A 144,179-nucleotide genomic window follows, 5' to 3' on the forward strand; every position below is an offset into this window, starting at 1 on the left:
ACCTTTTCAGTAGCATGGCAAATCTGTCCTTAAATTCTAGGTAGATGCAGGATCCTTTAAAACTAGTATCAAAGGACTTTTTTAGGGGCGCCTGGGTGGCTCAGTCAGTTAAGCAAGTTGTCTGCCTTTGGCTCAGGTCATGATCCCAGGGTCCTGGGATCCACCCGCATCAGGCTCCCTGCTCAGTGGCGAGTCTGCTTCTCCCTCTCCCTCTGCCCATTCCAACCCCACTTGTGCACGCAATTTCTCTCTCTCAGATACAATCTTGGAAAAAACAAAAAAGGACTTTGAGGGGATGCTTTCTGAGGCTCTTGTGACAAGGGTCAGGAGACCCAGAGAAGGCAAAAGGACATTGCCTTTACTATGTTAGAAAACATAGTGTTTCAAATAACAAATTTACAGACAGAATTTTGGAACACAAGACTTATGTGTGTACTCCCCGACAACTTTCATTGGTTCCCTATTGCCACGGAATGTTTGATCTTCAATCTGATATTCAAAGCCTACTTATCTCTCCAGACTTACGTCTTACCATTCCTCCTCATGACCCTGCATTCCAGCTAACTGAGCCATATGCACTTACGAACCCTCCATTGCTTTCCAACAGTTACACCTTTGCTCATGTTGCTTCCCCACTTCTGTTTGTTAAAATCCTATCCTACCTTTGAGAATCAACTGTAACCTTTCTTGTGTCCCCTCAATTAAATATGGCCACTTACTCCTGTAAATATCAAAGGTACTTTATTCCGGATTTTAAAAATGATGACATTTATCAAACAACTCCTAAATAGTGACCTTTACACGAAGCATTTTGCAAACACTATGTAATGTAATCCTTATGACAGTTCTGTGGGGATAGACATTAATTTTATATGTGCCTCTTTCCTGGAGTTTTCTCTTTCCCTGTTCACTGTCTGAATGCAGAGTGAGACAGGGACAAAGTCCTAGAGTGACACCAGCAAACGACAGCCCGTTGCCTGCTTTGTACATGGAGGTCTACAGCAACATGGCTCGGCCCGTTCATTGACGTATTGCCCACCGAGGATCTGGGCTTTACCATAGAGTTGAATAGTTGAGACAGAGGCCATATGGCCAACCAAGCCTAAAATATTTGCTCTCTGACCCTTTGCAGAAAAGCATTGCCATCCCGTGGGCTAAGAGGATGGTGGGACCACATCACGGAAGGACCTGAGACCCCGATTGACTACGTGGAGTGGAACTGTTCAGCCCTGCATCCCGCCAACCTGAACTGACCTGTCAAGGAAGTCAGAAACAAATTTTCATTCTGTTAATGCATTAAAACTTCGGGTTATTTGTCCCAGTAGTTGGCCTATCCTCATTACTGCAAGAGAGATCTAAACACGCAGACTATCCTGGGCAGCAATGAAGTGGTTCTTCTTCCCCTGACCCGGCAGTGTGGGAAGGTTGTTGCAGAGCTCTCTTACTGGCTTCTGATGCCTTTTAAAAATTACTGGTGAGTGTGAGAGACACTCTAGGATCTCAAGTCAGCAACATGCTCCAGAAAATAACGTTCGTGAAGGTGGCTGAGTTGCTAGTGATTTAACTGAGTAAATAAACAGCATAGGAAAAAAAGATCCCAGTGATTGCTGGGGTGTGTACTCAGTTAGGGGTCAGGTGTGGGAGGTCAAACTGGAGCAATCTGGAAAGCTTTTCTATGTGTCCTGCCCCTCCAAAGCTAGAAGAACGGAAGCTAAAGCAGATACTGATTTGATGGCACCTTCTTTCTTCTAGCAGCAGTGTGTGACGTCCTTCTGTTTCTTCAGTGAAAAACTCTAGGGGAAAGGGAACTCAGAATGAGATCAAGAGAAACTTTCCCAGGATCTCTGGGATGCTGAAAGTGACTGCGGTGTCTCCGTGGGAATCTGAATGAAACCGAGGGTCATCCACAGTGTATCTGTATCTTTGGACTGTATTTTGTTTAGACAGGGAACAATCTAGTCAGGGATCTATACATTCACCCCCAGTGGCCATTTGGGTTCCTTGCCCCGCTGCCTTCCTGGGGGAGAAGGAAGATATTTATCCTCCCACAGGGTTTGTTTCTTTGCTTTAACAGAACACACTGATCTCGAAACAATAAAGCCAGTTACAGATTAACTGATCCCTGCGTCTCAGTTTCATGGAACCATCAAAGTCCAAGTTGGATAGCTCTGGCTAAGATTATTTACGAGGTCCTACCCAAATGTATTCCGTGCAAGTTGCAAGCTAAGTCAGCTGACAACACTGCGTCTTTCTTCCTGCTCCCCCATCCAGCTAGACTGAGGACTGCAAACTGGCATCAGCAGCCCACGCTCCTCCTACAGCCATGGTCTGTCTGAAAATCAGAGTGATTTCATACAAACGTCCAGGCTTAAATTTCTCTTAAAAATTAGGGCAGCCTAAAAATACTGGACCCTCATTCCCATCCACCAACAACAGCCAGAGCTGGAGTGAAATGGGCGTGCACTTTCCAGCGGGATGCAGTTCCTAACACTCTCTCAGCTCTGGGGGACGTCTGTCTTGACCTGCCTGACTCCTGTAGGCGTTAGAGTTCCGGGCTCTCAGTCCAGTGCTCCTTGCTGTCTTCTCTGCTTAGCTCATTTTTTTTTTTTTTTAATAAAAAAGAAGACTGGATGGGGATAACCTAGATAGGCATCTTAGATCTACTATAATGTGACCTGGGGAAAGTCATTTATTATCTCTATGTTCCTTGTTTATAAAATGCCTAAAGCAAAAGATGGACTGTTCTGGAGACTAGCCAAAGTAAGGCATGAAGAATAGGCCTCCATATTAGGTCTTCCCTTTCTCCTGAAGGATACTTACATCTGTTTCCACCTTGGTCACCTTGTCTCTAGTCTTTTCACTCCTCCATTCCATAGTTTTAAAATGTTTTATTTACCCACCCTCGCAGCTCTGATGGCCGAAGCAGATCTATGTCAGATAGTCACACAGATAAATATAGAGCTGTCGCTAGGAGAAGTGCTATGAAGGAGATGACCTTCGCATCAAGATACCTTGTTCTGGGGCCTTCCATAAAGGCAGAAAAGTCCCTTGTTCTGGGGCCTTCCATAAAGGCAGAAAGGTCAGATAAGGCTCTCAAGACCTGAAGGATAAGGAGTTGTATGATTGAAGAGGGGTTTGAAGAATATTCTAGGTTGTGAAAACAGCATGTGTGAAAGTTCTGTGGGGACAGGAAACATGGAGAAGATGGTGAGCTAGAAGAAATCCAGTGGGTCAGGTCAGAGGGAATAAGGAAGAGTGGGGTTATGCGGCTGGAGAGGAAGATAAGATTAAACAGCACCATAGTCCATGCTTAAGAGCTTTATCTTTATCTTAAAAGCAGTAGTAAAGCCATAGAAGGTTTCCACAGGGGGCTTTACAGAAAGGTAACTCATTCTGTAGTGTGGAAAGAAATATCAGATTGAATCCTATGAAAGTGTCAGATCCAGATTCTTTTTGTCCTAGAAGATGACCATTTCCTATGGTTCCACCCAATAGATGGATGCAGGGTAGACCAGTTCGGCGACTGGGGAGAGATGGCGATGGACTGGACTAGGATGGGGTATTGGAAATGGAGAGAAGGGCACAGGTCTGATGGATATTTACAAGCTAAAATCGACGAGCCTTAGTGATGGATTGGTGTAGGGTATCAAGGACGATGCCCGGACTTGTGTGCCTTCTTGAGAAGTGGTGTCATGCTTGAGTAGGGTCGACTGGCACCTGGCCAGGTTTGGTGAGCCGGGATGATTCCACATGGGGTTCAAAGTGCCTTTGCAAGAACCAAGAGGAGATCGCCTTCGAAAGTATCTCTACAGATATATCTTGCCTTGGCTTTAGCTGAATTTCAGGGGGCATCGAGTGACCCTAGATTATGTTAAAGTACCAGCTGAAGGCTCCACATCATGGAAATTTTATAAGCTAAAGCCCTAAACCTATGTGTGGTGTAGACTTAGAGTTTTAATTTTCATAATGGCTTTTCATACTCCTTTCAGAACCCCAGGCAAACAGTATGTTTGTGAAGGGCATTCAGTTTCTTTTTCTCCTTTAGGCCTAAACCTAAAGGAGAGGTTTTTTTTTTTTTTTTAATATTTCCCTTGCTTCTGTGGCCTCCTCCTGGTATCAGCTCATATTTATTCTTTTGACTTAATTTCATAACATTCTTGGCTCCAGAGGATTCATATTTTTCTTATGAAACTTGGCTGTATGGAAAATAAATTTGTTACATTGTGTCTGCTATTTCTACATAGCAAGGGGCCTATTTGGGTCAGCTCAGTGGGCAGGGTGGTTGGAAGTGATGTAGTAAATTTTCTATACATATTATTAGAATAGTTTTTAAGGATGTATGAAGTGCTGTTCTGTCATTTGACAGAAGAACACACCTCCTGTCACAAGACAGCTAAATCTTGCAGGCCACTTGCCATCTGACCTTGCTATTAGGCTGTGAGCTCGCGGAATATGAAAATGTGTATGTGACGTGGGTCCTGGGCTAGAGTTCCTGCGCTGGAGCAGCTGGTTCTCAGGAACCCAAGAAGGACAGCTTTGATCTCCAGCCCACATGCCAGGGCACCTAATAGTTGCCAAATAAATATCTGTATAATTAAGCAGGAGTTGGAAAAAAGTCATACCTGGAGAAGATGAGAACTGTTGGTATATCCTTCATGATGGAATAAAAATTCTGGGGTTAGGACCGAGAGTTGCAGTCAGGATGTTTTTTCAAGACCCAGAATGATGTCTCGTCTCGAATTAGCGTCCATCTTGCCACGCCCACCTCTCATCTACTCATGAAATAGAGATGACAACAATGCTGTTTGAAGTCCTTAGATAACATCTTTATGGCTGATTCATTTTCATTCAAATATCATCGATCGACTATTTACTATGTTCAAAGATTTTCTTGCTAGGGTTCTCTGAGGTATAAAGTGATGACTAAAATCCAGGCTCTCCCTTCAACTACTTAACAGTTTAATGATAAGGGATGGGGACCAAAGTATACAATCAACTAAAATAAAAATACTCCTTATCAAACGCTTTCAATGCACCAGGCACTGCCCTAAGAATTTTGCTTGGGTTTGTTCATTTAAACCTGTGAAGAGGGAACCACTATGTTGTCCCATTTTGTTAATGAGGGAATAGAAAGGTTGAGAAATGTATCAGGTCACACAGGAAGAAAGAGCCAGAGCCAGAATTGAAACCCAGTTGTTCTGATTCCAGACCTCAAGAATTCAAATATTCTGCTATACAGAGGCCCAGATAATCCACTGTGGAAACTGATAGGTTCCGTAAGAGATATTCAAGCCCAGGCTGATGGCCCAATGGAAGGGTTCTAGAAAAGCTTTACGGAGAAGTCATGGCGTTCTGACAGATGGTGATGGACAGAGAGGTATCTAGGGGTAGGAAATAGAGAAAAGGCAGAGTTTGGAAGAAGACTCCTCAACACGTTTGGGAAACTACACATAGTCCAATGTGCCTCGGTGTTGGTTATTTGTATAAGTCAGAAGAGGAGAGTTGGTTAGAACTTAAATTTCGGATAAAGGACCTTGGAGCAGGAAGTGGGGAGGGAGTGTGCTGCATTTTTCTCACTGTTGGTCATAAGTAACAGCAAAGCCTTAAGCAAGTAAAGCCTCTAGAATCAATTTAGACGACTCTGATTTGGAGCCGTAGTGAGGACTCTCCCTCAAAAAGGAAACTAGATGACTTCAGAGATTTCTAAATCTGCCCTGGAGTTTGAAGGTAAGACTTTGAGTCAGGGATCCTAGAACCTTAGGGGATTATGGGCAAAGTTGTATTTGCGTGAATATGTGAGCTCCTCCTCTGGGAGGAGGTGGTTCACAGGATTCATCTCTTGCTCTCAGCATTCACGGTCAAAGAAATATTGCAAACCACAGCTCCACGGAGGAAAGGCCAGCAACAGTCTCAACGGGACCTTCCTTGGAGCCAGGGACTGGAAGCAGTGCTCCACTGTGCACCCTGAAGCTTTGGGATTCACAACTGAGAGTCTGAGTTCCACGCTGAGAAGCAGAGCGTTGCACAGAAATACCCCCTCCGGGTGTCGGCAGAGGCCTGCCTCAGTCAGCCTCTGGCCCAGCACGGCAGGCGACCCCGGTTAGCACGCCCAACCAGGGAGGGGTCAGGGAACACACATCTCACTCTAAACCTGTCAGGAGGAAGTGGATCACTTTTGAGCTCCTGTCCTTAAAGGCTTTCAAGGGGAACAGGAAGCTACAATTTCCAGGAAGATGACAGCTGTTTGGAAGGATTTCTATGACTGCACTTTTAACCCAACCCACCCGAGTCACTCAGCATAAAACAGGCCTGACAGCAAGGCAACCTGCGGGCAAGGCCTGTGAGGAAACCCTTCATTTCCTCCTGTTTTGTCGAGTCTCGCCCAGCAGGCCCCGCCTTCACGGACACCGGGTGAGGCGACTAGAGCGGGAAGGCAGAAGTGCCGGTGACGAAAGCGTGGTTTCCAGGCAGATCCTTTGATCCACAGAAATAGCTGTGTTGGAGGCTGGTGTGGTCATTAGTGGTGTGTTTTGCATCATGATGCTCTTCGATAGAGACGGACGGAGTCCTGGGTGTGTTAGTCAGGATTGGGACTGTCTGCACGTGACAGAAAATTGAAGACAACCGCGGCTTCCAGATGATAGAAAATTCTCTCTTCACGCAGAGCCAATCTGGAGGCGACAATTCAGGACCGGTTGGGCAACTCCGTGCTCAGCCGGGACCCAGGCTCGCCTCGCTTGTTCCTCCACCAAACCCGGCCCAGGGGGCTGCTTCGTGATCTAGGATGGCTCCCCAGCCTCCAGCCTGGGGGAAGAGGAGAGAGGACCAAAGGAACCTGCTTCTTTGAAGGACACTTAAAGGTCACAGTTCTGTTTGCTGGCCATTGTCCCGAGCACACTGATCGCGACTAGCATTGACATGGTTGCAATCTGGTCTTCCACTTGGGCCTCGAAGTGTCCAGGGAAACACGTCACATCTACATGTGGACGGCTAGATGTTTCTCTACACGGTGTCCTCAGAGAAGATGGAATGTTGGGGTGTCGTTTTACTAACTCCAGAGACCTTAGCAAACCTGGATCCGGCTTTATTCATTTAAGTGATTTGGTCATTCCTCCCCTGTCCTGGAGGGCACTTGTATAGAGCTTCCTTAGTCTTGTTAGTGGGAGCGTGAGAAGCCGGCCGTCCTCATGTACTCATACCTGCGTTCGTGCGTCCTCACTCATTCAGGTGTCCGCACTGTCCCGTCGGAGACAGTCAGCTGTGCACTGCTTTTACGCTTCCTATTCAAAGTGCAGAGATATTTCTGGAAAGTGGTTGTCCGGCCAGAGGTGAGGTGTCTCAGCCTCCATCCTCGAGGTGGGCCCGTCTGACTGGCTTCTCCCAATGGGACGGGAAGAGAGGAGACGTGTCCCTTCTGGGAGGAGGTGCTTGAAAAATAGACATGCTGTCCCCAACCCCTATTTTCCTGTCTGCCTCTGGAGTCCAGAGACCCCGAGGCCTAGTAGACAGCAGAGACTGGCTCTAGAATCACCCCAGGGAAAGCTGCCCCCCAAACACCCACACTGCCCTGTGACATTAACAAGGAACCACTAGCAGCTTAAGCTTGGTATGGGGTGTGCCGCAGGATGGTTAGCTCAGCTCCCACGTGAGACAGAACTAGATTCAAATGCCACGTGAGATTTCAGGTAATTTCACTTGATCTCTGAATAATAACCTCCCTTTCCTCATTTATAAAATGTGGCTTAATTTATATACTACATATGGGGTATGTGTGTGTGTGTGTGTGTGTGTGTGTGTGATTATGGTACCTAGTAAATGCTTCAAACACGTTAACTCCTATTCTTTTTAAAAGAATTCTTATCTTTTTAAAAAGATTTTATTTATTTATTTGACAGAGAGAGACACAGCAAGAGGGGGAACACAAGCAGAGTGAGTGGGAGAGGGAGAAGCAGGCTTCACACTGAGTGGGGAGCCCAAAGCAGGGCTTGATCCCAGAACCCTGGGATCATGACCTGAGCCGAAGGCAGACGCTTAATGACTGAGCCACCCACGTGACCTTTAAATTCTTATTCTTATCATCACATACTGTTGGGCTCTTCTTTTTCTGTTTAATAAGGTAGTTCTGCTCATTTAGGGAGCAGTTGTCAAGTTTCAGCTTGTTTACTTAGTTCTTCTCTTGTGCCCATCGGGTTGTGGGGTTCTCTGCTGATGGTTATTGGTGATTCTGTACAGCAGATGTCTCCTTCCCCACCTCTCTCTTTTTTTTTTTTTAATAAAGATTTTATGTATTTATTTGTCAGAGAGAAAGAGAGAGAGTGTGCACAAGTAGGGGGAGCAGCAGGCAGAGGGAAAGGGAGAAGCAGGCTTCCCACTGAGCAGGGAGCCTAATGCGGGGCTTAATTCCAGGACGCTGGGATCGTGATGTGAGCTGAAGGCAGGCGTTTGACGGACTGAGCCACGCAGGGGTCCCTCCTTGCCAACCAGTTGGTGGTAGGTAGAAAAATGGCCCCTGCAAATGTCCCTGTCCTGGTTCCCAGAAACTGGCAAAATGCTATGTTACATGGCAGAAGGAATTTTGCAGGTGTGATTCAGTTAAGGACCTAGATGGGGAGATTACCATGGATTCCCCAAGTGGGCCCAATGGAATCATGAGGGTCTTTCAAGATGGGAGAGGGAGACAGGGAATCAGAGAAGGAGATAGGATGACAGACAGGTGCTGGAGTGGTGTGATTGCTGGCTTGGAAGACAAAGAAGACCATAAACTGAAGGGTGCAAGCCACCTCTAGAGCTGAAGAGGCCAGGAATGGACCCTCCCCTAGAGCCTTCAGGGTGAGCACGGCCCTGCCAAAGCCTTGGTTGCAGCCCAGTGAGACCCACATTAGACTTCTCTCCTACAGAACTGTAAGTAATAAATTTACATTGTTTGTCATTAAGTCTGTGGTAATTTGAAGCCAAATCCCACCCTATCCCCGCCATGCTGTGTTGCAATGGGCATGCGAAGCTCTTCACGGACACGGGAGGGAAGATCTCAGAAAGGAGCCGTGGTGCCAGGACACGAAAGGCGGAGTCACCGTCTCGGGAGCTCTCCCTGCTCCATACAAGGGAAGCTACTTCGAGACCTGGGGCTTCACCGGTGGGTGTGTGTGTGTGTGTGTGACCCCACCCCTTCCATGATGCACCTCAACTCCTGGCCAGACTTTGCATCTTTGTTTTGTGTCTGGACGACTTCATGGTCCACCCCTGCCCCGGCCCCAGCACTGCCGGCTATGAGCCTCCCCAGCCTACAGTAAGTAACCTTTACGGAAGGGCACATCTCCTATGTCCCTGTTGGTAGGACTCCAGCTTTGAACTTGAGCAACACTGGATTCTACACTTGTGACGTGAGCCCTGGGATATTCTGGCCCCTTCTGCCCCCTGCAGATAGCAACCTAAAAGGGCCACAATGGTTTGTTTGGTTTTTGGTTGAAATTCACATGACATAAAATGAACCATTTTAATGTATATCATTTAATGGGATTTAGTATATTTGTAATGCTGTGCAACCATCACCCTGGACATTTCATATAAATTAATATAATACATGGCCTTTTGTGTTTGGCTTTTTTGATTTAATGTAGTGTTTTCAAAGTTCATCCAAATCATAGCATGTATTAATACTTCCATTCTTTTTTATGGCTGAATAATATTTCACCACATGGCTAGCTACGTTTTTTTATCAGTTCATCTGTCAATGGATGCTTGGCTCTCTTTCCCCTTTTAGCTATCATGAGTAATACTTCTATGAGCATTTGTGTGTGAGATTTTTTTAAAGATTTTATTTTTTTCATTTGACAGAGAGAGAGAGAACACCAGCAAGGGGAAGGCAGGCAGAGGCAGAGGGAGAAGCAGACTTCCCGCTGAGCAAAGAGCCCAATCCAGGATCACGACCTGAGCTGAAGGTAGCCACTCAATCGACTGAGCCCACCCAGGTGCCCTGTGTGTGAATTTTGTTTGAAGACCTGTTTTCAGTTCTGCACAAACCCATGTTTTCATATCAATTGGTATATTCCTAGCAGTAGAGTTACTGGGTCACCCTGTCTTCTGATATCTGATTATTTTGTTATCAAAGACAAATGCCTCCAATGCCATTAACTTATTCATTTTTCGACTGTTCTCCAGGTGGAAAGTGAGTGTAGGAGATGCTAATTCCACCATCACACTGCTACCACCAAGCACATTATCACTTGCTGTCTTTGTGGTAGGAACTCTGAGGTGCATGAAATCAGTGGTGGCCTGGAATTAAGGGCTATATATAGGCTGTATCCGAACCCAAGACACCTCCCATCCCCCTCCGATATAGTAACTGTGGTTAACCTATGCGTTCATTGTCTAACTTCCTCAATGACTATGTGAGTTCTACAAGGGAAGAGATTTGCTAAATTTTGTTCCACTTCTGCATCCCTAGTGCCTACAGTAGGGCTGGATCCATATCTAATGAATGAACATTAGAAGGAGCGACCATCAGTGTTCTCTGGTTTCACGTCCTATCTCTCCTTGAGGTCCTAACCCTAGCAGCTGGGTTCGCATCCCTGAACTATTTTGTTAAATGACATCGTTATGTCCATTTCTTCTTCAAGACTCAAGCAGACCCGAGAGTACAGAGTGGGTATTTTTTCCTTACTTAGATAAAGAAAATGAAGATCAGGGACATCAGTTAGGAAGTTGTGACAAAGGAAGGTACGGGCGATATATTATGTTCCTAAGACTGTAACAAATCACCCCAAACCAGGTGGGTTAAAACAACAGAAACTTACACTCTTTTTTTTTTTTTTAAGATTTTATTTATTTATTTATTTATTTGAGAAAAAGAGAGAGAGCATGAATGGGGGGAGGAGCAGAGGGAGAGGGAGAAGAGGGAGAAGCAGACTTCCCACTGAGCAGGGAGCCCAGCGCAGGACTCGATCCCAGGACCCTGAGATCATGACCTGAGCCAAAGGAGGACGCCAAACCGATTGAACCACCCAGGTGTCCCAGAAACTTTTATGCATATCATCGCGGAGGCCAGAGGTCTGACTTGATGTGACAACAGAGCCAAGGCTCTAGGGAGCATTCCTGCCTGCCTCTTCCAGCTCCCGGAGGCTCCAGGCTTCCTTGGCTATTACGGCATGGCTTTGCGCTGCCTGTTTTCATATGGCCGTCTCCCCTGTGTCGCTGCATGTCCTTTTCTGTCTCTTATAAGGAATCTTCAGTGGATTTAGAACCCCCATTAATCCAGGATGATTTGATCGCAAGATCCTAAACTTAATTCATCTTCAAAGACCCTTTTTCCAAATAAGGTCACAGTCTGGGGTTTGGGGGGGACACATCCTTTGGAAGCCATCACTCGGCCCACTACACATGGACATCCCGGTGAGAATGCCTCCTGACTGAGCTCTTTCTCCCTGGGTTCCTGATCTGTACTCCAGCCTTTCCGGTGTGCTCACATAACACTGTGAGGTGTTACGGAAAAGAGGGCTGCAGGTAAATGAGTTTGGGAAACTCTGAATCGAACAAAGCTCTACAGGAATTTTCTCCTGCAGGACTTCTCAGACTCTTTAATAGGCTAGTATACATTGTAAATGTTCACAAGAGGAAAAAATCTGGCGCACGGCCCCAATTCCTCTGACCTGGAAATCCTTTACAAAAGGATTAGTGAAGAACAGTGGAGCTCTCATAGGATGAGGCTGCCTAGAATATAGGCGGGAAGGGTTGCTCCTCTCTTCTTGTTCTCAGGGTCCGAGGGACTCCATTCTTCAGAGGTGTTCCATCAGAAACAGTACAAATCACCCCAAAGAGGCTAAAGGCAAGTGGCATGGAGAAGATACAAAAATACAATGCCTGACACATTCTTTTCATCCGTAAATCTCTAATTAAAAAAATAAAAATCCGGGCGCCTGGGTGGCTCAGTGGGTTAAGCCGCTGCCTTCAGCTCAGGTCATGATCTCAGGGTGCTGGGATCGAGCCCCGCATCGGGCTCTCTGCTCAGCGGGGAGCCTGCTTCCCCTTCTCTCTCTGCCTGCCTCTCTGCCTATTTGTGATCTCTCTCTCTGTGTCAAATAAATAAATTTTTAAAAAAAGAAAGAAAAATCCACCAACTGCCTACAGATCCTATATGGTTGCCGCCATGATGGTGCCTCCCTTTGTAGACCCTGTTGGACCTTTGCAGACATTTGCTAGGATCACGTGCTTCTTAGGAATCGACTGCCAAGTGCATGCAGACCTATTCTAGTTAGAGAGGTAGAGATTCATAGAGTTTTAGAGCTGCAAGAGGTCTTAGAAATATCTTTTCTAACCCAGGAATTTTATAGATAAGGAAACAGAGGCCCAGAGAGATTAAAATGGCACATGATATCACCTGTTCAAGATCACATGGTAAAGTTAGTTCTGGAGCCTTTGTCAATGGATTTCAAATTCAAGGGCTTTGCTACCCCAGGCTTTGTTTTAAATATCACTTTAGAAGGATAAATTTTTCTGTGGATGATTTATGAGAAATCTAAAGATATTGAGGATTTTCTTATTAATGAACATTCTGCCAAAAGCCTTTTCACCTCATCTATTGATTTTGGAAATTATTTCCAACATTTGGTAATCCACTCACCTGTCTTTGCAATAGACAGAATTTCATTTTTCTTTAATTATGCACCATTTTTCAGTGGGTGAGGTCTGCTGCTGACCATTAGCCCCTGTCCCACATCTGACCATGGACTAACTGTAGATAGACACAGACTGAGCAGGAAAGAGATTAGTAATATTTTTTTTAATTTTTTATTTTTTATAAACATATATTTTTATCCCCAGGGGGAGATTAGTAATATTTTATAAGAGATGTTAAACCTTCACTGATTTCCTTCTGACATTTTTAGTAGATGTGGTAGGATGCAATGAGCAAGAACGAGGCAACTGAACATTTAGAAGCATCAGCGAAGATAGCATGATGGAAGCAATTGGTCCACTTTTCCATAAAAATGGTTCCATGTGCCCTTTATGGGATTAATGCAATAATTCAGCCAACGTACATTATAGGGTGTGGTGTGAATGTTCAGTGATTTGTGATAGAAATCACAAATTGCTGTAGAAATGATTGTGTGTGTGTGTGTGTGTGTGTATGTGTTTTTAAGATTTTATTTATTTATTTGTCAGAGAGAGAGCGAGCGAGAGCGAGCACAGGCAGACAGAGTGGAAGGCAGAGGCAGAGGGAGAAGCAGGCTCCCTGCGGAGCAAGGAGCCCGATGTGGGACTTGATCCCAGGACGCTGGGATCATGACCTGAGCCGAAGGCAACTGCTTAACCAACTGAGCCACCCAGGCGTCCCGTGTGTGTGTGTTTTTTAAGTAAATCCTTCATATAAGCTTGTTTAACAGCCACTGGGTAGGATTTTTGTAGATTTTTAAGAATCTATTAAGTGATGTCTTAGAGGCTGCTGTCAGATCAGAGCTTTATGTGATTTAAAAAAAAAAAAAAGATTTTATTTATTTATTTGACAGACAGAGATCACAAGTAAACAGAGAGGCAGGCAGAGAGAGAGAGGAAGGAAAGCAGGCTCCCCGCTGAGCAGAGAGCCTGATGCGGGGCTTGATTCTAGGACCCTGGGATCATGACCCGAGCTGAAGGCAGAGGCTTTAACCCACTGAGCCACCCAGGTGCCCCTAAGTGATTTATTCTTAAGAAAGACTGATTCTCCTGAAGGTCAAAGGCATGGGGGCAGATGAGTAGCTTTCTCTGGGTCCAGCTGGGAAAAGGAGGGACGACTAGGACTTGTATGCTCGTGACCGGGCCTTGGAAGGTAAGCATGAGACGCAGCTGCAGGGCCGGTAGCCCCCATTCCGTCATCCCTCTGGCCGAGAGGTCATTTCACTGCTGTCGGCCTCCACAATCAGAGGTCTTTGGTCCGTGTTGGATATTTATGGATCCTCTCCAGGAATGAGGAGGGACCTCTGATAAGAGCAGCTTATTGTCTGAAAGGCAGGTAGGGTTGAGCTGGTATAGCAAAGGCTCAGGGCTGCCTAGAGGTATTGCCTATTTCAGGAAACAGCCCACATGGAGGGTCTGGCACATACGAGGGTCCCACATCCCCACAGCTACCTCTGGTCACATGTGACCATCTGACCCTTAGATGACCTCCAGTTTCCTCTCCTGACTGCTGTGATTTGTTTTACAAAGTCTCAAAAGTAGGGCATGGTGGGGAAAAAATTCTCCTAATTAAGAGGACTGGGTGGGTCTTTGGACTCAAGGGCACTGAGGTTTTTCCTGGCTCTCAGGACCTTTGTCCCATCTGTCTGTCAGACGCTTCCTCCAGGTCTCACCATGAATGTCCACTCCTTAGGGAGAGCCTCCCTGTCCCCCTAGATGTCCCACAGCACCTCCTGGTATTCATCCTTTAGCTCCTTACCCTGGGTTATTTTCCTCAGGCTCCGATCTCTCACTGAAGTCATTTTGGTTTTGTATTTCCTTGTGGATGGTTGGCCCTGAGTTCTCCCACTGGACTGGCAGGCGTAGCCACTGTGTTCCTCAACGTCCGCGGAGGCCTGGCACAAGAGAGATGGGAGCAGAGGCTCAGAAGACCTCATTAGACTAGATACAGGGGGATCATGTCTTCTTTTGGAATCTCACACATCTGGACTTTTTCTTTAGAGCTCTTAAACCTTTGTGATGACTTATGGGTGGGATTCTTTCCTTCAGGCCTATCTGTCTTGGTAGGTCAAAGATTCGTGACTGTTTCGTTCCTTTGCGCCTAGGTCGGCTTGGGTGTCTGGTGAAGCCTTTGGACCCCTTCTCAGAATAAAGTGTTTGAACGCACAAAGGAAACCACATCGGATTACAGAGGAAATCAACTATATTGAAGTAGAATCATCAAAGTGTTAAAATGTAAATCTGTGATAGTTACACGCACTTCTTCATTAACACATTTAATAACAAAATCTACCATAATTTTCTACGTAGTAACGAGCATAACTGGCTTTTTGAGATGTCTGCAAAAAGTGTAATGTGAGATAACAATGTCTGTCATTCGTGTGGAGGACAGTGGCACGGATGCTCTTAATACTGCTGTGGTTTGTTGCCTACCTTCGTGATGGCATCAAACACAAATTTCAGTTAGAGATTAAGGAATATCAAGATTTTTTTTTCCCCATGCCAGTTCCCTGACTCCCTAAAATCTATCTACAGATTCTAGGGCAGTCCACGGACTGCAGGTTAAGAATTCCTGAATTAGAATGAATCACTTAAGTTTCGTTCGCCATTTTTAATCTAGCACCTAAGACTTAGTCAGTGCTCCTTACTTGTTTATGGAAGGAGGGAAGGAAGGAAGAGAGGGAGGAAAGAAGGAAAGAAAACATTCCGCTTTGGGTCTAACACTGTTCTTAGAACAGGACTGCTGGATGGTGGAATTAATGAATCCTACAGGCAAGGCAGGAAGCGAGTCACTAATAACTGAGAGTGCCCTCTTTCTCAACCGGTTCCAGTAATGACTGAATCTTAGGTGAGGGGCTCTGTATACTCTTGAAATCCACGGGGTGCTTCACCCATAACTGACAGAAAACATGAACTTGGATGATGAGATGCCTCTTTGGCTGAAAGGGGCAACCCCCACACTGCAATTTGTTGAGTATAATATCGAGACTTCTCTCAGACCAACCAGTTGACTCCTTGAGCTGTCCTGGACTCTCAAGAACACAGTTTCGGTGAGGCCCTGCCTTACACCATGACGGTGCCTCTCAGTTCCCACCAGCCCCATTGTCACACCTATCCTTGGCGAGTTGTTTTAGACGGACCCCATTTCTTGCTCAGAGGGAAGAGAAGGCCCGTGGGACAGCAGGCTCACTAGGAATTTGGCTCCATCATCTCACAGATTATTTCAGTCTCTCATGAATATCAACCAGAAGGATCAGCGCTATGTGAATTTTTTTGCTGTCGTGGTGCCTTACAAGTCAGCAGTTACTGACAGGACTTAACATGAAAACTCAGGGCTTGCAGAGGCAAAATTGAATTCATTATTCAGTGCTTTAGAAAAATTCCTAATATATCAGCAGTACAGATGCCAACATGCATCTCTTGGTAGCAGACACTTCTTAAGGATGTTGGAATGCTTTCTAAGACAGTTAAGGATAAATGAATATTCATGAAAGTGCTGTAAAAATGAAAGATCTATTTCTTAGTAGGCCAAAGACAAATAGCTTGGGGATATAAACAGCAATTTTGTGGCCATAAAAACTAGATATTCGTCATGGACCTGCATTATTGTAATTGCACGGTGGATGCCATCTTTCTGTGTTATCATTGCAGATCACATAGTAAACACGCTCCACTGGTCCCCACCCACATTACCACCCCAAGTTGATTGACTTGTTTCACATGATACTAAGTGGTGACTAATTACACCTTTCGGATCACAATGCCTCGTAAGCAATAGTCTGGGGCTACAGCTGCTTGTCCAACTATATCACCATCTAATAATCTTTCCTCTCTTGAGGTTTGTGGGGTTTGGGCTTTGTCAGATAAGGTAGTCACGATAATGGAATGCAGATCAATCAGTGGAAGAAAATGATATCCTTTCTCTTGTTGAACTCTGTAACATTCCTGGCCTCTTCTACAGTGGACGTGTGGATGCGGGATTCTCACATTGCCTCCTCCCTTCAATGTGGGTTGAGTGGCCTCCTGTTCAATGATTTCCCTAAATCCGTGGTTTTCTATCTTGGTTGCCCAATAGCATCCTTGGAGTGATTTTTATTTATTTTTTGTTAACAACACATGCCTTGGCCTCACTCCAGGAATTTATAAAAAGCTCCCCAGGTGATTAAACTGAGCATCCAGGGTTCAGGACCACTGCTGTAAATTCCCACCAACTACCCTGGATGACCTCTGTTCAGATCCCAGTAGATGGTTCTCAGCCCACTCTCGTTGTTCAAAAGAGATTAGCAGCTGATCAAACCAGATGAGCACCAGAGTCTTCCTGATGTAATCAGAAAGATGAAACTTTGGGGGGAGAGAGTGAGCATAAGTCTCCCATATTTGAGGCCAGAAAGCAATACTCATAAAATAATTCTTTCTAAGAAATTTTAAAATCTTACCCTTCAGCAATGGTGAGGATATTTTGCAATTTACTAGATTATAGTTGAATTGCTTAATTACACATTGTAAGACCTATGTGGTATTCCCCCCAAATTTCAGTTATTTGTTCTCCACCTCCCTCCCTAGCTTTGTCTTTAGTTGACTGTACGCCACACCCTGACTTCCACCACACAGGGCAGCAACCTGTTCCCTGAAGAAGTCCTGAATGTTTCCACTCTTTGTCATGGCTCACATTTCTCCTCCTACATGTAGAGTCTTTCTCCTCTCTACCATTTGAAATCCTACTCATCCTTAAGGATCCAGCTCAAGTAAATCCTGCTCATCCTTCAAGGACCAACTCAAGTATTACCCATGAAGTCCTTTCTCCCTCTAATGCCTGAGTCAAGACCTTCTGCCATTTTGTTTTTATTTTGTATTTCCATTTTAGTTTTTTTCTTATACAGTCTTTTCCAACAATTAGTTAAGGAGATTTTGCAGACAGAGCAAACCCTGTAGCATTCTCATTTGAACCCTCTCCTTTGGACAGTGTTGTGACTTTCAAAGGTTACAGTCTACATGTCTGTTTCTCCCACCTGAGTAGGATGAACTCAACAGTTAAGGTCCAGTTCCTTTCTTTTAATAACAACTGTGGAATAAAAAAATTGCCCTGGTGTACTCTAACACAGTCTAAGATTCAGGGTGGCTTAGTCAAAGGATGACTGGCTGTATCTACTCCATTTGTTTGAGATGGCTCATGAGTGACCGTTAAGTCTTGGTGAGAGGTTTGAGATACATAAGCCAGTGGTTTTCAGCTAGGCAGCCCACTCATAAGAGGCCTTTAAAGATATGGGTTATCACAAAGACTAGAGGTGTTACTGACATTTAGTGGACATGGGTTGGGAATGCCAGATGCTTTGCAGTGTGTAGGAACGCCCCTACACAAAGAGTTGTGTCTTTCAAAATACCAGTTGTTCCCCACTCCCCCCCATACCCATCCTAGCAAATTCTAACAAATCTACATCATAGAATACTTAAACTGAAAACCAAAAAACAACTTGGTTTGGAGAAAAGAGAGAAGTTCCTAAAACTCACTGTGAGATTGTGGGCAAAATGTCCTGGGTGTGCCAGCAGATAGGCAGAGATGACAAAATTAGATAATTCCTGGCTGGTGAAACCAGAATTCTCACATGATGTAGGTGATAATGTTATATGATGCAACCTTTTTTTTTTTTTTTTTTAAATACTGTGTCCATTTATTTGAGAGAGAGAGTGCATGAGCAGAGGGAGGCACAGAGGGAGAGGGACAATCAGAGTCCATGCTGAGCAAGGAGTCCTATGTCATGACCCTGATATCATGACCTGAACCAAAATCAAGAGTCAGACCCTTAGCTGGCTGAGTCACCCAGCTGCCCCAGACACAACCTTTCTGAGGAGGACAGTGCTTATCCATATTTAAAATGCATATTCCTTTTGACCTAGCAATGTCACTGCCAGAAACTTACCCCGTGATGCAATTACACAAAGACTCAAAGTCGCATGACCAGGAATGTTTATAACGAGGTTGATTGCCATCACAAAAATAGTGAGAACAATTTATATGGCCATCAGTTGGAGAATGGTTAGATAAACACTGGTATAGCCATATGATGGTATGTAACCAAGGGGATGTGTACCATGATACCTTAAATAGGAAAAAGTGAAGCATGGTATGCATGAAGAGATCTATTTTTCTTTAGAGTGTATAAATGTACATTTATACGCACATACATACAGCAGCCCTCGTTTTGCATGGTTCAGTTGCCATGGGTTGGTTAAATAACATCAGTCACACAACAACTTGGTTCCAATTTCAGTTACCAGGTATATCACCTGTGAGTCATTGGATGAAGTACAAACTTTGCTGCAACCTCTTCAGCCTACAAATCACTATGTAAATAATAGATGCACACCACATGCAGTGAATATTCATTAAGACTTCCTTCCATGTCTGTGAATAGGCACTGCATGTGTGTTATTCAAGTACAAACCCACGGCAAAGCAACTTGTAGACCCATGTGACATTTTACAAAAGTGAATGATCAAAAGAGGGAATTGGGTGCACAAGGACTAATGATAACATTGGAAGATAAATTCAGATCTCATGAAATGGAAGTGGAGGAGAAGGAGCTGACCATGGGAATGTTGACGCTGCCGCCAATTGAGAGACTTGGGGATTAGCAGCAGGGAAGCTTCCGGAAGGTGGCCCATACTCACCAGCGTAAACAACAGAAGACACTGTGGGAAGAAACATGAAGGTGCCTCAGGGGTGGTGATACCAGGGAAACAGTTCACATTAAAGAAGTTGTCAGAATTACTTCATGACGTTGAAATTGCAAAGCATAAATGTTGGAAACTGACCCAGATTTGGAAAGGAGTATGGCAGTTTGACAAGAGAAGACACTCTCTATGCCATCAGGTTATATAACAAAAAGAAGGCAAACCTTCTTGCCGAATATTTTGTAAAGAAGTACAGTACTTTAATTCTCAGTGCTTCCGATATCTCTAAATAAAGAGTAGTTTTTACTACTTTTTGCTTTTCTTCTACGTTTATAATCAACAGAAGATTTTTAAGGTTTTGACAAAAAGCTTCAAGGATAATGAAACAGTTGGAATTTTCCTCATTATTACTAAGATCACTTTTCATGGTTTCAGTTTGCACAGTTATTATTATGGTCCAAGACTACTGTGCAAAGCAAAGACCACTGTGTGTATGTATTTTTAAATGGAAATATATACACAAAGAATCATTAATGGTTGTTACTTCTGAGGAGTGGAGCTGAGGGAAATTTTATTTTCATTTTCTGCCCTTCTGAACTCTTGGGCTGTATTTCCTTTACATGTCTTGCTTTTTGATATAAAACCTAATGAATAAAAATCAATATAAAGACAAAGATAATTTGATAAGACATTAAAATGTTTTATGTATATGATTTGTGCTTTGGTTTTTTTCCCCCTTGCTGGGGAAATAATCTAGAGCTTTCATGTGGAATTTCAAAAGAATTCATGACACCAAAAAGGTTTGAATCCATGGCTATACGTACCCTGGTCCCAAGGAGAAATAATTGCAAAATATGCAGTTTCTTCAAACTTGAATATGATGTGAGTTATTGATTTCATTTGTCTGTGGGGAGAATTGGCCTGGAAACAAGTCCAGCTGATGGTGATGTTCAAGTGCAATTTGCAGACAGATGCCCTGAACAAAATGCTTCTGCTGTGTCTGGTGACTGAACATGCATCTGTTTAGAACGCAGCAAAGTGTGACCTTGTGTGCAACTTTGAAAATTTACTGGCTTGCAAACAAAATGCCAAATACATGGCAAGGAGCTCTTGGAGAGATAATGTCGAGGTGATTCAGCCTGCCAGGATGTAGGTACTCAGAGAAGGAAGAGTCTCACCATGACTGGGCTGAGGACTTGACCCCTGATGAAGGATGGGCACCCAGGATTTGGTTTGAGGGAGTCCTTGGGGTGGAAGGATTCTCACAGATCCCCTAAATCCACCTAAACAATAGATTTCCATCTTCTGTTGCATTCTCTGAGGCCTCCTGGATAGATGGGAAAGTCCATTAGAAGACGTAAACTTATGCTCATCAGAAAAGGCTCTTGGATGAAATCTTGCCATTTGCATCAACATGGATGGAACTAGACAGTATTATGCTAAGCGTAATAAGTCAGAAAAAGACAGATACCATATGATTTCATTCATATGTGGAATTTAAGAAACAAAAGAGATGAACATAGGGGAAAGGAAGGAAAAATAAAACAAGAGGAAAACAGAGAGGGAAGGAAAGCGTAATAGACTCTGAACTCTAGGAAACAAACAGGCTTTGGAGGGGAGGTGGCAGGAGGGATGGGGGAGCTGGGATGGGCATTGAGGAGGGCACTGACGTAGTGAGCACCAGGTGTTACATGCAGGGATGAATCACTGAATTCTTTCTCTGAAACTAATAGTACAGTATGTATTAATTAAATTGAATTTAAATTTAAAAATTTTGGAAAAAGAAGAAAGAAAAGGCTCTTGGAGGTCTAGGGAGTGGGCAAGACTGACCAGACAATCCAGCAGTACACAGGATATAAGCCATCAATTAGCATTTCATATGCTTTATTTCATTTAACCATTAAAACCATCTTATAATTGCTTTTACTGCCCCAGTATCTCTCATGAGAACACTGAGGTTCAACTGGGTTTGAGGGGATTAAACCACTTGCCCTTTACCATGTAGGGTTCTGTGATAGGGAATAGAAGTCTAATTCCTGAAGCTGTGTATATACCCACTGAGCTATGAATTTTGTAGAAACACCCTTGGGTTGTACCTATTTTGTTGTATCTTCCTTTTACCAGAAATCTTGCTAACCCCAGATTATCTAATCTAAAATCTGCCCAACCCTGTTCTACTCCTTGAATCCTACTTACCTGTTGGCTTGGTACTGTGGGCATCCAAGCCTGTGACCCTGCTTTTTTACCCTGTTGTATTTCTCCCATATGGCCTTGTTGACTGGGGACCATCTTGCTTTTGCCAACTCCGTGTTCCAACCAGCTCAGAGAAAACTACATGAGCATTAGTGTTTCCCCTTAAAGGATGGTATGGTTCTGGCTTTTACTGACTTGGCAAAGGCTTCTGTGTCTATAAATAAGGCGCGACTGACCACAGGTATATAAACTAAAGTGATGGCAAGTCGGGCAGAGTGCAGTTCTATAACCTGGCAACATGGAACCCTGTTTGGAAAGCCCGAACTTCATTTAGCAAAATCCAAGGTTTGAGTTTAAGGTTTAACCCTTCAAGGGTCTCCATTGATCATTGGAAGAGGGAGATTTTATTCTTTTGGGGTATTGAAGTAGTGACTGCAGTGGGCAGTGGAAAGCATTCCCTACCTGTTAGAAGACTCGGGGAACACAGAACCTCCTCCTTCACTTGAGGTCGTGCTAGGTCTGGAGGCAATGCCCAGGAGCTATCGATGTTTCTTCCTAAATGAGAGCATCATTATCTGGCCCCTTTACAGAACTTTGCTTGTCAGGGCATTGAAGAGTCTGACAATCTATCAAGTATTCACAAACAGAACATGTCAAAAGGGTGATTCTTCAGAACATAAAATGGGCAGGCTTAAAAGGCAAGTCCAAAACTTATGGAAATTCTTTTGAATTTCCTGATTAGAAAAGGGATTAAGAATGAGACCATGATATTGGAAGAAATCAAGAAGGGGTCCAACAGATAGGATTGCATTTCCCAGAGCTTGGAAGTCACACCAATGGTGTGGTCCAAAGAGCCAGGAGCTATACTTAGGTATAGCCTTGCTAGATCTCATTCAGGCCTCGCAGCAACCCTGATTCAGGATTGGGGTGTTAAATGTGTTCCCAAGGCCTGAGAGTGAGTGGGTATCAAATCTAGAATTTAAGCCCAGATCTGACTCTACATAGCACACTTAACATCATGATACCTTGCCCTTAAAAATGCCAATAAAGTGTGTTCTATACGTGTTCCGTCAGTTAGGATGATGCTAGCTGCTGAAACAGAGAAGCCCTACATCTCAGTGGCTTGCCAAAACAAAATTTTATTTCTTACTCATGTTAAGTTTGTTTGGCAGCAAGGGACGGCTAAGGAGGCTGCATTCAGAGATCCAAGCTGACATGGGCTCTGTCATCTCTGACCCTGGCTTCCAAGATCACTCTGGCCAACATTCAGAGGCAAATGAAGAGAGAGAGGTAGTGGGAGATCAGATGATGTTTTCAGGGGCCAGGCCTGGAAACGGCAAATCCATTTTTGTTCATAATTGACTGGTTGAGTTCAGTCGTGTAGCTACCTTTACCTCTGGGGAATCTGCTGGAAATATAGACCAATAGTAGGCATTGGAGGAAAGAAAGAAAGATTTGGCAAGTAGCCAGCCTGGATCTGTTACACTTGTGTTTTTCTGTAGTTACCAGAATTTAAATACAATAAAGAAAGGTTGTCACTTTCTAAGTGCCAAATACTGTGCCAGATTCTGAGGATTTAAAAATGAGTAAGACTGAATCCACATTCCCAAATGCACACCCAGGGGGATATGGACGGTTCGCTTACGTGGATAACTGTTCTAGACCATTTGGCTCAGGTTGCATTTGTGAATGTGGGAAACACTCAAGTTCAGAATGACTGATTTAGCTCCTTTTGAGTTCCTAACAGTGTCTGCTGCAGGATCTGAATTGAGGTGCCTCTGTAGGGCAGGTTTTCCCCCTCTTAAAAGCCTTCAATTAAAGGAACCCATCTGTAGGCACTCCCAACACAAAAGCCACATTGTTCACGGCCCACAATCCCCACTCACATTATCAAGCTGTCTGCAGGATAGACATTCTACCTCTGCAGGCCTGAAGGTGTATTCTTGGAAGAGAGCACCTAACCCTTAGGCCAGCTACCAGCTGTGGTAGGATGAGCAAGGTCTTCTCCAGAAGGTCACTGAGGACAGGGGTGCTGTTTAGGAGACTGAGGCAAATTTGTTAGAGGATTTGACACCTTCTTTCTTGCTACCCATGTTTAAGATTTTGGGCCACCTCTTAAAATAATTATTTTTTGTGTGTAAAGTTCCTTTCATATTAGGCCCACTTATTTCATCCACACTAGTTAGGACTACAATGAGCCACAATATTAAGTGGCATTTTTTATTAAACAGATAACAATTCTAGAAATTATTTCATTAGCTTTCTATGGTTTTGAAAATACACATCAAAGGCTGGTGGGAGAGAAGGATTGCAGATAAAAAAGCAAAAGTTTCAGCTTGAAACTGTGGCTGATGGTGATTTAAACCAATTGGTTACCAATGATTTCTTTGGCAGCATGAGCTGTGGGTTTTTTAATTTTGTTCTGCTTCAGAAAAGTTGAGACAGTTTACAAAAGAGCATACAGCACCATATATCAAAAACATGGATTTTCTAAAAATGAGGCCAAGCAGAAAATAAAAGCAGAACAGAAAGGTGGTACCGGGGGTTGGGGGGCAAACTGATAGGCCACTAACCCCTAAATCTGGGGTTCTCAGCAGGAATATACCAGATATATTCTCAAGGACTATTAGTTTTCTGGGAGTACTTGATACTTTCACTTTTGGGTTTTTATGGTAGAAAGCAATATAAGAACACTCTAGGACCTCTGTATGATCACTCAGTACCTCGTCTTTGGGACTGAGTTTATGTCTGTTGTTGGATGGTCATGTGGACTGAAGAGAGAAGCACAAAGACAGACCTAACATGGAAATGATCTGTTTGCACCAAAGCCTGAATGTCACAACCACACATCACACAATTGACAGTTTCACAATAATTTCAACAGAGAAATGGAGTGAGAGCATTGGGTCAGCACGCCACACATGGCACTGACAGAGACGGGGTGCTGGAGAACTCGGAGCAGTGATCGGTTTTGACAACATAGCTTCACCTGCCGTGTTTACTAATGCCAGTGAAATTACGGTTTTGTTTGCATTAAATTTTGTATATTTGTTTTGGTTCTTACAAGTGTAGCAGGGCTATAAATATAAGGAATTTAGAACTCTTTTTAGGCTCGTATACCATTTAAGGAAAAAGTCATTGGTTTATGGGGATTATGTCCCCTATGAAGACTAAAGCTGAGCTCCAGATTCTGCATTCTGATCTTCTTCTTTTTTTTTTTCTTTTTTAAGATTTTATTTATTTATTTGACAGACACAGATCACAAGCAGGCAGAGAGGCAGGCAGAGAGAGAGGAGGAAGCAGGCTCCCCGCTGAGCAGAGAGCCCGATGTGGGGCTCGATCCCAGAACCCTGGGATCATGACCTGAGCCCAAAGCAGAGGCTTTAACCCACTGAGCCCTTCCCAGGCACCCCTGAATTCTGATCTTCTTGGTGGCTAAAATGAAAAGAAAGAGAAACTTGATCAGCCAAAGATTCATCTTACGATAAGAAATGAATGCATTTGCTCAAGGGACAGAGAAGTTTTGCTGGCAGTTGAACGTGAGTAGAATTTCACCGGGGGTACCTATAAAAGTGATAGTTAGCAGTGGAAGGTCAGTATCCTGGACCCCTTTCTTAATCAGTGAAACAGTGTGTTTACAGTGGTAATCACTAGATGCTTCCATAGCATCCTTTGATGTGAGACAAGGGAGGACACATACTGATGAAAATGAATCCATAATGGACCAAAACAAGTATACAAATATTATATGTGATTTATGTGCAATCCTTATGAGTGTTTTTCTTTCTTTTTTTTTTTTTTGTGAAGGTTTTATTTATTTATTTATTTATTTTTAAAGATTTTATTTATTTATTTGACAGAGAGAAATCACAAGTAGTCGGAGAGGCAGGCAGAGAGAGAGAGAGGGAAGCAGGATCCCTGCTGAGCAGAGAGCCCGATGCGGGACTTGATCCCAGGACCCTGAGATCATGACCTGAGCCGAAGGCAGCGGCTTAACCCACTGAGCCACCTAGGCGCCCCTTATTTATTTATTTGATAGAGATCACAAGTAGGCAGAGAGACAGGCAAAGAAAGGAGGAAGTAGGCTCCCTGCTGAGCAGAGAGCCGGATGCGGCGCTTGATCCCAGGACCCTGAGATCATGACCTGAGCTGAAGGCAGAGGCTTTAACCCACTGAGCCATCCAGGCACCTCTTATGAGTGTTTTTCAATCCTAGTTTCAATATATGCATAAATTCCTTATACAAATAAGAAATCCTAATATTATCTTCATCATCCATTTTACCTTTTGGCCTACAAGTATAACTAAAAAATAAGGTTGCCTTTTCTACCTGTCTCTATGCTAAAGAGAAAAAAAAAAGCACTTGCTTCTCTGGCATTCTACTTTCCTCTTAATATCTGGAAAAAAACCCAACTTACACAGAATCTAGTCCTCAGATTTAATATACATAGGGTTTTCAAGAAATTATTCCTATTTTTAATATGTGTGCTGTCAAAAAATATACTAAAAATCATTTATAGCCATTTGGGGGTGGAGAAAGTTTTAGTAGTCATGTCTGAAATTAGAACTAGTCAGTAATATTTTTCCAAAGAAGACAGCCAGCTGGCTAAAAGACACATGAAAAGATGCTCAATATCACTCATCATCTAAAAGTACTATTCAAAACCAAGATGAGATCCCACCTCATACCCGTCAGAATGGCTCAAAGTAACAACATCGGAAGCAACAGGTGTTGGCGAGGATGAGGAAAAAGAGGAACCCTCTTGCGTGGTTGGTGAGAATGCAAACTGGTGCAGCCACTCTGGGAAGTACTATGGTGGGGGGGTCCTCAAAAAGTTAAAAATAAAGCTATCCTATGACCCAACAGTGACACTGCTGAGTATTTACCCAAAGGATACAAAAATACTGGCTTGAAGGGGCACACGCACCCCGATGTTTATAGTAGCATTATCCACAATAGCCAAATCATGGAGTCAGCCCAAATGTCCATTGACAGGGGAATGGATATAGAAGATGTGGTATCTCTTTCTCTCTCTCTCAAAGACACACACTCTCAAAGACATACTCTCTCAAAGACAGAAAGACACACACACCCACACACACATGCACACACACACACACACACACACACACATACTATGGAATACTACTCAGTCACAAAAAGAATGGAATCTTGCCATTTGCGGTGACATGAATGGAGCTAGAGTGTATTATGTTAAGTGAAATAAGTCAGTTAGAGAAAGATACCTATCATATGATTTCAATCATATGTGGGATTTGAGAGACCCAGAGGAACATAGGGGAAGGAAAGGAAAAAAGGAAAGAAAAGGAAGGAAGGAAAAAGAGGGAGGTGAACCATAAGAGACTCTTAAGTATGGAAAACAAAAGGAGGGTGGGTGGGGGAGGGGCTAGGTGGGTGATGGGCATTGCAGAGGGCACTTGTGCGGAGTGCTGGGTATTGTATGGAAATGATGAATCTCTAAATTCCCCTCTAGTGACCAATATTACATTGTTTATTAACTAACTAGAATTTAAATAAAACTGAAACAAACAAAAAAACAGAACTAGTCAGTAGTAAGCATGTTTCTTATGGAGGCTTCTAGGTTTGTGTTATCTATGGCCAGTATTTTTTTCCTTGAGAATCTTTATGTTTTATGATAAAGATCCCCTTTTTCCTATAGTGTGTGGCTTACTATTTCTTCCTCTTTTGTTTTAACCTATGTTTGATAATCCTCCAACCACATCACTGTTCACGTTGATAGGTATAACTTAGTGGAGGTGAGTAGGATCATCAAATGTTTCCCCTGTCTAATGATCTTTGTTTAGAAAATCATGCTGTGGGGCACCTGGGTGGCTCAGTGGGTTAGGCCTCTGCCTTTGGCTCAGGTCATGATCCCAGGGTTCTGGGATTGAGCCCCGTATCGGGCGCTCTGCTCAGCGGGGAGCCTGCTTCCTCTTCTCTCTGCCTGCCTCTCTGCCTACTTGTGATCTCTGTCTGACAAATAAATAAATACAATCTTTAAAAAAAAAAAAAAAAGAAAATCATGCTGTGACAATGATCTTCACTGTGTATGTGCCATAATGACCCAGTTATACCAATAAGTGTGTCCATCTGATAATAAAGTATTTAGGGGGTTTCTTGGAACCACAAGGGGATATAGCTTAGGTATATTAATATTAATAAAGTGGTATTCATATCTTAATTTAGAGATGATTTGTAGGGATTTGGTTTTTTTAAGTAGGCTCCACGCTGAGTATGGAGTTCAATGCAGGGCCTGAACCCACAACTCTGAGACCAAGACCTGGGCCTAGATCAAGAGCCAGACTCCCACCCGACTGAGCCACTGAGATGTAGGGGTATTTAAAAATTTTTTTTAATTTTTTTTATAAACATATAATGTATTTTTATCCCCAGGGGTACAGGTCTGTGAATCGCCAGGTTTACACACTTCACAGCACTCATCATAGCACATACCCTCCCCCATGTCCATAACCCCACCCCCCTCTCCCAAACCCCTTCCCCCCAGCAACCCTCAGTTTGTTTTGTGAGATTGAGAGTCACTTATGGTTTGTCTCCCTCCTGATTGTAGGGGTATTTTTGACAACATGTCTAAGTACATGCTGGTATCCTGCCTAAGCAAAACATGGAGGACATCCTCCCGTCATCCCTACCCCGTCACATTCATGTTAGATCCATCAGGCCCTACTGGGGTCCAAAGTAGCTCGACCCTTTGCTTCTCTGGCTCTTCCTTCTTTTACGTGAGTTCAGGCCACCATCCTCTGTCATCCGTGTCATTTCAGCTACCTTCTCATCTCTTTCTTCATCCTCGTTCTCAGGCTCTGCCTTCCGTCCGTCCTCGCCCGGAGGAACAGTCTTCCTAAAACAAATGTGGTCACATCCCTCCCTCTGCTTAAAAACGTCAGCAACACTTCTTGTCCTTTGGATTTGGAGCAAACTTCCTACGTGGCTCCTGAGCGGGTCCGTGTTAGGATTGCCGCTGGCCTCTGCACCGTTTCTCAGCCCATGACCTGTGCCCGCTCCTCCCTACCCGACTCCAGCCTCCCCAACCCTGCTGGAGCCGTACCGTGTTTCTTTCCGTTCATTTGTTGCACTGGCCACACTGTCTCTTGCTTCTGACCTTGTCTGTTTCCTCTGCCCAAATATCCTTCTTCCCATCTTGTCCTTTAGGTTTTGGCTTGCGTGTCCTGCCTCACAGTAACCTGAACATCATACCCAGGGCTGAGTTAGGCTCCTTTCCTGTGGGGGCTGCAAATACCCTACACTTATCACCACGACAGCGCATATCACACCCTATTGCCAATTCACTCTTCAATTTGCTCTTTATACTTCCAAATATGGGCTGTTTGATGAAAGGGAAGGGGGGGGGGCGGGCGGAAATCACTTTGAATTATATGTGTATATATTTATATATTAGACATCTGTATAGATCCTGAGTACCAGGTAACTACACCTAACGTCATGGTACTGGAGAAAGGACAGACCCCACCTCTGCCTCCTGACCAGCTGTGACAACTTGGATAAGTAATTTGGTCTTCCTGAGCCTTAGTTTCTGTATTTGTAAATGGGGATAAGGTTATGCATTTTCAGGGTGGTTTTAGACGTTCAGTGAAATGATGCATACAAAAGAGCTTAGCACAATGCCTGGTACATGTGAGACTACTTAGAATAAGGGGTTGCTATTGTCAAATGTCCTGATCGTTCCTTTCCTACAAAGCATGTGATACATGGATGAGGGGATTGAAGACAATCAAAGGAAGCTGAGATCTTGAACAAACATTTCGAAGTCTGTAGGATTGGCGGGGGGAGGGGGTGGGGCAAAGGTGTGAGTGAGAAGCCACTTTAGCTTGAGGGAAATCTACAGACAGGCCCCTTAGTTGGAGTCACTCTGCAGTCCGGGCTCAGGGTGGAGGAGGAAGGAGCCAGCATGCTCCCCCGTGCAATGCCTGGGACCCCAAAGCAATTCCAGCACAGGCGTGTCAAACTGGTGATGAAGGGCACTTAGGTGTGCACACAGATCACCTGCAGATGTTGTTAAAATGCAGTTTCAGATTCAGGAATTATGGGGAGGAGACTGAGAGCCTTCATTTCTAAAACTTGCAGGTAATATTAATGGGACTCTTCCAGGAAGCACACTTAGGGTACCAAGGATGTAGGAGATAATCACTGTGCTGGCTCGTTCTGGTGTAAAGGCACGGAGAAGCTATTAGCTTCTTAGCAGGTGCCACGAGAATTCCTCTAAGGAAGAATACTCTGTGTGTCTGGAGGAAATACTCTGAAAAATCCCTGGGGTTTGGGGTTGTGGGTGGTGGTGGTGGTGACTCACCAAAGTTGAAGTAATCATTGATGATCTTAAACTATCTTCTCTGGAGGGGGGGATCTCATTAACCTTAAGGCCTTTTTGTCTCAGCCAGGATGGAGTGGTATGTGGGTTTGAGGGCAGGGTGTAATTGCTCTGCATAGGATGAGACGGACAGAATCTGAATGGGAGAATCGGAGGAATGGGGAGGCCACACTGGAGAAGTGTCGATAAAGGTATTGAGGAGTTTGCTTGACAGTATACTCCTCTTCTTCATCCCTTGCAAGGGATCGCTTGCATTGCTTGCCCAAGATTTTGTGCATGTGATTTCTTTCTTTCTTTGCAGGGGGTTGGGTTTGAAGAAGTGGATGAGGGGACCAGTCATAGCAGGGTCCCACTAGCCTCCGCGGCCCCGCTAGGTTCTCTTCAGCAGCTGCTGGGTGGCGGGTAGGCAGGAGCGAGGGTGGGACTCATCCTGCCTTCTATTGTAGGGTGACACGTCTCTACTGGTATCAAAATCAGTAATTAAAGCAAAGAGCAATAATGGGTTGGCAAACACAGAAGGAACAATAACAGGGCTGATAAGAAGTAGGATGCTTGGGTGCTTTAGAAAAGACTAACAGGGCTTAGGAGTTTTACTTAGAAAATAGCAAAGCCGTCATGATGATCAAACTTTATCAGCCGCTTTCTGATTTGCTTTATTTTATAACCTTAAAACATTGTAATTCAAAGAACTGGCACTCGTTTTAAAAGAGAATTTTAACCTAGGGTCTAGGTAAGGGCTTGGAGAGGTGGTAGTCTTGAATCTACTAAAATTATGTGCAAAAATTAAATGTGTGTGCATACGCCCATCTTTCTAAGGAGTGGCCACCTAGCTTTCATGGAATTGAATATCGAAGGGTCACATAAAGATGGTTAAGAATCACTGACTTTATATGAAAGCCAGCTAGAAATCTGTCTTTGATATGTTTGCCTATGAAAATAATTAAAAAATGAGGAAAGAAAGAAAACTAGAAATGTTGTCAATAAGAAATCCAAACAGTTCGTTCAATGTTATGCTGTCATTCACTTAAAAATAGTGAAATCCAGCCTGGGGATGATGAAACTTAAATTTGTTTAGAAAAGTAAAAATGGCTTCCCTTGATCTTACTCCACAGGGAATGGTAGCCCATTACCGTGTCTCCATAATAAACAAAAACAACAGCAAAAATGTGACATTGAATTCTAGAAGAACAAACTCAAGTTAGATCTGAAGGTTTGTCCCCCCTGAGAATATTTGGCAATACGTGGAGATACTTTTGGTTGTCTCCACTAGTGGGAGTGAGGTGCTGCTGGAGGCTCGTGGGTAGAGGCCCAAGAAATGGGTACATATCCTGCAATGCCCAGAACAGCCCCTCACCATAAAGAATTGTATCCAGTCCCAAATATTAAAAGGGCTGAGATTGAGAAACCAGGAGTTGGAATAAATGAAAACATTCTGGCTCTGAAAAGTACAAATAATTGAAACAGGTAACTTAGGGATTGTAAAATGTCTTTCTGTGAGGTTTCCAATGATTAAGAACTTCATCTCTACCTGGCAAAGCACCATGGTTTCCAGCAGAGGGGATGGGCAGTCTGTGGAGATGAAGCTAGGTCTTTTTCAGTTTCAGGCCCTCACATCTCTTGGGGTCCAGTAGGTACTTAGGAAGTGTTTGCCGAATGAATAAAAATCTCTATGGATTTTCCTATTACAAATGACCTGCCGTGAATTCAACCACCTCTAGGGTCAAATGCCTTTCTCCGTAGGAAGGATAGTTGTATTTTATGAAATGGAAACGGAAGGGAAATTTAGATCGGAAGGCAATCGCTTGGTGTGGGTTTTAACCTGATGGAAACTCACAGCAACTTCTATGAAGGTATCCTCCATAGAAGCCTGTCCAAAAACCAGTTTGTAGTGGGCTTAAGCCCCTTTTGAAAAGGAAAGTATCACCTTCCAGGCACAGGTCCCAAAGTGACGCAAGGGTGGTGTAGGGATTCGTTCCTTTTGGCTAGAACCTCTGAGGTAGGCTTGGGTAGCAGACACCATGACAACATATCTTGGGCTGCCTTTTCAGGTGCATAAGAAAGAACGTGGATTAGAATCTTTCCAACAGTCACATGTGCACATTGAAATATTGTAGTGCGTGAGAAAGGGGAAATGGGAAATCATGTCAGAATCTAACAAAATAATCAGACTACACGTGCAACTTGCCTTGTTTTGGAAGCCATATAAGTGATCACAAGTCAATGAATACATTTATATTCTACTTGTAAAATTCTGCCTTTTATGGAAGAAGATGTGACTGGAGTTTAATAAGCAGAATTATTGGGATTTAAATTCGTGGGCACAATTTGTAAATTTATGAACATGGCCTGCATAAAATCCTCAACATTAACCTTTAATAGGTTGGAGACATGCAAGAGATAAGAGATGCCCATTTTATTCTTAATGAATAATTAGAAAGCGTTTTATACTGTTACAGACATTCTCCAGAGTCGTGGGTCTGAATTTCTAAATCAGCAATTAGTCATCTACTGGATAGGCAGTGCAAGAATAGGACTCTCAGTGTGTTTTCCCAAGCCAGGCTGATGAAACAGCTAATTATAGTGCTAGCTATTACCGCTATGGTCCCCAAGCTTAAAGATATTCATAATAGTTAGACATGGCTATATTTGGTAGTGTTTTGCTATTGCTGTAAGATAGGAAGAGTTATTCGAGTTATAATCTTTTCTCATTAGTAGTGAATGGAATGAAAAGGGTGCTTGCATTAGTCTGTCCTCTCTAAAAACAAATGTAGAATCGGATGTGCAAAACCAGGTTCTCTTCGGGAAAATCAGATGAATGCAGTGGGCCCTCTTGTCCGAAAACCTTTGGTATGAGATACAAAGCTGACCTTTTGAATGGATACGAATTATTTCTCAGATGTATTTCATCTGAATTAAAGGTAAGTCTTCTTCTACCCACTCAATGATACACACGGTGTGGTCAACTTAAAGCTTGAAGGAAGCTTTATGGTTTTCCTTTGCTTATTGTTCAAGCACTGTAACCATAAAAACTTCGTCTGTATTTGAAGATACTGAAGCCCAACTCTGTGTTTTCTGAGCCGAAGGCTCAGAACTGCCCTAGATTGCTCATTTAGTCTGAGTTAGGGGCTCTGAAATAATGATAAAAAAATGTAATTGAATTGAGCTCTCTCCAAAGATAGGAAAGCTGCAAACCTCATGTTTTATGCATTCCCTGAGAAGAATCCTGAATCTTCAGGGTCAGTAGCCAAGGACAGTCACAATAAATTCACAAGTAAGTACAGATAAAAAAATAAATGCAGGGTATGGAAGAGATTTTTTTTTAAAATAGGGAAAAATTTTTCCTTGTTCTTCCTCCCTGTAATTTCCACCTGCTGTTAAGTTTCTCTGATCCTAAAATCAATTCCTCTTTTGCTTCAAAGCCCCTCTAACACCGTGTTAGGTCTTTCTTCCCTTCGATAGTTGCTTCCTCTCGTTCCCTCTCGGACTCACAAAGATCTGGCTTCTGATTCTAAGTGAGCTGCTTGTCAACATTACCAGCCACCTCACACTTAAAACCAATGGGTCTTTTTTAGCCCTTACATTGCTTACAGGTGCTTCTCTTATTCTGTCTTGTAATGGCTTCACTTTTCCATTATAGTCCCTGGCACAAGCACAATTTGCAATAACATTTTTTATGTGGCATTTTTTTGGTTAATGTCTGCCCCCTTCTCTAGATGGTTAACTCTATGAGGACAGGACTCATGCATATCTCGTGCACCACTATATATCCAGAGTCAAGTGCAGAGCCTGGCCCTTAATAAATGCACATGTCTTGCTCTATTACTTACCTATATCCACCCAGACAACCAACCCAAAAACCCAGGAGTCATCTGAGGAACCCTTTCATCTCCATAGCCAATCAATCACATCATCCTGTCTATTTAAGTCTAAATCTCTCTGGCAGCCATCCCTCTTCTCCATCAGTTTCCGCTGCCCACAGGCAGGCCTTTGTCACCTACCTGGATCTGCCTTTGGGCTTGTGCCTATCTGAGTCTCGAGTGATCTATTTGAAATGCGAATCTGACTATATGTTCTCTCCTTTGGAAAATCTTTTGGGTTCCTCATTGCGGAGAAGAAAAAAAATCCCAAACCCCATAGAATACCATACACAATCTTCTATGGTCTGGTAAAGACTAGTCTTCCCAGGGGCACATGGGTGGCTCAGTGGGTTACACCTCTGCCTTCGGCTCAGGTCATGATTCCGGGGTCCTGGGATTGAGCCCCGTATCAGGCTCTCTGCTGGGTGGGGAGCCTGCTTCCCCCCTCTCTCTCTGCCTGCCTCTCTGCCTACTTGTGATCTCTGTCAAGTAAATAAATAAAACCTTAAAAAAAAAAAAGACTAGTCTTCCCAGTTGCGTGTACTACCCTTCCTTATTTTGCACTTCATACCCTAATAATACCATAAGTCCATAGGTTCACTCAGACACCCCCCACCCCCGCCTTTCTCCCTGCAAGTCCAGTAACCAGTGTTGCTCTTTTCTCCATGAAAGTACATTCGCACTGTTGTCATCATCACCGACATCCTCCTTTTCATGTACATCTGCCACCAACCCCACTGCCCCCCAGCTAGGCTGAGTCTATTGAGAGCTGAGCCGTCTCTTTTTCATCTCACCTAGCACCCTCCTGACACGTAATAGTCGCTTAACAAATCTCCACCACCTGAGCCGAATCTGCTTGGAGCATAAACACGCTGGGAGCTGGCAGCGTGATAGTTTGAGGGGTTTCACTGAGGTTTTGAATTATTGACCAAAGACTTCTTCCTTGTCCAAAGGAAAACAAACACTTGCATCACATCAGATATTTCCTGATACCAGGTCTGGTATATATTAGCCTCTTGTGAACGGCCAAGTTAGACAATAAATGATAACTGGTCCACTGAATCATCATGTCATCTCGAAGGTTTTTTCCCCGCCCTGGTCACTCTGCTATTCTTGTTATTAAAACAAATCATGTTCTCTATTAAGTTTCCCTTTGAAATCTAGCAAGCCGCAAACTAATGTAAAAGAAAGAAAAGTTCACTTTTGAGCCTATAAATAATGTTGTATTAAACAATTTTAAGAAAAATTCACCTTTGGGACGTCTGGGTGGCTCAGTCATTAAGCGGCTGCCTTTAGCTTGGGTCATGATCCCAGGGTCCTAGGATCCAGCCCCGCATCAGGCTCCTTGCTCGGTGGGAAGCCTGTTTCTCCCTCTCCCACTCCCTCTGCTTGTGTTCCCTCTCCTGCTGTGTCTCTCTCTGTCAAGTAAATAAATAAAATCTTAAAAAAAAAAAAAAAAACCTCACCTTAAATTGTTTTTTAACAAATTAAGCTCCAATATGTAGGGAATAAAACAGAAGCAGTAATTCAAGAGGAAGAGTGACCTAAGATAGTTCTGTTTTGTCCCTCCCCCCCCAATTATCTCATTCTGGCAAATGACATCTCTGTGTATTCTGGTGCATTTCCATGTATCGCTTGAAGCACCAGTAGTACTGACTCAGAGAATGGGGCTGCTTTGAGGTCCTCCCGCCAATGACAGCAGAAATAAATGATTAATTCAGCCAGAAACAAAAGGAAATCGTAAACAGCGTGTCCTTCCTGCCTCAGCTTCAGTATTCCCAAAGGATGTTGAATTTGCATGGTGATCTGTGTGGGATTAGAAAACATATTTAAGTCCTGAAGCAGATAGGGAAAAAAAAGCAGCAACCATGTTTTCTATTAGAATCAGCTGGAGGTGTACTTCGAGGTAACTGACTTAACCCCCTTCCCCAAGAGGGGCCACAAAACCCCAGTAAAGCCAGGGAGGAAGGTAGGTTCCATCTAGACCAGCCCACCCTAAGGCCCCCTGGGGATGCACCTTTTGTAAAATGATAATAGTCTCTAGGTATTAGATGGGTCTTTTCTTGTGCTACATGGTTTACTGAAATCCCTTTTGACAATGCAAGCCTCTCTCTGGTTTTCCTGATTTTAATGGGGATGGAGAAATGGGATTATATTTCAAATTTCCAAAAAAATATTTACATATCTGGTGCAGCAAACTGAATGTCATACCTTACCTATTCCAACACACACACACACATTCTTACACTTTGATCAGGAAGAAACCTGGCAATGAGGAAGAAACTACGGGAGCATGGTCCCTCTGTCTCTGGTGGTCCAGGCAAAGTGATTTTTCAGTTCATCTGGAAAGCCTTAATGAAAATAAAGCCAGGAAAGAGATCTAGTATCAACTCGTAAGGAGCAAGGTTAAAGCTGTGCTACTAAGAAAACACACTCCTTGTATAGATTAGATCGGGTAACTTTGGAAGAAACTACTTATCTCACCAAGTTTGTTTTTAAGGAACATCAGAGGACAAACATCAGAGGCAGGCCCACTGGAGCTGAAACACCCTCATGGTATGTCTCTTCCAGAAGAGAATGTACCCTACAGAAGAGGGTTTATTGAAAGGGGGGTGGTCGGAGAAAGCTTCCACTGGCATCCAGCTGAAACCTAAGGTTGCAGAATATTCCAGACTTAAGAGATAGATGGCTGGAACCAGGGCTTTATCTACACCCTGGCAGGAATTGTAGGGAGTGATAGAAAGGGGGAGGGAAGGTAGGGAGGAGTGGGGCCTAAATAGAGGGGAAGACAGGAAGATAAGGAGACAGAGGAAGAGTTAGGAAGGGAATGAGCCTTCACGGAGATACTTTCTAAAAGCCCCAAACATTGATTTGTTCTCCTTCTGAAATATACAAATGTTAACTATTTTTTTTAAGGTATAATTTGTTTCTGTCCCCAACTCCCTACTGCTTTGGGTCACAAATGTATCTTTCAGAAAAAGAATAATATTAAGTTTCCCAGTGGAGTTCAGAGGTGGGAAAGTTAGTATAAGGAGAAGTAGCCATGCTTTATTTTCTGATGGCCCTGATCCTGGTGCTTGGTGGGCTTCTGGGTGGGGAAGAGCCACCACCGGCTGAGGGTCTTCCCACCCAACTCCCCCACGCCCCTTAACACCCTCCCCCAAACCCTGTCCCACAAGAAGGTTGTAGGCTAAGGCCAGAAAGGTTGAGTATTCCCATGGTATAAGCTCATAACCCTACTAGAAGTTCAAGACTAATGTAATCTGTAATCCTATCCATGCCCTACTACTTCTACTATACTATAACATATACGAACACTGTCTGGGGTTTGAGCCTCCACAAAGCTTATTCATGTTGTTTCCTGCACATAGTATGAATAGCAAACCCTATACATATTGTGAATTATTGGATTCCATACATAGTATGAGTTATTGCATACTTGAGCCACATTTGCTGCTCTTGTCCTTCAAATTTTATTCTCCACGATCTGGAATGTCTTACTGTTCTTCAGACACACCATAATCTTTCAGACATCTGTATATGTATGTGGTCTCCTCTGCTTGAAATGTCTCTTTTCCTCTCTGTTGGAAAATGTATTTGTCCAGGTTTTGGTCCATTGCAGCACTGTTACGTGTCCAGGAAACGCTCACAGAACGAGGCCCAACACTGAGTTAATCACTCCTTTCTCTGTGCCTTCTTAGAACATTCTGCGTCATTTGTTTCACTCACACTCTGTGTTGCCTGTTTACCTGTCTCACTCCCCTAGACAGATTGTTTTGTCACCACATATCAAATTGATTATTCCAGCGGCACCAACACAGCTGGATGTGCTGGTGGTGACACATGACACAAGATCTCCTGTCTTCTAGTTTCTTCTCAATGAGAAATACCTACCTGCTTGTTCCTTCTCTCTTACTGGGGGGAAAAACCCACTAGGTGCCCTATACCCTAATAAACCTGTCAATGTATGTATGTATTTGACAGTGAAGTTTCCCTCTGAAAAAATGAAAGAAAAAAAAAATCTTTGGTGTCGCATCCCTTCCCCGACCCACACTGGTGAGGGCATTTCTGCTGCCTTGGAAATCTTGAAGGAAGGGGCATCAAGCGTTCATGTTGAGCGATGGCACGAGTGCGCCCCAGAAAACTGTCAGGGGCGCGTCCCTGTGACTGGTCAGTCTCAGCTGGCGCGGTGGGTTTGCTGCTGTGCGGTCAGGCTGCAGGTGCAGCGCTGTGTCCCGCCCAGGGCTCCGGCCGTGGGAGGCCTTCTGGGAGGCCTGTGCACCTGCACGTCCCTGCCATCATGCGCTCGGGCTGCTGGGTCTGGCAGGGGTCTCCGGTGTCCACGAGCGAATTCGCAGTGGGGGAAGGCCTGGCCGCCCTCTGGGACCTCAGGCTGGCGGTGAGGCCGAAAGGGCTCGCGGGCGGGCAGGCGGGCGTCCATCACCCACGAGGAGGGGCCGGCCTCCTGGCCCTGCCCTCCCCGTCCGGTGTGCCGTAGAGCACAGGCCGCCCAGCCCCGGCCGAGCCTCGGGGCCTCCACGAGGCAGACGGGCGGCACCTGCGGGGGCGGCACCTGCGGGGGCGGCACCTGCGGGGGCGGCACCTGCGGGGGCGGCACCTGCGGGGGCGGCGCCAGCGGCGCGCGGCCGTCGAGCAGCCCCGCGTGCTGGGCCGGAGGACGCCGTCTGCGTGCAGCGTCCGTCGCCCGCGCCCAAGCGCTCGGCCCTGTGCGTGCGCGCAGCGGGCAGCCCTCGGGGGCTGGGGGCGCCCGCTGAGGCCGGGGAGACTGTTGCGGCGCAGCGGCAGGTCTTGCAGGCCTCGGCCAACGCCGGCTCCCGCTCTCAGCGGCTGGGGCTCCCGGAGCGCGGACGCCTCCGGCCTGATGTCCTCGACCCCCAGAGGGGGATGGTCCGCGCCTTCCGGGCAGCTGCTTGTTTGTTGTGCGACTGGGACAGGAGCTGCACCTTCGACGCCTTGTTGACCCTCTGGACGCACGACACGACCCGGTCGGCTTTCTTGGTGGCGATGCAGAGGGGGGGCTTCCTCCGGGTCGTTCGGGCGTCCCCGGCCGCGACTCCTCCGTGACGCGCCGCCTGAGCTGCGGGGCTGGGGCAGCTGCTTCGGCCCCGCCGCCAGCTTCGCCAGAGCGGCCTGTCCTTGGCCTCTGAACTTCATCACCGGCATGTTTGAAGGCGCTTGAAGGAGGAGATCATAAAAACGTACCTTTTTTTTTTTTTTTTTTTTTTTTTTACCAAGGACTGGTCCATGCCCACCAGGCCACGAAGTTCCCGGAAAAGGCACGTTCTAGGTGGGCTCTTTGTAAGCCCTGACAGATTGTTGATGGCTGGCGCTGTGGACGTCTATCCTCGCAGGATCCTAGAGCAGTGCCTGACGTGTATATGCTCAACAAATTTCAATCGTTCTGAACTTATTTATTTGACAGAGAGAGAGAGAGATGGAGAGATCACAAGTAGGCAGAAAGAGAGGAGGAAGCAGGCTCTCCGCTGAGCGGCGATCCCAGGACCCTGAGATCATGACCTGAGCGGAAGGCAGAGGCTTATTAACCCACTGAGCCACCCAGGCATCCGGATTCACTCTTGGACATCTGCGTATCCGTTGCACTTGGGCGTCAGTGCAAGTCTGTAGACGGTTCTCAAGTGCAGGCTTTTTTGTGGTGTGGTTTTGTGGCTTCCCATGATGTGATTGTCCTGCGTGGAAATCAGCATACTGTCAGTGTCCAGGACCAAGGAACATACTCAGCTGGTTATTTCTCATTCAGATCCTTGTCTTGAACTGTAAATTATTATTTTTTTTTCATTAGTTCAAGATCCAGAGAGCCTTTGGGAATACAGACTCTAAAGGCTCACCTTTCATATGACGTTCAGCAGCCTTTGGAAAGCCCTCAGCTGGCTCTGTGCGCTGTGGGATCTCCAGACAGGGTAAGTCCTCTTTCCCCACAGCCTGTGGATTCTGGAATAGGGGCCATGCCACCCACTGCCTTTGTATTTGACAGTGAATTCACGGCTTCCTTGAAAGGGAAGAGAGAGCACCACGGAGCAACCCAAAGAGAGGCAGGATAGCGCAGTTATTAGCAGAATAGATTTTGCAGTCATTGGCTCATCTTTTTTCCCCCCTCTCTGATCCTAAGATAAGTTTTATTGATTTTTATCTCCAGCTGATTCTTTTGCCATCTTCAATCTGCCGCTAAGTCCTTCCAGTGAGTTTTTCATCTGTTGTCCTTATGCCTTGTCGTCCATAAGCCTTAAGTTTGCTGGAAGGCTGGGATGTTTCCCAGGTGCCTTTACCTGGGCAAGGCTCAATTTCTTTTTTTAAATTTCTTTTTTCACTAAGAGGTAATTGACACATAACATTACATGAGTTTCAGGTGTACAGCATTACAAAATGATTACAATAGGTCTGATGATTATCAGTCACCATTCATACATCAGAAGTTTTTTGTCTTGCGATGAGTGCCTTTAAGATATACTTTCTTAACAACTTTCAAGTATAGAATACGTGATTACTATTATTTATAATACAGTCTTATTAACTGTAGTCACCATGCTGTACATTACATGCCCATGACTTATTTATTTCATAACTGGAAAATTTGATAACAGGACCTTCTGACCCCACATCACCCATTTCACCTACCCCTTACCGCACCCCTCTGATAATCACCATTCTGTCCTCTGTATCTATGAGCTTGGTTTTTTTTTTTTTTCTTAATTCCATATATAAGTGAGATCATATAGTATTTGTCTTTTTCTGACTTATTTCACTTAGCATAAAGCCCTTAAGATCCATCCATGTTGTGTAAGTAGCAAGAGTCCATTCTTTTTCATGGCTGAACAATAGTCCATTGTGTATATGTGTCTATACAACAGTTTCTTGATTTGTTCCTTCATCAGTAGACACGTAGGTTGCTTCTGCACCTCGGCTATAGTCAGTAATGCTGCAGTGAACGTGGGGTGCAGATAGATCTTTTGTAATTTGTTTTTTTTGTTTTCTTGGGATAAGTGCCCAGAAGTAGAATTGCTGGGTCACATGGTAGTTCTATTTTTAATTTTTTGAGGAGCCTGCATACTGTTTTCTGTGCTGGTTGTACCAACTTACACTCCACCAGCAGTGCACGGGGCTCCCTTTTATCCACATCCTCTCCAGTACTTGTTATTTCTTGTCTTTGATACTAGCTGTTCTGACACGTGTAAGGCGATACCTCATGATAGTCTTGATTTGCATTTTTCTGACGATTAGGGATACTGAGCATCTTTTCATGTGTCTGTTTGCCATTTGTATGTCTTCTTTGGAAAAATGTCTGTTTCGATACTTTGCCCATTTTTAATTGGTTTTTGTTTTGTTTTGTTTTGTTTTTGCTATAAAGTTGTATGTTTTTTTGGTGTAGTTTGGATATTAGCTGCTTATCAGATGTATGATTTGTGAATGTTTTCTCCCATTCAGCAGGTTGCCTTTTCATTTTGTTGATGGTTTTCTTTACTATGTGGAAGGTTTTTAGCTTGATCTTGTCTCACTTGTTTATTTTTGCTTTTATTGTCTTTGCTTTTGGAGTAAGATTTAAAAAAAATGTTGCCAAGACCTATGTCTTCTAGTAGTTTCCTGGCTTCAGGGGCAGGACTCAACTTAAAAAAAATTTTTTTTAGTATAGTTGACACATAGTGTCATATTAGTTTCAGGTGTACCACTCAGTGAATTGACAAGTTTATGTTATGCTATGTTCACCAAAGGTGTAGCTACAATCTGTCTCATTACACAGCTATTTCACTGGCTCTGTTCTTTATGTTCTGCTTTTTCATCTCATAGGACTCAATTTCTAAACTCTGTATCCTTTCAGGATCTTGCCAGAACTTGATTTGGGCACTGTTAGGGTAGGTCTGGACTAAGCCTTGCTCTGGATTATGTTCTTTAGTCTCTAGGCATGGCCTGTCTGGTGTCACAGCTGGTGCCCAGCTTTGTTGAAAGATACACAGCTTGGAGTCTGGCCAGCAGAAGTCTCCCCAGTGGTGAGGACATTCAGTGGAAGAATAGTTAAAGGAACTCTGGGCTTGAAAAAGACCTCAGTAGGTCCTGAGGAGTAGATGACACACAGCAGGGGCTATCAAATGATAAGGAGGAGAGATAATGACTTTGTGGCCTTGGTGTTTAATTGTAGCATCTAATTAATGGGTGGTGGGTGTCTTAAAGGATACAATTCTCAGTTCAGAATAAAAAATTATTATTTTTTAATTGTTAGAGTAGTCAAAAGGTAAAAATGTCTAGGAAGAGAGGGAGTTTATTCAATGATCCTTCTAGGAAATGTTGAAGGGATGATGCCAGTATCAGATGAGGATTGAGTTTAAGAACTTTTGTGGCTCCTCTCAATATGGTATTCTTTGATTCACTGAGCTTTCATTGTTTTAGTGAAAACCCTAGTTGTTTTTTCACGGTGGTACAGTGAGGGAGCCCCCCTTTCGGTGTGTAATGGAAAGAGCATTGCTTATGGAAGTTTGAATCCCCAATCTGTTATTTTCTGGCACACTCTCAGAGAGAACCAAGGTAAGTCCCAAGCCCCCGTTTCTTAATTTTTGCATTAAGGGTGCTACCGTATTTACCTCCTAAGATCGCTGTGACTATAAAGTACTAGATAGTACCTGGCATGCATTCTACTGCAGGGGCACTTGTCAGTAACATTAATGGTATTGTGATTACTATTGTTAGCTTAAAAGTTTGATCAGTTAATTCTATTTCTAAGAATTTCTTTAAAATATATTCATGGCTGCACATAAATTGTTCATTATGATATATATATTTATATATGTAATTTTTGTTATTTAATGGGATGATAAACACTGCTAATCAAATTATCAAATATATATGTATATATAATGGATAATACAATTTAGGTTTTATTTTTATTCTCTCTTTTTTCTTCTCTAAACTTTCCTCTGTGGATATGTATTATTATAATAATCATAATCAATCATAATAAAACATGTAAGGAAAGAGTCAATTCCTCACGTGTTTCCTAAAAGGCTGAGGTATCTCCCCTTGGTTTCTGACTCTCTGCAGAGTGATATCATGAAATTCGAGTCGCTGAATGTTGACAGTTGACTTGAAATTGTGATGATGACAGTTATAACCCAGTGTCGTGCAACAGCATTTCCACCGAGGCTCAGTTTCCCAGTCTGGATGTGAAGGAATGGAAAGTATTATATGATATGTTTTGGACACCAGGGTTGTGCTGGTGGGTAGAGGTTGAGTGGGTGTGAGTGAGGGGGGATGGTCGTAGGAGGAGGACACACAAGGTTGTAGATATTAGCCAGCTGGTGGTGTAAACTTCTCCAAGGGAAGTTTATAAAGACTAGGAAAGAAGTTTGTAAGATCCGGAAAACAAGGGAGGAGGAAGGAAGGAGTAGGGAAAGAAGGAAGAAGAAAAGCAGGAAACAAAGAGGTTGGTGGGGAAGAGGAATGCAGTACAATGCTTTTGGCAAACACTTGACCTTGGGCAATAGTCCTTGTTAAAGAACACAGCACGGATAATGACAATTTAGAAAATGAACTTTTATCATCATATGGAGTCTCTAGAAAGTTCTTCTCCAGTGATTCTGAGTCCCGGCTAAATGAAGAGTATTATCTCAAAAGCTCCTTCATTTTTGTTTACTGGCAGTATTGCTATTGCTTCTCAGTTACTGAAACCCAAGTCATCGAGGTCCAGCAACCTGGGTTCACCACATGTATGGGGTCCACAAAGTGGGAGGAAAACTTTTAAACGTCACTGACACAGTTTCTGAACAGAGTGCTAGGCAAAAGCTGGTTACCCCAAAGGGGTGCAGTTTTTCACCCTGAGGTGAAATGATTGATTGGCAACCAAGGACAGGAACACTCCTCCAGTAGATTATTGTAAATTGTTAATAGAAGCTTCTTGTTCACTGGGAAAGTGGGGGCAGTTTATAAGATATTTTTTCTTGAAGGAGGGGGAATCTAGCGGTGATTAGCGATCTAGGTAATTAGGGATTCAAGGACCACCCAGCTAATGAAGAGTAAGTGTTACAGAATTGCAGGGTTCTTGTCTCATGGAGTCGAAGATGAATCTCATGGACTAAAAAGGGTGAAGTGAAGTGAACGTTTATTAAGTGAAGGGGAGAACAGAAAGAAAAGAGGAAGCTCTCTAGAGTGAGGGGGTCCGGAATGGGTTGCCATTGTGGACTTTTACTGGCGGTCTTTCATTGAGAACTGACCAGGAAACTTGTGGCCTTGAGATTCCGATGTCATCTTGGTTTGACCAAGGACTATTGATAACATCCCTAATGGCTTACTTCTTTGAGGTCTGTTCATCCTCTGTGATTACAGCATAGCTGCCAAAAAAATATACTCCCTAACATCCAGGGATAGGTGGTCTGGTGTGTTCCCTTGTCTGGTTTTGTACACCTCAGCATTTCTACACACTTGGGATTTCTGTGAGCCTGGTCGGGCAGCCCCCTGCATGGGCCTCGTCAGGGGAGCTGGCGGCCTCCTGTCTTTCCCTGCTATACTTAACCCTTTCCTGACACATAAAGGGGGGGCATTTCTACTACTGGAGATCTGTCTACCGTTCAGTACCTCCCTTTTTATTGAAATTTAAGCCTATGAAGAAAGGGCTGATTATCCAGGAAATTTGTTTTTCTGGAGGTAGATTTTCAAATGAGGAGGATCAGGGTGTAACCTAAGAAGGGTTCTAGGGGACGCTTCAGAGCCCCTTTTGGATCCATAAATCTAAGAGTTCGTTTCCTTTCAACCATCTTAATGGATTTCTAATACAACCAGAGTATTAGAATTCAGAAATGTTAAAATATAGTCAGGTCTGAGCTTTATGGAAACTGCTTTTGGAAAACATGCTATTCTAAGCCCGTTAGTAATTAGAAGTAATTACTAAACAGCTTCTGTCATAGGTGAGGGTTCTGTATTGCCTTAGAAGTCACATAATAAATGGCTCATGGTAAACCTAGGTTGGTTTGCACACCTAGGAATGAGGGGTAATATAAGTCAATAACGTGAAAATAGAAGACATAAAAGGAAAATTAAATTTTCAAATAATATCTCCAAATGTCATTGAAACTAATGGAGTTGCAAGAGGTGAATAAAAATGCAGTCTATTTGGTGTTGAGTGTTTCTTGCATGCTTATTAAGCATTTTTTTCATTTTTCTCTCTCTCTTTTTTTAAGATTTTATTTATTTATTTGACAGAGAGAGATCACAAGTAGGCAGAGAGGCAGGCAGAGAGGGCAGGGGAAGCAGGCTCCCTGCTGAGCAGAGATCCTGATGATGATGCGATGATGTGGGGCTCCATCCCAGGACCCTGAGATCATGACCTGAGCCCAAAGTAAAGGCTTAACCCACTGAGCCACCCAGGCGCCCCTAAGCATTTTTTTCTTAAGCTTGCTCTTCAGAATGCTAATGCCAGGAATTTAATGCAATGAGATCTGAGGGCAAGGAGAGGCTTTCTCAGAACTCAGCCGCCACTTCTTTTCAGAGGACCCAAGTTGTCTGTATCTAAGTTTCGCTGTTTATTTTCTTGGTGAGGTTTATTCAGTTTCCTCTTAAGAAAGAAAACATGGAAAGTACAGAATCCGTGAGTCCAGGGAAGGTCAGGTTTTCCTACGTGTGGTGCTTTTCACTGGGCAGAAATATTAATTAGGCGGTAGTGACACCACCTGGTCTTCCTGGGAATCTTCACTCAATCTACTCATTAGAAAAACGGACACACTTTTATTACACGTGCTTAACCTGCGTCAGGCACAGTAAACACAGCATAAGAAATGGAAGGGCCCTGATTTCGCGGGGTGTATTATCTGAGGAATAGAAAAAACTATCTATCTATCTATCTGATGAAGTCCCAGAACCTTAAGTCAGGTTCGGTGGGGTGAGGAGGTTCGGAGCCGACGACTAAAGAAAGAATTCTTAAGACGTCATTGGTGCAAAATGGTGGTTTATTAAAGCACGGGGACAGAACCCGTGGGCAGGAAGAGCTGCTGCCCCGGGTTGTGAAGGTGGGCATGTTATATACCCCACGGTTGGGGGGAGGTGGTGAAGGAATGGGGGATTTCGACAGAGTTCTCACATGCTAGGGAGGGTCTACAAGGTGCCGGAGGGGAGTCTTTGCCATTATGGCTTGATTAATGTCGTCTTTAGGTCAAGCACTAACATCAAGATAATGGGGATTCTTGGTGGGGCATTATGATCTGGCTATCATTTACATTCCCTTCTACCCCAGTCTCCTCCAGTTTATGGTGGGAGGGGGACATTAGGGCTTCAGGAACCAAGAGTTATTCGCCTCTGGAAATTTGTGCTATTGATAAGGTAACCTCCCTGTTCAGGTCTCTAGGACATCTTGTAGGGCAAGGGAGATTCCTGTTCTGCAGGATTGTGATCCTTGCAAGTTAACTATTTATCGTTTTATGGCAGTCATGGGTGCCTGAGGAATGCCACACATATGGAGGGGAGCGGGTGAAGAGGGGGTGCAAGGCACCAGCTTTTGCTTTGTCCTCAGCCAGCCTCCTGCTCCCTCATCATTCCCCCCTGAACAATTTTGACCCTTAAATCTTTAAGGTGGTTGAAGGTGGAAGGTCTCATCTTCTGTAACTTCTTCGTGCTGAATAGGGGCGTAGAGCTGTCCCTACCTGCTCGGGTCAATATTGGTCAGGGTAGGAACGTATAAGGGAGTTACGAAAGGTGGAGGCAGCTGAATCCAGCGCTGACAGTGAAGAGGCGTCTTCGCGCGCGACAAGGATCGTCTGTCGTGGTGTAGTCATTGTAGCAATGGAGTCTCGGCACCAAGTGGAAAAACATGGAACAAAGCAACATATTAGGATTAATAAGGCGATAAGAATAAGAAGCCCGAAAAGGAGATTCAGCCATAGTCCTCCTTCAAATTAGGAGAGAGAGAGAGAGATCTTGTAGGGCCTTAATCTGGGTGTTTATATCCTTTATTATTCCTGTGACATTTTTGCGATAGTCTGGGATGTACACACAACATTCTGTCTTGATAATTGCACATGTGCCACCCTGTGCTGCCGTCAGGACATCTAAGGCCATCCTATTCTGTAGGACTGCCTGGCGCATTTGTGACACTTCAGTATTAAGTAGGGAGATGCTGTTCAGTGAATCATTGAGTGCCTTTGTAGTATATTTATTAAGGGCTTCTACATGCCACATGACATCCTCTAGTCCCGCAGATGGAACAAAGATGGATGCTAAGTGATCATACCATTTAAAAACAGATCGTGTCCATCTTTGTTTTAAGTTGGGGAGATTAGCTGGAGTTGTAATGGTTTTAGTAATGCGCCCATGAACCCAGGCAAATCCTAAAGTACAGCGACCTATCCATCCTGGAGGAAGCCAGGGCCACAGGTTGGTTCCACATATCCAGTGGGTTCCATTTGGAGCTGGCCATCTAATGCCAGGTCGCCTTACCCAGTCAGTAGCAAACCAGTCAGTAGCCTGGAGTACTATTACTTGGGAACACATTTCTAGTGGTAGCCACCCCAGATATCGTGCGTTCTTTGCCCAAGTGTCACTCGTATGATTTCTTTGTTCCCAGCATAAAACTGCCTTTTAACTGAGCTGTCCAATCGTGGGTGTGAATCACAAATATGTATCCCGGATCTGATATATGCCATCTTTAGTATAGCGATAAGGAGGGTTTTATAACTTAGGCTCATATTTGATTGGGAAGTTATGGCTTGATAGCAATCCCCTTTCCTTCCAAATAGCTCCATGGGCATGTAGTACCAGGAAAGCATATTTGGAGTCAGTATAAATGTTAATTCTTAGACTTTGGCAATTGCAAAGTGCTAGTGAGCACTATGGCACACCTAGCTTTTCTTATTTTTTCTATGAAAACTACTGTCATCAGAAAACCAACTGTCATTCATATTTTTAACAGGGGCATCTTAAATCTGGCCAGATAGAGTAAGCAAGATAAGTAACCTTTTTTGCTCTATAGAGAAAGAAGTACAGTGTTCAGGTTCAGGCATACAGGTAACTAGGTTTAAAGTTTGACAAGTTTTATTTCTGGCATATCTGTTAATGTAGCCCAGTATTTAATAAGTTGGCCTCCATCATCCATTGGTGGCCTTTGGCTTCTAAGACAAATCTGGACCTCATGTGACATCATTATAGTCAAGGACTGTCCCATAGTGAGCTTTGAGGCTCTTTTATAGGAGGGCTGTTCCATGCTTAGCTAAAGCATCTATTTGCAATTGCACCTCAACAGAGGTGGCCTCTAGGATAAATATGACAAAGGGGTGAAACCAATAAGAAGACCTTTGAGTGGTCCAGCCTTAATAATATCCTGATTACAGAGGATCACTGGCAAGTGAGAAAACTTGTCAAGAGGTAAGGGGAGTTCCCCATGCATCATTCAATCCACTCATAAAGAAAGTGGGGTTATCCATTATCTCCACAAGTCCATAGTTAATCCTATGGAGTGTGATAGGTTGGCTTTTAGGCAATTTCATTATCCCAGCCACACATAAGGTGTTAGTTAAGTTATACAATTGCAGGGAATCAATCCCATTTTCCAGTTGTTTAATCATGTGCAGTGGGGTCTGCTAATATCCCCACAAAATAATAAGATCGACTAAAGAAGCTATTGTACAACTTCTCTGAAGTTTACCTCAAATTGTTTAGCTTAGGTAAACATTTAAAGACAATCAAATCTAGAATTTAACATCCATAAAGGTGTGTTATTAAAACATAATTTTTCTCTCTAAAATAACCCTCATTTCCAGAGATAGCCAAATCAGGACTAATTCACTTGGGGAAACAAGTCCAGTTTTAACAAACTTGGCCTAATTATTTACATAAGCTCAGTAAGAACAGTGACTGTGATCAATAGATCTCTTAGAATCTGCTTTGCTGGAACTTTGTATAAGGAATCTCTAGGTTGAACTTTTAGTAGCCTCTCCGGGCCAGAAGCCAAGCCCTGTACTTGCCATGAGGCATGCCTGCAATGCCTTTGGGCGAATTCCTCTTCCCGAGACTGCACCTACCAAGGAGTGACATTCTTTACTCACCTGGTGGGGCTGCTGGGAACTCTGTAAGCAAGGTATCAGGCCAACAGTCCCAAGGGGCTTTATGGCTCCAGGTTTCATAAAGTCAACCTTAGTTCCTTAAAGCTGTCTGGTCATATCTGAGTCTTTTCAAATATGACATCCCAGTCAAAGCCTTGGTAAAATAACCAGTTTCCAATTCCTTCCTGTTACAAGGAGAACAGATTCTTATTGAACTTATGCAAATGACTGATTGCCGTGGAAGAAAGAATACTTACTAAGACCTTTTGGTTTCAGAGGGTTCAGATAGAGAGAAAATTTGAATGCTTTGAGCACTTTTACAAATGAGCACTTTTACATCTCTATAATTTACAGATAACTTAAGAAAAAGTATCCCTAGTCTGGAAGAGCAAACATTAGAGAGAACGAGCAATGTTTAAAGTAAGACAAAACATTAAGAGACACAACACTATAATCTTTTAGTTCATTTAGTCCCATGTTACTAATTCTGGTGAATGCACCTTTAGTCAGTTTTGGAAATTCTTATCCATTTCAGTTTTAGGATTTTCAAGCATATCAAATATCTGTATTTGTCCTGAAAGTCCTTTATAGGAATCTCCTTGAAGATAAAACTCATTTTACCAGAGAATCAAAACAATTATAAATGACAAAAACTCAGAATGGATATGGTTAGAGCTAAAGAGACACGGGAGTTTACAATTTAGCTGCAAGGAAATCAGATTATTTCTGTGATACATAACATTTCCATAATTACAGTATCAAGCGGTGATCTCTCAAAACGTTAAAACTTTAGGAAGTGCGTAGAATCTCTAGAATAGTTATAGCATTTTCCCAAATGTAACCCAAGGTTTATCACTGGTTCAGTAGTACTTCATGAGCAACTTCACATACCAAGGAAAAGCCTGAGTTAAAGAGATTTACGATTTAAATCTTGTCAACATTTGCTAAAATCTTAGAAAGTTTTAAAGCACATGCCTAAATATAATTAGGGATGTTAAACACCTGATAAAACTGAACATAGAAACTCGTTTTTCTGGGCAGGCAAAGAGAAAACCATTTACATTTTCTTAACAGCAGATCAATTGATCTAAGAAAACATTGTCCTTTTGAACAGAGACAATTTCAGTCTTGTACCAATGTATCCTTAAAACCCATTCATTTCAATCTTAATCCATTCTTGACCATAGCTAAAATTCCTTTTCTGAAGATTTCCCTTCACAAACCTTCTACAACTTTCCTTTGCATTCAGGTTTTGTCCCAAGCCATTTCCTTCCAAACAACCATCTCATTTAGGACAAAATTACCTTCCTTTACCTTCAACAAAATGTATTCCCATTCCTTAAATCTTTCTTACATATCTCCTACTTTCCTACATACAGAGTTTCCCTTTATTTCCATCAGTCTTAGTTACACTAAGCAGAACTTCGTATTCTTAGAAACACCTTTAGTTATTAACCAATTGTGAACTGCTACAACAGAATTCTTCAGGTGGCAATTTATGAATCAGTTAAGTGGCAAACAAGTTTACCAACAGATTTAAATACTCTTAGTTTCTTTGCAGTAAGAAGTCAAAAGCACAAACCTACATCCAGAAATTAACGACTTAGCATTTTATCCTGTTTGGTTAAGACCTAGATGTCCACAATTTAATTCCATTTGTCATTCAAGCAAAACTTTAAAACTTTCAGGTTACCAAAGACTTTGAAAGCTACTTCAGCAATTACCCATTAGAAATTTGAGACAGACAATTAACCATCAGTTTAGTCATTTCTTTGCTAACAAATTTTAATAAATAACATGAGCTTATTTGACCTTCAGTAAACTTTGATAGAATAAAAGCTTCACATTTACTGCTGTAAACTTAAAAGACAGGTCTTAATTAAACCAACAAACTTAACTTAGTTTCAATAGCGATTTACGTTCCACCTGGGCCCACTCCGCTTTGAATGTTTACCTGAGACACAAGTGGGAAGATCTGGAGTGGGGGTGTTCTTCTTGCTCCTTGACAGTGAAGAGAGAAGGAGCCGTGGTGCATGATCTAGAGGCTAGTTATGCAGGCTGCAAGCACCTTGGTGCAGAAACAGAAGGGGAAAACAGAGGAAACAAAGTGCTGCCACGAGGCAGAGAAGGGATTCCCGGTTTCAGAGCTCATAAGCCCCAACAGAGGAGCAGACGCCATCATGCTTTCCCACCAGCAAGGGGGGGAGGGGTTAGGCAGTCCAAGTCAGGCCAGAGAACACAGGGAAACTTCCCCGAAACAAAGAGAGTTTCGGCAGCTGCTTGGGAATATTCCTTATGGTCTCTGTTTCGAGTTAGACCAACCCCAGTTGGCTCCAGTTATAGCCATTAACACGGGAAGTGAGTGAGGGAGAAGCCCCCACATCTATTAGGAGTAACAGAGAGAAATAAAGCCAGAGTCCCCTTTGCTAGGGATGGCCCAGCAACCTGGGTTTACTAGAAGAAGGCTTATTTATGTAATTACCATCCAATATGTCAGGAGAAAGTTTACTAGCTGACTCATTTGGGCAAACACATTCCGCAAAAGCCCCTTAGTCTGGGGTCCTGGTGCAGAGCAATAAAGGCCTAGGTATGAGCAGTGAAGGTGTCCTAGGTCCATTTGCCCTGTTTCCTGCAGAGATCTAACTGATAGATCCCACTGAGGCCATGCATTGTTACAGGAGCTCCTAAGTTTTGCAATCCAAATTATTTCCAGTGGGTTAAAAGGCACCCCAAGGTAGAGTCCTTGGGAACTGAGGAAGCCTACTGAGGCCATGCTTCCAGAAAAGTAAAGAAGGTCCATTACCATAAATTCCCCCTGATTCCTGGGTAGCGTCCCACGCAGGATATGTCAGAGGTTCCTGTGTGTCAAAAGCGACCAGAGGCATCCCTCAAGATATCGCTATTGATCACCGTCATGCCTTAAAAGGCCCTGGAGGGGTGCCGGCGTCCCTCCACTTCCCCATCGCATCCTAGGCTACAGATGGGTGCCTGGTGAATGGACTAGGAAATTGTGCCATGCCAAGCCATTGTCTATCCTGAAGACTGCATACTGTTTTGCCATATTAACCCGCAAAAACGCTAGAGAAGTTTGGCAAGGGGAAATTACCCAATTTCATAGCTTTAGGCGGTTTGCAGAAGACACTGATGAGAAACAGTAAAGATTGAAATCCATCATGGTCTATGCGACATTCCAACACATGTGGTCCTTACAGCCAACTTCCCTAGGAAACGGTCCCCGGTTGCGTTTTAATTGAATCGGGTACTGGTTTCGGCCGGCTCCCAGTGGAGGTCTCGCGGCCAGAAGTGGCTAGACCGGGCATGTGGAGGGGATCACATTAGATCAATCAGGAGGAAACCTCACACGGGAGTCTTAAGATTGGCAGCCGTCCTGGTGACTTAGGTGGCTGTCCCGTGCCCAAGAGAGACAACTTTCTATAAGAACAGGAATAGAGTGAGGCCATCAAGTTTCTGGGTCTTATTGCCATTCCGGCCAGGGTACTAGCTTACAGCCAAAAGGCAGTCGCTCTCCTCCCCGTGGAGTAGCCACGGGCTAGAGGATTACAGCCTGAGCAATTGACATGCAAGTGTTCCAATAAGACCATACTCCTTGAAAAGGCCCTGGAATGAGAGTACAGGAAAAGGAGAGAAAGTACTCACCAATTTGCACCGAAGCTCAGAGTCCAAATGTAAAGACTCACAAATCTCCTGGCTGGCTCGCCAAAAATGATGAAGTCCCAGAACCTTAAGTCAGGTTCGGTGGGGTGAGGAGGTTCGGAGCCGACGACTAAAGAAAGAATTCTTAAGACGTCATTGGTGCAAAATGGTGGTTTATTAAAGCACGGGGACAGAACCCGTGGGCAGGAAGAGCTGCTGCCCCGGGTTGTGAAGGTGGGCATGTTATATACCCCACGGTTGGGGGGAGGTGGTGAAGGAATGGGGGATTTCGACAGAGTTCTCACATGCTAGGGAGGGTCTACAAGGTGCCGGAGGGGAGTCTTTGCCATTATGGCTTGATTAATGTCGTCTTTAGGTCAAGCACTAACATCAAGATAATGGGGATTCTTGGTGGGGCATTATGATCTGGCTATCATTTACATTCCCTTCTACCCCAGTCTCCTCCAGTTTATGGTGGGAGGGGGACATTAGGGCTTCAGGAACCAAGAGTTATTCGCCTCTGGAAATTTGTGCTATTGATAAGGTAACCTCCCTGTTCAGGTCTCTAGGACATCTTGTAGGGCAAGGGAGATTCCTGTTCTGCAGGATTGTGATCCTTGCAAGTTAACTATTTATCGTTTTATGGCAGTCATGGGTGCCTGAGGAATGCCACACATATGGAGGGGAGCGGGTGAAGAGGGGGTGCAAGGCACCAGCTTTTGCTTTGTCCTCAGCCAGCCTCCTGCTCCCTCATCATATCTATCTATCTATCTTCTTACTTCCACTGCCCCGCTCTCCAGAAATTCTGATTCAGGAGGTTAGGAGTGGGAGTGGTGTCCTGGCATCTGTACATAGTTTTTTTCTGAGAATTCCGATTATTACTTGGGTGTGGGGAGTGAATCAGGGCAGGACTACTGCTAACATACCTAGAGAAATACTTGAGAAATGAGAGAACCAAAGGACCGGAACAATTCAGACCAAGGGAGATTAAGGTTAGGTGAGGGCGTCAGCGAGACCTCCATGAGGAAGGGGTAATTGCAGGGATAATTGAAGGGATAATTCTGCCCATCAGAAAAGGGCAGCTACAGCAGAAGCTTTGATCTCTGGCAGTCTGCTGCTCTTTCCAGAAATGGGAGCAGAAGAAAAAGATTATGAGGAAGAAGAGCAAAGAGGTTAAAAGATAACAACAATAAGGTAATAAAAGCGAGGAGATCTTCCAGGAGAGAGGGAAGGTGTTTTGTCCCCTACATATGCTGCTTAATACTCTAATTCTACAATTGAATTTCAGTGTGCATTCTGGATTCTTAGGGAACAAATGAAATGTTCTCTAACCTGTGCTTTCAATACCTACAGTGATCTTACTTTTTCTGATTTTACCAAGTGTGTCAGAGTATGGTCAGAAAAACAGAAACCAGTTCTGTTTCAAATGAAAGTTTCAAAAAGAGGGGATTTAAAACAAACCTTGGTCTTATGGGTGTTTGAAGGGATGGAAGAGAGCTAAAGAGAAAAAGGAAGGAACTCGAGAAGCAAAAAGGAGAAAGAATAATATCTAGAGAGAAGTGTGTTTCTGTAGGAAGCAGCTATCAATTCTAGGGAAAGGGGGAATAAAAGGAATCAGGGGTTGTTATAAAACCCAAGAGCAGGTTTCTAGGGGTTCCTTCTAACCATTGCTAGGACTGTGGAGAATGGTCTCTGAGCAGTTCAGGGACCATCAGAAAAGGGCAGCTACAGCAGAAGCTTTGATCCCTGACAGTCTGCTGCTCTTTCCAGAAATGGGAGCAGAAGAAAAAGATTATGAGGAAGAAATAGTTTTCTTTCCCTTGCCGGAATTGAACAGAAAACTCACCATCGGGGGAATCTGGGGGATGTAGTTTGTCGGTACCAATCCTGGCGATACAGAATCGACGGAAGAGGGTGGGGGCGAGCTGGGAGGCCACAGTTAGGGAGCGGCCACACCAGGTTAGATGAATCCAGAAGACAGCTAAACTTGCCTTAGTCAGAGGTTCACGCACGACTGCCAGCAGGTACTAGTGCGAGAATATACCCCAGCCTTGTGACAGTCCCACGGCAGCTCAGTCCAAACGGAGAAGGAAGCTCGTGACTTGGGTGAATTCTATATGAACTTGCAACTCTTGCCTTGGCGTTTCTGGTGTTAACCGGATCCGCCCACTCACCCATCCGTCTGTCCGTCTACCCATTCATCCATCTGGTTAGCACCTATTATAGGCTAGACACTGTGGTAGGCACTGGGGGTCCAAAAATAGAGCCATACTGCCCTCCTGAACTAGTTTCCAAGCCTGGCCGGAAGTTAATGAATTTGATAGTCACAAAAATACGGTAGCTAATAATCATATCATTTGTTCTTTATGTTTTCCAAAGTACTTTCTCATCTCCTAAAGTTCTCATAAGATGAAAAAAATTTCATGTTGGACATATTTTTATTTATTTCCTACCTACAAACTTTTTAGGCACATTGTATACCTTTTTATTATAAGGACACTGACCTGTTTACTGTTAAGCTCCTTTGTGATGTTGGTTTTCTTCTCTGACCAGTGACTGTTCTGAATCTCTCCCATATTTTATAGGACACTGCAGTGCTTCCATTCCAAATCCTATGGCAGTTTCTCTCTTTCCTTGTTTTTCTTCCAGGTTGTATGGGCTCTTTCATTCTTGGGTTTGTCTATTTTCTTCCATCATCTTCACCAACTGGCTCTTGTCGATCAAGCTGAGAGATATTTTGAGAGATCAGACATTGCTGTGAGTCCCTTTTGACTGCCCTACTCTTGGGAAGGTCTTACGTTTCCTGACTCAGAACTTTATATTGAATCAAGTCTACTTTATGCTTTCTACTGGTTTCATTTTACTTCATTTCCTTTAAAAAATCTTAACTATATATTTGTATTTGATTGATAATGACAATGTTTCTCACAGTGCTTTAAATAGACCACCTGGTTCTGAATCACCGAGGGATTACTAAATATGCAGACTTTCTGGCCAGCTCCAGAGACTACGGATTTGTAGTCTCTGGTGGGTGGCCCAGAAATCTCAGGTTTAACCAGTTCCCTGGATGATTGTGTCGCATTAAGGAGCGATGCACTGGGAGCACCTGGGTGGCTCAGTGAGTTAAGTGTCTGCCTTCAGCTCAGGTCATGATCGGGGTGCGGGGATGGAGCCCTGCGCTTGGCTCCCTGGTCAGCAGGGATCTGCTTGTCCCCCTCCTCCCTCTGTCGCCCCACCGTCCTCCTCGTGCCCTTGCTCTCTCTCTCTCTGTCAAATAAATAAATAAAATCTTTAAAAAAAAAGATGCACTGATAGAGGCATTTGCCTTCGGCTCGGACATTTTTATTCTCATCTCCTTTGCTGCTTTTGAAAATACTGTTATCTGAATACTGTCTTACCAGACTTCAGAGATGGGCAGTAGTGATTTGAAGTCCTTACTGCTGTAATCATTTTGCTTTGAACTAGTTATACTCTTTTTTCTGTTAGTAGCATACAGCCAGAATGCTTTCTAGATTTGTAACCTTGCCCCCAAATACTCCTGTATTTGCATATATTGACGTCAGGCTATGGATGGTGGGAGTGGGGCTCAGAAAGAGTCAGGGACATGTTCAGGGTCACACAACTAGTTAGTTCTAGGGCTGAGATTGGAACCCAGGCCTCTTGGGATCCTTTTACTGTATAGCCTCTCAAGCCACATCTCTCTCTCTCTTTTTTAAAAAATTGGTATTAGTGATACAAGACATACACACACACACTTGCTTTCACCCTTTGCAATGTACTGTGACACATATTGAATATTGTCCCTTTTTTCATGCCTACCTTCTGCAAAAGTAAGGTGACATCTTTTCTCCAAATGCAAAAAGATCCTTGAAAATGCCTCTCTCATCACCAAGGCCACTGTGAATTAACACAGTTCATTCCCGGAGAGGTGCTGATTGCAAACGGGTAGGGATGGCACACACTGATGTGAATCAGTTATGATAATTTCAAGGTCCACTGAAACAGAAGAAAATAAGTCAGCTGCCACCATCCAGTAGAAATGAAGCAACCCGAGGTTTAGCTCCCAGAACCTGAAATCTCATCAACTCAGAACAGCTTACAAGCATTTACATGTTTATTCTCCCATCTCTAGATAATTTGCACTAAAAGAAGGGACGGATGTTGTCAATCTTCCAAAATGCCTGATAATTCCAAAGTCGTTTAGATTTGGCTTTGCAACGTGTTTTTATGTTTAGTATTTGAATTGGGGCTTAATGTATTCTGAGAAATTACAACATTTTAAATAACGAGAACACAGCAGTGAAAACTAGGAAATAATTTCTGGCTTTCTCATCCTGCCTCTTGATTTAACGCTTCGTCCTCTTTCTGGTCCATGCTAGGCGTGACAGGTGATCTGTCATTGCACCAACTAAAATTGAATCTCTGTTTTTGTTTCCGATTCTCTTTCACATATATAATTATTATATTTATTACATACGATTGATGTGGGGTTGCTAGATAAAATACAAGATGCCCAGGGAAATTTTAATTTCAGGTAGACAACATAAACTTTTAGTATAAGTATGTTTCAAATGTTTCAGATAAATAATGAATAATTTTAGCATAAGTATGTTCCATATAGTTCAGATAAATACTGAATAATTGCATTTCAGACATGTTTATACTAAAAATGATTCAATATTTATCTGAAATTCTAATTTAATTGGCATTGTGTACTTTTATTTTCTAAACTTGGCAGCTATTTGGATTAGGAATTTCATGAGACAATATGTGTACAATATCTGGCACATAGTAAATGTTCAGTAAAGATGCATTAAAATTATTTTCATAATTGACTTTCTGCAGGCCCTAACAAATAGTAATAATTAACATGTGCATTACTTTACTATTTCCAAAGCTGCCTTGTATTCATGACTATTCAGATTCTCTCACTGACTCTGTGGTATGTCCTTCACTAGATGAGGAAATTAAGCGTCATAAAGAGTAGGTCTTACTGACTGTAGAATAATCCACAGTATGCCATTAACTCTTTTGCTTCCTAGACCATGTAGTTTTAAATACTGATGTCATTTCTGGTCGTTGCTGCTATAAATATTATTGAAATGATTATCTGAGAGTGTAACTTCTTTTTGGGGGGGGGCACCTGTGTTATGAACTTTATAGGTCAGAGACCAAAATTGTTGTGTTCTCCATCTCACAATAAAAAATACTGCTCTGCACATATTTCCTCAATGAATGCAACGTCCAGATTATTGCTCGATTCTTCCAATGATGAAAATAGCAATAATATTAATGCCATCTGATGATACACCTGCTGTATTCTAGGTGGCTTAAATTTGCTCAAATTTAAAATTTGCTTTAATCTCCCTACAACTTGGTGAAATAGGTAACAGTATTACCCCACATTATGGGTGAGGCACTGGGACACAAAGAAGTCAGGCGTTTTCTTGCCCACTTGTTTGGCTAGTAAGCAGTGAAGCTGGGAGACAGTGTCATGTGACCTGTCGCAGAGCCTGCTTTCTTGTCCATGGCACTATACAGCCTCCAGCTGTGGAATCAGTGACACCAAGAGCATGCACATGTGCATGTGATGCATGTCGCCAAAGTGCTTTCCAGAAAGATTGCACCAGGAACTCATGAATGTCTCAATCCTGCTTTTTTTTTTAAGATTTTGTTTATTTATTTGACAGACAGAGATCACAGATAGGCAGAGAGAGAGTGGGGGGAAGCAGGCTCCCTGCTGAGCAGAAAGCCCGATGTGGGGCTCGATCCCAGGACCCTGAGATCATGACCCAAGCCGAAAGTAAAGGCTTAACCCACTGAGCCACCCAGGTGCCTCTCAACTCTGCTTTTTCAGGATTGACTCTTCTCATTAAAACTTTTTCTTCATATCTGACAGGCATGAAATAGTATCTAACAGCTTTTAAATTGGATTTATTTGATTAAAAAGGTTGAGCTTTTTAAAAATATGGTTTAAGAAATTCGATTTCTTCTTTTATAAGGTATGCATTTAAATCCACACCCTTTAGCATATTAGTGTTGAACCAGTTGTATGCGTTCTGTTGTCATTTGCTACAAATAACAAATTAAACTGGCTTGTCTTTTAGTTTTGTGTTTGGCTCTTTGGCTTATGAAGTTTAACTGTAGAGAGAGAGGTGTGTCAGTCTTGTTTTTTGTGACTTCTTCTGCCCAGCATTTTTTTTTTTTTTTAGATTTATTTATTTATTTATTTGACAGAGAGAAATCACAAGTAGATGGAGAGGCAGGCAGAGAGAGAGAGGGAAGCAGGCCCCCTGCTGAGCAGAGAGCCCGATGTGGGACTCGATCCCAGGACCCTGAGATCATGACCTGAGCCGAAGGCAGTGGCCTAACCCATTGAGCCACCCAGGCGCCCCCTGCCCAGCATTTTTATGATCTTTTTTTTTTTTTTCTTTTAAGATTTTATTTATTCATTTAACAGAGAGGGAGAGCACAAGCAGGGAGAGCAGCAGGCAGAGTGGAGGAGGGGGAAGCAGGCTCTCTGTTGAGCCAGGAGCCAGCTGCGGGACTCTACCCCAGGGTCCTGGGATCACGATCTGAGCCGAAGGCAGCCGCGTAATAAACTGAGCCACCAGGCATCCCTGTCCAGCATTTTAAACTGGACATTGTAAGCCATTGCTTTTTCAAAGACTTTATTTAGGAAGAACTGTCTTCAGCTTCTGAAAGCTCTCCTCAGATTCTCCTAACAGTCAAGGTGCTTAACCCCTAAAAGATGGTCAGTTTTTCTTTCTGAATCTTTCTCAGCAGACCCCTTTCCCTTCTGACTTCTCCCTAAGAGGACCCTTTGTCCTTTCTTCCAGTAGGGGCTTGCTCTCTTGTAGGATCAGGTCTGAGAATATTTAAGAGACAAGAGTAAATGATTTCTTTGAAAAAAAAAAAAATCTGAATGACAGTAATAAGGCTTTATGTTATGTCTGGTGTTTTAGCAGACTTCAGCGCTTTTCCCATATATGACCTCAGCATCTCTGTGAGTTCCACTGTTCAGGTACTCTCTCCTTTTTCCAGATGAAGGATCAGGGACTAAGGAGTTAAGTGACCCAAGGTGACTTAAGCTACTCATGTAGCTCGGATGGCAACCTGGTTATTATAACACCAGCTCTTGTGATTTTTTCACTACTCCAGAGTTGTTTTGTTTGTTGTTTATAAACAACTTACTGTTGAAACAGGCAAGCTAAATACAGTGTCATTTTCCTTGCAAGTATTGTTTAGAAGTTTCTGAAATGTTCCACTCATATCAGAATGTTATCACTTGGGGACCAGAAGCTCTCTGAGCATTTGTTTTATGTGCACATATTTTTTAAAAAGCTAATAAACAATGATGTTTATTTTCTATTACTGTAGAAGCAAACCTTTTCTTAAAGAGGGGCCTGTGGTTGTGCTTAGTTGGTATTTCTCATACCCTCACATACTAAAAAGCTAAGTGTCTTCTGATTATCTTTTGTATCAGCCACAAGATGGTACCCTTGCACAGCCTAGAGAGAGCATGGGTCAGATATGGGAGAATTCAAAGGATCCAATAGAAAGGAGATTCATTTTAGGTTAAATTGTAGCATGAGCACATAAGTCTTGCTTTTATGTTTGGTGTTCTAAAATAGACCAAAGTTATTTTCCTTCATTAAAGGTGAAAAGGAGATTTGTATATCCTGTAATACCTCTTTTCTTTATACCCATGCTCTTGCCCTTAAAAAAAAAAAAAAAAAAGCCAGGGTTCTTTTTGTCGTACAAAAATATTTGGACCTCCGTCACTTCTACTGAAGGAGAAATGTGGGAATCAAGTAGGCTTGATTGAAACCCCCCTTCCCTTCAAACCTGGGAGCATTCCTTCTTCTTTGGAGAGTGCTGACTAGAGAGGTCAGAAGGGACTTGCAATTCAGTTTTGCAAAAATGGTAAATGACTAAGAATAGTGTTTCATGTCAGGAGAAGATGGGATTTGCCTCGAAGACCAAGCAGAGAGAGCAATCAGAGCACTATTTACAGTAATGAAAAGTTAGAGCAAAGCAGATGTCCAGCCGTGGAGAGAGGGATGGAACCACCATCGGAAGGCATTCAGTTTGCACGTGATAGACAGCAAGTAGCAGAGGAATGTTCCAGCACATGGGAGAATGTTCAAGATGGATTCAGTTAAAAAATGGATCTCAAAAGAGTATATTCAGTTGTGTATGCATGTGTGTGTGTGTTTGTGTGTGTGTGTGTGTGTGAAGAAGGATGCACAATAAGTAACAGGGGCTCCCTCTGAAAAGTGTAGCTAATTTACTTTTTTGACCGTGAGTGTTCTCTGTATTTTCTATAATAATGCTCTGTGTATGTGATCACTCATCTAGGAGATGGGAAAGCTCAGTTGCCAACAGAGGTCTCATTTCTGTCCTCACGTGGGGTAGATGTGATGCCTGGATTGACGGCCTCATCAGAATGAAGGAAGGGGGTCATTCCCCGAGAAAAGAATGCCTGTGTCAGCTTGGCCTGAATAGGCCTAGCTGTCTTGAGGGCCTCAGGCTGGGTTGGTGTGAGGTGTTTATTTAAGGCACTGGTCAGTAATTGGTTGGGAGGCCTGTCTGGGCTAGCCCCAGTATTGTTTCTTTTCAAATATACTCAGATTTAGAAGTTTCAGGATAGCCAGAGTTGACCACCAGTACCTTCCATCTTTCTCCTTGGAAGGGGTGATTGGAGTAAAAAGTGGGCCATGGAGGGTTTTGCCCATAATAGCTGTTGCCTCAAAGGAGGGGAGTTGTTTTCTTTTTGTAACTGCTCTTAGAGCAGAAATATTTGGCAGTTGCAACGTCTAATCAGAAAGCAGCATCACTGAAGCAGTTGCGATGGGCAGGTCCTTCTCTGGACGGGAATAGAAAATTAAGTAACAGAGGTATGTATTTGGGCCGAGATTTCTTACATTACCTGAAAGCATCCCCACCACCTGTTCCTTCATTGCAAGATGTGAAATGTGTCTGACAGAAAGGTGTGCATGTGTGGTGTAAATTATTTATAGTCACAGTTTGGAAACCCATGTTTTGCCCCAGATAAAGAAAAATCGTTAATCTCACAGAGTGTTAGGAGGTGTTTTATAGACTCCAGAAAGAGAATCTGTCCAGGTCTTGTGTGTAACACTTATATGGTTCAAATGGATTCTTCTTCTGAATTGAGATGGGCCTCAGAAACAGCTTCGACAGTTTGTCATCCTAGACTAGTGGTTCCCAAAGGCTGGTTTGCAGATCAGCTCTATCAGAATCACATGGGAGAGCTTTAACTACCCCCTGTCCCTCCAGGCCACTTCCAAATTCTGGTTCAGTAGGTTTTCAGTGGGCCCGCAGAACCCCAGTCTCCCAGGGGACTCTCAAGTTGGGATGACCCAGACCTACAGGGTGAGGGAGCCTCTAACTGCTCCTTTTTCCCGTTTAATGCAGCAGATATTCAGCGACATCTGAGGATGGTGTTCTGCCTTCCCCACATGCCATCATGGTTCCAGCCTAGTCCAGTTTCATGAAACTAAGCAGCTTCTCAAAACTTTTAAGTCACAGGGCTCCCTGTTTTCATACGTTTGGAATTTAGGGGACACAGAAACCACTTTCCTAGGGGTGGTGCCTGGTTCTGTGGCATTTAATAATCCAACTTGTATTTTTCTTGATGGCACTTTTTTTTTTTTTTGCCTTCTGCAAGCATTTATGCAGTGCCCCCAGGATGAGTCTGTGCGGGAGGTACTGAGGTGGATAGAAAGAGCCGCCGCCATCCTGGCCCTGAGAATTCACTGTCCATCAGAGCCTGGGGAAGGGCAGTGACGTCGCCTACTCCACGGAGTGACATCCGCCCTGGTGTCGGGTGAGAAGAGTCTGGGTGGAATGAAAACACAGGACTCCGTCAGGCGGTAGATGAGCTATCGTCGTTTTAGCCCCTTCCCCAATTCCTGACTCCATTTTTAGGGTTCACTAGGAAAATTATTTGTTTTAGCAAGTATAGGCACTGTCAGCAAATACCGCTTGTAAAAAAGATTTTCTCCTTTTAGTTATCAGACAGTCTAATTTAACTAAATTAGTTAAAACTAAGAGGCTTTCTCGAAGGAGCTTCCTGAAGTCTAGTAGTTAGTGCGAATGCGGTGTGATGGTGATGATGATGATGATGAAGGTGATTTCTGGGGGAAGATGACTGTCTGCGTGTGGCCTATTCCATGAACGCCCAGCTGTATTTCATTGAATCCTGACTACAACCTCTGACTCTCTGTCTGAGGCAGCCTACAACGGCAGGGTGTATCCAGTGGCTCTTGCTGTTGGTGATACACCTGCCGGAAGTCACTGGGGGACTTGCTGCCTGTTTCCTAACTGTCGATGGCTGCACCCAACCCCAGGAAGGGGCTTCCCCCACCCCCCGCCAGCATGCACTGCTGGAGTTATGCGGTCTGCAGCCCTTCTTTCTCCTGGGCTGGGGTATGTCCCTCTCTCTGGGTAGTGTTGGTTCCTTTCTGTTAAGACTGTGTTTCTTGTGTGAAAGGCCCTGGATTGGGGAAGAAGGATCTTGTTCTGAATTCCACCACTGGAAATGATAGTCTAGTCTTCAATCCGACCAAAACACAACTCACAGCAGGCATTAGTAAGCCCTCAGTTCTCCGTTGTAGGTGTCATTTGGGGTTTGGTGGTAATCAGGAGAGTAACTGGTTCCGTTTGCCTGCAAAGGGTCAGCTATGTAATTTGCAGGGCTCAGGGCAAAATAAAAGTACAGGGACCCTTGGTTTAAAAAGCAGGAAGAAAGTGCCATGAAAGTTACTAAAACATAACACATCATTCTTTCTTCTGTAGTTTCTCTGGATTTGGTGTTTTAAATTTAACTTTGCTGTTTAATGCCATTCTAAGCAATGAAAATTAAAAGCTTAAATTATTAGCATGAATTTTACCATTTATTATTTCATTGTATAATGCCAGTTTTAAGTGTAAGTATGAGAATGTTTAACTTATATGCAGAATCAGTGTTGTTATAAACATTTTGTGTGTGTTTCATAGCTCATACATCCGTATGTCGTTTGTGCTTACTAGAATAGTGGAATCACCACACAAAGCTACTGCAGCTCTTCAGTTTCTCTTCTTGATATGTGCACATTCTACCAACATCCTCTCCTGATAAGTAAGGAAGAATTTAAAGGAAAAGGACCTAAGAGTTGCCCTACTTTTCCCTTTCCTTCTATGACATCATTTTCAGTATAAGTGGTTGGCTAATCCTGGGAAGTAACATGATTAAGAAAGAATACGAGAGGTCCTTGGTCATTCGTATTTGTCTTCTTTCTATATTCAGAGCAAACTCTGGTTCAAGTGGAAAGAGTGGCCTCTCTAAGGTGTGAGTAGATGCAACATGCTCACTTTGTACTCTTTCGAGGCTCCCTGAACTTCCACGCATGTAGATTCTGTACTCACACGGCGTCGCAAATGCTGTATACAGACACAGCAGCAAGGAACAATGACAGACGTGTATGTCTCCTCCACTCATGCTTATGCTCCATTATTCCATCAGATTTCACTTATGTGACTGAAGTTCAAAGATAAAATTATTATGAATCAAAGAAGTAAATGTGAGATCTAAAGCACAAAACTCCTAGAAGAAAACATAGGCAGAAGTCTCTTTGACATTGGCCTTAGAAGTGTATTTATAGATCTATTTCCTTGGGCAAGGGAAACAAAAACTAAGATAAACTATACTTCACGGGGCACTTGAGTGGCTCAGTTGGTTAAGTTGGTTAAGGTGCTGCCTTTGTCTTGGGTCATGATCCTGGGGTCCTGGGATAGTACCCCACGTCGGGTTCCCTGCTTGTGGGGAGCCTGCTTCTTCCTCTCCCTTTGCCTCTGCCTGCCACTCTGCCTACTTGTGTTTTTTCTCTATCAAACAGATAAATAAAATCTTTAACAACAACAACAATAACAACAACACCTATACTTCACCAAAATAAAAAAGCTTTTGCAGAGTGAAGGAAACTATCAACAAAATGAAGAGACAAACTACTGAATGAGATAAGATATTTGTGAATGACATAGCCAGTAAGGGATTAATATTAATATCTAAAATATATAAAGAAATTCTATAACTCAACACCAAAGAAACAATTAAAAAATGGGCAGAAGAGCTGAATAGACATTTTCCAAAGGAGACATACAGATGGCCAACAAACACCCATGAAAAGATGCTCAAGTTCACTAGTCATTAGGGAAATGGAAATCAAAACCAGTGGAGATACCACCTTATACCTATTAGAATGGCTAGCATCAAAAAGACAAGAAGAAATAAATGTTGACAAGGATTTGGAGAAATCCTTGTGCATTGTTGATGAGAATGTAAATTGGTACAGCTACTGTGGAAAATAGTATGGAGGTTCCTCAAAAAATTAAATATTAAATACTATATAAAAGTTAAATACTATATAATCTAGAAATTCTACTACTGGGTATTTACCCAAAGAAAATGAAAACACTAATTCAGAATACACCCTTATGTTTATTGCCACATTATTTACAATAGCCCAACATGAAAGCAGCTCAAGTATCTATCAACAAATGAATGAATATGTGCACACACACACACACACACACACACTAGAGTATTACTCAAACATAGACAAGAATGACATCCTGCCATTTGCGACAATGTGGATGGACCTAGAGGATATTGTGCTAAGTGAGTAAGAGAAAGACAAATACCATGTGATTTCACTTTATGTGCAATCTAAAGAGCAAAACAAGCAAAAAAAGGCAGAAACAGACCCATAAATACAGAGAATAAACTGGTGTTTGTGTAATGGGAGGAGATGAGGAGATGGGCAAAATGCACGAGGTATGGTGGAAGTCAGGCTTCCAGTTATGGAAGGAATAAATCACAGACATGGAAGGTACAGCACAGGGAATGTAGTCAGTGGTACTGTAATAGTGTCACTTGGTGATGGGTTGTAGCTACACTGCGGTGAGCATAGTTGTCAAAATCACCAAGCTGTACACCTGAAGCTGATGTAATATTGTGTGTCAACTGCACTTCAATAACAAAAAAAGAAACTTAACATGCAAGTTTCAGGATGGCAACAGCAGAACATTAAACCTACAGTGCAGGGCCCCATGGAGCAGAGGCCTTATGCAGCTGCATAGGTGGTATGGCCATGAAGCTTGAGCTTCACAAGTGTCTTCTAGACCAGTTCCTCCTGTCTCAGTGGCTGGCACTCCATCCACCCTTCATAGCATGAGCAGAGTAGGTTGAATTGAAGTTGTGTAGCTTTGTGTTCAAAATAGCAGAGAATCCTACAAGAGGGGGTGCGGGACAGGCCTTCGCACCAGAGCTATCCATGGACGCTGGGGGAAATTGGGCCTGAAACAGACCAGCTGCAGAAAATGGTTTTTAAAAAGGTGCAGATGGACAGAGTTGAGCATCCAAAGAAACACATGTCAGTTCCATCCACATTTATTGTGCAAGATACAGAAGGACTGGAGCGTAGCCTGTCCCTTCAGCAGACGGTCAGGTCTTGAAGGGGACTTGGACCAGGCAACAAATTTGAACTTAGTTTTGGGAATGGGGAACCACTGAAAAGAGTTAAGAGAAGTAGCATGGGGTGCTTTCTATTTCCGTAAAGATGACTTTGGCCATAGGGTATTAGTGGGTGTGGCAGAGACAAGGGCCGGTCCATTTGGCAAGGCTGTTACAACAGTCTAATACCGAGTAGATCCCGATGAGAGGTCAGCAGGTCACCCCCACTGGGGGTGGGGGGCAGGGCGTCCTAACAGCAAGTCTAAGCAGGGGAAAACACCAAAACTGCTTTCACTGCATTGGGATTTTGTGGGCAGGACTCCATCCTTTGGGTCAGAGAGTGTGTGGAGCAACACAGACCCACAAGCATAACCTTGAAGGAAAGAATGAATTGAAGTGGTGTTCAGTAGAAGTGGGGTGCCGCTGGGAGGACAGCCCACGAGAAGGAGTCACTCAGTAGTTCCAGACAATGCGCTGGGGCTGCTTGAATGCCTTCTCTCCCGATCCATCAGGCTTTGTCTTGGGCATTCACTGAGTCAGCAGGTGGAAATACTGTGCTTCTTCTCATGAGGAACAGAGGCAATGCCAAGCCTGGGAAACAGCCCTGACCACAGTTTATATATAAATCTTTCTAAGAACTAAAAAATTATATTTTTTCTTTTCGCAAAAATGAGAATTTTCAACAATACAGTTGAATGAAATGAAAAGTCAATGCAAAGTAGAATTTCACCTGTCCTGGGTCACTGTTAACATTTGGGATATGTCCCTTTGGTAATTCATCTTTGAATTAATTTACAAAGATGCGTGTCTTTTATGCTGCGTCTAGTTTGGAGGAGTTCTACGTTTTATCTGTTGGAGTTTCACTTATTTGTGATTTCTATATATTCATATGTGTTTATTTAAGGTCCCCCTCTCTGGAAGCAGGACCAGGTCTGCTGTTTATTTTTCAATTACTCACAGTATTTTAATTCCTTCTCCAGAGTCTTGGTGAAATAATAAGTCTTGTTGACTTGAGGACTAATTACCTCAGGAAATGTGCATGGAATATGGTTGATCTCTATTCCTTAGCTGAAAAAAAGAATAATTAAATAAGAAATATAAAATATTTCTATTTATATATTTATTTTCTATAAAATAATTCCATATGTTTTTATTACATATAGAATACATGTTAAATGTAGTGTGTTTTATGTCTAGAAAACCTGACATTATGTGACAGAAAAACCTGACATTAGGTAGCCCCCACTCACTCCCTCAGTCCTTCTATATGAGCCACAGTTTGAGAGCCTGTCACATCCACTGTGAAGAGACTATGAGCAATTCAAAATTCCTAAAGATTTTGACGATCTGGGATAATGAACTGCGTGAACCAAATCTAAAGAGAGATTTATCCAAGAGAGATAAAGTCCTGTATAAGCAACCAAAAATCTAACAAGACCCACAGAAGAAGCACCCGACTCTGGGGTGGTGATGAGATGGCAAGCCATCGCTTAAGAGGGAGGGTTGGAAGAACAGGGCGCTCATCATGGAAAAGTCTGAGGAAGTGATGCTGCTTACTTGTTTGAAGACTCGTGGACAACAGGAGGCTTTCCCCTAGTACAGGAGCCCATGAAAATACTAACTTTTGGATAACCACCGTGCGCTGTTGACTTGTGTTTTACTTCCTGTCTCCAATTCTTTTCACTCTCTCTCCCTTCATTCTCTCCTGTAACTATATGCTTCCTTTTTAGTTGTTTTCTTTTTGGCCATGAACATAGGTCGTTATTAGATAAACTCTCTTTAGAGCTGGTTCCTGTTTCCAACTTGCGAATTCCAGTCTTTGGGGATTCTGATTTATTCATTGAGCATCTAAGCCTACTCTTCCAGGTGTATGCACACTTGATCAACATACCATTATATTATAATCCTCTATGTATGGATGAGAGATAAGAGCCTTAAGAGGAATAACTACTTGCCCAAGTCCTTATAGCGAGGGTGTATCAGAGAGCCTGGACTACCTCTAGGTCTTTTGATTCTGAGGCCAGTGTTTATTTTCATGGCACCATACCCTCTCAAGACAATTTTGAATTTATGGTAGAAATTAGAGTGAGAAGCCCTAGACACAATGTGATAGATTTGCCCTTACACAAGGAGATTGCAACCAGTACTTCTAGTAACTCTACAGTTGGTATTGTTGCTCTCATTTCATGGAGGAGAGGCCTAGGAAAGTTATTTTTACTTCAGATCAGAGAGTTAACTGGGCTCTGTGTGTCACTTACTGCAGAGAACTGTTAGGTTTGATATATGTCTTTTCTTCCCGAGATTCTTAAAACATCTCTGGGAATACTTCTTCAGAAGACCTAGAAGGGTAGCTGAACAACCCATCAGGAATTGTTGGAGTGGGAGGACCTCAAGGTCTGCTTCGTGATATTAGAGAAATGTATAAAAATTCAAAGTTGAAACCAATTTCCAAAGAGATGCATAGCAAGGAAAGAGGTAAACACCATTTGGGATCTGGTTAGAATTCCAAGTCTCGTCCTTTACATTTAGAAATAGAGCAGTTGGAGAGAATTTTCAGAAAAAAGGAAGATAATATTCTTTTGGGCATTGTTTGCTCTGTTTAATTAAGACTTTGTTAAACAAGATTCTGATTCTTTTAACTGAAGTATAGAGGGAGGTCTCTTAATACCAAACAAAATAACTGTCTTATGCAAGTATAAATCAGCAAGTTGGTAGAGATCACCTCCACTTTAAATTAGAATAGAATTTGGGAACAAAGGGGTCCCTTTGTTTAGTAGAAATCTATTCTAGTAGTTTCCATCTTCCTTCGAAAGATGAGGAGCCAAGTCTCAGAAACATGAAGTAGCTTAGTCCAGGTCATCCTTCAGGCTTGGACCAGTGCTTGCCTTAGAATTGGGGTCTTGTGGACCCCTAACCCAGTGCTCTTTCTCTTCTCTGCCTCCTGGTTGGGAAAACTGGCTAGTAACGGCTTCTCAGGATGACTTAGATATTTCCTTTGGAGATATTGAGAACATTATAAGAATTCCCTTCTAAAATAGAAGAAAAAAAGCACCATCTAAAAGAAATAGGACCTAAAGCCTGATATAAATGATTTTAGGATTATTCACTATTTGAGAGAAATCATGCCATGTGATGCTTTCATTGACATGAATAAACAAGAATTGACTGGTTGACTTGGGCTCCCTAAGAGGAAGCATCATGTAGTAGAAAGTTCATTGGCTTTGGAGTTACACTTGGGTGTGACTTCTGGGTTTGACACATTCGACCTTATAGCCATGGCCAAGCCGCATGAACCTCTCAGAGTTTCACTTTCCTCACTGTAAATTTAAGATAATAATTCCCTTGCTGTGTTAATATATCACTTCTTTTTTCCATTTTAGAATTTACTGCTTCAAACATATTCTTTCAGTTGACTGTAGTCTGTGTGTTGGTTGTGAACAATAGACACAGTATCTGCCCTCGTAGAGAACATCTTTCAGTGGAGAATAAAAATGTTAAATAAATGATGGAATGTGATGAGTGCTTGGGTAAGAGCATTTGGGGGTGCTCCGTTCAGACTGAACAGAGAGATCTAGTCTAGGGGATAAAGAAAGGCCTGTAGGAGGAGGTGGTCTTTCAGTTAAATCTGAACAGGTGTATTAGATTTAGCCAGACGAGACTGCATGAAGGTGGAGAAGGGAAGTCATAGTTATTCCTAATAGGGGCAGCGATCGAGGGTGAAAACCCTAAAGGGGGAGACTTCAAGAAATGTAAAGTGGGGAGGAGAGTGACAGTTGAGACGTGAGCAGGAGATAGAGCATTAGGGGTTTATGAGCCATGGTCATGATTTTGGAAGTTAATTTGAAGGGCAAAGGAGAATCATTGGAGAGCTTTGAGTTTGGAGCAGTATGATTTTTGTCATCAAAATTAGAAGGGTGTAGGTGTTAGCATTGTGGAAAGGTGTCGATAAAGGTCACTATTCAAATGGGCTGATAAGGGTTCTCCGGAAAGTGCCTTCATCCTTTGTTCACGCGATTCAGGGATGTCCTACTGGAAAAGTGGCAGGACTTGGCCGTTGTGCTCCACCACAAGAGGGAGCCAGTGGTCTTCGATGGCCGTGTCGTTTTCTGTTGGCTCCCTGTCTAATGACAACATGGTAGCCCTGGCAGTTGGTTCAACAGTTGGCCATTTTCCAGACACAGGGCCGTTATGGCAGTTGGTGGTTAGTAAATTCAGTCCCTTCTCTCTGTGCTCAACCATATGTCCAAACCCTACTGGCAGTCCTACTGCTGGAGCCTCCAGCCAGCTCAGAACAAAGACTTAGTCTGAAAAGGCCTCTCCCTGTCACCATCGCAATCACTCGAGCATTTATGCTCCAAACAGCTCTCTGACAGGAAAACGTTTGTGTTCCTCCGGAATGTGAAGGAAGGTTCATGGTTTTTAAAATTCATGAATTGCGTGGAATGGAACGTTCTTTTGCCGAGTACAGGAAAGAAACAGAGAGGCTGTGTCTTCATGACACCCAAACTGTGGGTCATCTCAGGCAGGAAAAATCTAGTCAAACCAATTATTTGGCATGGTATAGACGCCTTTCCTCCCATCCCAAGAAAAGGTTGTAAGTTTTTTTCACTTTTCGACTTGTTGCGCTGGATTCACTGGAGAGTATTCAGGTTTAGGCAACCGGTAGGAAAAAATTCAGTATTTCTTTTTTCTATTTTAAATTACTGGAAGATAATGATTTGGCCTGAGTATACGATCAGAGTAATCCATCTAAAAGAGGCAGGTGGTCTGATTTTCTTTGGTTGGCTAAATACAACTAAGGATAGCATAGAGCTTTGGAAACTGTGAAGTTTATCTTTAACCACACTTATCACCCTTCCTATGTTCTCCGCTGCCCCTTTGTCCTACTTCTTCCTCTCTTCTGGGTGCCCAGGACTCTCAGACCCAAGATCAGACCTCAGTTCCCCACCAGAGCATTTCCTAGACTCTCTCCTGCCTGCCAGTTTTCTCTCCTACACTTTTGAACGAAACCTGAAAGCTTCTGAGTTTGAAACAAATTTGATTAAATTGATTTCTCTGAGATCATAATAGACTCTAATGTGTGACTGTCGAAGCACCCAGAACTTTCTAGCTCCTTGATCCTGGTTGGGCAGCGGGGTGAGGACCGCATACTAGATAAAGATTTGGTTAACTCAAAAGAATACATGGTGGTAGCATATTAGATATTAAAAAAAAAAAAAAAAGAATACGAAGTGATTTTCTCCCCTGTATTCTGGGAAAGAAACACTTCGGCCGTTGGTGGAGTGGGGTGAGCTGGAGCAGGACCTCTCAGCGCTGTGAGTAGAGAGTCGTCTATGTTCGATGCTGTTTCTGGCGTCACAGCTTTTGTCCCTCCACGTGAACAAGTCAGGGTGATGAGAGGCAGCACAGGTTTTCATTATGTGTGATTTGATCTTCTTTATCCACACTTGGGCTTCTATACCTGCTTAAATCATTCCTCTTTTAACTGCCTCCCGGCTCCATACATGGCACTTGGCAACCTGCCTGTGGGAACGAGAACCACTTTTTGGTGGTAGTGACTGGGAAGGGCCCGCGCAGAAACACAGACTTCCAGAATGGGAAATTCCTTGTTTTTGTTTTGTTTTTTAAGATTTTACTTATTTATTTGAGAAAGAATGAGAGATAGAAAGAGCATGAGAGGGTCGAGGGTCAGAGGGAGAAGCAGATTTCCACCAAGCAGGGAGCCTGATGAGGGACTTGATCCCAGGACTCCGGGATCAAGACCTGAGTCAAAGGCAATTGCTTCACCCACTGAGCCACCCAGGTTCCCAGAAATTCCTTTTTTATAAAGAAATCATCTTGTAAGGACGGGGACCTTTTTTGTAAGTTAAGAGCATCTCACTTCTTTTCATTCCAAAACTATAGTTTTTGTATTTTGGAAGCAATACATGATACTGCTTAAAGATATATATATATATATATATATATATATAAAGTATGATAGAAAATGTAAAGAAGAAAATAAAAAAGAAAAGCACGATCCCATTTTTAGAGAATAATCATAATCACTGTTAAACTATTAGCATTTTGGAACATTTGGAACTTTTTAGTTATCTTTCTTTCACACACAGACATTTTTCAAACAGAAATGAGTGATGTTATACTATGGTTATTATTTTGTAACCTGGTTTTATTCACTTAATTATGTATTGTAAGCCCCATTTATACCACCATTTTAGTCAGAAGTGTAGAATTCTTTTGCCTGAAAGAACCATCATTTACTTAAACAAGGTAACCAATCTCCCATTAGTGGACCTTCTCGCTTAAAAATGGCTGAATGTCGCACCTGAAGTTTGCCGTTTTAGAGGAAGAAGTTTGCTAATGTTAACTAAAAATACTGTGGTCCTTGGATTCATCTAAAGTTTCAGAATTCACTTGAGAGAGAGACCAGAGGACTACAGAGGCTTGGAGAGGGATTGACTGTCCTGTTTGGTATGAGTTCTTCAGTAAACCCAAGGATATCCTTTTTTTTTTTTTTTAACTTTTTAAAAAAGATTTTATTTATTTATTTGACAGAGAGAGATCACAAGTAGGCAGAGAGGCAGGCAGAGAGAGGGGGAGGAGGAAGCAGGCTCCCTGCCAAGCAAAGAGCCTGATGCGGGGCTCGATCCCAGAACCCTGAGATCATGACCTGAGCCGAAGGTAGAGCCTTAACCCACTGAGCCACCCAGGCTCCCAAACTCAAGGATATCTTAAGATATCTTAGCATTGTCCACTCTCACAGAGAGAGCCCTGGGAATTCCATTCAGTTTTCAGCCAAGGTTCAACCTCGGAGGGCAGATTTTATAACTTGACCACGTATTCTGTGTCAGCTGTGTAGGTTTACAATATTTAACGTGCAAGTCTCTTTAGGAATTCTGTCTGGACCAGAGTTACTAAAGGGGAATTTAAGCAAAGGTTTGGGGACCACAGAAACCTTTTGTAATATTGGACTGGGAGTCTCGCTGTGCTTCCTTGTACCTGCTAACACCACTGGATCCTCGCATGCAGAATTGCCACAGGCTGTTGTAACCCAATTTATTAACTTCAGCAGCCATCCTGCCCTTGTGGGGTGGTTTTAGCTGGTACAGAGGGTTAATCAATGCTAGGAGCACGTTTGTATGTTTGTATTCTTAGCGCAGAAGGATTGAGTGAACTTCCCATGGGTAGAGCCAAGATACAGATGAAAAACCAGTGCAGTTGGAAGTGTTATTGAGTACCTATTTGCCGAGGAGGTGACAGAGGTGGAAAAAATCTAGTCTGGATTGAACACTGTTGCAGAAGTTGACCACTAAGGAGCCTTCCAGTGCCAACAGCTTAGACACTGAGAAACATCTGTGGGACAAGACCATCGTTACTCCAAAATTTGTGTTTGATTTTTGTGCTCTTTAAATATGCTTGGGGGAGTTTAATCCCTTTATTATTTATTACCACTACTTTTAAAAGTTGTCACTACTTTTCGTTTTCAATCACAGATTTTATCTTGTATCTTTTTCAGTGTGTATGTGTGTGAGGGGCATTTGGTCACAGGTTAGTAACTCGATAAGTCAGTAGATGGATGGAGGCAGGTTAACTTTGATCACTTGTGCCCTGCAGTTCTCTAGTTACTTGGTGCTAAAGCAGTCAAGTTGTTTAAGACTATCTTGGGTGTATGGGTTTATTCGTTTTTCTATTCCTGGTGGTTTTCTGGATCAAGGCTGTCTCTTGGGATTAATGGAACTAATCTCCAAATTACACAGTGAATAAGGGATGAGGTTCCACCTCTTTCCTGTCTTCACTCCTCTACCTTTCCTTTTTCTTTGACCTTCATTTTGTCTTTGAAGTTCAGTATTTCTCCTTCACTATCCTCCTCTCTCCTTTCTTCCTTTAACTCATCAATAGGAGTCTCTGATCCAGTTTCTCAAAAATAGGCATCTTTTAGGTTTTCCTACCATTCTCCAGCATAATAGCTCAGTTTCCTGGCAAGCTCTTTAGGTCCCACAGAGTCTACTCTTTTTGTTTAGGGAAGTGATGTACGAAGAGCTGGGTCCCTAGTTCCTCTGTGCTTTTGTGCCCATCTGCCTCTTTGCTTGAGCGATACCCGAGGGCCCAACAAATGCTTTTCATCAAAGGATCACATTCACACTTTGCCCCTGTGAAGTAAGATCCCTTTCCCATCGGAGTCCTTGAGGGTGCCAAACACATGACCATGAGCAGTTTCAGGGGAAATTCATCATAAAGTGCCTTTTCTGAGTGTTGTTTGAAAAATAAGCTGTTGCTATAGGATTTTAATAAAACTGGCCCCATGCCGAGATGGAAAGCGTGTGGTCATCAACTACAAAGGGAGCTTCAGCTGAGAGGGCTCATTTTGGGATGAAAATTGTCTTCCTGTTTTCTGACTACATCAATGATACAGCAATTTCTTTTATAATTTCCAGTTGTGCCCAAGCCAGTCAGCAGAAAAATGAGAGTTTGCTTTCCTTTCTAGCTGAGAGAATATTCTTTTTAAAAGAATGAAAGAAAGATAAAAAGAAGGAACAAGGAAAGAAACAAGTAAGGAAAAAATCCATGGCAAAAACACATTTAAAGAATCCTTCACAGGTTTCAGAGAAAAGAGGGGAGTTTGATCCACAATGAGTGGTCTTGGATCTTGTCTTGGCAGGTGGCCCTTCAGGCATATTGGGTTATTGGGGGGGTGGGGGGCCGATGAGGGCTTTTTAGTGATTCAGTGTCGTGTAAGTAAATGTATCCTCCTTCACTGGCTGCTCATCTCCTGTTATTTCTGCTTTCCCAGTGAGAGAGTATCGGTGAGTCGTTGGAATTTCACTTAGACTCTTCTGATTAAACTGCTCACACATTTTATTCCTTTTGGATGGAGACAAGAGAGATAACATCCCCAACTGGTAAAAACAAAATAAAAAATTGATAGATTCTATGGTCTCTCCCTTTACATCAGGATAAGGACTTCAAATTAGGCCGTAGATTTACTAGTGATACGTAAATCGAGGGTTTTAAGATGTAATAAAATGATCATGCTACAACAAGGTCAGGAAATGTGGTTAGGAGCCTCCACTGACTTTGATGCCAAGTTTTCCCATTACGTGTTTGCAAGATCAAGTCAGGACTGCTTTCTGAGTGGCCCAGAATGAATGTGGGAATCTGGAAGCTTGAACTTCCACCCAGGATTTATCCCAAGATTGATGTTGACCCCTTATGTGAGTCGTCCAACAAGGAATGGTTCACACACCACAGCACTGTCAGTCTAAATCTTCGTGCGTGCAGAACCTTGCTGCACTCTATACAGAAGAGAAAGAGTCCAAGCATCAAATTGTTTTTTTAAGAGAACTGCTGTCTAAGATTGGGCTCCCTGGGAAAGGGAGCATCAGCTTTAAGAGGTGAGGTAAGCAGGAAGGAGCAGAAGGAGAAGTTGAACTGCCCCGCAATTGCGGGAGAGATTTCAGACAACCCCTGGGATTGTCTTTTCTGGAGACAGGAGGCCGAGGCCTTGGTACTCCCCTCCATCTACTGGTTATTACATAAAGGTTGCCCCCAGGAAGGGAGGGGTGTCACCTTGGGTGAAGTGGCCCCCTTCTTCAGAGGCCAGTTCCTGAAGAGGGGCAGCTGGGAGCTGTCAGCAGCCACCGTGGCCAGCAGCACCGTTCTCAAGAACGAGGTGTTTGTTTGTTTGTTTTTCCCCTCACTTCTAAGGCAGGTCCAGTGATACCGACTTCCTGGGGTGAAGGTAAAGAAGAAATGAGATAATCCTTACGAAAGCCCAAAGTTGACACGGTAAAGGCCAAGAACTTCATGCATGTGATTTAAATGATAGCGATTGAATATTACTAGTAATATTTGCAGTAGCCTTCTTAGCCATCAACCACGTTGGTTTGAGCTACAGAGTGTGTATTTTCTGGGTGCAGATGCACATGGACTTGGGGAGAATGACAGTGTCTCCAAGATGTGTCCTGTTTTCCTTGTAGCAGCCAAACGGACTCAGTTATGTGCTCTTTTGTTGTTGTTCCTCTTCGCTCATGAAGAGACATTGAGACACACAACCCTTTGATGTCAAGCTGTCTAAAACCCAGGATGGGGCCGGGGAGGGGGCAGTCATACTAGGTGACGCCTCTAGTGTTTTAAAGCCTGCCACCTCCTTGGGAGCAAAGAACACCGCCCATATAAGGCAAGTGAGTAAGTATGAGTAAGTTGGTGGAGTGACTTCATTAGGAAATGAAGGAATTTCTTAAGTGGGCTTTCATTTTTGTAATTTAAGTTTTTGCCAGTTGTGGTATTCCTTTAAAATTACATATGTATGCATTTTTTTTCAACGTTTGTCTCATCATGGAACAAGTAATCACACATACATTGGTGCTTGCTTTTATTTAAGATCAAGATTAATTATTTTTCAAGGTAAATATTGACTGAGGTGGAGACCAGGGCAGCCTGCACTTTTCAGCTCAATAATTCTTGATGTTAACTTCAGCAGAAATCAATGTCTGCTTATTGTACTCCCAAGGGCCAAAGCAGGCAACTCTACCTTTTAAAATAAATGTTAGTCCTAAAATTAAATTAAAATCCAGGTCTTGGCATCTTATGGGTACCGCGTACTCCCAAGTTCTTTCTACAAAATGTTAAATAAACCATTGATTGGGTGTGTTGTTCCTGTCACTGGTCAGAAGCTATTATTTCTCTACAGATGGGAGGGAATCATTAAGGTGATAAAAGGTGAGAGCAGCTACTCAAAGAAGTCAGCCAGAAAGATTGTAGGGCTAAGTCTCAGTACAGTAGAAATAACAAGCAGAAATCTGTCCTGCTCTTCGCTCTATAGCAGGTTAAGTAGCTGTTTCTGACTGCCTGGGGCGAGTGGTTCCAGAAGCAGTTCAGGTGAATCTGCAAGGTCAAAGCAGGAAGGAAAATAGAAGGTCTGATGAGTCACACGCCAGTTCTAGCCACTCCAGCATGGATCTAGTGTAAGAGGTTGTGAAGAAGCTGGTGTGCAGGGAGATTCATGTGTGTGCATGGGTGTGCACAGTTGTGAGCATGCGTGGACTTCTGGGGTTTGGTAGATGCTGGAACAACTCTAGCACTTGACTTGGTGGGGACCTTCAGCTCCCAGGGAGTGAAAAGTAGGATGACAATCCAGAATGAGGAGGGACCTGTAACCTCCCTTTGGTGAACTAGGCAAGCCTCCTGTCTCTGTAAGCCACTGTGGTCTTACCAGACGGAAATATCAAGGTTGGGACTAGTGACAAGTTTTAAGGACTTAGGCACCCAGCCATTTTTTAAAATCCAGCCAGCTTGGGGTTGAGGAACCTAGCTGTGTGCTGAGCCACAGCCATCCTGAAGGGGATCTGGAGTGGAGGAGGGCGGGCAGCAGCAAACGTAGCCAACACTGAGCTCTGTACAACGACTTCTGCTTGTTCCAAAGATTACTTTGGATTGTAAAATCCAAAGATTTTACATGTTACAGGCACCTTTTACACACCTATCTCATCTGCTCTGAATAGAGACCTCACTGTGTGGACTTGTTGATGTGAATGCCAGCCAGACAGAACCCAGCCACGTCTGTGTGCATCCACACGTCATGTGTGCACGCGCGCGCGCGCACACACACACACACACACACACACCTGTGGTCTCCTTCTGAGAGCTTTTGTAGGATAACTGCTTGTATGAGGTATGTTGTGGCTATGTGAAGATGGTGCACAGACTGCAAAAATTTGATCTCAGGAAAAACTGTGAAGGCAAAGGTTTTTGTCTTTTTTGGTCACTAATACATCCTTAGCATCTAGAAGAGCGCCAGCACATGATAGGTTCCTCATAAATATTTATTGAATGAAATTCACAACAGTAACAACAGCAACACTACCAAGAACAACCATACTAACAAAGCAGAGAATTTCAGTAGACAGTGAGCACTTCACCTTGGGGAGGTACGTTAGTGAACCACTCGGTACATAACTGAATTATTGAGAGAATGGGTAGACTTTTGTATTAGTCTAGTTTTTTTTTAATTACAAAAGTAATACTTGGCCATAGTAAACACAGGCACACACTAAAAAAGGGTGTGCAACTACAGCAACTAGTATTAACAGTTGATACAGTCTTCTAGAAATTTTCCTTGTGTGTTGTGTGTGAACATATATACACACATGTGGGAACATAGTCTACACTGTTCTGCCCTTGGTTTTCTTGACTTAGACATCTGTCCTTATCAGATCATGTAGATGGGCCTTTTTTCAACGGAGACATAATGTCCATACTATCCTATCATAAATGCAATGTAACTTATTTAATCATCCTTAAGTGGTGGAAATTTTCATTGTTCTGGGTTATTTGTCATTTCAAACAACGTAATAGTGAATGTCTTTGTGATGCTTCAGGGGCACCATTGGCAGAGCCTCAGTGATAATGGTGCTTCTGAACCTGACATTGTACGACACACATTGTCCTCATCTTTATACTTGGCTCTTTGCACTCATGTTCAAGTAGTTCTTTAGTATAAATTCCTAGAAGGAGGAGTCCTGGATCAAAGACTATTCTCAATGTAAATTTTGATATCTAATTCCCTAAATGTTGAATGATGTCAACATGAGTCAATTGATGAAATATTTGAGGTGGTCTGTATTAGAGATCTGTAGAAAAACAGATAGATACATATCCTACTGGTTTGTGTATGTACATGGATACACACACATACATATGTGAATATGTGTGAATGTAATAGAACATATATGTATGAAGAGATTTATTGTAAGGAATTGGCTCACATGACTGTAGATGGTGAAAATTCCTAAGTTTTGTAGGAGGCAAGCTGAAGCCGTAGGAGGGCTGATGCTATAGTTTGAGTTTGAGTCCAAAGGCCTGACATCCAGAGAACCAAAGGCAAAAGTTCCAGTCCAACTTTGAGTCTGAAGGAAGGAGCTGGATGTCCCAGCTTGAAGAAAGTCAGGCTGAGAGAGCAAACTCTCTTACTTCGCTTTCTTGTTTTATTCAGGCCTTCAACAGATTGTATGGTGTCTACCCACATTGGGGAGGGCAATCTGCTTTACTCAGTCTACAAGTTTGAATGTTAACCTCACCCCAGAACATACAAACATACTCCGAATAATGCTTGATCAAACATCTGACCACCATGTGGTCCAATCAAGTTGACACATAAAACTGACCATCCCAGGTGTGTCCTGTAAACATTACAAATGGGAAACAAATACTATTCTCTAAAAAGAGAATTAAAAATAATGCAACTTGAGACTAAAATATGACTTTTATTTCTGTCCTATTTGCATAAGTAAATGCACTAATACCCAATGATTCAGACACATTAAATTTTGTTTAATGCCAGTGAATATATTCCACCTTTTTAAGCACTCATTAATATGTTATAATAATGCCAACTGTTGCTGCTGGTTTAATGCTCTCCCATGAAAGTCCAATTTAACCTTCCTTTTACATATGTAATCTTAAAAACATCAGTGGACATTTTACATCCAAAGGACTTCAGGATCAAACCTTTAGAGATTTTCTTACTGATATTTCTGAGCTTTTAGTTCATCAGCAAATTCCAAATTCATCCTTGATGATTTTTATTGCTGTAATAGTCATTCAATTTCATTTAAAATGAAACAAGTGGCCTTTGATCGCATACTCTTTGCAAAGCCTGATGCATGCTATTGAATCTGCCGTGTTCCCTTTGTGTTATAAAAGCAGTAGCTGCTCTAGAGACAGCTTGACCTTACCGTGAGAAATAGCATTTTATCATGAAACTTGGCAGAGCCTTCAATTTCCTCCCGTTTAATATCTGTCAGTCATCTCCATTGTCCAGGAAACATTCTCTCCACTCTCCATGTGAAAGTTGTTATCTCTGGTGGCAGATACAGCTTGTCTGGGGCCAGATCACCCTCATCCCAAAGCTCAGTCAGGTCGCACTGCTGGATCCCTGTGGAAGACCAGTCGTGTTCTTTAAAGTGCGGCTGGAAAGTTAATGACTTTAGAAAGACACTGTAGAGAGTAGAAAGACACTGGGTTCCCTGCTCCTGTCATTGTCCCTGCCCACTCCTGCCATATTGTATGCCTGTCTCTCTGAACACACTGTTGAGCCCACTGGGCATAAAATGGTCGCTGAAATGAAGGGAAGAGGTCTTGTTTACCCTATGATAGTGTTGATCTGGACGGCTTGTTAGGTTTTGTCTCATTATAACCCTTCATCATAAAGACAAGAAAACTGAGGCCCAGGCTGGGGTGGGTGTGGACTGCCTTGGCCAAGACTACTCAGCTCACTGGTGTCAGAGCTGAGGCTGGGAAATCTATATATGTTTTTAAACTAATTTAACTGAGTTGTATTTGCATGCCATAAAATGCATGGAACTAAAGTATCCTGATGATGCATTTTGACAAATGTATGTATCTATGTAACCACAGCCAACACACCAATCAAATACAGAACATTTCATTACCCTCAGCGATTTTCCAATGCTCCTTTTTAGTTTAAAGGCAAGTTTTTGGTTCCTGATCTAGTATTTTGCTAGTACTGACCCCTTCATACACTCCTCATTTGGGGAAAAGAGCCCAGGGCTAGAAACAGAGTATGGGTTCTAATTCTAGTTCTGCTCATCTAACTGTATGATAGATACTAGGCAAACAGTCTCACTGAGTCAGTGTCTCTGTTGTAGGATGGGGTACACACAGAGGGCCAGATTAGCTCTTTCTTCTTCCTACCCTTCTGTTCTCAGAATCTTTTTATAGCTCCTGGGCTGTAAAGTGTCACTAGTTCTCTCTAGCCCCCACTTGATTTTGTACTTGGTTTTAAGCTAGTCTAGATACCATTACGATGTCAAGGTATTAACAACTTTGCTCCTGGAAGTGCTTGTATTTAATAGTTGTACTGACATCTATAGTTTATTGGGATCTATACTGTATCAGGCACAAGTTTAGCATTCTGGATACATTGCCCAAATAAATGCTGCCTTATGCGAGCCCTATGAAGTTCTTGGGTTTTATATAAGGCCAGTCTAAGGCTCCAGGAGGTTAAGTGTCTGGCCCACCGTCTCACAGTTGGTAAGTGGCAGAGTTTTTATTGGGACTCGGGTCTGCCCAACTCCAAAGTCAGGACACTCTCCACTTTGCTCCTTCACTTCTAGGAACTCCTGGAGATGATAGTGCCTTCACCCAAAGGAATGGCTCTTTGAAGGTAGAATTGTAGCATATCTTCCCGGAGAGAGAATGACATCTGACCGGGGAGATCACGGAGGACTTATCCATCATTCCATGCTTGCCAGTGAAGTTGGTGTCCTGGTCCCATGACTACCAAGAGAGAGGCCTGAGAAAGCCTGTGAATGGTGTACCGCTTCGTATGAGTGCAGCTAGGTTTCACTCTGCGGGGACGGCCCCGTGCATTGCAGTGTGGGCTCAATGAGATGGAGCAGATGGGTTCTCAAAGGCAAAGAGTTATTGTAGGCAATATTGCCTATAAAGAGTGAGATTCCGGGCCAGAGTGTACAACTCTGTGTTAAATACAGTGAAAGGGAAAGGAGTCATCACCTATTCATTCAGGAAAGTGACTCTGGCTCGGGTCCTCCTATCAGCTAGCAGGGTGCTCCGTCACTCTCCCCACGGCATAAAGAGGGGTGCCCTAGTTTTAGGGTATGAACTGGATCTTACAAAGAAAATGTTTCGGAAGTTTGGCATTTCAGTGGAGGCACCTAATTTCATCATATACCTTTGCTTGTCATTGTCTGACTTGTGAGTTTTGCATAGTTCTCTTTTAGAAAGCCTTCTTAGTTATTTGGAGTTTTCCTGAAGTGGTACAGCCGAGACCGTGAGAAATAAAAACAACTCGACAGCTACAGGCTCCAGATTAAGTACAGCACACATAATTCAGAGCATACGTCTCTGTGCAGGGGACCAGCAGGCCCGAGGAGGAACGGCTGAGCACTCTTACAGCAGTTTAGGGGACGGGTCTGGGTCTGCGTCAGGAGCATCCCAGACTCCAGCCTACCCCAAATTTGGATGCATTTTGGTAACTTCTTCTGGTTGGACCTGCTGAGAGACTCTCTTTGGTGAGGGATCAGAGGATAGTTCTTAGTTTTGTCGAGATACAGACACAGATACACATGCTGCCCTTTGGCCAATGCCCAGAGACAGTTCTGGAAATGCCTCTGCTGTTTCTGAGCTGGGCTGAGTCCAGAGACAAACACTGGCCCCTGAATTTGGAATGCTGAGGTTCAGTAGACGCGGTCAGCTTTGGTGCTAGTATATTCCCACACCTCTCTTCCTCATCTTTTAAAGAAAGCTGCCTGAGGTCAGAGGTCCGAGACTTCACAAAAGCGGAGCAGATAGCAAGCAGTTTCACGCGCATCAAGAGAGTGGAGGCTTTGAGGGGTTGCTTGGCTACAGAGGTCTGCACCCAGCCTGTGGTTTTACTTGATTGGTGGGGCACAGAAGTCTGGTCACCTTTGCCTCAACAGTTTTAGCCTTTAATGGCACAGGGATGTCAGGACAGGGAGCTTCTCAGAGTCGGAGAAAACAGAGAGATGGGGGCAGCTGCATCTGTTCATTCAGAGATCAAAGATAAAACCGAGTCTTAGGAGGTGGCCGTCATACCCAGGCTGACACAACTTTTCAAAGAGCTAACTAACCTCCTGACCGAACCCGTGAACCAACAGACCATTAAGGGCTGACACTCTGAAGGACTGCAGGGACCCCCATATTTCAGCCTGAAGGGTTATTACTTACACCAGCTAAATGTGTAGAAAACAGTACTTGTTTTGTGCACCATGGGATATGTTTTTCTTTTAAAGTTCACAAAATCTTTCTGTGGTTCACCAAACAATATTCATTTTTGGCCAATGCCTGAGAACATTCACTTATAGCCAACTGATGGTTTCGACCATTCCATCCGAGTGTTGTTTTCCAGAGTTTCTTGGCACAAAGGCACCAAGGTAAGCTGAATTGCCCAACACCACACCTAACCCTTCAGCCTGCCTTGGTCCTGGTCATGTCCCCTCTGGTTGCCTCCATCCTGCTAATTTCCATGCTCATTAAAGCCCGTGGGGGGCCTCCCTATGCAGAGACAGCCTAACCCAGACAGAATTCACTTTAATGGTCATCTAGAGGAATGGCTCATTGGTTACCGTTCTGTGCTCTTTAATACTGAAGATGAGGAAGGCTTCTTGGTTTTACCCGGAATATGTCCCACCAGGCCTCAGCCATTCATGTTCCCATGCTATCACAGGCCAAAAGGACCCAAGGTGAATTGTGAGCTATTTTTAATTTGGAGATCAGTGACCAAGAGATTTCACACAAAGAGCCCAGTATAAGTTTACTAGTCAGGCAAACCTAAGGTTTTCCCCTTCTTCCTGAGCCATATCCCTACATGACCTTGAGAAAATCAGTTAGCCATCCCAAAGAGGGCACTTCTGGGTGTTGCCCGAGCTTTACTGATGTTAGGAAATCTCAGTACAGTGGCTGCATTTTTTATTTAAAGGAGGAGTAGGGTGAACGGAGACAAGCTTCTTTTCTTATAACTACAAAAATCTCCTGTAGTTGTGAATCTGACTTCATGAACGCGATAGTTGAAACTGCACACTTACTTTGTGAAAAGGAAGGTATTTTACAAAATGGTCTCACTTATTTATTTTTTAACCAAGAACAGCTATTAAGCCCTCTGGGGATTAAATCAAACTTCTTATATCCAAAACACAACTCAAGTAGAAACACTGTAATTTTTTACCCCCCAGATTCAGAATCCTGAAAAAAAAATTTTTTTTTAAAGAAAACTGTGCATTCATTTTCTCTGAAAATGACAACTTTGTGCTCCAGATTTCTAGCTCTAAGATAAAATTGGATTCTTAGAAGAGGGTCAGAAACCAATTTTAAAAACCTAAGGCTCATCAATAAATGACAGAGTCCATTGGGTACGACTTTCTGCTCCCTGGTTCACAGTATTTTGTCCAAAACAAAATCTTTCATTATCCTTTGATGTCCATCATTAGGCAATCCTGATTACATACTTTCTGCTCTTTTTGCATATGAAAACTTCCTAATTCTGACCAATTAGGTGTAAAGTTCATTTTCAATCACTGTGAAATCTAAATAATAAAGAATCCTTAAACAATTATATTCTTGTGTTTTCTAATATATATTCAAATGCTTGTAATAAGCACTAAACAATATTTTCTGAGATATTTAAAAGATTTCTCCTCACTTCCCTTTTTCCATCTTGATTTATAGTTTATTTAATTATTTTTGATTTTTGAAATTTAAAGAGTGCAGACAGTATGAAGAGTAGTAAACAACCTGTATACTGAAAGCCCATTAATATTTTATAATATTTGCTTTTGGTCTTTTTTTTTTAGATGAAAATATAAAAAATGTAAAATATAAAATCTGAAAAATATTTCAGATCAAATTGAAGTTCTTTTTTTCCCTATTCTGTTTTGTCCCATTCCAGAGATGAGTTTAAATTATATATACTTTTTTAAAAATAAGATTTTATTTATTTATTTGAGAGAGAGAGAGAGCATGAGCAGAAGGAGGGGCAGAGGGATAAGCAGGCTTCTCAATGAGCAGGGAGCCCGATGCAGCACCGGATCCCAGGACCCTGGGATCATGACCTGAGCTGAAGGCAGTTGCTCAACCAACTGAGCCACCCAGGCGCCCCTAAGTTGTGTTCATAAAATATTTTTCAATACTTCTGATGTGCATACTTACATGTCAAAGGACAGAATATACTAGCATATGTGTGTGTGATGGAATGTATTATATTCCAGGTTGCTTTTCTCCTTTGATATGACTTGCCCGTAAAGATCTCTGTCAGTGAGTGAGTCTTATTTGTGGGTATCAGTTATGGTATGTGACCTATTTGGAATCACTTATACCATTTTAATTTGTTTCTCTTTGCTCCTGGTTTTTAAATTTTGTTTGCCCCCCCACCCCCACCCTTCTCCTCTTTGATGGCATGATCAAGTTTTCTCTCTTTCCCTTTCTCTCCTACTTCGAAAGTTAACACATTCTAATTCTAGCCCCTTAGCAGGTATCTATAATTTTGTTACACACAACTCACAGTGTTTTATTTTATTTTTTTAAAAAGATTTTATTTATTTGACAGAGAGATCACAAGTAGGCAGAGAGGCAGGCAGAGAGAGAGAGAGAGGAGCAGGCTCCCTGCTGAGCAGAAAGCCCGATTTGGGACTTGATCCCAGGACCCTGAGATCATGACCTGAGCAGAAGGCAGAGGCTTAACCCACTGAGCCACCCAGGCGCCCCAACTCACAGTATTTTAAAATAAATACTAACGTTAATTTATCTTCTCCTCCTTCTAAACAGGTGAGGAATTAAGCCCATTTTTTTCCTACTACACAACGGTCTTCAACCTCCCATGTTACTGCTGTCTGGAGTTTCAGTTCTGCCTTGTTCTTAAATACAAAAGAATGGTTATTATTATTAGTTAGCTTATTCTATACCAGTTTTCTTTCTTCCTTCCTTCCTTCCTTCCTTTCTTTCTTTCTTTCTTTCTTGCTCCTCAATGTCATCTTTCATTCTGGCTTCCTGTTCTTTCTTGCTGGCATTCCTCTTGTGGTAGTGTTTTTGGTGAAGGTCAGTTAGCTGTCTTGGGCTTGGGATGTATAAAAAATGTACTTATATTACTTTCACTCTCGAATGATCATTTCTCTGTGGGTAGAATTCTGTCGTGTCGGTTTTCCCCCTGAACAACTGTGAAGACAGAATTATTCTCTTCTGGCATCTGTTCCTTCTGAGAAGTCTGCTGTCAGTCTGTAGCCAGTATGATCGTGTGGTTCTTCATTATAAGATAATCTGCCCTCTCTGTTTGATTTGCAGATTTTCTCTTTAATATTCTGTAGTTTCACTACAATGTGTTTGAAATTGTTCTTATTTATCCTGCTCATGACTTTTTGCTTATTTAGTCTAATTCTTTTGGTTCTGGCAAATTCTTTTCAGTTGTTTCTTTATTTCCTCTTTCCGAGTTTCTCCCTTCGATTCTTCTGGAATCTTGACCAGGAATTTACTGAATCATCTTCTTTCTTTTCTCCCTGTCTCTCACCATCTTGTTCGTATTCTTTTTATTTTATTTTTTTTAAGAGAATTGCAAGTGGGGTGGGAGTGTCAGAGGGAAAGGGAGAGGGAGACTCTTGAGCAGGCTCCCACTGGGCCTGGAGGTCGACATGGGGCTTGGCCTCGTGGCCCTGAGACCTGAGTCGAAACCAAGAGTCAGATGTTTAACCGACTGAGCCCTAAGGCACCCCAGGCATCTTGTTCATATTCTTAATTTTCTTTATTTCTCTGGACTGTGTGTCCTGTTATTTTTTAAGTTCTCGATTCACTAATCCTCTTTTCAGGTTTTTTTTTTTTTTAAATGAGCAATTTTCATTTTTGGACTTCTACTCAGTTCTTTTTCAAATCCAATTGTTCTTGTTTTCTAAGCTCCTATTCTTAGATAAGGGATTTGTATTTTTTCCCTTTGTGACAAGAATACTAGTTAAAAAATATTTTCAGATGCTCTGTTTTCCCATCCTGAAACTCTTTCCCCCTACACTGCGGTGTGATTGGCAGGGCTTCTAGGACAGGGGATGGGAAACACCCAGTGTCTTCTAAAAAGACATTAATCAGATTTATCATCAAGTTAAATTTTGTTCAGTTCCACAACAAGAAAAGTAACTTGAAGTCCAGGTTCCTTTACATCTAGAGAAGTTATTCTAACCAGCCATAAGTTCTAAATGGTAAGCCAGAATCAGAAAGGAGGAAGATATTATGTAGGGAGAGTGAAAGCCCCAAAGACTTCAGGACTTCAAGACCGTGGGTAGATGTGGGGCCAGCTATGGGAGCAGCTGTGTGGGTACGCAGCCTGTGCAGCCACCTAGGGCCCCATGCTTAGCAGGGCCCTGTACTTGGTTTAATGCTCTGCTGTCACCATCTTAAAGTTCCTGATAATTTTTGAACAAGGACCCCTTATTCATTCTGCACTGGGCTCCAAGAATTAGGTAGCTGGTCCTGGTTCTAAGGGAAGTCCTGAGAGACAGGAGGAGGAAGTAAAAGAAGAGCTGAACTTTATTGACCCTAGGACATTGTGGGTAGAAGAGGCAGGAGAGACAGTGAATGAGACACACAGATTCCACTTCCCCTGTGGCCCAGAAAGGAGGCTATCACTTGACTTAAGGGGAACACCAAGGTGGGATCCTTTGGTCTCACTTAACACTTTCGACTCTAGAAGAAGAATTCAGTCCCCTATCTCTAAAACTGAGATGATAAAGCAATCTGAAGGAGACTTTAAAATAAAATTTTTAAATTTTTCAAAGAGATACAACATAGTGAGTTTGTAAATTTACTCCCACTATTCTCAGGTGAACAGAGAAAATTTAGTTTAAAGAAATTTTTTATTCAAATTTCATGAATAGTTCCCATCCATATAGAAGTAGGAAGAAAAATCTAAATTTTAAGTTGAATCTAGTAAACCTGGTCCAGTGCAATAAGTCCCTTGAAGCTTAATTTTTTAAAAAAGATTTTATTTATTGATTTGACAGACAGAGATCACAAGTAGGTGGAGAGGCAGGCAGAGAGAGAGAGAGGGGGACGCAGGCTCCCCACCGAGCAGGGAGCCCAATGCGGGGCTCGATCCCGGGATGCCGGGATCATGACCTGAGCGGAAGGCAGAGGCTTTAACCCACTGAGCTACACAGCAGCCCCTAAGCTCAATTTTTGTTCTTGATTTAAAGGTTGCTCAGATTTCAACCATTTTCCCTATGCTCTCCCAGGTGGTGAGGGGGAGAAATAGCAAACATGGCTGTGCATTGGGCCTTGAAGGATGGAAACCACTTCCTGAGGATGGTCACCTGGCAAGACAGGAGCCTCGGTCAGTGATGGCACTACCAAGACGCTGTATCAGCCCGGGACGGCCTCCCTCCCCTGATCTTCTTTTAGGTGAGAAAGAAATACTTTTCTGTTTGGTTAAGTGATGATTATTTTAAATGTTCTCATAGGCAGACACACTTAACTCCCAACTGTTACAGATACTTAGGCTGACTCTGATTTTTGCTATCATAAGCTATGCTACAACTAGCACACGGATCTACACGTCTCAGCACATTAGTCTGAGAAACATTAGAACATAGTCCCAGAAGTAGAATTACCAATTAAAAGATTCATGAACATCTTTTATTATTTTGTGAAATGTCTTGCCTAACTTGGGAAGGCATTCTTGTTGAGGATGCTCCTGCGTAATGAACAAATGGGCTGAGAATCCCCATCCTGCATGTGTGGGGCACGGACTAGAGATACGGTGCCGGGAAGTGGTTGACAACATGGGACAAGCAGATGAAAGCCATTGGTGTATGTCAAGCTGAAACTCTATCATTGCCTTTACTGCAGTGGCTATGAGTCAAAATTATGGAAGATAACCCCAAATCATAGTTGTGTGTCAAGCCCGTCAGGCAGTTCTTCTTAAGTCTTCCTCCCTCCCTCCCTCTCTCTTTATTTCTTTCTTTCGAAGATTTTGTGTATTTATTTATTTATTTGGGAGAGAGAGGGCATGCACACAAGCAGGGGGGGGTGGTAGGGGGAGAAGCAAACTCTGCTGAGCATGCCCAATGTGGGGCATGACCCTAGGATCATGACTGAGCCGAAGGCAGACACTTAACCAACTGAGCCACCAAGGTGCCCCAAGTCTTTCATTTTATTTTATTTTGTTTTTTAAAGGTTTTATTTACTTATTTGACAGAAAGATAGAGAGAGAGCACAAGTAGGCAAAGTGGCAGGCAGAGGGAAAGGGAGAAGGGGCTCTGCTAAGCAGCGAGCACGATGTGCGGCTCGAACCCAGGACCCTGGGATCATGACCTGAGCTGAAGGCAGCTGCTTTACGGACTGAGCCATCCAGACACCCTAAGACTTTCATTTTAATTAAACTGTAAAGCAATAGACTCTCTTCACCACTACCACCCACAAAAAAGAGAGTTACTATGCTAAATCCATTTCCTTCTATGACTTTAATTCACTCTGGATTATTGGGAGATTATTGTTAGTAGATTGTGTATATCGGTAGTTTTCAAACTGCAACAAAAAGCCTATCAGGAAAAATGTAGATTTTTAAAATTTTTCCATGTATTCTGATTCGGTTGAGCAGAGGTGGGCCAGGAATATGCATTTTAACTGACACACAACTTTGAGAAGCACTTGTCCAGATACCTTAAAGATTTTTTTTCAGCAATTGACTGAAATCCCAGCCATCACTGACTCTCACTGCCTCACGGCCTATCAGTCCTTTCAGAGATGCTGACCAAAGATGCACAGAGAGGCACAACTGAGATTGGCAATTCGGGTCCTTCCCATCATTTGACTGACATCTTGTGGCTGCGGATTTAAAGTAATGACCACACTAATGAATAATGGAGATGGTATTTTAGGAATTATTTAATGTATTTTTTATTCCCCTTAAATCAAGATGCCATATGGCTCCACATCCTTTTAATCAATGACTCTCAGAGCTTCAGGGGCAGGGTAGTCACTGGCTAGAACACCAAAGTCATCGCTGAGCTTTGACTGTCAAATGAAGCTTTTTATGTTTTGTGTCCCCGGGGAAAATACTGTTGAAAGTTAGGCCCCCGTCAAGAGAGAAAGGGAATTTCTGAATTTCTAAAGCTCCTTTTATATATCATTTATTCCTAATCTTACTGGATTCTTAATAGAGAAAGAGATCTAAAAAATCCCTACTTTCCATATTTTCTTGAGGTTTTCTTTGCAGTCATGTACATGATTGATGTTTATATGTCTTTCATTCAGTGAGTGTCAAGTTCTTTAGCAATTAAAACAAGTGAGTTGATTGTACTATTCAGTCTCTCTGTGTCTGTGTTTACTTCTTATCTCCTGGATCTCACTGGTTTGAAAAAAGTATATTAAAATCTCCTACTATTACTCTATTTTATCTTTTTCTTTTAAAATTTTGCAAAATGTATCCTAAAACTTGAAAGACAAAAACAACAAACCCAACAGCATAATCTCTTACTCCCCTCATCCCCAGATTCTTACTCCCCAGAGGCAAGCACTCAATTCTGCTTTATCTTCTGCCATATTACAGAATTACAGGTAACTTTGAATTTTAAATTTTAAATGTTATCTATCTATTGACTTTTTACTTTGGAAAATGAGTTTGGGGAGAAGTGGAGATAAATGCCTCTATTCAGTCTGCCACGCTTAAAGTCTCTAAGGAAGGGGACAATGGGGGAACAAAGACAAGCGGTACGATGCGTGGACACTGGTTCTTCTTCTTCAGGTCAAAGCCCCAGTTGGTGGGGTGGAGGGTAGTGAATATTAGAATTAATAAGATATACTCAGAAGTATTTGTTGAGCAACTACTGTTTCAGTAAAATGACATCATGAGCTTGCATTATTTTGAGAGAAGAAGACAAATAAATATGTAAAATACATGTCCCTTGGTTAAAAAAAATAATAATATGCTATGAGAAAACAAAGCAAGGAGTTGGACAGCATGAAGAGTGGGGTTGGGGTGGGCTTGTAATTTTTTTGCTGGGGTTGTTATTGAAGACCTGACTGAGAAGGCAGTGTCTGTGTGAGTGCCTGTAGAGAGTGAGGAAACTGGCTCAGGGTGTTCTGAGAAGAGCAGAACGAAGGAAGGGCAGAGGTAGGGAATGAGGTCCAGGAGGTAAGGGTGGGCCCCAGTGGCAGGAAATGCTGAGAGTAGATTGTATAGGACCATGTAAGCACTTTGGCTTTTAGTCTGAGGTGGAATTTTCTGGAGATTTTTGAACAGAGTCGTGGCCTAATTTGACTTTGGTTTAAAGGAATCAATAAGGTTGTTATATAGAGAATAGACTGAAGGGAGGCAAGCGTTGAAGCAGGAGACCAGATGGGTGACCAATGCCATCCACGATCCAAGTACAGATAAGAATGAATTAGCTATCACTTGGCATCAAGTGATACAAACCAAAACTACAGTGAGACACCTCACACCAGTCAGAATGGCTGAAATTAACAAGTCAGGAAACAACAGATGCTGGCGAGGATGTGGAGAAAGGGGAACCCTCTTACACTGTTTGTGGGAATGCAAGCTGGTGCAGCCACTCTGAAAAACAGTATGGAGGTTCTAAAAAGTTAAAAACAGAGAGCCACCCTACAACCCAGCAATTGCACTACTGGGTATTGATCCAAAGTATACAAATGTAATGATCGAAGGGGTAATTGCACCCCAATGTTTATACTAGCAATGTCCACAATAGCCCAAATATGGGAAGACCTCAGATGTCCATCAGCAGATGAATGGATAAAAAGATGTGGTTTATACATACAATGGAATATTACTCAGACATCAAAAAAAAAAAACCCAAATCTTGCCATTTGCAATGACATAGATGGAACTAGAGAGTATTATGCTAAGTGAAATTAGTCAATCAGAGAATATCAATTATCATATGATTTCACTCATATGTGGAATTCAAGAAACAAAACAGAGGAACATAGGGGAAGGGAAGGAAAAATGAAATAAGATGAGATCAGAGAAGGAGAGAAACCATGAGAGACTCTCAGCTCTAGGAAACAAACTGAGGGTTGCTAGAGAGGAGGGGGCGTGGGGGATGGAATTAATTGGGTGATGGGCATTAGGAGGGCATGCGATGTAATGAGCACTGGGTGTTATATGGTAATGATGAATCACTAAACTACCTCTGAAACTAATAATACACTACATGTTAATTGATTTTAAATTAAAAAAAATACTTCACCCTTTGAAGTGAAAAAAAAAGAGACTCGAGTTGTAGTGGTGAAAACAGTGAGAAGTGTGAATTCTGGAAATATTTTGATGGTCGAGCCAACAAGGTTCCTAATGGATGAGTTCTGGTGGCCTGAGAGGAGAAGCGACAAGGAATTGTGGCCTGAGGAGCTGGAAGGTTAGAATTGCCACTTCGTGCATTGAGGAAAGCTGTCGAAGGGGCGGGTTTAAGGTGGAAAAGTCAGAATTTAGTTGTGGACAGGTCAGGTTTGAGATGCCTGTTGGTTATCCAGATGGCACTGTGGACTAGACAGTTGGATCTTGGAATCATCTAGACTATGTGGAGAGGTTGAGACTTGTGGTGAATTTTGGGAGTCGTTAGCAGAGGTGGCATTTAAAGCCAGGAGACTAGATGAGGACACCACAGGGGTGAGTTTACAGGAGAATTGAAGAAGACACCTAAGATCTGAGCCCTGGGTCACTCACAGTTAGAGGTCAGGGGAGGAGTCAGAGAAGAGTTGATAGATCATCAGGTTAGAGGAAGATGAAGATTTTTAGAAAGTCAAGTAAAGAAAGTAATTCAAGGAGGAAACAGTCAACTGTTAATCCTGCTGAGATGGGAAATAGGATGAGAACTGAGAACTGGCCACTAGGTTGGGCAATATGGAGGTCATCAGTGAACCTGAAAAGAGTCGTTTCAGTGGAATGGTAGAGGGGAAGAAGAATGGGAGTCATGGAGGAAGTCAGACTGGTACACAATGGAACACATGCCTGTGGGCTCAGAGAGCCCCGCTGGAAAACTCTCTCCCCCCAAGAGGGAACACAGAAATGTTTAGGGGTCAAATGGAGCAGAAAATATATAAGAGATCATGAAGCGAGACTTGATAGCCAGAGGATGCCTCCAGGACAACAGACTCTAGCTGTGGATGTTACCACAGTTTCCCAAAGAGTCAGGTGGGATCAGGTACCTATAGTGGCACGCAGGTTCAGGGGTCCAGGGAGAAGATCAGTCGTCAGCCCAGTGTCCTCATGGACAGCAGCAGGGATGTGGAGGTGAGTACGGGCGCCATCATTCCATTCCTGCCCTCCTGCCACCACAGTACACAGAAGCTTTCCCCTGGGCTCAGGAGTTATCCTGGGAAGGGAAATGGGAAGGGAAGGTAATTTTGAGAGATGGGACATTTCTTAGACACAGGAGTGAGATGAGACAATAAGAGAATGTTTCATACTAGAATTAACCAAGTTATATTTAATTGACGACTTGAATTCTTCCCCCACCCTTCTAACTTCTACCTCTTGGCAGACTCAAAAGTCAGATAATGTCAGTTGTGGGGAATAAAGAAAAGTGAGATAATTTCTTCTTATTTGATTTGTAGTTAGTAAACTTCCACTTGGATATAGACATTTTGGATTATTGAGGGATTTAAAAAACATGTTATTTCTGTCTTCTGGTGGCAATTAAAAGTTGGCCATGTAAGAAATACGAAAAAGTACGAAGTTTGGAGAAAGAAGGAATAAGTAGATCCAGACATTGTAGGGAAGTAATAACCTCGCACTAGACCAAGCCTTGAAGAAGATCTTGGGAAGTCACCACTGAACGGGGAGCAAAGCCACCTGTGGCCGGCATGTGTCAGATCTGGACGTCTGCCCCATCTTTGTGCCAGTGTCAATCAGTGGGAGACGTCCACTCTACCAGCAGAAACATCCTTCTCTTTTCCTCTCCTCCTCCTCCTCCTCCTCCTCCCTCCCCCTCCTCCTCCTCCTTTTTAAAAACAGAAAAAACTTGTCATGGAGCTTTTAGCATCCCACGTGGGTATACAATGACAATGAGGAAGCTTCCCGGTGGAATTAAAGGCACCAGCACCTGAGGGAGTGGGTCATCCAGAATCCTCTTACCAAGAGCCCAGCATATGAGAATGGCCCACCTTAGAAATGGAGCTGTTTCATGGTAGATGGCATCTGGATTTGGATGAATTTATTTTCCCTGCTTTCCTCCCCAAGTTCAGTCCTTCTGGGTCATTGGAAGAATCAATGATAATGTAATTAGAGTAGCAGGCATATCTAGGTGCTGAAAAATTGCTTGCTGTTATTATCAGAAACAGTGAGAATAGCATTAATCTAAGCCAGTAGTTTTCACAGATTTTTCTCAGAAGTCCATGGTTAAAAAAGGGAAATTTAATTTAGACCAATGGTTTTCAAATCTGGCTCTGCTTAGAATATTCTCTGAGGCTTGTTAAAAACATGTACCCGGTGTCAGTGCTACTTTTTGATTCACTAACTTGGGAGTAGGGAGTGGGCATCTCTGTGGTTTAACAGGTCCCACAGGTGTTGCTTCTGCACAAACCAGTGATTTCAGCCCTGGCTCTCTATGAAAATATTAAAATAACTGGGAGCTATGAACATTTCAGATACAAGGGCCACACTTTGGACCAACTGAATCAGAATCTCTAGGCAGGTGGGCACTAGTGTTTAAAAAACTCTCTATGGGATTTCATGTGCCAGGCACCTGGGTGGCTCGGAAGGTTAAATACCCTACACTTGGTTTTGGCTCTGGTCATGATCTCAGGATTATGGGATCGAGGTCCATGTTGGGTTCTGAGCTCCTTAGGGAATCTGCTTGTGGATTCTCTCTCTCTCTCTCTGCCTCTGCTTCTCCCCCCATGCTTGCTCGCTCTCTCTCTCTCTCTCTCTAAGTAAATAAATCTTAAACAAAAAAGAAGTTCTACACTTCAGTTTGTATCATCAGTGTCTGAGATGCTTGTCTAAAACCCCAGTGCACAGGCTCTCCTGGAGCAATTCTGAGCCAGATTTCTTTGGGCCCCAGGAATCTTCAACCTAGCAAACTCCACAGGCTCTTATGCATAGACCAATAATTCTCAAATTTGGTTGGAAGCACCTGGGGTGATTTAGAAAGGACTGATAGCTTGGTCTCACCCCCACCCCCCATATTCTGATTGAACTGGGATGAGGTGTGAACTATTCATTAAAAATTTTTAAAACTCTCCTGGGTGATTCTAATCACCCAAGAAAACTTGAGAACCAGTGGTCCCTGGATCAGTAATATCAGCATTAATTTCTCGGGACTTGTAAGAAATGCAGATTCTTGGGCCTCCTCCCAAACCAACTGAGTCAGAAACTCCAAGAGTGGAGCTCAGTAATCTGTATTTTAGCAGATGCTCCCAGTGATTCTAATGAACATCAAGTTTGGAGAGCCAGGGGTCTAGACCTTCTAATTAGCACAAATCAATGAGCAAGGACTAATGGATCAGATTAGCTGGTTGACATTTCGATTCAAGAGTCTTGGCCCAGTTATTTTCCATTGAGACAGTGGAAAAGACTGGCAGAGTTCAGGTTGTCTGTACACAGTTGTCCAGAGTGCACATGCGCCTCCAGGTGAGTGTGGGGCATGCAAGAGCTCTGAGGTCAGCCATGCACACACTGGTGCTTCCTCTGTTGAAAAGCCATCCGCTATCAAAAGAGAGGCCGTCCCACCCAAGGCAACCCATGGGCATTCAGCCACCATTCCAAGCTTCCTTGAGAGCTGCACTGAGACACCATTTGCAATGGACTGTTAAAATTTAGCTTCCTGGGCCCTACACCAACAGATGTTGCTTCTGGGATCTGGGATGGGTACCAGGGAATAGCACTTTACACAAGCACCCACAATGATGCTGACATAAGTGGTGTTTAAACCAAACTGAAAAATACTGGCTTAATGGGCTGTTGTCCTGAGGTTTGGTGAGACCAACTTATGAGACCTTCAGATTTTATTTTATTTTAAAAAATATTTTACTTATTTATTTGACAGAGAGAGAGAGAGAGAGAGAGTGTGTGTGTGTGTGTGTGTGTGAGTGAGAGAGAGAGAGAAAGAGAAAGCATGCACAAGTAGGCAGGATGGCAGGCAGGGAGAGAGGGAGAAGCAGGTTCCCTGCTGAGTAGGGACCCCAGTGTAGGGCTTGATCCCAGGACCCTGGGATCATGACCTGAGCCAAAGGCAGATACTTAACTGACTGAGCCACCCAGGTGTCCTGCAACCTTCAGATTTTAGCCCTCGGTTCGAGTCAGAAGGTTTGGGTTCCTCTGTTGATGTATGGACAGCAAATCCAGGTCACTGCGTGTGAGCTTACTGACCAAGCCCAGTGTCTGGTTCCAAAGCTCAGCTTCTGATGTCCGTGAGAAACTTCTTTTGTTCCAGGGCTCCCCAACCCGTCATCCCGTTGCAGTCAGGCTTTCTGGTAGTCCTTCTCCCCACTTCTCTGGGGCTTAGGAAATTCTGCAGTATGAAAAACCCCATCTGCCCCACCTGCCCCTAACGGCTCCTGACGGAGGCACATCACAAGGGGCAGGAGGCAACAGGTTGAAAATTTCCTCCACAGAGAAATCCAGAACGCTGCACATTATTTGGCCTCTAGGCGGTGCCAGCCTTTTGGAAAACAAGGCTGTTTATGTAACAGATTGGCGGTTTGAGCGGCTGTGTAAATGTCATTCTTTAAAAATAAAGATGAAACTCTCAGTTAACTCAAACAGGAGCAAATTAAAAAGTAGAGTGAAATGTCTACTGTGTGAATACAATTCATCCACTGTCTCTGGTACTTCAAAATGATACCTTTTCTCCAAATGATAACTGGCACCCTCCCACTGGCTTTAGCTAGGCAGTGACAAAACAACAGATCAATTCACTCACTTCAGTGAAGAAGAAAAATCCAGTCAGCTAGGCGAGGCTTCACGTGACTCATACACCTGGAGACCGAGTCCTTTCTGTGTGACTGAACATAGAAGCCGAGCCAGCTGCTTCATGACTGAGGTTTGAAGTTTATCCCCCTACATGTACTGAGGAGGTCGTGTATTGAGAGTCTCAGTTGTTTTTAAACCCAAAAGATGATTAGTTTTCCTTGTGAACTCACCAGGAAGGTCCTTGGAATATCAGTTTTCAACCTTTTTAAAGGTATGTCTGTAACACATAAAGCCACCTCATTTTGAGGGTTTTGTGTCTTGTTTGCTAATGCAGAATCTCAACCTTAGCTTCGAAATGGAATCCTTGGGAAGCTTTTAAAAATCCGAAGTTCCGGGGCACCTAGGTGGCTCAGTGGATTAAGCCGCTGCCTTCGGCTCGGGTCATGATCTCAGGGTCCTGGGATCGAGTCCCGCATCGGGCTCTCTGCTCGGCAGGGAGCCTGCTTCCTCCTCTCTCTCTCTCTCTCTCTCTGCCTGCCTCTCTGCCTACTTGTAATCTCTCTCTGTCAAATACATAAATAAATATTTTTTTAAAAAAAATCCGAAGTTCCAGGGCACCTGGGTGGCTCAGTTGGGTAAACGTCTGCCTTCAGCTCAGGTCATAATCCCGGGGTCCTGAGATTGAGCCCCGCATCAGGCTCCCTGCTCAGCAAGGAGTCCCTGCTCACCCTCTGCCCTCTCTCCCCCTGCCCCAGCTTGTGCCTGCTACTTCTCTTTTTCTCTGTCTCTCTTTCACTCTCAAATAAAGAAAATAAAACCTTCAAACCAAACCAAACCAAACCAAACCAAACAAAAAAACACCTCCAAGGCTCAGGCGCATACCCCAGTCCAGTTAAGGAAGGATCTGGAGGTGGGACCAGTCAGCAGTACTTTTTAAAAGCTCCTTAGATGACGATGTGAAGCCACTCCTTTGGTTTCTTCACTCTGTTTGCACCTCTTTCCTAGAGTTCAGGTCCTCGTCCCTCTCACTGCATGCAGGGACGTTGTCCAGCACTCACACTGCTTTCTCCCTCTTGCTGTCTCTGAGTTCTGCTCATGCAGACCATCCCCAGGGGGCCCATCTTTCGTAGCTTACACCCATCATCTCAGATTCACCTGAAATCCAGTGGCGGCGACCTCTTGACTTCAAGCTTGGGTCCCCAACCATGCAGCAATAGACTGGTGGACAGGAAAGCTATCTCTTAGATTGTTTAATATGTTGGTTCCAAAATACCAGCCCAGAGACTGACTCTTCTGAATAAGAATAATATATATACTAGACTCAACCCCGAAAGTCCCATTCAGTAGTTCTGGAGAATGATCTAGAAAGCTGGGTCTTAACAAACCAAACCTCCAGTACATGGAAGTAGCAGAATCTCGGAAGGAGTGTGACTTACTCAGTGTCACTTGATGTGTCAGGAAAAGACACAGGCTTGGAATGAAGTGTCCGGACTTCTATGAAAAGAAGTCATGCTATGGATAAATATAATTTTTGTATTACAAAAATAAAAATCGGATGAATTTTCTTTCCAGCCCTTCCCAGTCAGACATGAGGAAAACAGCAAAGCATTCTAGAAAGTCCTATCTGGTTTCTAGCCCCCGCTGAGCCACACATTAATTGTGAGGTTTGGGGCAAGGATTTTCATCTCCCTGAGCCTGTATCTTCATCTTTCAAATGGGCACTGCCTGTCTGATAGGGTTTTGTGGGAATTGAATGACGCGGTGTGTGTAGAGAGCGGGCTGAAGAGCCTGGCGCGGACTAAAGCCTTGAAACTGGCTGCTACTGTTCCTATTGTTATTGCTGTTTATGTTGTTCAGCACCTGTCTGGCTTTGCGATACGAGAGGAAGAGAGCCAAAATGATTGCCCGGGAGGGAGCCACCGTGTTCTTTCAGTCCGAGGATGTTGGAGACCCTCATCCAACGCAGCATGTTAGGAAAAAAGAGCTGCAGGCACCTGAAATTTCGTTAGCTCTCTTTTCCTGGTTTTAAATGAATACACGTCATTGTAGAAAACACTTGCAGTGTTCAGAATCCTTGGCAAATATTGCCTTCAATCTTTTAAACTCGACAGTATTATTTAAACTACAACAATTTAGTATTATTATTTTCAAATTAACGATAGCTTCAGCAGTTTTCTCTGTCGTTAATCTTTTCGACTGATCTATATCACTTAAATAGCTGCATGGTATCCAGTCATATGGCTGCATTTCATGAACTGTTTTCTGATTTTTAGACATTGATATTGTTTTGATTTTTGCAAAAATTAACCCTTCGATGGATGTCTTTGTAGAGAAGTCTTTTTTAAAGGTTCTGATGATTTTTTCAGCATGAAGTTCTACAATGGGAATTTTTGGATTAAAGGACTTGCACTTTTAAAGACAGAGAACAAACAAGAGGGTAGATGGAGGGAGGTGGACGGGGGATGGGCCAGATGGGGGATGGGCCTTAAGCAGGGCGCGCCTTGTGGTGACCACTGGGTACTGAATGGAAGTGATGAACCACTGAATCCTACTCCTAAAACCAGTAGTGCACTGTGCGTTAACTAACTAGGATTTAAATTAAAAATTTAAAAAAAAAAAAAAAGCCAAACAATAAAGATTCTTGCTAAGTAATTATCAGATCACCTTTTGGCCAATTGTACCAGTGCCCTGGAAGCCAGGGGCACTACCACCTTTGAGGATTTTTCTTTCCAATTTCACAGGTTAAAAAAGAACCCATTTTAGTGTATTTAAAGATATTTACTAGTAATGCTGGAATTTTACATAATTATTAATTATTTGGAGTTTGTCCCCTTGTTCTGTTTTTCTCTTGGAATTTAACATTTTCCTGGTCTGTTTGCTCCAGTATTTCTATATATAGTTGACATGATTTTGTAGACCTCTTTTCACAGATCTTTTAATGAATCTATAGTGTAATGAGTCTAAACATCAATCTACCGTCACAAAGGCTTACCACTAAAGGAAATGATACACATATTATATAGGACTTGGGATATTAACTCCAAGCAGCTAGAGCCTCACCTTTCCCTGAAGTAGTGGTGTGGTGCAACAGCATGTGGACCTGGGTCCAAATCCTGGCTTTGCCACCTGCAGGTTTTGGGGTCTTGGTTTTCCTATTTAATATATCTGAGTCTCATTTTCCTCTTCCATTAAATGGAAGTATTATATCTGGTTTGCAGGGTATGTGTGAGGATTCAGAGGAACGGTGCTTCTACAGACACCCTAATGCACACATCAGGGTCAGGCACCAGTCATGGAAGCATGATACCAAGATATTGGGTGTCCTGACCCAGGACTGTCACCCTGAGTACTGGTGGCCTGGTGTGGCATGGTGACTCTGGCCCTGTGGAGCAATGCTAGTTGCACCAGCAGTAAGGGTTTGGTACATAGCCTTGGACATAGGGATCTCTACAAGGATCCAGAGCCAAAGAGGAGGAAAGTCACGCATGCTACAAGGCCATGGAGAGGACTTATTTTGAACCTACATGAGATACTGTTTGCAGGCTCTGAAGGTTAGAGGATTTTGCAGGGAGAGGATTTTGGAGGGCGCTAGAGCCAAAGAAGTATTGTTTTCTGTTGCTGTTGTGACCCCTCTTTAACGTCAGGCTGTGGTCTGTTGATAACAAACAGATGGTGAAATGGAGCAATGACTTGCTAAAGATCACATGGCCCCTTCCTTTCAGACACAGGTCTCCTGACTCACCAGTTACTGCTCTTCTACATCTTGTCGTACCAAGGAAATGTTTCTGAGTCAGCAGATTTTTACATTAGGCAGTCATAGTACTGTATTAACTACTTGAGTTTCTTGGAACTAGACCCAGACACCAAGGACAGGGTGAGGGGAGGATCACTCAGTCCCATCACCGTGTGCCCTTACATCTGGTCCAGTGGGGAAGGGAACTTAGGGCACTTCAGTAAAGGACAAGAGGTGCAGGGAAGGCTTTCTTGGCTTCCTCGAGGACAGGTCTATAGAGATCTTGATGTTTCTAGGGTCCCTCTGGGTAGATGCCAGACACAGGCTGGTCAACAGCATCCCCTGGCCAGTGGGGTGCCCGTGGGCCCTAGAATCATCATCGCATTCTGCCCCTTTGCTTCTCACACCTGAAGTCTTTGTGTGGATAGGAAGCACATGAAGTTGAGGGCTCTTCAGACAATTTGAGCAAAAACCCTTTGCTGAGTAGCATTGCCGGTTATTTTTCTTTGCTTAATCTGGCAACTCTGTGAGCAATTAAGGAGTTGCTTTCGCTGAATCTTTTTGTTCAGCTGTCTACATTTAATTGATCCCACTCACAGGTTAGGGCTTCATTCCACTTCGTGCTGTAGACTTTAATCATCACAATTCTCATCGAGGCATTTCTTCGGCTTCTGATTTGTTTTGATTATGGCACTGAGATGCTCAGTAAAAATGGGTAGAAAGTGGTTTTTCTTCTGAGAATTGTTCCCATGTTACTTGTGGGTTGAAGGGAGCAACAAGGCCAGGCTCTTGAAGGTCAGAAGTAGGAAAGGCCTGTGGACACCCCTCTCCCTCATCCCGATGGCCTTCTGTTGTGCCATTGTGCGCAGAAATGGACGCCACCTCTTGCCTAGGTGGTGGTATGGGTGAGGGAGTGCGAGAATTTAAAGGAGAGGGTGGGCGAGGCCGTGTGGGGCCGGCATGTGGCGCCAGACCCATCGCTCCCTGGGCCAGGCCGCGCTGTTGGGTGTTCCCCAGGGTAACTTGTTGCTAGGAGGACGACAGTAACTTCCCCATGACAACCCTGGAGCAAGGTCCCTGGCATTGCAAACAGGCCAGAAGAGTCTGGCTCTCCAGTAGGCCTGCTGCTTAATGAGCATGCATTTGCACTGCTTTTGTTTCTGGAAGGGTGGACGGGGCAGAGGACAGTCACAAGCTTCCCAGCCTCTACAGCCATCAGCTCCTTGAAAACCCCACCTTTCCTGTCCATCTGCATACCCCCATGCTGCCTGTTTTCAGACTTGCTTGTTTGAGCTGGTTCTGTGCTTGCTCGCTTGCTTCGTCTCCTTCTTTCTTTTTAAATTTGCAGAAGGTCTGAATATTGTATCCAGAAAGCTCCTTTAGAAAAAGAAGGTTTAGAGCCTGCCTGGGGCTTGCCCTCTGCAGACAGTCTGCAGCTTGCCCCCCAAATGGCCTGTAAAAGAATCAATTCCTTTTCCCAAATGTGACTGAACCTGTGTGAGATCACACTGTCGAGTCACATTTGCTGTAACTGCTTGTTTGAGATGCAGATTCAAACCCCCTGAGTTATGAGACAGCATATTGCCTGCCTCATGAAGAAGTCAGTCTTGTTTCTAAGTGTTTAAGCCTGAGACAGCAAATCTACTCCTTTCCTCCCCCTAATGGGTCAGCACTGCAGACATGGTGACCGCTTTCCAGGTAGGATTTAAGGAATTCAAGGAGTTTCCAAAGCAAAGTGGTTTTCCCTGTTGTTGCCTGAAATTCTGTCTTTTTTGGTAAAACATTATTTTGACCCTTATGTTCACAAATTTCTCTTGGGACGAGATCTCTGATCAGTTGTAACACCTGGAAGTGACGGGGAGACACAGCAGGTGAAGCAGGGAGTGTCATCCCGTCTCCTGGCATCACAGTCGTGTCTCGGGTAGCCCTTCTCAAAGTGCTGGCGGAAGTTCGCGTGGCGTCTCTTGCAAAAAGAGTTTCCTAGCCAAGTTCATTTGGGAAACATTTGTGCTTAAATCAAATTGATCAGGTCTCTTTTCTGCAGGTCTTGTCAGAGACTTCAATATTTAAACGCACAGTATGAATCTTTTTATTATGCAGAATTTCTCAAACTTATTTGACCAATAAACCATCCCCCCCCCCCCCCAGAGCAGAAGGCTTATTGTTCAATGGGTCAAATTTGGGAAATTAATTCGGAGCAGGGTTGAGAGGTCCTTGAACAAGATCTTGTTCTGTCACTCTCGACTTGGAAAATGTTAGAAACTTCTTGCTGTCTCTTTTAGATTATATTATTGGCTGGTTCTTCATGAAATTAAAATCAGTTTTTTAAAAAGGCTTAGTTTTTTAAGTTTGTAAGATGAGAATAACTAACTGTTTCATGAAGTTCTCCTGGGGATTGAAGAGAGCAGGCTGGGGATGAAGCAGCGGCCACAGCGCAGACAGAGCCGAAGAGTCACATGGGACCCAGCTTCCTGCTGTTACAAGAGAGACCATAAACAAAGAATAATGCACGCTCATCTCAGAGATCACGGTGCCACCGTGTGGAAGGTGCCACATCCAGGGTGCGCAGTGCCTAATAGATGCTGGATGTGTCTCCCCAGTGCGTGGCTGGATGAACACCTGGATTTGCATCTGTACCGAGTGCATCTGTGTCAGTAGGGTCCACACGAGGATGACTCCCACAGTCATCACAGTGGCTCAAAGGTCACAGAAATTTCTTTGCATTTCATCGAATAGTCCAGAAGTGGGTGGGCTGTCTAGAGTGAGTAGCTACTCTCTGCCTCAAGAAATTATCCAGAGACCCAGATGGACTGGTCTTTTCTGTCCTCCTCAACCTGGGGCTCCCCGCTTTGAGTGCAAGGCTACTATAGTTGTCTCTGTCCAGCCGGCAGGGCAGGGAGGGAGGAAGACCAGAATAAATGGTTTTGTTAAGAAGATCGTATGGACCAGTACTTAGTCACATAACTAAGCTACAGGGCCACATACTCACATATAAAGAAGACAGTCTCTACTTGGGGACTCTTGTATTTAGTTAAACCTTGGAATGCTTATATCAGTAAAGAGGGAAACAGTAATGGTGGATATTGAGGTCCACTTAGCAGTCTCTGCCACAAAGACCTGCCTCAGTTGTATTCCTAGGTCTAGAAAGGAAAGGTGCCATCAGGAAGCGTGCATCCTATGGTTTTGGGCTGGAGTATTTTCTTCCATTTGGGGATTCTGTCTGGAGAGATTTAGACAAGCTGGAGTGTGTTTGAAGGACTTAAACCAGGATAGTTAGGGTTGAGATGGGACTCTAAAGTATATGAGAAGTCCTTGGAGAAATTAGGTGTATTTAACCTAGAAAAGAGAAAATTTAAGGACAACAAGATACTCGTCTTTAAAGGACTAAAACGACATAAGGAGTCTCGAGTTGAAGAATGACTAGATGACTCCGTGGGGCCTAGAGAGAAAGCAGCCCGGGCCTCACACTTCCGTCCCTCAGGGGCTCCCTTCCACCCATGTACCGCTCGACAGCCCAGCTATTGTAAGTGGTCTCACGCTCCTGCAGTGAACCGTGCTTTTCCTCACTTCTGGGTCTGTGTCCAGGTGCTCCCAAGTCTGGAACACTCTTCCCCAGTGTGTCTCTTTTCCCACCCAGATCTCCATTTGACTATTTCCTGCTCATCCTTCAGATCTCAACTAAGACCTTCTAAACATTGGGAAAACTTGCCTCACGTCTGTGTTCCGTGTCTGCCTCTGCGTGTCCGTGGCATCCCCCCCTTCCTCATCATAACCCCTCACACGTATCATGACCGTGGAACGGGTGGGAGCTATTCCTGACCACTCCCGCCCGCGTGCAGGGGATTTTCCTGACACTGGGTCACTTCTCTGGCTCCTCCCTTCTGTTCCTCAACAATCGCACTTTCTGTTTCGAAGGACCAGTGAATGTTCTGAGCCGTTGAAAAGGGGGGGGGAGGGGGCTGAGGGACGTTCAGAGATTGGATTCAGTTCAGTAGCGGATTGAATAGTGTCCCCCCAAAATGGATGTATATCTGGAGCTTTAGAAGGGGACCCTCTTTGGACATAGTCTTTACAGGTGTAATTTAGTTACATGAAGATGAGGTAGGTCGTATTGGATGAGATAAGTTCCAAATCCAATGACTGGTGTCTTTCCAAGAAGAGGAAAGGACATACGGACACAGAGAATAAGGCCATGAGAAGAGAGAGGAAGAAATTAAGGTTATGCTATCCTAAGCCAAGAAATGTCTGAGGTCTCTGGAGGCTGGAAGAAGTAAGGAAGGATCCTTTCTAAGAATCTTCAGAGGGAGCGTGGCCTACTGACACCTTGACTTTGGACTTCTAGGCTATAGGACAGTAGGAGAATACATTTTAGTTGTTTTAAGCTGCGCTGTGTGTGGCAATGTGTCACAGTAGTCCTGGGAAATGAATACCGACGGTCCAGGCAGGGCAGCTGTCTCAGGGTGTCATGCATGTCACAGACAGTAGAGGGTCCTAACTGGGCAGCCGAGAAAAGGCCCGCTAACAGGATCCTTCCCACAAGTGACAGGGCCGTGCTTGCTCAGAGGGCAGCAGGTGAGCTGCAGACACCGGCTTAGCTCTCTCCTAGCCACCCTAGAGCTTTTGGTGGGTGAAGATGAAAAGTTTCTCAGTGTGGACTCCTCTTTCCCCAGAGTATCGTCCAGGCCCTCTTCTCAGCAGGCTCTGCCCTTTCCCAGGTGTGAGCCTTCCAGTTCCTCCCCACCTTGCTTCCCAGCCCAGGTGGAGGTCATTTAGTTCCTCCTAGACCTGAGCCTGGATCTTTCTCTTCCCAGTCCACTGTCAGGATGGATTTCAAAGTGTGGTTCCTGGAGCAGCAACAACAGTGTCATCTAGGAAGGATTTAATACTCAACCCCGACCTACAGAATCAGAGACTCTGGGTGGTTGCCGGCAACCTGTGTTTTCACAGGCGCTCAACGCGATTCTCATGTGCCCCAGAGTTTTATCATTCTCCGCCTTACTGTCTTGGGGCCCTGATTCAATTCTAAGGGGCTTTTCTCTTGGCACAATCCCGACATTTTAAGTCAAAGTGATTTTTCTTTCAAAACTGCTGTCTCTGCTCTGGCCTTCAGGACCCTACATTGGGCATCGCAAAAGTGAGTTCTATTCATTTCTATTAGCATTTCTACTAGAATAAGCCTCACTTTCATCAAGGATATGTGAAAACCTGTGGTTGATTTGGAGAAGGTTGCTGCTGAAGGAAATGTGGGAAAGAAAACACAAAGATGTGTATTTCAATATCGTTATTTCACTGCGTTCCTTCAGTCATCTGTACCTCTGTCTAAACCATAAGCTCTTTGAGTACAAGGATTGTCTCAATCTTGTTCATTGTTGGATTAGCTAGCTGTGGGCCTGGCCACTTGATGGAAAGCTGAAAAAACTAATACATTCTAGAGATCGTGGGTTCCCCATTCCGAGGGTGTTTGAGGACAGCGTAAATGTGGCTATTATAGAGGATGTTTTTGTATCAGACAGGTGGTCAGAGGAGACACATTGTACAGCTCTCTCCCACCTTGGAAGGCTGTAATTCTTGGGATAGCATGCTGCAGAGAGAGGGTGCGTCTGTGCAGTACGTGGCACAGTGTCTGGTGTGTTCGTATTGATAAATGCTTTAGAGCCTTTTGACTTCTGCAGTGAGGGTGAGGTAGGTGGGGTTCCAGTGACTGTGACAGATTCCGGACACTACCTAGTTCCGGGACAAATTGTGAGGTGTTAGAAATACCCATGGGGAAGCATTTTATCATTCAGAGGTAACTTTCAGCTGTCACATTTGTAAATTTAGAGAATTACTTTGACTTTAACATTGAAATGTTGATTGCCAGAAACAAGATAAAAACTCGAAGACTAAGACCCTCACTGGGAAAAAGGGAACTTCAAACACAAGTGCAGAGGTGCCTGGCTGGTGTTATGTGCGCCTGGGGTCGAGGACGCTTCTTGAAAGGACTTCAGAGAGATTTTGGTTTACATTCAAAGAAACTGAGGCCTGCGGAGATGGAAAACTTCTCAGCGCCACACCGCTGTTCAAGTAGACAATATACTGGGGAAGTGAAAAAGGTTCAGGCCATTTCTTTAAGTGCTAAAACGATAGCTTGGCAATAAGGTAAGATTTGAGACTCTTGTTCATCATCATAAGCCTTTTGTATCCAATGCTGTTGGCGTCTTTCCCGTGTGTCCTCGGCACTCACCTCACAAGCTGGGGCTGCTGGGGCTGCTGAGAAGCAGGCAGGGAACTCACGGGGCCAGTCTGCTGCCTCCAGCCCAGGAGCACGGTGTCAGACTCCTGCCCTACAAGAGTAGTAATGCTTCCCAGATTCCAACTCTGGCAATCTTCTTTACACTTCAAGTAAAATAAAAAGAATGTGGGAGAATAAAGAATGGGAAGTAAGGCCAAAAAGGAGCAACAACAACGACAAGTTGTAATGTTCCGGAGCAGAATGAAGGGCACCAAAAATCTGGACCCGTGAGTCTCCTCACTTCTTTTGTTCCCTGGTATTGTTTATCCCGTTAGCTAAATTATTTAAACTGAAATTAAAAGTAAAAAAAAAAAAAAAAAAAAGAGTAGTAATAGTGGATGCTGTTATTGGATGATGTTGGATGCTTGCCACACACCAGATACTGATCTAAGGGCTGTATGTGTTTCTAACACTTTCCATCCTCACAGTGCCCTGTAGGAGAGAGACAAGCAGCATCACCCTCATTTTACAGATGAGAACACTGGGACACAGGAAGGTTAAGAATCTCATCCAAGGTCACACAGGTAAAGATAGGCAGAGTAGGATTCCAGCCAGACATCACAATGACTCTTCTGTCAATTTCTTCTTAATATACATGAACATGTTTAGTTTTGGAAGTCAGGAGACTTCATCTTTCTGGGACCCAGGACTTGGCTTCTCTACGTTTCCCTGCTTCCCAGAGGCTGATGTGCCAGTGGATCATGGTTTGGGGCAGAGCCATGGTTTACTTGTCCTCAAAAGCGAGCAGCTGGGAGGCAGAATGGCAGGTGAGGATCCCAGATTCCATCCAGGGCTGTCCTGCTGTGAACAGAAGGTGCTGCCAGGTAGTGGGAGGAGGGGGTTCCTGTCTTGATTTTCTCACCTGGAACCCAGGTGGAGCTGTGTCCCAGTCATTCCTCAGGGGCCATGTCATCATCTGGGCTGCCTTGGAGTGGCTGGGGGAGGCTTGCAGAGATCTTTGTTTCCTAGCTTTAGCCTTCTCAAGCTGCAAGGGGTGAGTCAGCCTTGGGCTTCTGGTTCATTCTTTGGAATATGACTTACTGGCACTGAGGCCCTGGAAGGACAGCAGCCATGGCTCTTCCCGGCAACAGGCCACGTGACCAGAAAGCCGTATGTGCGGGGCTCTGTAAACATGTTGCTAACAGTGAGGAGTGGGGAGAGCGCAGACAGCCCTCCCACATGCCTCCAATGTGAGTCATGGGCGCATACAGCCTTTCCTCTTCCTACTTTCCTTTTGCCCAGAATCCTTCTGAAAGCCCAGGCTCATCATGTGATTTCACTGGAATTTAACCTGAACAGCTGAACAGGAAACACTGGAATCCATTGGGCTTTGGACATGTTGGTCATTGATGACAGCCTTCAGGTACACTAGGAGGAAAATGATCACTAGGGGAAATGAGGCCGGGATCAGGGAGGAGCATCTTGTCTGTGGGTCTCAGGTCTCATGGGGTAGCTGCTTGGGCACAAGTCCAGGAAACACCGCTGACACTGACTTCAAAGTAGATGGGCCCCCCTGGAGTTGTGCAGTGTGGTGACACCGATCAGACCTTTAGTTAGTGAGTTTGAAGGCCCCATCCATCCAGCTCCACAAGACACAAAGCTTAGCTGTATTTGTGACCCTTCCTTCTCTTTCATGCCTCATCTCTCCTGATCCAGCATCCAATTCCAGTGTGGGTTTCCCCCCAGTAATTAGCAGTTCTCAGGGACCAGCTGGGTGTCCTTCAATTCAGCTCGATTCTGATACTGTCTACCTGGAGATAGAGTCCGAACACACAGGCTAAGGGCTCAGTCCTGCAACACTGTCCCCTACACACATTTCAGATGCCAAAGTCCAGGTTGTCACATGTGCTCATCAACTGGCTATAGGTCAGAGTTCCAGTGACCTACTTCCTTGGGTTCAATTAGATGGCTGGAGAGGCTCACAGGACTCAGAGAAGCATTTGACTTATTAGATTCTAGGTTTCTTGTTAAAAGATATAACTCAGAAACAGCCAGATGGAGGAGATGAAGAGGGCATGGTGTGGGGAAGCGGAGAGGATCCTCCCTGCTCTCTCTGAGCCGGCTACCCTCCCCAGATCTCCACATATGCATCAACTCAGAAGCTCTCTGATCCCTATCCTTTGGGGTTTTTAGGGGAAAATTCATTACGTAGGCATGAATGATTTAAATCATTGGCATTTGCCAATTGATTCAACCTCCAGCCCCTCTGGACGCAGAGGTCCGGGAGGGGACTGAAAGTTCCAACCCTCTCATCACAAGGTTGAACCAACCCACATCCTTAGGTGTGGTTCTAAAGTCACTTCATTAACACAACAAAAGACACGTTTATCCCTCTCATCACTTAGGAAATTGCAAGGGCTTGAGGGCTCTGTGCCAGGAATGAAGAGCAAATATCTATTTTGTTAAAAGATAAATTGAAGCATATTAAAATTTTTGAGTTTATTTGAGCAAAAATTGATTCGCATTGGGCAGTGCCAAACCAAAAGTGGTTAGTAGGAGTGTTCCACCAGTGGGAACTTGGGGAACATAAGAAAAAAAAAATTAAGAAAAAAGAAAAGTAAGAGACTTATTGACTGGCTATCACTTAAAGTTTAGTTAGCTGTTCATGATTGGTTGTTTTTAAGCGTTGGGATTTGTGATTTTGTAACTTTGAGGCATTTATAGGCTTAGATTTTGGTTTACTTATATAGGTTGCCATGACATTAGAATATTATTGGTCTTATGTCCCTCTGTTTAATTAGTTTAACAATTTGCCCCTTTTAGTCATCCTCTCATGCATGAGAAATTGACCAAAAATTGGTATTCGTGCCACTCTTAGTCACTGTGAGAGTTAAGTCACATTTGTCTCATTGTAAAACTCCTCTAAGTAGTGAGGTCAGAACTGTGGAAGAATTGTTTTTCTGTTCATCTTGTTGCTCATCTTGTTTCTCTTTCTCAAAGCACAGTAAAACCATGTGATGTTCTGCTGACGGCTGTGAACATGACTATAAGATCTTGGAGAGAACCTAGTGCGCCAGGGAGACCACAGTGATGACTCTTAGGTGGATGATACCAAAAGACTGAAGTGTACTCCCTAGCCAGGGCTGCTGTGAACCAGCTGGCTGGTATCAAGTAGATTGAAGAATGTACACGAGGGGCAATGACCAGTTTTAACCCCGTGGCTTGATTGTTAATTTCTTGTATTTGGTACAATACCAGAGGTAATGTCTAGGTATAGCACGTGGTATTTCTGTGGCATAGACTCGTCCTTATTCAGTCATCCTTGTTCAGCCAATAAGTAATAACAGAATTAGATAATTCTGTTATCTAAAACCATCTTAGCAAGAAGGTCTGGGGACTTTCGTTGTGTAGCTGTGGACGTAAGCAGTAGATTCAGTGACAACTGCCACAGTTAAGGATCATTGCTTTCCTGTGCATTAACAGGGGGAGAGAGAGAGATAGAGAGAGAGAGAGAGAGAGGAGAAGGCAAAAGGAATAAAAGTTTCATACTGGAGTTGAAAATCTCTTACTTGTAACCTGGGGAGAGCTGTCTACCTCAAGATGCTGTCGACTTCTGGGGAGGAATGCTCCTAGTCAATTTTCATTTAAGATCTCCAGCTGATACTCAGTTCCAAAGTCTGAAAGAGTCTTTTTCATCTGTGGGATGGAGATCCAAGGTTTAAGTCCCTGAAGTATGGCTGCCCTCTGGGTAGTGGGGAGAGCCTGGTGTAGTTCTCTTGAAGGAGCTTCGAGGGTAGATTCTGTTCTTAGTGATTCCAAATCAGAAGGGTAGGAGCAAATAGGCAATGTTAGTTTGGAGAGTTGTAGCCAGGTATTTGGTGAAGCTAGAAGAATTCGGGATCCAGTATACACACACACACACACACACACACACACACACACATACATACACATAACAAAACCTCAAAAACAATGAATAGGAGTAGAATTTGATCTCTACAGGTTGTGTTATAATTTTCTACTGAAACATTTTTCTTCTATATCACCTTCCTCTCTATTAAATATAATTACAGTAAGATTAATTCATTTATAGAATAAATCTAATCTTATTAAAGTTGGCCTAATTCATTTATAGAATAAATCTAATCTTATTAAAGTTGGCCTGATTATTTATATAAGTGCAGCAAAAATAGTGATTGACCATTTTGGCTTTTTAGAAATCTGCTTTGCTGGAACATTTCACAAGGATTCTTGGATTGGATTTTTATAGCCTCTCCAGGCGAAGAAGCCAAGCCAAGAACTCACCATCAGACTTCAGCTGTGATACCTGTAGAGTTGGGTGAATTCCTCTCTACTTGAGGTCCCCAGGATATCTTGAGGTTCCTGGGCCTGCCAGGAAATGACCTTCCTTATTCAACTGCTAGGCTAACAGGAACCCTGTAGGCACAGTACCAGGCTGATTTTTCCAGGGGACTTTCATTGACTCTATAAGTCAACTTTGGTTCCTTAAAACTATCTGGTCACATCTGATTTTATGCATATTCCCAAATATGACATTTCAGCAAAGTCTTAATATATAACCAATGTTTCCAGTTGTGTCCTGTTGCAAGGAGAATAGATTCTTATTAAACTTATGCAAGTAAATGTATTGTCATAAAAGTAAGAAGAGGGTTTCCAAATTTTGGAGGGGTTAGATAGAAAAGATAAATGTTTCATCTTTGTTTACAAAGTAATATTTTACCAAATTGCTGATAGTTTAAGAGAAAAGAGAAGAAGATTTTCTTGGCTCTAGAAAAACAAAACATTAAGGTACCACCATATTTTAAACAAAAGCCATAAAAATAATAAAACTTTTATCAGTTCATTCAGTCCCATGTAATTAAATCTTAATCATCTTGATCTTTTGTTAGTTTTATGAGGCCAAACCTCTTACCCAGTTCAGGGGTGGGATCTGAAAATTACCAGAAACCTGTACTTGTTAGAGTCTTTACTGTGAGTTGTCTTGAAGATGAAACACCTTTGCAGGAGCACTTGCAAAAGCATCTGAGTAGAACAGTAACTGTCTGGGTGCCTGGGCGGTTCAGTCCTTTAAGCGTCTGCGTTTGGCTCAGGGCATGATCTCAGGGTCCTGGGATCCTGCCCTGAACCAGGCTCCCTGCTTAGTAGGAAGTCTGCTTCTCTCTTTCTGCCCCTCCCCGCTGCTTATGCTCTCTCTCAAATAAATAAAACCTTAAAAAAAACCCACAAAAAAACCCAGTAACTGTCTGTAAGGGACCAAAGATTTAAAAATGGCCATGGTTAAAGAGCAGATGAGAGTTCATTATAATGCTATTGGCAAGAAGATGTGGTTATTACTGTGAATACAGTGTTTCAGGATAATAACTAAAATTATAAGTGATCACATTATGCCAGGACATATATCAGATTTCTAGGACTTTTACACAATTTCTGGAACACTTATATTAATAACATATATCCATATAAATATAATGTAATTATTAGTTCTTCCTTGACGATGCTTCTCATGTAATTTAACATAGCAAATAAGGCTAATTTGTTATCTAATTAATGTTGGTCTTTTTATGAAGAGAGAGAATAAATCTTTTGAAATGTTCCAGGGACCCTCTAGAAAATCCTAAACGTACTTCCAGGTCAAAAAGACTTCATTTAGAATTTGATTTTTGGGAAGTTTGTAAAAAATATCAGAAGGCTTTAGGTGCTTGACTAAGCAGGATCACAGGCCATTATGAGAGAATAAATACACTTATCTGTTTAACCAAAGTGACAGAAGATTTGAAAGGCAAATGCAGAAGGTTACATAGCTGTGAGCAAAGCTTAGCTCTTTTAATATTGAGAAGACTCTATTTTCTTAAGTAATCAAAAATCTGATGAAGATAATTTGGAGTACAGGATGTAATTTTAGGAAAATGGGAAATAGTTGTTTTCTAGGCATATTATTTAGAAGGCAAAGACCTTTCACAGTCTTTCATTGTCAAGAGCAGACCAAGAGTGTAGGAAAACCTTGTCTTTTAAGCAGATGAAAGAAAATGTTTAGTTTTATGCAAGTACGTTATTGGTATCAAAGCTTATTTTTTCAAACCCTTGGAGTAACAGTTCAGTTTTAGCCAGCTTGAGAACGTAAGGTAAAATTTCCTCCGTCTCTGCCTCCCCAGCTTTCTGTAACCGATTTCGTTTGTCCTTTGTTCTCCTCTTTCCTATTCTGAAGGAATCAGCTTTACTTTAGGACAAAATTACTTTCATTTGCCTTAACAAAACTCCATCTCTGTACCTCCTTAGTACTTTCTTACCCCCAAATTCATCTTGCTTTCCTTGCCTAGAAAGTTGTTTCCCTTACTATTTCTGGTAGTTTAAATTACATTTTAATTAGAGTTCTTAACCTTAGACACCTTCACTTCTAGTGAAAAGTTCAAAGTAAGCAATTGTGAACTGTCTGTTACACTGGCATTCTTTAGAATGACAAAGTCATGACTATATTCCATAATTTCTAGAAGCATATGCTTCCTCAGTAGTCCAGTATTTCATTGAGGCACGGGACATGTTTACTAACAGACCTGAATACCTTTAGTTCTTCTGTAATAGAGGCCAAAAGTAGATTAAAACTATGTTCAGTAATTAATGTTTCATTGTTTTATCTTAGTTGGAAGTGATCTAGATACTCAGTGAATATGAATTATATAACTTATGTCAGTATAACTTTTATTTACTGAAGATTGTCCTAGGTCATGTGACCTTGAAAAACATTTAATGTTTGTATTTCTGAGAATATATTAAATTTATGTAGTGCTTTTTTGTCTTTAAGCTTGTTTCTCTTTAAGCCAGTTAAATAAAACTTTAAATAAAGATCAATTCTGGCAATGCCATATGGATGTAAGAAATTATCACACATCTATAACATACACATGTAGATACACGTAAACATATAGATATATACAAATGGAGACCTTATAGCCTTTATTTTAAATTCTAGCCATGAAACAGGTATTATAATGTAAAACTCACTAGTTTATAAAAGAATAATTGGATCTAAAATTGTGTTTCTTGAAGATGGCATTAAGTTTACCTGCTCCGATGGCTTTAACGTTTTTACTAATATGTGTGGAGAAGGTTTTTAAGATTTTTAATTAACCTGTTTTCCAAATAGCATCCTCTCTTTTTTCTTTTTCTTTCTTTTCTGCTAAGAATCACCTTTCTGAAATCTGCATTTGAGATAACCCTCAGTTCCTAGAGAAGGCAGGTAGAACATTTGCTTCTCAAAAGACAGAGGGAAGAATGCAGGTTCCTCTAAGAAGGAAGTGGTGATGCAACATGGGGGCTTAAGTGGGTAGAAGAAGAATCAATGAAACAAGATGGAATTGGGAGGGAGACAAACCATAAGTGACTCTTAATCTCACAAAACAAACTGAGGGTTGCTGGGGGTAGGGGGGTTGGGAGAAGGGGGTGGGATTATGGACATTGGGGAGGGTATGTGCTTTGGTGAGTGCTGTGAAGTGTGTAAACCTGGTGATTCACAGACCTGTACCCCTGGGGATAAAAATATATGTTTATAAAAAATAAAACATTAAAAAAAAAAGAAGGACTTTTGTTCCAAAATCAAGAATCTTACAACACTTGCAAGACTTTGGAAGTGGATAAGGAAGGTTTTAGAATTGGTAAAAATGATAGGAAGGCTTTGAATTTTTTCTAGAGCGGCATTTCTGCTTTTGTAAAGACTTGATTTATAAGACAAGTACAGTTGTTTTTTACTTCCTCAAAGCATTGGGTTGCAACCCAAATGATGTCAAGGCTGACCTACCCATCCAACTACATTATCTTTAATTTGCTTCTTTATATCAGGAAGAAGATCTTCAACCAAGACGGAAATCAAAGGATTCCTGTGTCCTAGATTTGAGCTGTTTATCTTTGGAATATTTTTCTTTCCCTTGGTTACGTAGTTTCATTTAAGTTGGGGGAGAAGGCCTTAAAACCCTTCCTATCAGGCTCTGAATCTCAGATTCCAATTTGGCCACCTTCTGACTGTTGAGTTACTTTAAATTATTTTTAATCTCTTGTCAGGCTTCCTGGCAGTATTGAACAACCCAATGGATGTGAAAGGTATCCCCAAAGAAGGATAGAAGGTACAGTTCTCCTATGTTCCAGAGCCACTTCCAAAGATAGCCAAAGGGTGTGTGTGGGGGGTAGATTTAGACGATTCCCCGGAGAGTTGGCAGCAATGAGTAAGACCCTACCCACAAATGGAGGGCAGCCCACATTTTTGTTCATCCATATTTTTGGGGCTCCCAATTTGACAGTTGCCAAGCCAAGTCCTCAGGACACAAACAGGATGAACAAGAAGGCAATAGCTATCTCTGGGAGAGAAAGGATCTACAACTAATGCACTCCCAAAGGCAAAGTCACGAGTCACAGTTCAACCACCTTATTCTTACAAATTTTTTTTTTGGCCTGCCAATCTGAATTTGGGACGAAAGGGACAATGTGAAATTTTACCTTCCCTTCTCAAGCAGGCACCACAGATAGAGTTCTGGGAGAGCTGACTTTGGTGAGAATTCTCACCCTTTGCTGGTTTTTTACCAGTTTTCCCAGGATCCCATGTGCAAGCTCTGAAGCATGTGGGGTGTCCCAGTGGGTCTCATCCATCCAGGGTCACCAGAAACTCTAAAGAAACAGTAGAGGAGGAGAAATAAATTTTCCTCTACTTTTTGTGAATAGTCCTTGGCTGAGAACCCCCTTTTTTTTGAAGATGCCTCCTAAATGGATAAGCTTATCTAGGTTAACATTTCTCCACTGTGGTCACTATAATTCAAAATTATCTTTGGTTAGGGTAACCTTTTTGTTTAGTCTTAAAACACCCGAGTCTTTATACTGGACCCAGTCTGGTTTCCAGGTTGGACCAGTCTGACCCTGGCTCCAGTCCAGGTTCTAAGTCAGACCTGGTCTGAACTCAGACCCAGTCAATATCCAAGTCAGATCCAGTCTGACCCTGGACCCAGTTTGACTCCAGCTGGTTTCCAGAACTAGTCCAAGAAAGGAAATGCTCAAATAAAGTCTGAAAGCTCATAGTACCAAAACTGTGGAGCTAGGATCTAGGAAGGACTTAGCCATCACCTCCAGCAGTGAGAAAGCCAAGAGCCCCCGGGGCTGCAGGTACCTTCCCTTGGTTGCTTGTTGTTCCTGGAGGCCACGTGAGTTCTCCTTTGGTTTCCTCTTCTGACGTCAGAACCATCAAAAGATAAACTGGGACATATTAACAACACCATGCCCGAAGTGATTGGGAGTGCTCCACCAATAGGAGCTTGGAGATGGGCTTTAATAGAGAAAAGATGGAAGAAAACTAAGGAAATTGTTGATTGGCTATAGCTTAAAGACTAGTTGGCTCTTTGTGGTTGATTGTCTTGAGCAGTTTTAATTTTGTGACCGTAGGCATTTTTTTTTTAAGATTTTATTTATTTATTTGACAGAGAGATCACCAGTAGTCAGAGAGGCAGGCAGAGGGAGAAGGGGAAGCAGGCTCCCTGCTGAGCAAGAGCACCTGATGCGGGGCTCGATCCCAGGACCCTGAGATCATGACCTGAACTGAAGGCAGAGGCCTAACCCACCAAGCTACCCAGGCGCCCCGCAGTATTGTCATCTTAATGTTAATCTTCTAGTCCAAGAACATAAGACATCTTTTCACTTATTTGTGTCTTTAATTTTAATTCAGCAGTGATTTGTAGTTTTCATAATGCAAGTCTTTCAGTCTCTCTCTTTTTTTTAAAGATTTTATTTATTTATTTGACAGACAGAGATTACAAGTAGGCAGAGAGGCAGGCAGAGAGAGGAGGAAACAGGCTCCCTGCTGAGCAGAGAGCCCAATGTGGGGCTCCATCCCAGGACCCTGAGCCAAAGGCAGAGGCTTTAACCCACTGAGCCACCCAGGTGCCCCATCTTTCAGTCTCTTTTGTGAAATTTATTTCTATGTATTTTATTCATTTTGATGTTATTATAAATTTCTTATGCAGGCAGCCATGGCATTAGAGCTATAATAGTCTAATGACCTCTTTGTTTAATTAATGCAACAGTATCTTATTATAAATTACAAAGTCATAATATCTGCTTCATCTCAAATTCTGAGTCTCACTTGGGTCTGCCTGCTGTCTTCCTCTCCTGCAGTACTTCTCTAGGCCCTCCGCTTCTGGGGCCCCTCACTTAGACTACTCAAGTAGCCTCCAACAGGGCCTCCCCACATCTCTCTTGTGCCTTCTTTCCAGAATGCACATCCGATCATGACATCCCAGCCTCCTCCTACCCTCACTTCCACCCTTAGTACTACTCTAATGATTCCTTTTTCTCTGAGGACAGAGACCACAGGTTTGAACATGGCCCCTGGCACTGACCTCTGTCCCTTGCCCACCTTCCCAGAAGCGCCCTGCTTCCTCTGCTCCCTCAGCCTCACTGCTCTGTTCAGGTCCCAGGAACCTGCTGTTCCTGCCTACACTCCCTTCACCGACCCCCTGCCCCCTGTACCCTAAACCTCACTCACTCCTCAGGCTTAGTTCATGCACTGCTTTCTCGCCTGACCTCCTTGACATGAATCACACTGTGACCTCCATTTATAGCAGTGGTTGTGTGTTTTTTGTCTGTCTCCCCTGTGAGACTCTAAGCTATGCATCTTGTTTAGTGCTATGCCCTCAGTGTCAGCACAGAGACCTCATTACATATTTGTTGTCACTTAAGGAATTTCTTTGCCCTCTGGTGGAGAGGAGGGAAAACTTGGTCAGTGTATGAGCACAGGTCAATCCACAGACAGGGATCTCCCATACCCATGCCAGCCCCATGTACCCAGGGCCCACTGTGCAGCTTTCCAGATCGAGTCCACACTCTTTTGCAGGTGCTTCCAGCCTAAGCATATTTCCATATCTCGCTCATTCTTTGTCCCCACTGCAGTTCTAGACTCCATTTTTTCAAAATCATGTTAAGATGTATGTAAATGGATACAAAAATTAACATTTTAACCATTTTTAGGTGTACAGTTAAGTGGCATCAGGTACATTCACACTGCTGTGTAGCCATCACCACCATGTGTCTTTAGAACTTTCTCATCATCCCAAATTGAAACTCTGTACTCATTAAACAAGGACTCCCCACTTCCTGCTCCTGCCTGATAACCACTGCTCTCCCTTCCATCTCTATGAGTTTGACGATTCTGGGGACCTCGTATAAGCGAACTCATACAGTATGTGCCTTTTTGTGACTGGTTTATTTCACTTAGAATCAGGTCTTCAAGATCCATCTCTGTTGTAGCAAGTGTCAGAATTTCCTTCCTTTTCAAGGCTCAATAATATTCCATTTGGGGTGTGCAATGAACAATGGTATACAAAAATCTGTTCAAAGGATAGTCTCTCCTTCATCTTGGTGTAATGGAGTCTTGACCTGCGCGTTTACGTCCTCCAAACAAGTATCTGCTAACTATTTCACAAGCTGGCTCCAAGATCCACATCCATCTTCTGAGAAATTAAACAAGCATAGAGGATATCTATGCCCCAAGTAGCTTCCACTTGGATGGGGAAACAGGTTCTGGGGGTTGTTGGATGCTTTGTAGTGTGTTCAAACTTCATCAGAATTCCGAGAGACGGGGGGCGATCAGTGTGGACCAGAGCGGCACAGAATGTGTATTAGTTTCCTGTTGCTGCTGTAACAAATTACCAAACCCTTACAAATTAAAACAACACAAATTTATTCTCTTATAGTTCTGAAGGCAACAGGTCTAACATGAGTCTTGCAGGGCTAGCGTCTCCATGCAAGCAGAGCTGGTTCCTTCTGGAGGATCTGACGGCAGGATCCTTGCCTTGCCTTTTCAGCTCTGGTGGTTGTCTGTATTCCTTGGCTTCTGGCCCCTTGCTCTGTCTCCAGAGCACATCAGTCTGGTCTCTGCTTCCATCACTGCATTGCCTCCTGCTCTGAATCTAACTCCCCCTGTCCCCCTCTTTTAAGAACTGTTAAGATTACATCGGCCCCACCTGGGTGATCTGAGATCATTTCCCCACCTGAGGACCCCTAACTTCATCACACCTGCAGATGCTCTTGTGTCGTGTGGAGTCACATATTCACAGGTTCCAGGGATGAGGACACAGACATATTTGGGAGGGGGACATTATTCAGCCCACCACAGAAGGCTTTCTATAGGAGCATGGGGGCTGGCCTTACCAATAGGCTTTGCTGAATCTTTCTATATATGACTCAACAAACATGTACCCAGGGCCCACTGTGCAGCTGGACTCTCCTCATTTATCTGTTTCAGTATTGTGTATTCTCTAAGTGCCCACTAAGTGTTTCTGACCAGTGAGCAATGCCCTGATTGCTGTATGCATAACAGCTGTAGAGATCATTGGCAATGAATGTTCATGAGTCTTTAAAAAAATTCACTCATCACCTATATTTATCGAGTACCTCCAGATGCTAGGCACTGTGTCATAAAACTATGTTTTTTTGTGTTATCTGTGGATAATAATTTGTGAACATATAACTGACATAGAGCACTCATACCCAGCACATATTTTTCTTTCTTTATGTCTCAGGCTTCATACCAGGAACAGGATTATTTTTATAGCTGAAAAAAATGAAACTAAAACATGGTACTCATGGCCCTCCCAAAATGCAGGAGTTGTTTCTGGTGCCAGCAGTAGGTGAATGTGAGTCTACACTGGGCTTTGTCTGGTTCCAGCTCAGACAAAGATTAGAAAAGGCAGAAGAGGCATCTTCTTTCTGGAGGTGGTTGCAGAAACGCATGTTTTCCAGGAAAGGGATAGAAATCAGGGAATGGAGAGCAACCAGAAGGCTAAGTGGGGACGACCTTTGAGGGACTTGGGTTTAGTAAAAATTGCTAGTAGGCTCTGAATTGGACACTCATGAATGCTGATTTAAAGATGACCTGTATGTTGTTCCTTAAACCTTTCTTTCTTTCATGTGTGCCCAGATGCTGCACCCTAGCACATTTCTCAGAGTTCAGGTCACCACATTAGGGGGTCCTCTACTCTTTAAAGTGGTTTCAAGGGGAACTTGTCACTCATCAAGAACACACAAACAGCCCTAGAATAGGTCCCATTCTGGCCTCAAAAGTAAAACAGAAAGGAGAAAAAAATATGATTGGGTTTGCAGTTTGGAAGCCCCAGACTTCTGCCTTCAGAAGGGAGAGTGGGCTGAGTAAGACGGGCTTTGCAGTCACAGCAGCCCAGTGGAGGCACCTACCTGCTGGCACACAGTATCTACTTTCTCACTGATGCCACAATCTCATCTATGAAGTGGACACAAAAATGGGACCTATAGCCTCAGGCTGTTTTTAAGGATTAAAGTATTTAACCTGCTACCTGGCACACAACAAGTTCTCAATAAATGTAAAATTGCTGTTCAGTGCAGGAAAGTACTGTTTAAGGTTGTAGGGTATATCTTTTTAGTCTTTAAAGCAAGATAAGAGAAAATGACCAAAGTTAATCCTGTTTTATTTTTTAAAAGAAACTTATAATAAATCACCCAAAGCTAAAACAAACCAAGTGACTTACAGAAAATGGGGCAAAACAAATCAAGTGATTTACAAAAAATGGGGCTTACTGAGTCATTGGCAGCCTTCCTGGTTCCTTGCATTTTCCTTAGCAATTTCTGTGAATCCTGGAATATGTGTTCATATTGACCTCAGTCTCTTTATGAGATGATCTTTCAGAATCCAGATCTGCTGCCAAACTTATGTGGAAGGAGGGGGAAAAAGTCTGAAACTGTCAAGGAAAAATATTAATCATTGTAATAATTACCATTATACAACTACCATTTGTTTTGCTCCTACAGTCAACAAAGAGCTTTGTCACCTGTTCTGGCTCATACAGTTCTCAAAATAATCCTATGAGGTGTCTGTGGTGGGTGTTATTATTAATCCTGTTTTACTAATGAAAATATGAGGTTGAAAGAAGTTAAATAAGTTGTCTCAGACAACAGAAAACGAGGGAGGGTCATGACTCCACATTGTTTAGAAAAAGTCATCATCTGATGCTGTTAACATCATTATGAAGTGATAGAAATACTATAAATACTAAATACTGTAAAAATATGGCCCTTCTGAGGTCGCTGGATGAGTGTTGTTTCTCACAGTGGTCACTTTTGGGTGCTGGGTACTATTTTGGAATTGTGGGCTGGGGCAAAGCATTTTTAGGACACTTCCAATTATGAGACATACTTGCCTCTCATTTTTAAATTCCTTTCCATTGTTGGTCCTGAATGCCCACTTGTTCACTAGTCTTGGTTCCAAATGACTTTTTGCTATTTTCAAAGTTCCAATCTACCCTTTTCAGTTGTGACTTGTGATCAGTGAAGACAGTTATGTAAAATCCACAGGCTCCAATGAGACATTTAAGAGAAGTTAAACTAGAGTGGCCTTATTGGAATATATTGGAATATATGTGTCACTTCCTCTGGGGACTATTTTGAAAGGCATCTCTTATTTGGGTGTGAAAGTTCTGGTGTGTTTGTTTAAACACAAGGGTCATATTACTTCATGGCTGCGGCTGTCAGGAAGTCAATAAATAACTCCTTTTCTTCCCCACCCAAGTTCAGTCCCAGTTGAGAAATGAGGCAGGAAGAGCAGGCAGATGGAGGTGAAAGTATGAGCTTTATCTCTGATAAGCTGATGAAGAGAACTGGCCTGAGAAGTGTGGCCAAAACTGTTGGCAATCATCCAGTTCCAAGTTAGAGCTTTACCCCTGAGCCCCAGCCCCCAGTCCCACCCCTAGGGTGGAGCCTGTCTCTCTAAGGCACCAAGGGACAGAACAGAATGGGAATCCTGCAGACACGCAGGATGAGACCTGGTGAAGGGTGGACAGTCCAGAGGAGGGTGGGGGTGGGGAGATGGAGAGAGAAAGTGCAGGAGGAAGGAGGGTACAGGGAGAGGGAGTTAAGCTAGGGTATGCACTTTTCCCCCCCCCTAAATTCTCTAATCTGTTAACTCATTCTTCCCCTTTCCCAAGGGAGAAGTGAGTAAGAGGTGGGGGCTAAAGCCAAAAGAGTTACACCAGGAGAACACAGGGCAAGGGGGAAGGGGCTTCCTATCTAGCATTTTCCAGGTATTTATCTACTTTAACGCGACCAGCAAATCTAAGAGTTGGATATGATTGCTCATTTACAGACCATTTCGGAAGGTCCTGCAATAGAAAGGATTTGAAATCCGGTTTGAATACAAAGCCCATGTTTGTTCAGTACACCAAGAAGAACTCCCAACTGGGTACAGACAAGCACTGTGTCAGGTAGTGGGTGATAATGGCTAGAGATTGAAGAGATCATTGCATCTGGGAAATCAGAGAAGTATTTTGGGGGGATATAGCATTTGCAGTGGGCATTGGGTAGGAAGGAAATACCCAGACCTGAAGGACTCTCGAGGAGCCGGGAACAGCATAAGCAAAGATAAAGCGATGAGAAATTATCTGGTACAGTTTAGGGAACTGAAAATAAGACATGTGGGAGGCATATCAGGTTGGAATAATATATTGGAATAAGTACCCTTTTCAAAGCAGAAGGAGCCGAAATGAGAAACAATCAAATGTAAGGGATTAGGGAAAGCCCAGAATCAGATCTAATGTCAAGATTTTTCAGCTGGATAAATGGAAGATTGGTAATGGCATTAAGGGGCGCCTGGGTGGCTCAGTGGGTTAAGCCACTGCCTTCGGCTCAGGTCATGGTCTCAGGGTCCTGGGATCGAGTCCCGCATCGGGCTCTCTGCTCAGCAGAGAGCCTGCTTCCCTCTCTCTCTCTCTCTCTGGCTGCCTCTCCGTCTACTTGTGATTTCTCTCTGTCAAATTAATAAATGAAGTCTTTAAAAAAAAAAAAAACATGTGAAAGTTAGGAAGAGAGACTTGTTTTACATTTATTTATCTCTGAACATCTTTAGTTGGGTATACTCTTTAGTAGAGATGAATACCTATGTTCGTGATTCATACATTCATTCGGGCAATAGCTTTTACTGAGTGCTCATCATGTCCCAGGAGCTGGGGATTAGATAGCAGTCCGACGTAGGCCTGGTGCCTGTTCTTGAGGAGCGTACAGCCAAGTGGGCGGAGGACAGGTGAACCCAGACAATCCCAGTGCGGCATCACTGTGCGGTCTTGGCGACAAAGGGGACATACAGGGTGCCTTGAAGGCCTCTAATTAATAAGGGGTCCAGCCTGGTTGTGAAGGTCAGGAAACATTTGACGAAGTGATGCCTGAGCCGAGAGCTGAAGGATAGATAAGACTTAGCGAGTCCAGGAAGACGAAGAACAGTGCAGGCAGGGGACATTCACATAATGAATATTGTCCAGCAGTGCTACCAGCACGTCTCTCTGCTACCCACAGCTACATGGGGGAATATTGGTAATATGATGTTGGGTGAAAACAAGCAGGCTCTAGAGACTGTATTCTGCATGATACCTTTCTATAAAGTTTAAAAGCAAAACCCCTAAACAGTGGATTGCTCACATATACAAGTATATGTGATAAAACCAATGAAAAATAAACCCCAAATTTAGAAAGAGTGAAAATTCCGAGGGGGACTGGCAGTGGGGTATGGAGAGGTTCATAAAGGGACATGCAAGTTATTGGTAATGTTCTAGATACTGAGCTCTGGGGCGCCTGGGGGGCTCAGTGGGTTAAAGCCTCTGGCTTTAGCTCGGGTCATGATCCCAGGGTCCTGGAATTGAGCCCCGCCTGGGCTCTCTGCTCGGCAGGAAGCCTGCTTCCTCCTCTCTCTCTGCCTGCCTCTCCACCTATTTGTGATCTCTGTCTGTCAAACAAATTAAAAAAAAATCTTAAAAAAAAAAAAAAGCTAATTAGATACTGAGCTCTGAAGAGCTCATTACAATATTTTAAATACAGAAATACAGAGGGCTATGCATCAGCCAATTTAAATAGTATGATAAACCAAGAATTAAGATTGATCCAATTTGGGGGTATTCTTTATTTATATTTATATTTAGTTTTAGTTTTTTTAAAAATATTTTCTTTATTTATTTGCCCTGATGTGGGGCTTGATCCCAGGACCTGAGATCATGACCTGAGATGAAGGCAGACACTTAATGATGGAGACACCTAGGCGCCCCTGGGGGGATTTTTTAAAAAGAGATTATGCTGAGTATTAGGGTCTTAAAGAATATCAGGATGGCTGAAATAGAAAAGCACAGGGAGAAGGGGAAAGATAAGAAATGAGGCTATAGAGGTGGCTGAGCTCCAGACCATGTTAGAGCCTTACACGTCCTTTTACATGGTTTTCTCTTTATCCATGAGCTGTGGGAGCCTTTGAAGGATTTTTAAGCAGGAGGTAGGCTTCAAAATTCTCATTTTGAAAAAGGTCACTTTGCCTTCAGTGTAGTGACCAGATTGAAGAGAGGCCAGAATGAATGTGGATAAACCACTTAGGAGGCTTTGTTTAGATGTAAGATAGTGGGAGCTTAGAATAGGGTGGCGGTTGTAGTGGCAGCGGTGGTGATGATTTTGGCAGTCATGGTGATGGTGGTGGTGGTGAATGGTGATGGTGATGATGATAGCGGTGATGATGGTGGTGAAAGTGATGGTGATGGTAGTGATGGTGGTGGTGATAGTGATGGTAATAATGGTGATAGTGTTGGTGATGGCAGTGGTGGTGATGGTGGTGGTCGTGATGGTGATGGTTCTGGTGGTGGTGGTAGTTCGGTGATGATGATGGCCTTGGTATTGGAAATAGAGCTAAATGGCCAGATTTGAGGGTGTTTAGGAAGTAAAATCCATAGCATTTAGGAATAGATTTGATGGACGTATTCATGGGGAGGAAGACAGCAAGGGTAAGTCTGAGGTTTTGCCTTGTCTGTAAAGTGGGGATGGAGCAGGGAGGAAAATCAAGAATTCAGTCCTGGGCATGCCAAGTTCGCAATGCTTTTTCATATTCCGCTTCTTCCTCAGCTCCTTTCCACAGATGGCGCTCTTACTTTCCTTTTCGTTGCCTAAATGAGAGCTCCCAAACTTGAATTCTTTCTGGGGTCAGGCAGTAACTGGAGTGAGTGGAGCTGACTGGGTCCGGGAGATATTTAGAATGGTGAGAACTTCAGTGTCCTGTCGAGAGCATGACCCATGGGGTGGCTGTGTCTTGGCTCAGTGCACTGGGAGACTGAGTGTTTTTCAAGAGACCGCCCCCCCCCCCAATAAATAAGTCATGATTTTTATATATGTTAGTAAGTAACTACTTCACTGCTTGGGGAAGAAGAAATACCTGTAAGGCACAGTCCTGTGGTACGGATCAAGCACAAGCAATCTGGAACCCATGGGTAGCCAGATTAAAATTTTGATTCTAAATCATTCATTAACACTAATTTACTCATTACATTATTGGTTAAGTACATTTCAAGACAATTATTGGGATCAAAATTTTCTAATAACATAAGCATTATTAAGAGCTACTTGTATTTGAATTTTACCAAAATGTACTATATACTCAATTTTAGAACAACATTTTTTAATTTTTAAAATTTCCATCTTGAAAATTTTTACATCCTCAGGAAGGATGTACAGATAGAATAATGAATATACCTTCACTCAGGTTTGCCATCTGTATCACATTTCTCCACATTGGCGTTCTCTTCCCCCTACCAACTGAGCTCCTGTTCCCCTGTTTCTGAACCATTCCAGGGTAAATTGCAGAAATCATGACCCCTAATACTTCAGCATGTATCCCCGAAGTTCAGTGACATTCTTTTACATAACCGCAATGCAGGGATCCGATGGAGGGTTGATAAAACGGTAAATATCTAATACACGGTTCATATTCAGTTTTGCAGCTCTTTTTTGATCCGGAATCCAGTGGGATCACTCATGGTATTTGGTCGTGATGTAAATTTAGGTTCCTTTAATCTGGAGCAGTTCCTCATGTCTTTGATGACACTGACATTTTTGAAGACTACAGGCCAGCTGTTTTAGAGAATGCCCCTCAATTTGAGTTTGCTTGATTGGTTCCTCATGGTTAGACTCAGGTTATGCATTTTTGGCAGCAGTACTGTGTAAGTATTGTGTCCTCAGTGCCTCACGTTGGGAGCCACATGATGTCACTTTGATCCTTTAGGGAAGGATGTGTCTGCCAGATTCCCCCACTTCCAGGAACTTACCCCCTTTTTAATCAGGGCATACTCTGTGGAGAGACAGTTTGAGACTCTGGACAGTCTCTTCACCAACAGATTCTCACCCAGTGGTTTAGAATCCACTGAAAACTGCCATCTAAATCTGTCATTACTATGTAGGTTGCACATCTGTGATTTTTAAAACTTATTTATTTTTTTATTTTTAGAGAGAGAGAGAGCGAGTGCATGTGCACATGCAGATACATGAGTGGGGGGAGGGGCAGAGAAAAAGAAACCTAAGTAGGCTCCAAGTTCAGCCCAGAACCTGACCTGGGGCTGGATCTCACAAGCCTGAGATCATAACATGAGCTTAAACTAAGAGTTGGATGATGAACAACTGAGCCATCCAGGTGCTGCGCAGATCTATGATTTTTTAAAAACATACATTTCTTCCATATTTATTAGTATTCTGCTGTAAATCTACTTACTTACTATTTATATCTTTCTGTATTCCAGTGCACACCTGGACTCTTCTTGGGTCTAACGTCTTCTAACCTGCGACTGTTGTGATGTCACAGTTGCCCACATTGGCTTGTGGGAGCCCTTCAAGGCTCTCCTGTGTTCCTTGTCAGGTCCTCATTAGTTTCTGAGGATTTACTTTCTGCCACAGGATCCTTATGGCTTACCTAGTCCTTTTCCTGCCCCAGCCCCGGAATCAACCACTTATCCAAGGGCCCCAGTTCCTTTTAGTGGGGGAAATGAATGTATTTAGATACTAAAATATTTTAGAAACTAAAACTAGGTGTGCTCACCATTATTAAAATGTCATTGATTCGAGGTCCTTCCGGGGAACAGAGTCGGAGGCATATATTTTTAAACATTTAGAGGTTCATCCTAATGCTTGACATCCAGTCAAATACTAGAGGGCCTTCCTTACTTGCCCTCACTGCATCCATTGGTCTGTCTTCCTTCTCCCACTCTGAGACCTGGCCCCTAACAAAGTCAATAAATTTGCTCATTTAAAGCATGAGTTTTAAAGCAGTAGAGTGTTCCTCTTTGCCTCCTTTCTTTTCTAGCTGCTGAGATCATTTGTTTTGGCATTCTTCAGTTTCAAGAGTTTTTTCTTCTTAATTTTCTCACTTGAAAGCATGTCCAGGTTTCTCTAAGCATATCTTTGCAGAGGTTTCACTGTGTAGAAGTACTGTATTAATATTAGTTATCATAAATCAAACAAAGAACAAGCCCCTTGCTTTGCGCGAGGCTGGATTGGGGGATGTGGCTAATAACTTCCATCTGCTTGGCAGTTTATGGTTTACCAAGTACTTCTTTACATGCGCTACTTTATTCATCATGCCTCAAATTCCTTAGGTCCCAGATAAAATGGACAGTAGATAAATAAACCTAGAGCTTCATGAATGTTTCATGTAGTAGGACTCGAGTAATACCTCCTGATTTCTAAAAAGACGCATTGAGAATTGATGGCTGATGAACACAGGTATCACATAAAAGCATGGATAATCCTCAGCAGTGGAAAATCTAAAATTTTTTATATTCATGTAGGCAATGTTTGCTATTATTAATTTTTGTAGGAATTTTCATATCTTCCTCAGTTTTTTTTTTTTTTTTTTTTTTTTTTTTGAGAGGGAGAGGCAGAGCTTGTGCATGAGTGCTTGGGGAGAGCAGAGGGAAAGGGTGAGAGAGAATCTTAAGAGTGACTCTATATCTAGTATGGAGGCCTACACAGGGCTCGATCTCATGACCCTGAGATCATGACCTGAATCTAAATTAACAGTCGGACGCCCAACCGACTGACCCACCTGGGCACTCCAGATGGGTATTTTTAAAGGATATCTGCTTCCTAAATATACACTGATTTACAAATCCTTTCAAAAGGGGTGATTCTGGAGCAGGACTTTGTGAAATCTCTCGGAGAGATATGAGTAGGGCCGCACCTCTTACTGATTAAATCAGAATCTTTAGGGTAGACATCAGTTGTTTCTAAAGCTGTCCCGATTTCAGTAAGCAGTCACTATATGGCTGAGGAAAATCTGTGCTGTTTTGGAGAGATTGGCTTCAGTCACAGCTAAATACAAGGGACCCTGATTTCTGATTCAAATACTGTTGCTTAAAAGTATGCAAGGGTATATTTTGAGCTTCACCTAGCAGTTAAAAGCACTGAATGTATTCTTTTTTTTTTTTTAATTAGCCAGCCATATTCTCTTTATTCTAAGAGTTACATGATTTTCACATTTTAATGTTTCTGAAATTATGACCTAAAATTAAGGTGTGGGGGCACCTGGGTGGCTCAGCGGGTTAAAGGCTCTGCCTTCGGCCCAGGTCATGATCCCAGGGTCCTGAGATCGAGCCCCGCATCGGGCTCTCTGCTCAGCAGGGAGCCTGCTTCCTCCTCCCTCTCTCTGCCTGCCTCTCTGCCTACTTGTGATCTGTGTCTGTCAAATAAATAAATCTTTAAGAAAAAATTAAAAAAATATATATATACCTTTAAAATTAAGGTGTGTGTGTGTGTGTGTGTGTGTGTGTGTGTTTGTGCGTGCATGTGCACATGTGTGCGTATACACATACATTGTCATGTTCTAAAGCTGTACCTAGAGCAGGGCTCTTAAAACTCAGTGTTTGTTGGGAATTGTGGTTACAAGTGTGGAACTGTAGGCCAGTTTTGGACCTTCTGGAAACACCTGTACAGTCAGCCTCTCAAGTGCTTCTGATGCACCAGGCCCTTGGACTTGGTTCTGAGCAACCATTTTCAACGAGCCGCCCTCCGCTCCCTCCACAGCAATGTCAGCATCACCTAGCAGCTTCTTAGCAGGGCTTGTTCTCAAGCTCTCCCCCAGACCTCCTAAATCAGAAACTCTGGAAGTGGGGACCAGCAATCTGTATTTTCACTGGCAACCAGAAATTCTGATGCAGAATGAAGTTTAAGAACCACTGTTTTCAGAAATGCTGCCAGTGTCCCCATACTTCCTCGATGATAAGAATCACTCTGCATACTTTCAAACACAGAAACTGGGCTCTACCCCAACTCTGTCGAATTTCAGTTTCAAGGGGGAAGATAACTCCAAGGTTACAGGTGGATAGTCTGGGTTATGCAGGCATCTGAGATGATTCTTATCTTTAGACAAATTTGGGAAATACTAAGAAGACGAAGCCAGCTATGTGCCGGTTCACAGTCTTACATGTCCTACTTCGGGGTGTCGTTGGGTTTGGTATTCATTACCAGATTTAAATTTTGTAACAGCTTTATGAAGTCGTTACTATTTTTAAGCCCATTTTACCGATGAAAAAACTGATGTTTGGAGAACTTAAAAAAACACATCTAGGGTCACAGTGAGAGTGAACCAGAGAGCTGGGACTCAAGCCAGGAGCTTTCTGACACCAGTGCCTTTGTTTTTAAACTGTTTTTAGCTGCATGTAAATCCTCATCACCATTGTTACAGCAGAGTGCAACCTTGGAGACAGACGCTTGTCCAGAGCCCTTCCTTGGTTCCATAGTTCAGAAATGCCAGCTGCAATCCCAGCCTGCTTTGCAGACTTTCTTCCCCACTGCTGCTCAGCATGAACAAGGCCACTGCACTCCTCACCCTTGACCTGCCTGTGCTCCCTCCTGCCTCTGCTGTTGTGCTCATTGCACTTTCACTGATGGGATCTCTCCATCATCTTCTCCAGGCCTCTTCCTTACTCTCCAGAAGGACTCTTCCTCTTTGTAACAGTCCAAAGCTCAGCCATGCCTCAAGACTCTTAGTCTAGCATCCTCCGAGGAGCCTCCCTGCCCCACAGGCCTCGGTAAGCCCTCTGCTCTGGGACCTACCATGGTGGTCTTGACATGCACCCCCATTTGTCCCCAACATGGAGTGTCCTGTGCATGTGTCTGAAGTGTCTTCGTCTTTCCTTTTTTCTTTCTGTGTGTGTGTGTGTGTGTGTGTGTGTGTGTGTGTGTCTTTGTTTTTCATCTATATTAAGCAACTTGAAGGTGCTCCTCTGTTTCTGGCTAAATAGTAGGAACTGCTCAAATATCTTGTTGACCTGTAATAAAATCAATCTAGCTAAAGAGCCACAGAAAATGAAGATGGATTTTAAAAGCAAGAAAGACAGGTGGTGGGACTTTCTGGAAGAATCTGTGAGACACTTACGTTGACTATCACATGAGCAATCCCGGCTTGGCAAGAGTAGATGAATTTAATGATTATCCCTTAGAACATAGTTTATGGGGCTCCTCTCCTCTCTTCCAAAGCCAGAAAAAGCCAGGGAAATCTTTTTTGGTGGGGATGGAATGACAGTGGCATTGGGGGAGCTGGTGGAAGTGTAGCGTATGCTTCATAAAGGGGAATAGGTTTTGTAAAAATGATCATCACTCCAGATGATAATGTATTTTCCTTTAAAACGTAATAGGTAGTGCCTGTCTGGTTCCCTTCGAGATGTAGGGTGGCGTAGTGTTTTGGGACAACAGCATCTGGAGCCTAGACCTGGGGAACACAGCCAGGTACCACTGAGCTAGGGTCAGGACTAACGCTGGGGAAATGGCGCCACCTACTGACCTGCCCTAGGTACACTTTTTCCTACGGGGAACCTCCTGTTTGTTTTGGCTCAGAGGAGGTGTCCTAAGAGGCTGGACCTGAAGCCTAGGAAAGCTCTCTGCCAGCACCCACACGTTTCATGGGGGAAGTTCATGAGGACATAGCTGCACAAAGTATGGTATTCCAAGTTTATGTCTTCTGTAAGAGTCTCTCTCATGAGAAGAGTTCTCCCTTGAGGAAACATATCAGCAGCCTTGGGTGGAAAATGAAAGAACTAGTATTTGGTTGAATGCTGTTATGTAAGTTATGGTTGCACCACATAGATTTCAAAGATGGCTCTGCTCAGGGGGGAAGCTAGAACTTAATTCTGTTTTGGAAGGGTTAGAATCTGCTTAAAGATTTTAAAAATAGAAATTCATTTCATTTAAAAATAAAGCTTTGTTCTGAGACACATTAATGAATGGGAATTTACATCAGAAAATGTCATTACATAGACAGTAGAGTTCTGGAATGTTGACTGAAGTGAGAGACACTGACAGGACAGGCACTGGTATTGTTTTTGTTTTTAAACTTTGTTTATTTTTTAAAGTTCTTTCCAGTGTTCCAGATTTTATTGTTTGTGTACTCAGCCGGTGCTCCATGCAATACGTGCCCTCCTTAATACGACCGGACTCATCCAACCTCCGACCCCACTCCCCTCCAAAAACCTTCTGTTTCTCAGAGTCCACAGTCTCTCATGGTTCGTCTCCCCCTCCAATTTCCTTCAACGCCCTTCTCCTCTCCAGCTCCCCGGGTCCTCTGTGTTACTCCTTATGCTCCACAAATAAGCAACCATATGAAAATTGACACTCTCTGCTTGACTTATTTCACTCAACATAATCTCTTCCAGTCCCGTCCATGTTCATAGAGAAGTTGGGTATTCATCCTTTCTGATGGAGGCATAATACTCCATAGTGTATATGGACCACATCTTCCTCATCCATTCGTCCATTGAAGGACATTTTGGTTCTTCCCACAGTTTGTCGACTGTGGCCATTGCTGCTTGAACATTGGGGTACAGGTGCCCGGCCCTTCTCTTCACTATGTCTGTATCTTTGGGATAAATACCCAGTAGTGCAACTTCAGGGGCATAGGGAAGCTCTATTTTTAATTTCTTAAGGAACCTCCACACTGTTTTCCAAAGTGGCTGCACCAGCTTGCATTCTCACCAACAGTGTAAGAGGGTTCCCCTTTCTCCACATCCTCTCCAACACATGTTGTTTACTGTGTTGTTAATATTGGCCATTCTAACTCGCGTAAGGTGGTATCTCAATGTGGTTTTAATTTGAATCTCCCTGATGGCTAGTGATGATAAACATTTTTTTCATGTGTCTGTTAGCCATTTGTATGTCTTCATTAGAGAGGTGTCTGTTCATGTCTTCTGCCCATTTTTTGACATGATTATCTGTTTTGTATATGTTGAGTTTGGGGAGTTCTTTATAGATCTTGGATATCAGCCCTTTGTACTGTTATTTGCAAATATCTTCTTCCATTCTGTGGGTTGCCTCTTTGTTTTGTTGACTGTTTTCTTTGCTGTGCAGAACCTTTTGATCTTGATGAAGTCCTGAATGTTCATTTTTGTTTTTGTTTCTTTTGCCTTTGAGACATATCTTGAAAGAAGTTGCTGTGGCCGATGTCAAAGAGGTTACTGCCTATGTTCTTCTCTAGGATTCTGATGGATTCCTGCCTTACATTGAGGTCTTTTATCCATTTTGAGTTTATCTTTGTGTACAGTGTAAGAGAATGATCGAGTTTCATTCTTCTACACATAGCTGTCCAATTTTCCCAGCACCATTTATTGAAGAGACTGTCTTTTTTCCACTATATATTTTTTCCTGCTTCGTCAAAGATTAGTTGACCATAACTTGAGGGTGCATACCTGGGCTCTCTACTGATTAGAACTCTTCAAAGTATGGGGATAGAGGGAACATTCCTCAACTTCATAAAATCTATCTATGAAAAACCCACAGTGAATATCATCCTCAATGGAAAAAAGCTGACAGCCTTCCCTTTGAGATCAGGAACACGACAAGGATGCCCACTCTCACCACTCTTGTTCAACATAGTATTAGAAGTCCTAGCAACAGCAAGCAGACAACAAAGAGAAATAAAATGTATTCAGATTGGCAATGAAGAAGTCAAACTCTTTCTCTTCACAGATGACATGATACTTTATATGGAAAACGCAAAATACTCCTCTCCCAAACTACTAGAACTCATATAGCAATTCAGTAATGTAGCAGGATACAAAATCAATGCACAGAAATCAGTTGCTTTCTTATACACTAACAATGAAAGTACAGAAAGGGAAATTAGAGAATTGATCCCATTTACTATAGCACCAAGAACCATAAGATACCTGGGAATAAACCTAACCAAAGAGGTAAAGGATCTATCTGTACTCAAGAAACAACAGAACACTCATGAAAGAAACTGAAGAAGACACAAAAAGATGGAAGACCATTCCATGCTCTTGGATTGGAAGAATAAACATTGTTAAAATGTCTATACTGCCTAGAGCAATCTATACTTTCAGTGCCTTTCCAATCAAAATTCCACTGGTATTTTTCAAAGAGCTGGAGCAAACAATCCTAAGATTTGTGTGGAATCAGAAGAGACCCCAAATTGCTGAGGAAATGTTGAAAAAGAAAAACAAAACTGGGGGCATCACGTTGCCTGATTTTAAGCTTTACTACAAAGCTGTGATCACCACGACAGCATGGTCCTGGTGTTGTTTGATAAACCATTCAGCTTTCAGCTCCTCATCGAGGAGATGGTCCTGATGGCTTATCCTCTCAATACTTTGCCACTCAGTTGGAAGAGTGCACGAGAGGTGATAACAAGGATGCCTAGGATTTGCTTCCTCTTCCGGGAAGATGCAGCTGGGACACATGACAGGAGGCATGAGAAAGTCCACTTCCTAAACCAAGTGAGATCCCAGATCAGAGCCTTGGACCTCTTTGGTGGAAGTGGTATCAGAGAGAGAAGGCACTTGCCCTGAGTGAGTGTACCCGGGGATTGGGAAGGATGGAAGGACCGTGGAGGAGGGAAAGGCAGCCAGGGAAGGACTTGACACGCTGTGTGTTGGTAGATCGGCTTTTCGGGGCTTCCCACTTTTATCCTAGCAGCACTCAATCCCTGGGGAATTCCAGCCCTCTGGATTCTGATAAACAAAGTCACACGAAACTCAGCTTCCCGTTAAGGTGCAGTCTCAGGAGGGCTTCACCTAACCTGGAATGAGAGGAAGGGAGTGCTCCGTAGCCCAAAGGACTGGTACTCACAGCCCGCACTGGGCGCCAGGCACGGGGCTGATTGCCTTCCACGGATCAGTTCGTGGATGCTCCCGAGAGCCCCGTGGAGGGAGAACAGCACAGGCTCAGGGATGGAGGGTTAGCAGTTTGCCTGCTGTCCCAGAGCTAGTAGTGAAAGGGCGACATCTGAATCCCGTGCTGCCTGGACCCACAGACAATGATCTTCTCCGTATGACGTTCCTGTGACGATGCCATTTCGGATACGGCTAGTGGGATTATCTTGGAGCTGGGGAAGCTAAAAGGACGCGATGGCTCACGTCTCTCTCAGATGCGAGAGGCTGTCCGGCACTGTGACGGACAGAGGACTCCCTTCATCCTCCTTCCCTCCCGCCCTCCTCCAGTTCCTTCCTTTTCCTTCTGACTAAAGATACTGCAGCTTCGTCAAAGTTCTAGACTACCTTAAATGGAAAAACAGAATTTATCCACCTGTTGACTTCAATGTGTGTGTGTTTGTGTGTGTGTGTGTGTGTGTGTGTGGACACATATGTAGGCGCATGTGTCTCTTCTACATGGAGCAGGGACGTTGAACCCAGAGTTGGGGCATGGTGCCAGAAGATGAAGCCAGTGTGAGGAGCACTGGACTGGGAGTCCGGGGTCCTCAGCTCTAGTTCTGGCTCTGCCGTTGACAACAACAGCAGCAGCCGCTAACAGTTGAGAGCTCACAATGTGCTGGGGACCATTCCTAACATTTTCTATGCATTAATTCACTTAATCCTCGTGACCATTCTCCGGATGAGTACTATTATTCCCATTTTACTGATAAGAAAATTGAGGCACATAGTGGGTAAGTGACTTTTCCCAGCTCACACCAGCTAATAAATGATAGAGTGTTGGCTGAAACTCAGACCGTCTAGCTTACTATGTTAACTCTTACGTAATACTGCCGTTCAGCTCACGGATCTGCGGGTTGTATCAGTGAACCTTTCCAGGCTTTACTTTTCCCCATTCATAAATCCATGTTTTTAACAAATACTGAGTTCCAGGCTTGTGTAAGACATTATAGGTCAGGGAGAGTTGGGAAGGACTGTGTGCACAGACACCTCCCTCACCTCCTCCAAATCCCCCCCAACACACACACACACACACACACACACACACACACAGTACAAAATGCAAAGGAGTGAGGGTCCACATAGGACTGCAGGAGAAGCTGGTTTTGGAACTTGATCCTAAGGCTGGATCCTGGTCCCGAGAAGGCGTCACAGGCAGAAGTAAAGCTGAAGGCGAGTTTGGGGATGCTTATAGTAACTGGCCCATTCGGGTGAAGAATGGGCTGTTGGGCAGGGGCACTGCCAGGGGGAGGGTGCGAGGCCCAAGTTTAAGGAGTCAGGTCCAGGGCCATTCATGTTTGAAGTAGTCTGAACATCACATTTGTGGAGCGCCAGAGTGGAGGCAGGGAGACCAGTGAGAACTGAGGGCTTTGAGTCGTGACAGGGACTGAACAATGGCCTGATGCCGGCCCTTGGGGCAAGCAGGATGGTGAAGGGGACACGGGCAGAGGAGGGGGTCCGTGAGCACAAAGACCAAGTGAGAGTGAGACAGTGGCTTGCAGGGGAAGACAGTTGAATTGCTGACTTCTTCCAGCGGAGGGTCCTGTGGATTCTGTAGGCAGACGAGTTTGGCCAGTTAGTGGATTTTTATGGGTAAAGGTCAGAGTAATGACCTTTAGAGGAAGATGATGATGACACCAACGTGCCAGGCATTTCCCCCCACCCCTGTTATCGCTAATCAGCAGAAGAGTACTGCTCTGCAGGTGTGGGGCTCTCATTTTAGAGGCTCTTTTTTCTTCCCCTAAGAGGCAACATAGCAGAGTGCTGACAGGGCCAACTCTGAAGCCAGAAGACTAGGATACGTAGAGGAGCTGCTTATTGGGCAAGAAATGTAACCTTTCTGTACCTCAGTGTGTGCATGTGTTAAATGGGGATAACATGGCTCCTGTCATAGGGCGGTTGTGGGGATTAAACGAGTGGATACAGATAGAGTTGGTGGCCTGAGTAAGTGCCTAGAACTGTGGGCTCTTCCTATTGACGAGTGAACTGAGTAGCAGCGAGGTGGAGGGATCGCTGAGGGCTGAGGCCGCACAGCTCGGAGAGCCGGCTTCCAAGCTTCTGGAGGTTCCGCAGCGTGGTGTCGGAGTGAGAGTGGGGCCCTCACGGGCGTGGGCATGGAGTGGAAGGCGCCGTGGGACAGCACATCCAGGTGGCAGAAGGAGGAAGAGAAATAGGAGAAGCAGCCAGGAGAAATATGGAGGAGGAACAGCAGTAGAGAACTTGAAAAAAAAATATTACCTGTTTTTCCGATTGTTAAATTAAAACAGCCTCACTCTGAAAAATAAAACATCCTAGAACTAAATTCCTGTGATCTGTGGTCTAACCAGCTCCCTTCTCCCTGTCAGCCAGCCATTGCTAGCAGACTTTGGAAAAGCAAAAGCAAACGGGGAATTATGGTATTGTAGGAAGTCGGGGAGAGGACCCCAGAGCGCAGAGGTGGTTGATAAGGCCAGAGGCAGGGGGGTCAGGTCCTTGAGGCCTGGTGCCGGGGAGGGCAGGGCTGGGTCCGGGTGGGAGTGCACTAGTTAGGTTTGGAGGAGTCTAGTAGGGAGGAGGAGCGGACACAGACAGCTCCGGAATGAGGGGGCTGCAGCCGAGCGTTGTGGGCCCGGGAAACTTTGTTGTGTGTGGACCTCTTTGGGAATCTGATGAGTTTAGGGACCACTTCTCAGAATAAGGACCTAAAATAAAAGATGCGGGATTATAGCAGGTAGACACTTCTATCCACAGACCCTTTGGGATTCCGAACTCCTATAAAGACACCTCCAGCTTTCAGATGTGGCCCTTCTGTGAAGACTCCATCCTATAGGGGCCATCTAAAATCCTCCCAACCTTGTGTGTATAGATATACCCAGAATTCTGAATGAGTCTGATCTCTAGCTTCAGACTGTGATTTTAGATAAGGGCCTGCCTTCAGGTAATTTGGAGCCCTGGAACCTAGAGAAGTTATGCAAAACATCAATATCACCACCCCAGGTTACTTATTTCAGAAAGGTTGGCAGAGTGAGGAGTACTTTGGAGATTTAAGCACTGATCAAGTCCTCATAGCCCCCTCACCCCTCCAACCCCCGCCTCCAAATCCACTGAGATCCTGAGGGTGGTTATTGACTCATTGCAGGAAGGTCTTCGTATGCTCCACATGTTTGCAAGATGGCTGCTGCACTTTCCTTTGGGGCTGAATCTGTTCCCCTCACCGCCCCCGCTGCATGTGAACATGTTTAAGTTTAAGTTTATAAATTTTATATTTGTTAATATATATACTTGTTAAAAATAAGTTTATATTTGTTTAAGTTTACAAATAAAATTCAGAATATCACCAGTGACTCTTCTTGGACGAGGTGGAAAGCAAGAAGGCTGACAGCAGGCCCGGCCCAGGGCAGATTTGTTGGGACAGATACACTAGAAAAATGAGTTTGGGAGATTTTCATTATCAACCGTTTACTCAGAAACTGGCTGAGCCTTCCTATGAAATCATCATTAATATAGCAGAGGAGGATTTTTACATCCAATAATCCCATTTACTGTTCACTTATGATTCTGTATTTTTTTTCTCAGGACACAGGAGTGTGTCTATAGGAAAAGAGGTTTTCTACTCCCTGCTACTAGGAGCTTTTGTGCCCCTAGATATGAAATCATCATCCCAACTACATCCATTGTTGGAAGTACTATTTCGGGTTGGCCCTGTGTAATGTGAAATGAAGAGAAAAAGTGTGTAGTTGAATCCCGATATGGAAATCCAGACTTAAAAACATTCTCTGATGGTTTGGCATCCGTGGGATAAATTGGTCATAGTTTTCAACAACTCAGATCAAAGCCAAATGCTGTTTGCATTCAGACAGTGATTCAGGGACCATGTCTTATTTGGTTTCTTTGAAAATAGAGCACAGACATTTTTTCATACCTTTGAGAAAAATCTTTTGGCCGCCAAATTTGTGCCTTGTAAATGTTATTGTGCCCTAATACGAAGTTCTACATCTCGTCTCAAATGTCTTTTTCGGCGTTATTCCGCCATCCCCAAGCTGAGTGGCTGGTTGCAATGAAGGTCTCCTGATGTAATGTGAAGAAGAAAAAAATAGGCCAACTGGTAAAGATAAAAAAGAAACGAGAGTAAATAAAACACATATGGAAGGTCTACTTTCAGAGTTAAAATGTATGTGCGTGTGTATGTAAATCAGCTGTCCAGATAGAAATCTAGGCTGGGCAGCCATAGGCACAATCACAAGGAACAAAGTTTGCTTTCTGCGGCCTTTCATGCCCTTCACCTGGGTATTTCTCCAGCGCCTCTGCCCCTGTTCTATCTTAGTCTTCCTTTCTGTCCTTCTGAGCCTGCTAGAGAATTGGTAGTGCTCGGGACTTCGGGACTCCTCCTGCCTCGCGTTTCCTTTCTGCTCCCCTGCGGACTCAGGTGTCCTGTGCTGCTTTCCTCCAGAGGGCATTGCTCATCAGGGAGGAGCTCCGGTGGTAACACACACACACACACACACACACACACGCACACATGCACAGGAGTGGGGTGGGGAGGGGCAGAGGGAGAACGAATGAGAATCTCAAGCAGACTCCTCGCTGAGCATGGAGCCTGATGTGGGGCTCGATCTCACAACCCTGAGATGACCTGAGCCGAAATCAGAGTTGGACGCTCAACCGACTGAGCCACCCACGCGCCCCTAAATGATTGTTCTTTCATAGCCAGTTCTTGATTTTAATGAACAGATTACGTTTAAAAAGATTATTTTCTGTTTTGTTGTTGTTGTTGTTTTGTTATTGTTCACGTAACTGACTTTACTGAGTGTCTTTTATGCAGAGTGCAGTGGCTTTGGATATAGCATAGGGAGCCCAGTTCTTGGAGGGGGCAGGGGTCATTTACATAAAAGGTTAGAGAGCATGGCAAGACACAGCAGCAAGCAGAGATGAAGCTGGCTGATTTGGCGTGATCTAACGAGTGCTCTTTCCGTGTGCTCGGTGTGGCAGACGCCATTCTAAGGGCCTCTCAAACATTAACTCCTTGAGTGTCTGTGACGGTGCTTGTTCCTGTTCTGCAGCTGGAGAGACAGGCACAGAGAGTGCCCCCCTGCCCAGGGTTCCTTGGCCAGTAAGTGTGGGGCCGGAACTGAATCCCAGCAGTCAGAGCCGGCTCGATGCCGTGCCTCTGGCTTTAGGATGAGTGCCCAGTGCAGGACACAGATGAGGGCTCTGACGGGAGGGCGTGGTCCATTCCAGTGGGCTGACGAGGGCGGGGAGGCCTGTGGGACGTGGTTCTTCACCCCGGCTACCTATTACAGTCCCTGGGAAGTTCGAGAAAGTCCCGACGACCAGATCTCATCCGGGCCACTCAATCAGAATCTCAGCGGGGAGGCCCAGTCAGGTAATCTGAAGGGCAGCCGGCCTGAGGAGCTGCTGGGGGCACCAGTCACCAGAACCGGAGCCTGAGAGGGCAGGAGCTCGGGCAGGTGGGAGAGGGGTGGGGGCAGAGAGCAAGGCCCCCGCTTGTCTTCTGTCTTTCCCTCTTCTCTCCCACCCCCAGGCTCTGGGTCTTCCTACTCTTCTCGGACCGCATGGTCCTCCGTTTCTTTTCTTCCCTTTTCCTCCGTCAGCCTCTTGATCTTCTTCCTGCCTCCTGCTGTTCTCTTCTTTTCTCCTCCTCCTGCCCACCGCTTCCTTCCAGTTCATGGCCTCGTGGTCATTTCACTGGACCTCCTCCCTCGTCTCGGCAGAAGGTGGGCAGAGGCAGAGCTGCGGCTTTGGATGAATCCCGAAGCTCATTCACGGGGCTCCTGAGGGAATCTGGAATCAAGGGAAGGCCTGGGATGTGTCGGTCCGGTTCTCCAATAGCATAATCATGTGTAATGCTAGCGAGGGCCATTTCCCTGGGGACATAGCACCGCAGCACCTGGCTCTGGAGCAGAGGGGAGAGGGGAGAGCTCGGAACGTGTGTCTTGTTTCCTGTAGCTGCTGTGGCCGCGTGCCCTCCACTTAGTGACTTAAAGAACCCAATTCACATCTCACAGTTCTGTAAGAGAGAAGCCTGACTTGGGTGTCACTAAGCTGAGGTCCAGCGTTGGAAGGGCTGCTTCCTTTCTGGGGGTGTTGGGGAAGACTGCTTCATTGTGTTTTCCAGCTTCTAGTGGCTGCCTGCGTCCCTTGGCTTGAGGCTCCTTCCTCCATCTGCATGGCCAGGAAGAACGTGGCGCCTCTCTGGCCCCTCTGTGGTTGCCGGGTCACTGTCTCTGAAGCTTCTCTTCTGCCTCCCTCTTCCACTTTGAAGGGCTCCTGGGATTACATTGGACCCACTCGGATAATCCAGAATCATCTTTCCATTTTAAGGTCATTTTGTTAGCAACTTTAATTCCATCTGCACCTTAATTCCATTTAGCCCTCTAACCCAACATATTCACAGATTCTAGGGATGAGGAAATAGGCATTCTTGGGGGGACATTATTCTCTCTATAATAAACAGCCTTATAGAGCCTTGTAGAGAAGCGGACATTCAGTATAACAGGAGAACAGATGCAAAGGTTTGGGGAATCGGAAGAGTGTTCAAGGTAGGTTTTGAGGAACATGGTAGTGTAGTGTCACTTGGTAGTGTCCTGTAACTAGTCATGACACATACCGTCTATACGGTGTATTTTATTTATGAAGTTTACATGTAATTGTTGTTAGCACGTATCTCATCAGAATGTCTTCCAGTAAGCAGTCCTGTGTGGGGGCAGTGGGGCGGTGTGGCTGAGGGCCTGTGCCCTAGCCTTAGCTGGGGTCTCGTCCTGCCTCCCCCGCATAGGAGACTGAGCTCTGTGAGGACTGAATGAGATCTAGAATCTCAAGTACTTTGCCTCAGCCCCGGCACACAATAAACCCCTGATAAATGCGAGCTTTTATTATTGCCATCACTAAGCTGTGTCTTAAGCTTATGGCTTATAACCTGCCACTCACACATTCTCCCGAATGTCCCCTTCTTACTGGAAGGAAAATGAAAGCAGTGGCAGGGAGACTGTTTCTGACCTGTACAACCAGGTGAGATAACATCCTTGTTGTTAGGCTCAGACGTTCTAACTGCTGGCCCCCAAGTTCGACCTAGAATCGGAGGATCCTGTTCCTGCTGCTTATGCCGGTAGCCCAACTGGTATCTATAGCTGAGTTTTAAATAACATTCAGTCGCTGGGGATGGGGACAGCGATATTCCAGGCTGAACTGAAACTTTGTCAGGTGGGATGAATGACAGCAGCAGAAATGAGTAGGACTCAGAGATGTCTGCGCAGATCTTTTCTACTTTTTTACTTCCAAATGTCATTCCAGGAAAATCTGGACTCTGTTTTATCTGGGAGTGAGATAAAGTCCAATTTCAATAGGAATTTGGGAATGCACACACTTCCTATTAGGTGCTGAGTTCTGAGGCTATATTTGTTAACCAGTAACTGAGAACACATTGAAATGGCCTGCCTTTTTGAGGCACTTGTCTGACAACCAAATGGATAAGCTACTCTATCTGACTCCCAAAGGTTGACCAGCTGGTCTGAAAGGGGGCATTGTGTAATTACCGAAGTAGAATGTCTCTTGTTTAATATATGACCAAATGGTAGGAGGATCTCAAAAAGAACATGAGCAACAACTTTTTTTTTTTTTTAAATAACCAGGCTAACATGATAACATAAAAATTAAGTATTTATTATTGGGTGTGAACTCCTGTAAGTTATTAAGTATTGCTTTTCTTTATACCCTCCATTATATACTGAACACCTTGGGTACTTCTATAAGAGGGATCTTTTAGCTCCCAAAGATGAAACAATCCAGAAATTGGATGGAGATCAGGTATGGTTCCATCAGGGCTCTGGTCTGTTTTCTGCTACCTTCTCCACCTTGCTTTTCACAAAGTGTCACCTTCCTTGGCAGCCTGAAAAGAAGGCAGCTTCATTTTTGTCTCTTCACAACATACAGAAGAGGAAAAGCCACCTTTCTAATGGCTCCCTAGAGAGAAGAGATGCTATATTTGAAGCTATCTAAGGGCTTTCCTCTTACATCTCACTGGCCCAAATTGGGTCATATTCCCATCACTGAGACAATCCCTGTAGCCAGAGCTTTCTCTTCACATCATATTGACCTAAATTAGGGCACATGCCCATCAGTGAACTAATCTCTCTGGCTTGGGGAAGCCCTGATTGCCTTAGGTCTGAATTTGTGAGCCATTCACTTTGATCAGGGGAGAGAGATTGTACTCAGAGACATCACACCCATTCCTGGAGCTGGGGGCAGGGGTTAGTTCTCCCTGTCATTCTTATGCTGTGTCCTTCATCTGTAGACAAAGCCCCTGGGTGTACATGTGCTGGCCAGTCTTGTACTTTCCACTTAATCTTTGTAATAACCCAGGTAACAGAACTGAGGTCCTGAGTGGTTCAGGAACCAGCCCAAGGGATCCCAGAAGTGGTAGAGTTAGGATTTCTAGGTTTTCTGATTCCAGAGCTTCTTCTAACACACTATCCTGCCTGAGTGAATGGACAAACAAGTGTCTGGGGGAGGCAGGGCTCCCTGCATGGAAAGACTAGTAGAGGAATGGTTAATGTGGGAGAACATTTCTCCTGGAATCCTGGTCATTCCCCCACAAGCTGAGTAATGCTGCAAATATAACCTACTTCTCTCTGCCTCTGTTTCATCATTTGTAAAATAGAACTTGTGCTAAATCTCACCTCATTGGGATGTCATGAGAATTAAGGGAACTAATGCAGGCAATGAACTTAGAACAGTGTTCCAACCTGAAGGGCATCAATGCTTTGCCCAGGGCGTGTCTCCTATGGGGGCAGTTGGTCATTTGTCTGATGGACAATAAAACCATCCTCCCCCGTCCTGTACATGGTCAAAAGGGGGATCGGAGTGTTTATGGAAACGTCCCGAGTATTTCAGCATCATGAGGCCTTAGAATTTGTAGACAATTTCCAGATGCATTCAAACTCCCTTGCAGACAGGTCTATTTAGAATTTGAGGTGACTGGGGAAGAGTCCAAAAAGCCACTGGGTCACTTTTTTTTTTTTTCCCCCCAGAGCCTAATTCTATCCACAACTTACTCATTGTTCTCACTTATCTTGATGATGTCCTAATGTTGTCTTCCCTTCCTCGCTTCCTGGTTTTATTTTTTACTTATTTTTTTAAAAACAAGGTTTTTATTTATTTATTTGAGAGAGAGAAACAGAGAAAGCCTGCATATGCAGGGAGGGGCAGAGGAGGGGAGAGAGGGACGAGCAGATGCCCCACTGAGCACGGAGCTTGATGTGGGGCTCGATCCCACAACCCTGAGATCATGACCTGAGCCAAAACCAAGAGTCTGACACACAGCCAACTGAGCCGGCCAGCACCCCAGCCTCCTCTTACTTTTTTAAAAAATCACTTTCCTCCTTGCACTCTCATTCTATATTTTCCTTCTTTTTTCGTCTCAATATGTAGTACATATTTTTTCCTGTTGGTAGAATTCAGGATGTGATGCAAATGACCTAGTGTGGTGTGGCAGTAGAGGAGTGGGGTGTCAGTTGGGGGAAGATCGTTGGGGCCGTGGAGGAGGAAGAGAGGGAGGAGGCTTCCCCTCCTGATGATAAGCAGTGCTTAGACAGTGCTCTTCCCCAAGAAGTAAGAACCTTCTGTTTACAACGATGCGTCTCGGGGCCCAGAAAGAGAATGTCAGGTGTTTGGACTCTTTGGGAGTATTGGAATGATCACATCCATGGGTAAAGACAGTCCTTCGTGCTCTTCCCCACCCCTCAAAGCAGAAAAAAAATGTCCTTTCCTCATTCATTCATTCACTCACTTAGCATTAATTACTTACTAGTGCCCAGCTGTATTGCTAGGCCACAAAAGGCTTGTGAAGAAGCGTCCATTCTCCCTATGAGAAGGGACTTGGAGAAGGCAAGTTAGGGACAGATAGTGTTATGAAGGGGTAATTAATTTTATATTATGTACCATATAGAAGTGACCAGTATGGATGCTGAATGGTAAATAGTAAGAGACTGGCTGCCCGTGGAATGTTGTAGATGTCCATGAACTTTTTTTTTTTTTTTTTAAATTTTGGTAAACTCTTTGTAGATATACATTAGTAGTATGTCAAGAAATACCTTGCCAAACTTTGTAGAACACAAGATGCATGCCAATCGGGTTTGTATAAAATAGGAAGAAAAATTTTATGCCCCCCCCCCCGACAAAAAAGATGAAGAGGCATTGTATTGAGTAAAATATTTCAGATTTTGGTCAGTTGCCGAAGGAATGATACATTTTAGACTTTGAGTTATAGTTTCAGCCTCAGAAAGGAAAAGAGGTATGATGCTCTGAATGTAATGGGTGTAAATAACAATTTTAAAAAATTGCGTCAGTGCTGTGAAAGCAGGAGAGTCTGAGCTGACCACACTTGTGGCAAAATTAGTTGAAAGATCAACTTAAATGTTTTATTAGGGTATCAAGCACTGATAACATTCCACTATCTGTACTATTCACTTAGGAAGGTAAAATGGAAAGTTTCCATCTGACACATTTATTTCCCCTCTTTAAGTTGGCAAACACTGAGTTTTTCCACTGCATTTCTACATAACTGGACTCTTGCCAACCCCCGTGTGTGTGTGCGCGCGCACAGGCGCACACACGTGTGTATGTGTGTGTGAGAGAGAGATTGCTAGGCATGCTATCACTGGTGCTGTTAGTTCAACTTACCTGCATTTGGGGGTTAAAACTTGTTTTTCTCTATAGACATTTTACAGGAGTAGGAATCTGATTGTGTTCTTTTTTGGCAAGTTTGTAAAGGTTTACTGTCAGATCACTCAGGCGGACACAAACAATAGTTAGGATGTTCCCTCCCCGAGTCCACTGTGTTCCGGGGCTGTTGTTGTGGGGGTACTG

At 43.5% G+C, this 144,179-nt stretch overlaps 1 long non-coding RNA gene across 1 annotated transcript; it reads left to right on the top strand.

Annotated features, from left to right (window-relative positions):
• Nucleotides 1-39,486: 39,486 nt before the first annotated feature.
• LOC309845915 lies at nucleotides 39,487-90,036 on the top strand. Its single transcript, XR_014301591.1, has 3 exons — nucleotides 39,487-39,671; nucleotides 87,714-87,879; nucleotides 89,972-90,036. It is a non-coding gene; the product is annotated as an uncharacterized lncRNA (long non-coding RNA).
• The last annotated feature ends 54,143 nt before the right edge of the window (nucleotides 90,037-144,179 follow it).

The sequence above is a fragment of the Mustela nivalis genome, assembly GCF_964662115.1.
Source record: "Mustela nivalis genome assembly, chromosome: 13".
NCBI lineage: Eukaryota > Metazoa > Chordata > Mammalia > Carnivora > Mustelidae > Mustela > Mustela nivalis.